The sequence below is a fragment of the Pituophis catenifer genome, unplaced genomic scaffold (genome assembly GCF_029215685.1).
Source record: "Pituophis catenifer annectens isolate HBS135680 unplaced genomic scaffold, rPitCat1.0.hap2 SCAF_17, whole genome shotgun sequence".
NCBI lineage: Eukaryota > Metazoa > Chordata > Lepidosauria > Squamata > Colubridae > Pituophis > Pituophis catenifer.
The window spans coordinates 410,020-540,318 of record NW_027256897.1 but is presented as its reverse complement, the minus strand read 5'-3'; the positions used below and the strand labels follow the sequence as shown (position 1 = coordinate 540,318).

The window sequence follows — 130,299 nt, the reverse complement described above, 5'->3', positions numbered from 1 at the left end:
GGCCAGCTGCCTTCCTACTACAGCTCTGAGAAGGGGTTTCTTATTCAAAAGAGAGGAACTGATGTGACAGCGAAAGTGAAGAAGGAAGGGGGAAGATCTGCGCAGGCAGTTATGAGCCCTTGAGAAATGCAGGTGCTGGCAATACAGTGGGTTTCACGGGGCCAGATTCTGAAAGGCCCAGCAGAAGGGCTGAAAATGCAGCGCTCGGAGCCTGAAATTTGACTCATTAAGCAAATCCATCCGCTGCCGTTCAGAAACTGGGAGAGGAAACATGCCTAAGTGCTCAGCAACACTCTTGGTAAACAAGGAGGGTATCTGGTTGCTGAAGAGGAAGCATGAGCCTCTGCCATATTCCACCCGCACATCGCAAGAACACTTGTTAAGAGCAGAATTGTGGGAAAAAGGATGCCCCTCTGCCCCCCCACCCATTCCCTAAAAGAAGGCTCACCATCTTTGCACTGAAACGACCGTGAGCGAGTTCCCCAACAAAGCTCAGCCTTTTGGGATAGGATTTCCGGAGCAGGTGCATCTTCACGCCCTCAATAGCCTTCACGTAGTCTTCCAGAAGTCTGTTGGGGGGGGGGAGGGGGAGATGCCATCATTAGTGGCTGGGATGCTTCCATCAAGGCCATGGTGCATCATTAGGGCCGATCAGGAACGCCAATTGTCAAGGGCTAACCCTCCTGTATAAAGCTTGCAGGAAAAGCCCTAGAATTCTCCACAGAAAATCCTGCCAGGCTTCTTATAAAGGAAGGAAGGGAAATTTAAAAGGAATTACTCGTTCTCTTTCTTCCCTCCCTGGATCCATTGCTTGAGCAAATACTCGTAGTAACTGTCAGCTCGAGCCCCCAGGGTGTAGACCCCGAGATGGGTGAACTGCCCGCTGTTGGTGTTGATGAACATGGGCACCAGGCCGTCGTTCTTGCCAGAGAGGGAGTGGACGTGTCTCATCACCCTGTCCACAGCGTTCTAGGAGGCAAAGGAACAAACAGTGGAGCTTTGGTACCCTGTTTTCCACTGGAACCAGAACCAGGAACAGCAGCACACAAACGGGGTTCTGAAATATGCGTAGCAGCCAGAATTCTGAGGGAATGGCCCCGCTTCCATCCAGCCTCAACCTGGGTGTGGGTGTGGGTCTCTCTATGCCCTGTGGGAACTACACCCCAAGAAGAAATGCAGGAAGCCTTTACTAGTCTATCAGGAGACACGCTTCCTCCAGGCTTCCTTCTCTTTCCCATCTACTGCAACTAAATAGCAGAGAGAGAGAGATTGACTGTCCCAAATTCGGTATCATAACCGACTGTCCCAAAAGCTGAGGAAGTCTCCACTTCTTGATTAGGTAGTTTCTTCCCCTCTGCGCGCCCCCTCCTCCCCCCAGCATATCCATTAAGAGGAGGGAGCCCAGCCAATCCACTCCCCTCCCTCCCCCCCAGTACCTTAAATTTCTCTTCACCGGTCAGGCGCGAGAGCTCCCTGAATTCCAACTGGATGCTGGTCACTTCGGCCACAGTGCTATCAGAGGTCCAGCGTGGGGGGTGGGCTGTGCCCTTCCCAATGTTGACGTCCGAAAAGGGGATCTTGGAAGGGGTGTTAAAGGCCGGCATGAGCCTGCTCCCGATATCTTTCTGAACAAGGGAGAAATTGCAGAGTAGGAGGGAGGGAGAGAAAGGAAGGAAGGAAGCAACCGATTGACCGTTTTCAGATGCTGGGTGGAGAGGAAAGACCGATTCAGAGGTCTTCCTGATCATTCTGAGGAGGGGAGGGGCCCTCCAGGGGTCTTCAGAGGCAAGCAAGATACTTACTGCTTTTTCCAGGAAGAGGCTGTCCCCAGACAAGTGGTAAGTGCTCAGCAGGCCCCCCAGGATACGAATGGCGCTCTCAAAGAGATTGACATCCACGTCTTTCTTGAAGTCCAGCTCCTTGGCCACCCACTCTCGGGCTTCTTTGAACTCTGCATTAGGGAAAGGAAGCCCAGAAGTTTGAGCCAACTTCTCCCATGCAGGAAAGGAAAAGCTTGCCCAAGTTGACCAGACCCTGTCTACTCTGGGAGAGAAGCCCCAGGCCCTGTCCAGGCTCAGTTGCTCTGGCTGAGAGATTATTCCTGAGTTTGAGATGCTCCTCCTTTATCTGCTCTATGTTGGGCTCTCTCTCCTCAGAGACAGCCGCCTCAACTTACAAGGGTGATTTTTTGTGGGTGGACGAAGGCCGAGACAAAAGAAGGGAGCCCGCTCTGCCTGCAACCTCCTCTAGATTCCCCTGGTGGTAGGAGGAAGGCCAAGCAAACGATAGGCAAAGCACAGACCTGCCTTTAAGCCCAAGATCCACATGGTGTCCAGCGCGTCGATGAGTGTCAGTCCGAGGCCAAACCATTCGTTGAAGGACTTGGAGATGGGCTTCAGCTCGTCGTGGCCCCAGGCAAACTCCTTGTAACCTTTCCAGGCGTGGCGGAAGGCTTCGATCACCGCCAGCTGGCGCTTATTGAGGGCCACTGAAACAGGAAGGAAGAGGCATCGGGAGCTGCCCCTGAGGGAAAACGCAGAGCCACCCCCTGTCTCCGTCACAGGAGAAGGTCCTGCGGAAGGAAGGGTGGGCTGCCACATCAGCAAAGCCCCCCTGGGCAGCCATCTGGGTTAAAACTGAGCCCTGCCCACTACCTGGCTCTTTCTGGTCTTCGGATGCCACGGCAGAAGGCCTGCCTGGATGGTTTATTTTCTTGGAAGGTGGCTCAGGGCTCGGGTTGGGCTCAATCACGGCTCCTCTCCAACTGCAGAAAGAGGATTATTGCTTTCTCTGCTCCGTGGGCCTTCACTACGCTACAACCGATGACACAAAGACACCCCCAGTCGTAGGAGAGCATTCTCCAGCACTTTCCCTGCCAATCGGGACAACTGGGCAGTCCTTCTCTGTTAGCGGTGACACGTCCACCTGCTAGTCAAGCATCCCATCTTTCCTACATGACTAAAACATGCAACAGGGCCAGAGTCCAAAACTGTCCTAGGCTAAACTGAGAGAGTTTACCTAACCTACCTAAGCGACTCACCTAACGACGGGCTTATCCAGGTTATGCACCTGACCTGCCTGGCCAGGATTTCCCTCCGCTCTGATGGCTTCTTCCTGGGACTTGGCCTCCGTCTCCCTCCAAGGTGGCCGGATCTGCAGATTCGGAGGGCCTCGCCGGGCAGGAATCTGTTTCGGAGGTTTCTGGAAAACCAACAAAGGAATCGGTTCATGGGCAGGAGTGGAGAAATCACAGCTGAAAGTCTAAATGCTTCAAGGAAAGCAGGGAAAAAGGAGACCCTCCAGTTGTGTTAAGACTACTATGCTGGCCTATGGCGGGTGAGTCGGTCCAGTCAGCAAAGGCTAGTCGGGGGATCAGTCCGGTTAGAAAAATTCCTTCCAGATAGAAAAGTTCAAAGGCCAGATTGACAAACAATGATGGCCACATGCAGCTGAGCTGCCTAACAGCTGCTAACCCTCCCCTTGGCTTACAATAAGATAATAGGGGGGTGGGGGGTGGGAGATAGGAAGGGGGAATTACTTGAGGTGAAAAGTCCCTGAGGCTGGCATCGGCTTTCTGGGGTATCGGGAGAATGGCCTGATTTGCTGGATTCAATCCAGGGATCTCCAGGTCAGCCTTCTGCTCCTCCAAAGATCTGCTGGTTGCACCTGCATGAAGAAATTAATTGCAATGAACCTGATGCAACGGAGTGAAATCAGCCGCTGAGACTAGTGCTGACGCGTAAGGTTGGTTTCAAGAAAGAAAGGAACACTAAGTCATTTTCTTCTGCGAGATCTTCTTGTTCCCACACAATAAAAAAACAAAACCCACAACTAAAGCAATGCTTGCAAGTTTGGGAGCACAATAGCTCGAAAAATTTTAATTTCTAAAAATAATTCATCACAGTAAAACCACGAAGCAGAATAACCTTTTATTTGAAAATAAACCCCAAGTTCCTCCAGAAACATGCAGTGCTTCTGAGCTGAAAGGTACAGGATTGTGGTTTTAGTCATTTGAAAAGCAACCGATTTCCATTACGCAACAGTAACTTATGGTAGAAAAACTAGCAGGAACGTACTTTTCCACGGGTCAGCCATATTTGCATACGTCCTGATTCCACAGACAACCAGAAAGGCAAAGAGGAAGAGGATGATGCTGCGCTGAAGGCGGGACAGCTGCTTCCATTTCTGAGGGGGAACATTACAAAAGACAAAAGGAACCTTCAGCCTGCAAACATGTTCGCAGGGAGGCTGACCCTAACCTCTCTGCATGAGTCCCCCCAAAACATCGTTGAATGCTGCCTACTCGCACCTCCTTGTTACCTTTCCATGCCAAGAATTACGGCAAGAGCAAGAGATCCTGCGGCTGAAATATTTATTTGATGCATTTGACTAATGGAGGCAGCACTTCACAGCAGAATCAAAAGAACAAAACACTTCTGACTTGGTGATTGACAGCAGACAACAAAGCACCCTCTCCAAGCCCAGAATCAACCCACGGGTCTCCTCCACAAAATGCCTCAGGAAAGCAGCCTCTGCTTCTCTCGTGCCCCTTTGCGAATACCCTGATGTGACCCCAATCCTCCTCTCAGCGCCCTGCCTTAAATGAGAAAGAAATTCCTACGTACAATGCAATTCATGGGGTCTGGAACAAGGCTCCACTCTGCTTCTTCTGTATTCAGTGGGATGGCAGCTGCAGACACACACAAGCACTTCTCCGCTAAATGTCTCAAAGGAGAAACTCCTTGACAGACGAGCAACAGCTCGCGCCTACTTGCCACGCCCCTAAATGAGTCCTTTCTTTTCTCGAAATGATCCAGTAACGAGAAATGCACCTGCTGCCCGCCTCATCTACTGACTAAGCATTGGCGTTAGCTATTTTGGCAGGGAACGTTTCTCTGAAAAACAAATTCAAACTATCTAAATGGGAGGCAAAGCCTAAGCATTTCTATCCATGCTTGATGATGATGTGCTGCTTTCAGGATCAAAGGCAGCACAGAGTTTTAAAAATGGTATGTTATTGGGTAATCGCTGACACACCCAGAGGCACCAAACTGGATTTTATGGTATGTGAGATCCTGAATGATGGATTCTCAGTCCACCCACCCTGTCCTTTAGCCTTAAAGAGAAGGATGCAACTCCCGTGTTCAGATGCAATCTATCTCAACTTGTGTTAAAGTTATATTTTACGAGCTAAAAAATAAAGGGAGACTATTATAGATCTATTTCAAACTATTTAGCTCTCGTCAGCTGGCCATTGGCTAAATAGCTTGAAATAGATCTATACTACTCTCCCTTTATTTCTTTGTCAGTAAAATATAAATTTAACAGAAAAATAGTTTCTCGCGAAAGCGACTGCCTGCGAAGGCCTCTGGATTGGGGCTGGAAAGCGAAAGCAGTATGCGCTCCGTCCCATATTTGGGTAGACCAGGTTGACCTGATAAAAAACAATCTATCTCGAGGGTAGCAAGGTCTGGGGATCCTAAAGCTGCCAAACACCAGAAATATTTAACCAGGCGCCATGGGAATCACACTCTTTGATCTGCAACCAACAGGGGTCCTTCCAGACTGTATTGTCTACCCTCAAAACGACGCTACAGAGCACTGCACACCAGAACAACTGGACACAAGGACAGTTTTTTCCCATCACTCTGCTAAACAAATAATTCCCTCAACACTGTCAAACTATTCACTAAGTCTGCATTACTATTAATCTTCCCTTCTTTACTAGTATCTATCTCTGTCCACTTATGACTGCATGGCTGTACCTTGTTGCTGTATCCTTGCAATTTATATTGTTTCCTAGTATGATTCGATTGCTTAATCATGACTATCACTAAGGGTTGTACTTTATGATTCTCGACCAATGAATCTTGTCTTGTCATGTAGACGGAGAGCTTATGCACCAAAGACAAATCCCTTGTGTGTCCAATCCCACTTGGCCAATAAAGAATTTCTATCCTGTTCTGTATTTATGGTGGCTAATCCTGTTACAATCCATGGAGGAAAGGGGTTTACTCTGCTGGCCACTGACAAGGATCTGAGGTCACCCTCCAAAGCCAACCCTGCGAGAGGAACGAGGCTTTCTGGTCTGTTAAGCCTGGCTGGCTGGCCGCCTTTTCAGCACCGCCCCTCGGACAGCAAACCCCAAACGCCCACGTCAGCACCTCCCAGCCCGCAGGACCGCTCCAACAAGGGGCCGACAGGGCCGCCCCACCCAACGCTGCACCCCCAGCCCCAGCCCCAGCCCCAGCCCCAGCCAATCAGACCAGGAAGGGCTCGACCTCTTGGGTCTACCCCCCCCCCTCCGCCCATCCTGCAGCGGCCCCAGTTCAGTCCTCCCGCAATGACCCAGGCGCTGCAGTTCCTACCCCGCCGCCGGGGGGCGCGCGGCAAAGGCCGCTCCCGCCCGCTGCCTCTCCCCTAGAGGGCGCCGCGGAGCCCCTCTGCCCCATCCCGACTCTATGGCTCCTCTCACCCGCCAGCAGGAACGCCTCCGCCAGGCCTTGCTGTTGTTGTAGCCGCCGCCGCCGCCGCCCGCCGCCTGGAACTGGCCGCCGCTGAGCGTGACCGAGATGAAATCCCGCCGCGGGGGTGACAGGAGCGGCGACGGCGGCGGCGGCGAAGAGGAGGCGGCCGAGTACATGGCGGCGAACGGTTTTCCTTCAGGAGCCGCGGAGCTCCCCTCCGCCCGCCGCCATGTTTCTTCCTGTTGCTGTCCGCGGCACCGAGAGGGAGAGACTAGAGCGGCCGCGCTAAGACGCCGCGGAGTTCCCTCCTTTCTTGGAGAGGTTAAAAGTTGCCACAGCGCCCTCTAGCCTTCACTGGGAGACGCGCAGTCAATAACACGTCAGAACCGACTTTTGGCACACCACGTGACCCGACCCTCAACTCTAGGAAGTGGCTCCACGTGACTCCTTGAAGGCATCCCCTCCCTTCCTTCCCCAAATCTCATATTTTGTTTCTCGTGATCCAGCCTGATGCTGTATATCAGAGGTCTTCAAACTTGGCAGCTTTAAGACTCCCAGAATTCTCCCAGAGAAGACCCCTGCTTCATATTCTATGCTGCCCTCCTTCCTGGCCAATTCTTAAGACTTCTAAGGAGGATGAAGAGAAGCCGACAGGAGCATCAAAAGACATAATGTGGCATTAAAACCAGCGCCCCCTCCTTTGATCAAAACTCCACCGGAAACAAGGATCACACCTAATCAGGGTTGCTTTTAAAATTCATTTTAATATGAAGAAAAAGTCTCAGATATCCGGTCGTTTTTCCGACCTTCCTCCAGGAAGGCAAACATGCCTTGGTTCTGAAAGTGCTCTTTTTCAAAATTACTCTTTTTTTTTTTCTAAAAAGAATTGCTTTGGTTTTTTAAAAAAAATATTGACCTTTTTTCCAAAATGGAGCCCTCCAGCTTCAGCCAAAGCTCAGAGCTCAGCTTTGCTTTCATCAAGGAGAAACGGAGATGGAAGGTTTTGGCCCCGCATGTATTTTTCCAGCCCCTGCAAAAAAAGAGTTGGACGCACTGAATGTGGGGGGTTGTTTTAAGACACCTTAAAGAAAAACTCAAAGGGTGGAGATGGACTGTGTGATAAAATAGAATTAAAGTAGCAGTTAATGATGGTGGAAAAATTTTGTTTTGATTATCTTTGCTTTCTGCAACAATCACAAACCATCTTTTATTTCTAAAATCAGTCCTTTTCTATTTACTTTATACATACTGTGGGTTTTCCCCGTATCCACACATTTCTACCTCCGTTGTTCACATTATTTTTCATCAATTCTTTTATATATTTTTCAGGCTTTTTGCAGATAGAGGCCTAACCAGGCTGCTGTTTCACTTTAGGGCACCAATCACGTGCTCTTAAAAAATGTTTACAAACCAAGGGAAGGGTTCGTAAGTGCACCAGGCCTAATTCAATATTAGCATTCTTTACATGCATAGCAAAGTTTCTGCTGCTAAATTCTGGCTCTTTCCATGTTTTGCAAAGAAAAAAAAAAGCCCCAATGAGTATATGTTTACAAAGGATTCTGCTGCCCTTATTCCTGAGTCAGTGCAAAAACCTGCCCAAAGTTGTTCCTTTTATAAAGCGACAGATATTTAGCCCTTTTGGAGCTCAACGGAGAATAATAATTTTCTGACCTCTCCAAAGTAAGAGACTAGAGGTGAGATCTCGCACACAGCAGGCGGTTCCTCCTCTTGGGAGAAACTGGAGAAAGACAGGAAAAACATTTAAGGCTCTCCACAAACACACAAACGCAACATGCTGGAGGATAATAAAGATCCAAATGCATTGAAGTGTATTTCCTGGAATAACCAAATCTACTATCTGGGACTGGGATAATAACTCTAGATTCTAGATTTAAATAGTATGTAATGTATCCAATTCAACTGAATTGCCACTGAACATGGAGAGTTTTTATATTAATTGTTAACCATTCAAGTCTCCTTTTCGTGGGTGTCTGGTAAATAGTTACACTTGTTTTAATATCCCCAATTTAAATCGTAAAAATCAATATTGACTTAACTTTAAAACATTCCCGTCCTACTCATCAAAGGAACACTTTGCAGGTGGTTCACAAAGCCTCGATGGTTGACTCAGACACGCAGCCGATTCACACGACGTACTAAACCAAAACCCAACCATGGCTGCGAACCCAGGACTTTGCAGCAGGAAGCAAGGCTGCCCCTTCACCCCTGCCAAGCCTCGTGCCCAACCGGGCCGATCAAGCCAAGCAAACCCACCTCTCCTTTTGCGGGATCGGCTGCCCGTCCCCCGTCACGAATCTGCCCCCCGCCTTGAGGGCCCAGCGGTAATGCTGAGAGAGAATGGAACGTCGTGCCGTGGTCGGAGTGTCTCTGGTAGCCGTGTCTGCGTTCTTCAGCGGGGAGAACTCCTCTTCTCTCAGGACTTCAAAGGCGACAAAGTTTCTGTCAACCCAGGAACAAAGAGTTGGGTGCTTAAAATTGGCCAACAGATGGTTTAATTCTACAGTGTCGTTTTATTTGGCAATGCCAAGCTAGTTAAACATTTGAGGCGATACCCACATCACTTCATTCCTTTATATTATTATAGATCTTTGAGATACCCACAAAGATGGATGTTCTCGCCACCTGTTTGCCATGCAAAGTTCTGGCTCAGCTGCTCACGATGGCAGCACCCCTTTCAGCTCCCAACGCAGAACAGGTTTACCTGCCCCAAGAGCAGGTTTCCCCCCTGCACCTTAAGGTGACCCACTGATCTGTGCAGGACACCCCTGAAATAGGGAGGGGCCCCGGATCAGCCAGTGTGTGCAATGCTTCTACAGACTTTATGTTAATGCAGAAACTTGGAAGGCTGCACAGACCCCTCTCTGCCACCTCCCTGCCTTCTGTCCCACTTTGGAGGCCCCAGGCCCAAAGAAAAGGAGAGAGAGGCACCGGCCACTAACTTAGCAAACGGGAACACATCAAACACAAACTTCTCCAGCTTTATCCCGTTGGGCTCGAGTGGCTCGACCCGACGGCCTTCCTCGTCCACGTAAGGCACTTTCTTGATGGCCACGTGGGGCGTCAGCTGCGACTCGAATTGCCTGGAGAGGAGAGAACGGCATCTGTCAATGGGGGTTCCTCCTCTCCAGACATCTTCCTAAGCCCAGGACTGTCTTCAGGAAACCCGGCCCCAAAACGGCCCAGGACCATCCCCAGCCTCCCCACACCAATAAGCAACAGCCCCCCGTGAGAGCCCCCAATGTGCTCCCAGGCAGCCTGGAAAGTTTTTTCAACCCTGGAAGGGAAAAGAGATCTTCCCTGAAAACCGTTTCATAATTTTAATACTGGGAGGCCTTTTCTGTGGTTGGTTCAGACATGCTTAGTTTTTTTCGCCTTCTGAATAATACTCAGCTGACTGGCGGTTTGGCAGAGCAGTTAAACTACCTCCGACAGCCGTCAATTTCCAGATTAAAAGCAGGGAGCTCGTTCTCTCTCCCGTCCTGGATCCCATTAGGTTCTCCGTTGTCTTTGCTCCTGGCAAGCTCACCCTGCTCTTGGGCCCCCTCGGTGCTGCTTTGGGGGGGCGGAGGGGGGAAGTGGGGACTTACTCCGCTACCTCCCGAAGGAAGTCGAGGCTGAAGAAATGGTTGCAGATGTTTCCTGCCCGGTAGGCCAAGCGACCGTCAGGACTGCGTTTCTCGGCCGTTTCCGCAGGGATCTCGCTGTACTCCACCACCTGAAAGGCTCCGTCCACGCGACACACCAGCCCGACAGGCTCGGCGGGGTAGGCTTTCTCCACCACCTGCAAGGGCAGGATTAAGGGGTCGTTCATTCCGGGAGATGCTGGGCTTAAACCAGGCTGCACAACCCTTTCACCTTGGCACCACAATCGGCTCCTTTGGAGACGCAAAAGCCAATGAAGACGGGGTCCGCCATTTTGACCAGGATGTTGTCCACGCAGTAGACATGGACAAACTGGACGCCCCGTCGCTGCATGTCCTCCAGGATCTTGTGGTCCACCAGGGCGCGGTACAAGCCACCGTTGCCATCTGCAACACAGGAGGAAGCAACGGCTTTCTACCCCTCCAGTCACCGCAGACGTTCCCGCTTACCTTCAGGTCCCTTGTTCCAGAAGTGGCTTCGATATACGAAACTCCTATCAAAAACGAGTGCAGAGAAACTGCAGAGAAAGTCCCGGGAGGCCCACCCAGCGCCAGAAGAGAGCCGCACACCTGGCGCCATGGCGATCTTGCCCTTCTCCTCCAGGATCACCTTCCCATCGAAGGTCACCGCCGGCAGCATCCTTTGCTCAAACATGATCACGTTCGACTTGTCCAGGTGGAAATAATGATGATCCCGGAAGAATTTCTCCGTCGGCCCCAGCGTGAACTCACTGGTCATGATGTACCTGCAAGAGAAGCCAGATGCCTGGCGTTAGCGGATTTCCCACCCGATCCCTTTCGGCCACCGCTTAAGGGCCGCAGGACCCACCAAGGCACCAGGCACGGCGAGCCAAACTTCTGGCTTGCCAGCTGCTCCACTTTGCGGATCCTCTCGGCCTGGATCTGGTAGAGGGTCTTGTGGCTGGGCAGGCCCACGTCGAACATGCCCTTGGGGTAGGGCACCCCCAAACGCGTCCCTTGCCCGCCAGCGAGCAGCAGCGCCGCCACCTTGCCCTGGGAGATCTGGCGGAGGCCTGCAAGACAGAAGGTCCAGCTGGCAGCAGCCCACCTCTCTTGAGAGACCCCCCCCCCAAACTCAGCTCCCTTGCCAGGCAAGCACGGCGGTGGGCCCGGTGCCAGGCCAGGCGCCCCAAAAGGCCCCCCTGGCGGGCGCGCCCACCTTCCTCTTCCCACCGCTGCAGAGCCGCCGGGTCGCCGCTGCCGACGCCGCCCACCACCTCGGGCGGGAGGGGCTGTATGCGGCCCTCCAGCTTCCCGGGGCTGGGCCGTTGCTGGCGGGCGCAGGCTTGGGCCGCCCGGCGGCAATGCTCGGCCAGCTCCTCGGGCTCCAGCAGCGCCGGCCCCAGCTCGGCCCAGAAGCGCAGCAGGTGGGGCTGCCCGGCGCGCTCCAAGCGGCCCCGCAGCTCCTCTTCCATGGCCGGGCGCGGCGGGGAGGCCGGAGCGGGGGACGGAGCCACGACCCACCAGGCGCCCTTCCGCTCAGCCGCTGGGCTCAGCCGCCGGCCCCGCCCCGCCCCGTCCGCCCAGGCGGAGCCCCAGCCCCGGAGCCCCAGCCCCCCAGCCCCTGGCGCCAGGGCGGGGCGGGGGGCAAGCAGCGCCGCCCCGGAGCGGCCGAAGGAGGCGCCCTGCGCAGCATCTCCGGGCCGGGGGCGTCGGGGGGCTCCGGCCGCCACTTCGGGCTCCTCCGCTGCCGCAGCGAAATCAAACCAGTTCGCGGGGCGGCTCCGCCAATGGGCGGCGAGGGCTGGGGGCAGGCGGCCAATGAGCGCCGGGCCGCTGACGTCACGCCCCTTTGTCCGAGCCCCGATGGCGCCGGAGCGCAGCGCGGAGGGTCCGCCGCGGGCTTTCCTGCAGAGCCTCCGCCCGCTCTACGACATCCTGGACGAGCGGCGCCGGGGCTACGTGCACCTGCGGGAGATCGAGTCGCGCTGGCTGCAGCCGGGCGGGGAAGCGGGGCCGCTGCCGCCGGGGGTGCTGGAGGGGCTGCGCCGGGCGGCTCCGGCCAGCGGCTACCTCACCTTCGAGCGCTTCGTGCTGGGGCTCCGGCTGTCGCTCCTGGGCCCCGAGCAGCCCGCCGGAGGGAAAGCGGCGGCCCCAGCGCCCGGCCCCCCCGCCGACCCGCCCCTGACACGCGGCGGCGGCGCCCCTCGGAGCCTGGAGCGGAGCAGCCACGGCGGGCAGGCGGAGCAGCAGCTGCAGGGCAAGAGAGCCGGTGAGGGCCCTGGGCACAGTTCTTTCCTCCCCTAGTTCGGCGGTCACCAGAAAAATGATTTGCAGTTTTAATATTGCACTAAATACTATTTATCTGTTTTAAAAATTCGTCCAGGGGATTCAAAATTATGAATTTAGGTGACCCCTGGCCTAGTTCAGACCAAACAATCTAGGTTTAATTGCGGAGGGGGGGGTCCCTGGTGGGACATGAAGGGGAAAAACCTGATTCATGAGTGTTGGGGGGATCTGCACCTGGGAGAAAGAGCACCCGTCAGAGGGCAGATTGCAAAAGGAGTTGTAAATTGGGAGAAAAAAGGGGGAAAGGGGAAGAAAGGATCAAAATTGCTGCTTCCTTGTGAGTGGTGGGTTTACCAAGGACCCCTCCCCCTCCCCTTAAACTCCCCCCCTCCTCTTCCCCTCTGCAGCAGGAGAGGCCGGTGGGAGCCGGAAGCCGAGGGAGCAGCTGGAAAACGAGGGTCCCTGCAAGGAGCCCCGGAGGCAGCTGAGCCTTCGAGGGGAACGGCGGAGACACACTATCACCCACGGAGTGGACTACGAGATGGTATTCCCACTCCTGTGCCCCCCACCTCCGTCCCCACCTGGCAGAAGAACTGGCAAGGCAGAGGGATGTTCCCCCAGCTGGCCTGCTGGACTACAGCTTGGGTTGCCTCCCCGGTAGTGTACTGGGAGCAATGGGAACTGTAGTTTAAAGCAAATCCAGAGTGTGCCCAACCGGGGAGCGGCGCCTGCGCCCGTCATGCCCTCTTGTCTCGCAGTTGGAGGGTTATGGAGATGAAGGGCCTTGCCTGCTGACGCCCTTGCCCCCTCTGTGTCTCCCGGCAGCTGAAGCAGATGAAGGAGCTGGAGAAGGAGAAGGACTTCCTGCTGCAGGGGCTGGAGCTGGTCGAAGAGGTGCGGAGCTGGTACCACCAGCAGCTCCATCGCCTGCAAGGGCACCAGAAGCAGCTGGCACAAAGCAAAGGTCGCCAGGTGAGAGCAAGAGGCAGGTTTGAGGATGCTGGAACCATCACCCAGAAGGGGAGGGCTGGCCAGCCTGCTCAGAGGGCACCAATGGTGACCCAACCACAGACCCCCCCCTCCCCTTTTTTCTCAACAGGAAGACGAAAGCCTGGCGCAGCTCAACCATCTCTTCCCCCAAGTACAGAAGCTGAACCGGTGCCTCTGGCAGCTGCTCTCCCTCTCGGCCAAAGTGAGGATCCTGGTGGTGCAGTGGGGAATTGGGATGGGGGACGGGGGTGGGGGTGGGATGGAGAAATCGTACAAATAAAATAAATAAACTTTGCTGGCGTTTGCCTGGGGCAAGGCCCTGCTGCCCATGTGGACTAGAAACCTGTTATGTGCTTTTCGCTTAAACCCCCTTTCTCTCCAGCCTGGGAGCTCAAGCCCCACTGCCTCGCACAGCCCGCCTGCCACTCTGCTGGGCCCCTCCCCATCTGTAGGGCCACAACAGACCATCAACATGCTTAAAGAACAGAACAGGCTCCTCACCAAGGTCAGCGGGAAGCAGAACCCCCCCCACTTTTGCCGGTGGTTGTGTGGGTGGGAAGGAGGCCCCAACCGATACTTTGCTAACACCGCTTTGCCCTCCACCCCCACCCCAGGAGGTGACGGACAAAGGCCACCGGATCACCCAGCTGGAGCAGGAGAAGTCGGCCCTCATCAAGCAGCTCTTTGGAGCCCGGGCAGAAAGTACCAAGGACAGCAACCAGCTGGATTCCACCTTCATTTAGCCTCTGGACACCAATTGCCTCTTTCTGGGGCATCCCCCCCCCCAGAGACTGGACATCTCCCATGGGGGGAGGTGAGGGGGGCTGCAGAAGAACCGGGGCCCTATCCACCCGCTCTCTTTGCAAGCCAGCCCTTCCACACCCCACGGCCAGCAGGAGGCGTCGCAGCCCCATCTCTGGGAAAGGATATTCTCAATGGGCGTTTTACAGGGTCAGGAGTGGGGCTGAGACTCCCACTATCCTGCCCCAAGGAAGCCCCCTCCCTGACTGCAACACTCCTGGACGGCCCCGTCAGACCCCCAGGGGTCCCGATTCTCACCTCTTAGAATGAACACGGACTCTCTTTTGCGCCTGGGTCTTTGGCTGAATTGGGCATTTTTTAATTTTATTTTTATGGCTGATATTTCCATGCTGCTCTACTCCAAACTCTGCCCGTGGAAGGGCATATATGTGGGTGCACTTCCTCTGTGTAACAGAAAAGCTTCAGAATCTGCTTGGTTTCCTTCGCGCTGGGAGAGAAGCCCCCCCACCCCCACCCCACAGGCGTGTTCAGCTGACAGGCTGCTTAGAACTAGCTGTTTTTCATTATAAGAGGAAGCTGCCAAAGGACTCTCTGACTTTCCCTCCAGTTGCTACAGAGGTCTCTTATGTTTACAAATAAACACTGTGTGTAGTTTTCTTTTTCTGCGTAGCATTTTCGAGGATGTTTTTTTTTTAAATACAGTACATGTGTTCGTTTTCTCATTGTGCAAGATCCAAATAAAAAAAGCTAAACCTTATTTTGCTGTTGCTTTTATATTAGTGCCTGGCATAGATCGAAGGGGTCCGGAGGGGCTTTAGCCTGAAATCAGATGCCCAAAAAAAATTGGGGTGTGTGGCTGAGTCTGTTTAAGAGATGCTGATAAAGTTAAAATAAAAAAATTCTAGCCGCAGGAGAGATTTTTCCTTGAGAAGGAAGCAAGGACCAAGTTAAGGATCTGTGTTTAATCAACTGGATTGCTTACTTTCAAAAATGAGTTTTTCAGGGAATGAAGAGGGCTGTTCTGCCAGAGAGTAATCTTTTTAAGGTTATGGATCGAGGCGTCAGGATTGTTGCACTGAACTTTGGGGAAGAGAGGGGAGGCGTGGGATAAACCTAGAAGGCTCCCCATCAGCTGCTCATTCCTGGAAAAACAATTCCTATTTTTGTGGAGGTTTTTTGTATTTTCAATGCAAGGCAGGGTCCTCCTGAGGAAAAGTAGAGCGGAAGAGGCCCAGTTCGGGCGAGAGACCCAGATCTTCAACTCCCCCCGACCTCAGGGCTTCTCCCCACAGGGAGCATCAAGGCGGGAGGGTCACGTGTCCCAGGCAGCAGTCCAGAAACAACCCTGGACAGCTTGCTCTGGCTCCAGAAACCAGATCTCTTTGTCCTCCCAGAACTGCTGGGCGGGGTGGGGGAGAAGAGGGGGGGTGATTCAATGCCCACAGTCCTGCCCCACCCACATGCGCTTATGGCTTAACCTATGTTGCAAGACTTGGCCAGGAATGGGTCTATTTTCAATGTCCTTTTGTTTCTGCCGTTTTCCAACACGTTCCTCTGTTTATCATCAGCCAGCCAGAATGCAGGGGGAACAACCGGGCTCCCACCTGGTTTGTGGCCCCTTTATTAATTCCATAGCAACCTGGGAGCCCCCCACCCCCACCCCTGAAACATGGCCCAGGCTCTAGCCCAGATGTGCTATGAAGGCCCTCTTGTATCGCGCTAAGCCACAAACCCACGCATGAAGCCAAGAGCAAAGTCGGAACATCTGGGATGACATTCTAGTTAAGAGTAATCTCTTTCCCAGACAAACCCCAAGATCACCAAGGAAGAGTGAACGGCTGAAGAGCCCTCGCTCACCATCTGCCTCAACCTGCAGCATCCTTTGGCGTTTTACCCTCTGAACTGAAGGAAGCCTGGAATGGTGGATTGTACCGATAAAGGAGAATATGTGTAGCTCAGGGTCGAAATGAGTTTGGTGGTTTTCTCGCAGAAGTTTCATGACCCACTGATGATGTTACCTAGTTTGGGTAACTAAACCTCTGCGAGAAAACCACGGAGCTCAGAGAGCACCAAAGATCCTCCGTTGACTCTACGTTTCACACTTGCTAGCAGGAGGCTAAGAGAACAGAACGCCCCTGTTCCAAAGCTGCAGAACTGTTGCTCTTTTTACCAGCCCCCAAGGCTGAGAGGTCAGGGCAGCCTTTCAAGCGAAGGAGCCCCTTTTATGGCTAAGTGCCTCTCGGGATTTAAGGCTGTGAGGGACCCTGCTAGGCTCCCGAAGGGGGAAGAAACTGAGCTTGAAGTAAATCCCAGCACCAAAATATCCTCCATTCCTTGTGAATGCATTCCAACCTCTGGCCAGCTCGCCCTTTGCTGCAACTGAATTTGGCCAGGAAGCATCTCCTGCTGTTTTGCAGGAAAATCCCACCCCCCCAGATATAGAAGCTGCCTTTTGCCAGACCAGCAATTCTTCATTCCTATGGGGAGGGGGCTTCTGGATCAAGGGGTCCCCTGCTGCACTTTTCCTCCTTCCATGAAAAGGGGACTCTTGAAGGAAAAGCCAAACAGCCTTGACAATGGCATAGCCAAACGCTGCAAAATGAGGCTGCAGATGCTGCTTTGGGGGGAGCAGGAGGGAGAAGCCCCCTCTTTCTGGGAAATCCAGGGGGAGTCTGCTCTGCTGACTGGAGACCCTTTGAGAATGGTCCACCATCTTCTTCCTCCCTTTTTAAAGAAACAGAACTAGAATATTTTATTGGCCAAGTGTGATTAGACATACAGTATAAGGAATTTGTCTCTGGTGCAGAAGTTCTCAGTGTACATGCAAAGCAACAAAGTAATAATAATTATAATTATAATAATACCAATTAAAGGGGGTAGAAAATGAGGATAATAATAATAATAATAACACTACAGTCGTGCTACCTGGGAAAATCTACCCTTTGGGGGCTTAACTGCATCTGAGCATGGAGGAGCTGTGACCATTCGCACAACTTTTGGCGCATAAATTCCCTGACTTACTGCCTGATCGTCGTTGAGAAGGCATTCCAGATGTTAAGGCCGGAAGGAGCCAGTTCTGCAGAGTCAGGCTTAATGCAGGAATCTGGGCTTCTGCCCCCCACCTCACCCCCCAACTCAAATTCCCTTATTCTCTTGGCTTCCTCCGCTCTTAAATTCAGGTTGAGGACGGATAGCAGGACCTCTCTTATCCAGTGGTCCAATGTTGCTTTGGCTTTGCGCCCATTCATATAATCGCAGATGTTTTGCTAAAGTCAGAATGAGTTCCACCCTTCTCTTCTTCCCAGAATTTGGGTCTTTCAGGAAGGAAAAGAAAAGGAGGCCAGGCATTCAGACAAGGGACTATTATGAAGAAGAAACGTCCTTGAGAATCTTTCTTGACCAAATTCTGGAGAAAACAAACCCAGGCTGGTCTCTCTCTTGTTAGTGGGCATCTTGAAGGCATCTGAGCAGTCTTCCTGGAAACTTTTGAGCCAGACTGTTTCAGTCTTGCCCAGTTGGGGCATCTCTGCCCAAGATGCTCCTTGTCTCCTTGGATGTGGTCAGACACTGAGGATAATAGTCTTTTGTCCCAGAGAAGTTAGCCTCAAAAGACCCCTTGGACTTCTGTCCAAGTGGAAATGCCAAGAAGGGGCACCCCGGGCATTATTGAGAGTGTTTCTGCTTCCAAATTCTTTCCATAGAAACGTTAATGTTTTGTGTGGCTGGCATCTAAGTTTGGAAGAAGGGAACAAACTAGAGAATGCGAGGGAACTCACTATAAATAGTAAGTCTCACAGGGGGAGGGGTATTTTATGCTACAAAGGTTGGTTTGTTCTCCTACTCTGCTCATTGAGTTGGCATGGAGGGCATTGAGGGTCTTTGCCCCATCCTGCTGCAGACAGGCTGGTTGTAAACGTCTTTCTTGAAACCCGGGATTTCAAGCAGGGTCCATTGCTGGACCAGGCAAGGGCGATGTAAGAGGCAGGGTCTTCTTGGGGAGGTCTGTCTGTCTCACAGCATCCTTGGAGTGGCACTCTTAGCGTGCTGGGAAAGAACTCCGGTGGGCACGGAGCCTTCGGCATCTGGAAAGGACTCAAACAGCTCCTTAACTCGGAAGCAAGCATTCCGGAGATCCCAGTCCAAACGGGCGACTTACAGCAGAAGCCTCGATGAAGGTTTAACTGTTACCGGATTGGCTAAGCCGCAAGTGGGCAGGCGCACAACCACAGCCAGGCCGTTTGCCAGCGTTCCCTCGGAGGACTTCAAAGCCATCTGGAGAGGCGATTTCTCAAGACTGTCTCTGCGGCTTCTCTTCCTCTCTCTCTCTTTTCAGCTTGCTTTGTTCCTTAAGTGGACTTGAGTGCTCCCTTCCAGAAGTGTTTCCTGAGGCTCTGAGAATCTCCGGTGGCAAAAGGCTTATTTCCAGAGGAAATAATAATAATAATAATAATAATAAAAAAACCAAAAGTGCATGTCCATCTCATTAGAGGAGAGTGGAGAGAAACAAACAAGCGTCCAGTAGGGAAGAGCTCCCTGGGAGTCCCAGGCACAGGGCTGGCTCTGCTTGGCCTGGGAAAATGAGCTCAGCGGCTCCTCAGTGCCAACCATCAACCTTAGGCACGCTGTGCCTAATAAGCCTCTGCACCATTTTCCCCAGTCATTTTCCCCGGGTGGGGGGGGGGAGGGACTGAGGATGGAAATGCAGGCTGAGGACCTAAGAGAGTTGCAAGCCACAGACCTGGCAAAGACCTGCATTCACACAATAGCTGAACTTGGGGAGGGCTAAGGTGGGGACAGCTGATCCTGAAGTGCCAAGTCCAAAGGTGGGTTAACCTCTCGCAGATTGTCTTGCAGCGCACTCCCCCCCCCCCCATGTTCAGTACCGGGGAGATAGGCTGCTCCTCGGTGTGGAAGTTCCTCAGAGCTGCGGTTTCCAAGGAGGAAGAGGGAGCCTCTCCACGCCCCCTCTTCCTCCTCCTTCTGGAGGCAGATTGGGCAACTTGGCCTCTCGGAGGAGGCGGGAGGCTCACCTGCCTCGCCTCTCGGAGCAGCCCTTCCCCGGGCCGCGAAGAAGGCGGCGCTTCGGGGCTCCCGGCTTTGCTTTCGGCTCCGGCTCGGGAGCGGAGTAGGAGCAGTGCGCGTGGCGGCAGCATGAGCCCCAAGAAGGCGGTGGTAGCGGCGCTGGGCGCTCTGTGCCTGGCGGCCGTGGCGGGACTCATCCTGCTTTGCGTGCCCACCAAGAACGTGCAGGACCAGCCCGCCTTCAAGGTAACGCGCCCCCGCGCGCCGCCGGGACTGGAGGCGAGGGGCTCCCCGCCGCCGTCCTGCGCCCACCGTCGGCGGAGCGCCAACCCCGCTCTCCTGCGCCCCTCTTGCCGGCGCCTACAGGAGCAGCGGAGCTGGGCGGGGGTCGGCCCGGGAGTTGCGGGCAGGTGCGCGCGCGAAGGCTTGGGGCGCCGGTGCTGAAAGCCGGGAGGTCGGCCTGGGGAAAGAGGAGGCTGCCCAGCCCTGCCCGGGTGAAGGGTGTTTGCAGCTCCCAGACCCCGCGGGGGGTTTCGGCTTCCTGCTGTTTTCTGAACCTGTTTGACTGGCACGAGTGGGAGGCTGGTTGTGGATCTGCGAGCTGTGGGTGTATTTCTGGGGAAGCAGAAGGAGCGGAGGAAGAGATCTGTTCCCGGGTGGCATTTTGGGGGGTGCAGACTGCCTGTGTCTTGCAAGCATCTATTGGGGGCTCCCGACTTTTATATTCTGGCGGTGGGGGGGGAGATGGAAGAGCCGCAAGAGAGGAGTCCGCTTGGCCCTCCGTTGTCCTCTGTAGCACCGGAGAACTACTGGGCTCTTGCCAGCTTCTGTGCTGAGCTCACTCTCCGCTCATCCCCAGGGAATGGAGATCTTGGTCCCGCTCCCCCAGAAAGGAAAGGAGGTCCGTGGCCAGAATGCTGGGCCGGGTGGGCCTTTCCTTGGTGCCCACAGGACTAAGCAGCCCATCAGGCTATTGCTCGATCTGCCCAAGATTGGTTGTCTCTGTCCCTGGAGGTTCTGGTTAGCGGGATGGGGCTCTCTGGAGAGTGGTTGCCCCCACCTTTAAGAGATGGTGAAGCTGGAGGGGGGGAGAGAGAGAGAGAGAGAGAAGGAGGGGGAGAGAGAGAGGAGTGGGAGAGAGAGAGAGAGAGAGAGAGAGAGAGGAGGAGGGAGAGAGAGAGAAGGAGGGGGAGAGAGAGAGAGAAGGAGGGAGAAAGAGAGAGAGCAGGAGAGGGAGAGAGAGAAGGAGGGGAGAGAGAGAGAGAGAGAGAGAGAGAGAGAGAGAAGAAGAAGAGAGGAGGGGGAGGGAGGGAAAAAAAGGATTGGTTCTGTCTTTATTTACAAAGCAATCAGAGCCCATGATTTGGCAGAATTACATAAGGGAGACAGTTATTTTCTGCCCCAAAACAGCTTCCAAGCTAAACTTTCGCCTGTGGGAAACCTCTCATGGAGGGGGGGGAGGGATGGGGGGGCACCCACCTTTCTTTCCCTGAGGCATTTCCTAATTTTCAAAATGCTAGTTGGCAAAAGGTCCCCCTCCCCCACAACTCTTTTCCTTAAATTTGGTAGCCTAGACCTCTCCCAGGTCTTTTGGACTGCAAACCCCATCATTCCCGAGTCCGAGCCAGGTGATGGGAATTGTAGCAAAACACAATTGTGGAACGTTACTCTGATCCTTTGGCAATCATTTTCTGCCCTGGTCCTCCATGTGGACTGCATCCTTGTTTTTTTTTAAAAGGTGCTTTTGCCTCCGTGCTCCATCTAGTATGGCAGCCTTCCCCTGTGGAATTCTGGGAGATCCGGAGCAGGTCTGGTCACCAAAGGGGGCATTTGGAACTAGGCAGATGGGCACCTGCATCAGCAGAAGAGGGGGAAGGTTGGGCCAGGGAGACGTTGCCAAACCGGTTCCCTACATGGATCAGCCTGGAATTCTGGGTGCATCGCGGTTCTTTTTCCGGTGCCAGGAGGAAAGCCACAGTTGTGGGGGGAGGAAGGGAGGGGTCCTAGCCTGGGATACCACTAACAGGCTCTGCATTGGGTTAAACATTATCAAGGGCAGCTTGGCACTGGCACAAGAGAAGGAAAAACCTGCTTTATGAATATAAAGTAGAAGAATGTCCCCGGGGAGGGGGGGTTGGCTTTTTCATCACTTTTCCCACGTTTTTTTTTTGGGGGGGGAGGAAAGGCTTAAGCAATTGATCAACATTTATGCCATTTTCTTTTTATTTGGTTGTTTTGAAGGGGAAAAGGCTCCCCCTGCAGTTCCTCAGCTTCTAAAAGGGGCTGCTGTGAATTCTGTGGTTTCATTGAGTTATTTCTCCTCCGCCATGTAAGAGGGGAAACCTCCATGCCCTGCAGCAATCTACCTGAATGTTAAAGGCTGTGGGAGAACTCTGAAGGGAAGGGGATCCCTGGGACCCTCTTCAGAGCCAGGATGCTGGGTTTACAAATCATGGCACCACCGACCGTGAGCTCTGGGTGGCTGGAAGGGCGTTTCCAAGCCTCCTCATTACCTTAAACGGTAGGAACTGGTGCGCTTTTCGAGTAGCACGTCTGAAATAGCAGGGGGAAGGGTGGGACAAGGCCCCCAAAGATCCCCAGTGCAAATGGTGTTTCCCTCCCCTCCCCTCCCCTCCCCTCCCGGAGGCTGCCCAACAGTGCAGGTTGGGCACCTAATCAGGGTACTAGATGTGGGAAGAGGAATGAGCTCATGTGTGCAACTGGGGGAACATGCTTGTTCCTCAGACGCCACACCCTGGTTGTGCCTCCCACATTTGGCACTTTTCAAATCCCTGGAAGAGCCTGGCGGGCCCCTTGCCAGCCCTTTGAAATGCTGGAGATGAGCTTCCTGGGGGTGGGGGGAGCGGATGGATGGAGGGAGGGAGGGGGACGAGAGAGGCCACTCAGTCAAGCAGGTTCCTTCTGTGCAGAAGCCCTTCAGTCTCTTGGAAAAGTTGTGGAGGATCCTTGGGGCTTTGTGGGGGGGGGCATTGCTAGTGGCCTGGCCTGCTTGCTTGGAATTTATCCAGAATTTCAGAGCCAGAATTTATCCGGGCTGCCCGAAGAGCAGATCTACCTGCCTTCTCATGGAAAAGCTTCTGGCTTGTCCTCTGGCTTCAGATTTCACTCCCCCTGCCTGCCCTGGGAATGCTGTGAAGGTGCCAAGTGTGACTTCATTGCCTCCTTCCACGGAAGGGTCTGGAACAAGACAATCAGCAAGCCTGACATTGCATTGCCCGTGTTCGAAAAGAAACCTACTTAATGGTTTCGTTTCTTGATTGGAATCCAGGAGAGAGGATTAAGAGTTTAGCTGGGAATGGGATGGGGGGGGCGCACGGGAAGAAGGTGGGCAGCGCAGAACCAGACCTGCCTTGGGAAAGGGTCTCATTGAGGGGGTCTCATCGGCGTCCCAGGGGATGGCCCTTTCCTTCTCTGGCTCCAAGCTCAGGAGGCTTCTGGTCCTGCAAAGTGCCATCAAGCCTTTGGGTCCTGATGGGCACCTCCCTCTGGGTAGCTGGTGGGCAGAGAGCTCTGCCCCGACCCCCCCCCCCCCGGCCAGGGAAGCCAGCACGGTTCTGCGTATGTTGAGGCAGAGATGCCCATTTCGGGAGCGGTCTCCTCGGAGAACTGGTCCAAGGCCAGTTTTGCTTGCTTGGAGTGGTTTTAATCGACCGTTTAATTCCTCCTGGGACCATCACCGGAGTAACCGTTAGGGAACACAAATACTGCAGAAGTATTAAGTCTCTGGAGACCCCCCCACCACCACCACCACCAGAGGATCCACTTCCTGGTGGCCCTGAAGGATGGGAGTTCTTTGGAGGGAAAGCAGCAAAGGAGTTTGCATTGACTTAGGCAAGGGGCCTTGGGAGGGACTGACCCAAGAGTTTTTTGAGGACGGTGATATGTTAAAACAGGAGGAGGAAGAGGAGGAATCCTGAGCTTCCTCTTTGCAGAGGCCACTCTCATGCTGTTGAGACTGCCAGGACAGACACCCCTTGGGTGCGCATTGACTTCTCTGAGCGATCTTGATTTGTCTTCAGAGGGAAGCATGTCCTCCTTTGGAGTCCAGGCAGGCAGAGAGGAATGTCTCCCATTTCCCCAGCACTGGCTGGCCCATTTCCTCCTTAAAGGAGGGCTGACTTTTGGGGTCCGCTGAAGGGGAGGCCTGTATTTTCCCCCAGGGGAGTCCCCAGCCTCAGGGGAGGAGCCAGACTCTCACCGGGTGACCTCCAGCCGCCTTCCACGCGTGTCGTATGGATCCCTTCCATCTACCAGCTTCACCGGATGGTGAGGGGCTCCAGAACAGGCCCCCTGCTGAGCCTGCCGAGTGTGAAAAGATTGCCGCCAACTCAGTGCTGTTTCCGTGGCGCGAGAGAGAAGTGAAAGTGGTGGGTGGGAAGGGGTGAGTCAGTCCCTGCCTGCGTTTGGGGCTTGAATTCCATGTCTCTGCAATTATAACAAACGGCGGTACTCAAAGTTATTTCCTGCAGCCTGGATCGCTTTGGCCTAATCATGGCCCAATAATGGAGGCAACCCAGGAGGGTTGCATCGCCTTCAGTCCCGGATTCTTCTATTCTGACCTCTGCATGGACCCCCCCCAAATCTAGCTAATCTCGGTTCTGGGGGGCTCTGGAGGGAAGCCGCCCTGTTTTCCAGCCGATGCAGCAGCTGAGAAATGCTTTGCGGAATAGGGGGGGGGAGGTTTCCCTGTGTTGTTAGTGAAGCGTCTCCCAGGGGAATTAAAGCTCAAAAGGGGGCAAGTGGCTGAGGGCAGAATCCACAGATTATTGTCAAACCAACAGAGAAGGCAAACCGGCATTTAATGATCTCTTTGGGATGGGAGCAGCCAACAGTTGTGGGAAAAGGCAGATCTGCGTCAGGATTGGGGTCCGAGGAAAGTAACTGGCCCCACAGATTCAGGAGGCTGAATAAGCCAGACCAGTTTTCCCCTTCCTTCCTCCTCTGTATGGTGGGATAATCTGCTCAGGAAGGGATCAAAATATCACAGCTAGGAATCTGCTCCCCCAGCCTCTCTTCCCCCCCAGGCACATTCCTCTCTTTCGAAACACCTCAGAATGTTGTCAAACTTCCTAGTTCTTTGCTTGGAATGCATTGGCTCTGAATTGTGGGTCAACTGGTGCACTTGGTGGGGGGGGGAATCTCCCTGAAGGTTTTGGGCCGCAATGACCAAGCCATGAGGCTGGACTCTAGTAAGGAGGCGACTGCTCTCGATCCAGTTTAATAATTCAAGGGTCCCTGGGTTAAACAGAGGGGGTACCAGGCAGGGAAGCTGACCAACTGGCTGTAGAGTGAAGATATGGGGAGTGGGGAATTGGAGAGAGAACAGCCAAGGATGGGTTTTAGAGAAGCTGCCCCGGTTATCAAGCAGGAGCTGCACCAGAGTTAGAAAGTTGGAGAAAATCCTCAGGGTTCAAGGACGGGAGAGGATCCTTGCTGCAGAAAACAAAGCCTCTGTAGGAAGAGATGAGGGTCCTGCTTGCCAGGGGGAAAACTTGGCAGGACCCTCCGAGGGCAGCAGGGTCTGCCGATCACAACAGCAGACCTAAAACATGTTAGACACGGGAGAGTCTAAGGAACGGAAAGATTGAAGCCTTTGGAGCCTGAGAAATGTTGTTTGGCTAAGAACAATAGCTTTGCTCATTGGTCTCAACGCTGCAAAATTCAGAACTTGGGGGGTCCCGGATTCTTCATGAAGTGTGGGAAGGATCTTCCAGTCTGGGGCAGAGGAGAGTGAGGCACCCCCCAGGAAGCCTCTTTGCCAGAAATCGGAAACTTGTTGGCCCATTGTGGGGTTTATTTTGATTTGTTGCTGGCGGAGAGGATGGACGTCTCCGAGGGCTGAGCAAGTTGTTGCTTGTAGCAAAGGACTCAGCCCTGATCTCGCCCTACGAATTTCTCCACCTGGAGTTGTAAATAATTGGGAGGCTGGGAAAAATATTTAGCCTGAGTTCTGCCAGATTCTGACTAAGGCAGGTTTCCTGTGTGTGGTTAGGATAATATGTGTGTTCTGCAGACAATGGAGGTTCAGCCAATAGTTGTTTTGCTCCATCCAGCAGAGGCCAAAATTGTAAAAGCATCGTTTGCCTGCGCTCTCCCCACCCGATTCCCAAGGCAGGTGGGAGAAGACCCTCCTGGAGTCTTTGGGGGCTGCAGAGCTGCAGACTAACCTTGGTGTTAGAGAGACCCTTTGGCACCATCTGCCACTCTGTGCCCGGCCTGTGCCAGCCCGATCTTGTCTTGTCTTCCTGCAGCTCAGGCCAAACTCTGATTCCAGAGAGCAGCTCTGCGTGCCGACTTCTGCAGGACTTCTCTGGTGGTGGTCAGGGGGTCTCTTGGTCCTGCAACTGTGGCTTGGGAAGGAGAGACCCCCTTGCTCAAAACGTTTTGGGGAAGGGGCTCAAGAGAAAGAAGATGGCAGATGTACCCTCACCCCAAATAGCCAGGGACCTACTTGGCTTCTTGGGGGAGGGGGAGTCCGGGCAGATGGATATGGAGGCAGCCTTGTTGAGCGGAAGGAAAGTGGCCCCCACTCCAGGACCAGACCACAGGGAAGATCCCTCCCTGTTTCAGTTCTAGATAAATGGAAACGCTTCAGATTACAGTAAAGGACAAAGGATCAAAATCTTGTTGCACAACCAAGAGTAACAAAAGGCGCTTCCCAACCTGGCAGGAAGAGGGGGAGAAAAGTTGGGGAGGATCTCAGCAGCAGAACTTCAAGGCCTCGGCTGCAACCAAGAGCCAAGCTGTCAGGTTCCGTAAAGTATGGGGAAAAAAGCCCCTCAGCACGCAAAAGCAATAACCAAGTTTGTTTATCCCGATATCAGTACTAACTGACCACCTTAAAATGTTACAGAAAGGAATCTTTGTTGGAGCTGACGCTCCGTGCTCCCCATCACCCTTTAAGCAGCATACAGCTCCACCCCAGTGCCATCACTCAATTATCCAATTACCCCGTATCCTCCCTCTCCCTCCCCGATCCATCGCAAGGCGCTCCGGTTCTGCGTTGCTCCCAAGAAGAGCAGGAACGCAGGAAACGTCATTGGCAAAAACGTGCAGCAGCGGAATTGCAATCCCCACACGAATGGCGGCCCCAAATAGTGTCGCAGGGCTGGGGCTGACATGCGGCCCCCTCTGCCACGGAGATGGTGCCTAAAACATAGGAACAATAGTGAGCAATTTAAGACGGTAGAGGCCCCGGCTTGTCTGGGTGCCTACAGTGGTACTTGGCAACGAGCCGTGGAGCGGTTACATTACCCTCCCGAACTCCTTTTGCTTGAAGTTTCCAACAGACCTGCAAGGGGATTTGGTCAGCACGAGAGGCGTCCCCTTGTGTACCCCGACTTCTGTCTGTCCAGGGTGTCTTGAGGCAAAACTGGGGCCCTGACTGACGTTTCCTCCCCTCCCCTCCCATTTCTTCTCCGTCTTCTCCTGCTCAGTACGGGATAGTTTTGGATGCCGGATCTTCCCACACAGCCATGTTTGTCTACAAATGGCCGTCCAACAAGGAGAACGAGACTGGGATTGTCAGCCAGCACAGCGACTGCCACGTGAAGGGTAAGCAGAATCAGGGCTCTGCAGCCCCCTGCCTCCTCCCCCACCCCCATTGCTTGGGGGAGGGGGCTGTTTGTCCTTCCAGGGACAAGAGTTTGCAGCTGGAGCCCCCTAAATGTTGCTGAAAGCACCGGATGGGGCTCCCTTCGTCCCCAGTGCTGGGGGAGGCCAGAAAGTTTACTCTTCCTCTCCCCAATCCAGAGCCTCTTCTTGGCATGCCATAATTTGGGGCACAGCCACGTCTGAAAGAGCTCAGTTTGGGCACGCCTGTCAAGGAGCAGAGGGCCTGCGTGATCCTGTGCCCGGGGAAGGCGAAGTTCAGGGTGACTTAAAGCTGGCATGAGCTTTGCTGCCAGCTGAGACTTCCATTCTGCATTTTGTGCATTGGTGCTGGCAGAACAATGGCGTCTGGGCAGCCTCCCTCTTTCTTCTTTTGTTCCGTTTCTTTTTCCCCCCCTGGGCATCGGACAAAGGACTGGCATGGCCCACCTGGTTTAAGGCTGTGGAAAGAAAGACCCGTGGGTTCCTCTGGGAGGAGGGAGGTGGGTGTGCCTGGGCATGGCTTGGCAGAGGGCCAGGGGCTTCTTCAAAGGCATGTGAGAAGAGGAGCTGTCCCAGGTGGAGGCCATGCCAAGGCCTGGGCCCAGGGCCACCCTGGCTCTTTGTCTGGGCAGCTGGCAAGGGCTGAGGGGAAAGCCTTTGCAGCAGGGCAGTCTTTCCCAGCCTGGCTTTTTCCAGATGTTTGGATCCAAATTCCCAGCACATCTGGAGGGCGGGAGAAGGCAATGCCAGGAATCAGACCCTGGAATGAGTCAAACCGTGTCTGACTCAGCAAATCCTCCCAGGTTTCTGTTGGCTGCTGAAATAGCTTGTTCCCTTTCGTGCCTGGCGAGAAGCCTCCCCTCCCCACCCATCGGGCATCCTGGGGAGGCTATGTCTCTCCCCAGAGGGGGATCTCGCCAGCCTGGCACTCAGGGCAGATGGATTTTGCAGGAGGAGGCATCTCAAGCTACTTCACGAACCCACCGGCAGCCGGGCAGAGCTTGGTACCCTGCCTTGACCAGGCCCTGGAGGACGTCCCGAAGGCGAGGCACGGCATCACGCCCCTCTACCTGGGTGCCACGGCTGGCATGCGGCTGCTGAAGTAAGTCTCGGTTGACTTCCAGACCCAATGGGGAGACCCCACTCCCCGGCCTCAGGGGGGCTGAATTTGGCCATCCTGTCCCCTTCTCAAGCTTGCTAAGGTAGCAGTGTCACCTGGCAGTGGCCGGTGCAATTCGTCCCGTCCATCCTTCACTTGGGGGAGCACCGATTCCCCTCCCCCAATGTTTACACACTAAATCTCTGTGTGCCCCCCGGGTCACCCTTTCCAGCGAGTTGGCAGCCCCCCTGGCAAAGAAGGGGTCACGCTGTGAACAGGAAGAAACGTCCCTTTGCCTGACTGTGCGGACACTCCTTCCCTTGGCAGAAATAGTTGTGCTCAGGAGGGGTGAGACGAGCTGGAGCCAAATAAATGGGGTTGGGGGATGGGACCCCTCCTCCAAACAAATGGGATTGTCTGGGCTGCTGATGTTCACAATGACTCTCCTTGGTTACCAACGTAATTCATGTTCTGGGTTTACGATGCCTGGAACCGTGGGCGTAGCTAGAGAGGGAAGAATCGTGCAGCATTGAGGTGGATGGTGGCCAGCCCAGCATCCCCAAGACCTCAAACAGACCCCGAGGGCAGATTCTGGGGAGCTCAAAGGGCAATTCCAGAGGGAGAGAGAGGGAGAGCCCCCCGGTTCAGGTCATAAAGTGTTTCATTATTTGTCTGTCTGTCTGTCTGTCTGTGTAGCATTTCTAACCCACAGGCTTCAGACAGCGTCCTTGAAGCTGTGACCGCCACGCTGAAGAAATACCCCTTTGACTTCCAGGGAGCCAGGATCCTGAGCGGAGCGGATGAAGGCTTGTTCGGGTGGGTCACCGCTAACTACCTTCTGGAGAACTTTGTCAAGGTAGGACCGCCTCGCCTTTCCTCCGGGTTCTTTGCCAAAGGAGAAGCTCCCTGCTCTTCCTCCGAGTCGTGCGCCGTTGGCCGGTCTTGCTCTGACGTCAGCACAACGTCACAGCCCGATTGGACGTCGGTTCAGCTCCGTGACGTCACAGAAGGCCTGCCTTGTCTTCTCTCCCCAGTACGGGTGGATCGGGCGGTGGGTCCGCCCCAAGAAGAGCACGGTGGGGGCCATGGACCTGGGCGGGGCCTCCACCCAGATCACCTTCGAGACCACGGGGGCCGTGGAGAGCCCTGGCAACCAGGTGACGCTGAAGCTGTACGGGCAGAGCTACCAAGTCTACACGCACAGCTACCTCTGCTACGGCATGAACCAGATCTACACCAGGCTGACTTCCAAGGTCCTGAAGGTATGGCCTGGGCGGTTGTGGTGCAGGGACTTTACGGGGGTTTATAGGGCCCCCACGGCTGGGATTGGCTCCGGCAGGTCAGCGGGCAGAACGTTCCTGAAGGTGGACGCTGCAAAGGGGCCCCTAAACTGCGATGGAGGGAAAGGGGCCCGTCCCTCACCTTGGTGATGGCAGATACCAAGGGTGTGTGTGTGGGGGGCTTACCCCTCTCTTCTGCTTCACCAGCCCCTTCCCTATATTTTTTCCTGGCAGGCTAAAGCTTACGCCCTCCGACTGGAAAACCCCTGCTGGCCACAGGGATTCAAGGACAGCTTCCCCATGGAAAGCATCTACGGGTCGCCCTGTGCCATCTCCGAGAAGCCCCCCAACTACTTCCCCACGGCCATGGTGAACATGAGCGGCTCTGGAGACCCTGCCCAGTGCTTGGCACACGCAGAGAGCCTCTTCCGCTTCACGGACTGCCCTTATTCCAGCTGCTCCTTTGACGGGGTCTTCCAGCCCCCCGTGGAGGGAAACTTTATCGTGAGTCTCGCTGAGGGTTGGGCTGGGGGGGGGGGTGCGTGTGTGTCCTGGGGCAGCCGCTGCAACTGAAGCAATGAAGCTGTGGGGCTCCATCACTGGTGGGTTTCAAAGAGAGACTGGACAGCCTTTTGCCTGAAATGGTACAGGGTCTCCTGCTCGAGCAGCGGGTTAGACTAGAAGACCTCCGAGGTCCCTTCCAGCACTGTTATTAGGTTATTTTTTCCCTCTTGGCAAGGATGGAGCGCTACTGCCCCCATGTGGGTGAAGAGGGGCATGACACCCAAATTTCCAATTCAGTTTGGGGCAGGGTGTGAGCTCTCTAATTCTTGCAGAATTTAGCTTCCACCTGTGTCAGCTGGCCTGACTTTACTGTGTTCTTCCATTTTTTTAAAGTCAAGTCGCCCTCAAATTTGATTCATGCCTGAGGCAGTAATCTAGAAGTGGGGTTTACGAATTCTTGTACAACTGCCCAGTTTCAGCTTCGCCCCCCCCCCCAATAGACCGAATGGCCCCCAGCTTCATTTTTAAGAGAATTCAGTTTGGGCTGGCAACCGCTACTCCGTCCCCTTCTGAAATAGAAGTGAGGTATAGAATCCTATATATCTGACTGACTGTTTAAAAATGCATTGACCCCCCATTGGTGATACCACTTTAAAGATCTTACAATAATTGCCCCGTCCCTCTTTTTAATTTAGTTTAGTTTAGTTTATTTGATTTGTATACCACCCTACTCCCAAAGGACTCAGGGCGGTGAACAGCCAAACAATAAAATCACATAGATACAAAAAATTTAAAAAACCAGATAAAATCGAATTAAACCATTTTGGCCCAGACAAATTAAAACACCCCAATAATTTAAAAACAGATTAAAATTTACATATTAAAAAGAGGGAAAAGATTAGGCCAAGCCCACCTGGTGGAATAAAAAGGTTTTTCTTTTTCTTCTTCCCTTAAAGGCCTTCTCTGCATTTTTCTACACGGTGGATTTCCTCCGGTCAGTGATGAAAAGGCAGGTAGCCACTCCAAGTGACCTCAGAGAAGGCGCGGAGGCCATCTGTACCACCCCCTGGAGTGAGGTGGGTTTGTCTCCCTGGACCTTCCTTCACTTCCTTCAACCAGGGCCAAATTCTTTCAGCTTTGCTAGTCATGTAAACATCACTAGTTCTCTCTCTCCCCCCCCCCAACATAAACTTGAAATGGAATGCAGTGGCTCATGGGTAGGACAAGGGCTGGTAGCTTCAGGGTGGGGTGGGGTCATCTGGTCTGCTGCCACCTCCAAACCAGGTCTACCTCACAAGTCTGTTGTGAGAATTGAGAAGGGGAAGATGGAATCATGGCGATTTCCTGGAAGTAGCTGCAGAAGAAGGAGATATCTAAAAGGAGCCCCATGCTGGTTTCCACCCACATGTCTGGGGCAGAAGAGATCAAAGATGTTTCATTGCCCTTTGCCAGAGGAAAGCTGGGTGCGACACGGTCCGTCAATAAAGGCAAAATGAAGCAGGAGAAAAATGGCTCAGCTACTAAAGGATAAGCAGAGAGGAAGAGAAGAGATGGGGGATGCCCAGGAGGATTTGGGGAAGGAACCCCTGAAATTACGACCTGGCCAACGATGAATTGCAGACGAACCCTCCAAGGTGACCTGTGATCGAATGAAGACATGAAGAGGAAGAAGAAGAAGCAACCTTGGAATGAGCGTGGAACCAATAATTGGTGGTGGTGGGCTGAATAATCTTTCTCTCATCATGAAGGGGAGGAGGTAAAGTGTGTCTGTGGAGGGAGGGGGGACGAGAGCAGCTGCTCTTTCAAAGGCCGAAACTCAGCCTGGGCATTTCTTTCTGCCGCTCCAGCTGCTGAAGAAGGGGCCAAAGCTGGAGCACCTTTTGCAGAACTTCTGCTCCATGGCCACCTTCGTCTCGCTGCTGCTCACCCGGGGCTACTCGTTCAGCAACAGCACCTTCCCCAACATAGCCTTCCAGCAGCAGGTAAGGCTTTCCTGGGTCGCTTGCAGGGAAGAGGAGTGGGGAGGGCAGCGTTCTGGCCTAGGCTTCCTGAGACAGGAAAAATCACACGATTCGTCCCCAAAACCCTCTTTTAATTTCAACGGCTGTGAATTCTGCTTATTCACAGCCCGTGATGAACCACAAATAGTTTGTAAAGAGCCCGACAGAAGTCTGCCACAGTCCTCTGGGATAAGGCTGACAAGCACCCACCTTTATCTCCCTTGACACGCTGCCAAAGACCTAATTGGCAATTGGCTTTGCAAGGCCACACGGAGCACAGAGTCAAAACGGAGCTGCAGAATTTAAACTGGCCAGCACGAACAAAGTTGCTTCCTGCAAAGCCTCACGTGCCTTTGCTCCTCCTTTATGTCTTATGGGAGGGGCCAATCGTCTCCAAGCCTTACTCCCAAGTCACCCCTTTTGCTTTAACTGTCCTTGCCTTCTGGCAGTTCTGCGCATGCACGCACTGGGAACAGGCTCCCCTCTGTTCCTCTGCCTCTCTGACATCAGAATCCGGAGGCTCCGGAAGCAGCACATAACTCCCAGATGGCCCTGGCCCCCTTCTCTGCCTCCAATGCAGAGCCCTCGTCCGAGCCTTCCACAGACTCCAGGACTGGCCCGTGTTCCTCCCCAGCCTCCTCACAGGCCGACTCTGCTGCCAGCTCCGCAGGCTGCCGGCAGACCACAAGAGGCAGGGAGTTCTGCAGTAGATGTGGGTCGGCTGTGGGTCTGGAGAGCAGCTGCCATATTGGGGCATGCCTTTGTGCAATTGTGGGTTTTTTTCACTTTCGCAGGCCGGGGACACGACCATCGGCTGGGCCCTGGGCTACATGCTGAACCTGACCAACATGATCCCGGCGGAAGAGCCCAGCTCCCGGAAGGGCACCAGCTTTGGCCCCTGGGTCGGCCTCATCCTGCTGTTTGTCGCCATCCTTCTGGGCAGCCTGGGCAGCATCTTCTGCCTGCTGAAGTCCTCCAAGGGCCGAGGGGCAGTGTAGACCAGCTCTCTCCTGCCCCGCCTTCTCTCCCTGGTCATGCACTGGGAACTCCAGCCTTTTGCCAAAACTCAGGAAGGAAGAAATTGGAACAAACGGAAGAGCCAACTCTCCGTGGAGGCGGACGGTGCCTGGCATGGATTGTGGGCATATACAGCTCAGCCACTTTCCTGCCTCCTTTTTCCTTCCTGGAGGGCCACGAGCCTCCACCCCCTGCTTTCCCCTTCAAGAAAAAGGTGCTGGCGTTGACAAGGAAATCTTCTGGAGACCTCCAGGCTTTCACTTCTTCCTAGACTCAAGAATTTCTAGCCAGGGGCCCATCCTAAACCTCTCGACCCAACAAGACGCTGCCCCCACCCCAAGACAGAGGACCCTGGGAGTAAATACCATGGACGTCAGGAGGCCCCAGGGTCTTATCGCCTCTCAGCAGGCCTTCAAAAATGGGGGTCCCTTTTGTTCCAGATGAGCTTAAGACTTTGGGGAAGGGTCTTTGGAGGCAGCCACATGGACTTCTGACTGTCGGCCACAACTGAGGGACTTCCATTCTTGTACAAACCAGGCCTTGCTTGGCTTCTGGAGATCCCCTCTTTTAGGGGAATGGGAATTCAGCAAGCTGCCTTTAGCTCTGTTGCTGAGAGAAGCTTCTCTTTTTCCGCTTAGTAAATGAACGAGGGAACCTCTTCCTCACCCACACATTCTCTACTGACCCCCTAGATCAAAGCACATTGCAGGAAGAAGCCCTCCTTTGGAGTTTTCCTTGGCAGAGAGGTGGCCTGGATCCCCTCAACCTCTGGAAATCTTTTTTGTTTTTTTGTTTCCCAATCTTTTCCAGAGGTTAGGAGACGACTTCCTTTCTTCCTGCAAAACCCCCCAAAGTCTCTGTGTTACTTGCACCCCTGGGTGTCAACAGTGGTGAAATTCAAATTTTTTTACTATCAGTTCTGTGGGCGTGGGAGGGGAAGGATATTGCAAAATCCCCCTTCCCACCCCACTCTGAGGCCAGCCAGAGGTGGCATTTGCCAGTTCTCCAAACTACCCAAACTACCCAAAGTTCTCCAGAACCTGTCAGAACCTCCTGGATTTCACCCTTGCTGTCTCACCCATCCATGAGACAACAGATTTCAAACCAGGTCTCATTCAGAAATTAAGAATAATCCACGGTTGAATTTATATTTTTGAATTTATTTTGGGTCCTTCCATTTCTTAGTGTACAATACACATATAGCAAAGTTGTCTCTTCTGAAATTGCCAGGATTGTATAAGCGATTGCTAGCTGTGTTGCAACCTCATTGGACCGCTCCTCCGGCACCCTTAAAAATATACCTAAACACAGTCAGGTGCAATAATTGAATCCAGAAGAGAGATGCCCAAATTAGACAATTCCTACAACAAGGGATTGGTGCATAGAGGCCCCAAAATTGCAATTTTCCATTATTTTTCCTAGGAATAAGTCACCCAGAAAGTAATCAGATTTATTTCTGAGTTGAAGTTTGCACTGATGACAGTCGTTTCCCATCCCACAGGTGTGAATTTGAGATGAAGTCAGGATAACTGTTTTTATATTAATGGCACTCTGTTGTATAATATTAAAAAAACAACATTATCCAGGATTTGGGGAGGGTTTCTTTTTTGCTATTCTTTACCTTGATAGTGCAACAATATTAAAGTCTCCCACAGTTGGCTTCTGCAATATATATATATATATATATTCAGGGTGGGCAGAAAAATGCCTCCGGCACTGCAAACTGGGGAGCTAGGAAGGAAGAGGTGGTGGGGAGGGTGGGATTTTTAAAGAAAACAAAGTGTGTGTGTGTGTCTTTCCTTGTGCTTTTCTTCGGTGCCTCTGTCTGCGCCTCTGGCCTGGGTTGTACTCTGCCTATTTTCCATGTAAAGAAAACAAAGTGATGCTTGCCTTAAAAGAAATCCTAATAAAAGCTCGCTTGGCGACCGACCCGGTTGGTCCATTTTACTGGGAAGCCTCTCGGGGGAAGCGGTGCCCTGGTTCAGTGCCCTGGGGTGGCTGAGCTGTATGATCCTGGTTTGTTCTGCAACTGCAGTTGTGCCCTCTTGGGCCACGCATCTGGGGTGCTCTCCTGTGCAGGGCTGGTTTTCCGGGGCCCCGTTCTTACAAAGTGGGGAAAGCGCTGGCATCGGCCGGGCGCCTGGAGGAAGCTCGGCCGGGAGAATAGGAGGGGGGGGGACGTACATGAAGCCCTTCCGTGGTTTCAATTGGCTCCCCAAGTCCCCCCCCCAAGGCCGGCGGAGCTTCTTGCGGGCTCCTCTTCCTCGCTGCTTCCCTCCTGCGCGCCCAGGTGAGCCGGGCCGGGTCCAGGGGGCTGAATTAGCCCTTCCCGGGGATGCGGAACGGGAATCGGGGTTAGCGCCAGCCGGTCACGGCAAACGACAAGCCATGGTCCAGAGCAGGAGGTAACCTGGTTCGAGGGGGGCCGCGCGCAGCCGCACTGGGCCGGCGCTCGGGCAGCCTGCGCACCTGCTGCCGGTGTGGCAGGTGGGCGCGGCCTCAGGGCGGGCGGCGTCATTGGCCGCCCCGCCCCGCCCGCGCCCCGCTCGCCTCCGGTGCCGCAGCCCGGCAGGCGCCTCCTCTTGCGCGGCGCCGCTGCTCCCGCTCCTGCGATGCTCCCCCGAGGAGGCAGCCGCTGAAGGATGAGCGCCGCTGCCCGCCGCCGCCGCCGCCCCTGCCCGCTCCCGCCGCCGCTGCTGCTGCTGCTCTTGCCGCTGCTCCTGCCGCCGCCCGGCGCCTGGGGACTGCTGGCCACCTCCGGCGGTAAGCGCGCCCCGGCCCTTCCCGGGCTGCGGAGCATGGGCCAGGGAGCTCCCGTCCCCCCGTCCTTCCCTGCGGCCGAGGGTTGCGGTTCCCATCGCCTCCAGCCAGCCGAGGCCGGGGAGGCGAGCGCGGCGCCCCCGCAGGCTCTCCCCGCCATCTGGCTCCGGCCACCCCGCTCCTCTGTCCTGCCCGTTTCCTGGCTCTCCTCCCCTTGCAGGCTCGGCCCGGCATCCTGAGATGGGGAGGATGGGAACCACAGTCCAAAGCATGCCGCCCCCCGCGGGTTCTGCTTCCTGAACTTTTTGCCTTGGAACGGGGCTCCCCAGCTGTTGGGGTCCCTTTTCCTCCAACTCCTCCTTCCGTGTCAGTTGTTGCCCTTTTAGAGGCCTTTGGGGTTCCCTAGCCCCCTCCGGCCACCCTTTCCTGCCCCACTCCAGCCTTGCCTTTGATATTCCAGCGGCTGCCCCCTCCCCTCTTCAGAGGTGGTCAGCCAGCCAGGTGCCAGAGAGCTGCGCCCCCCCCTCTTCCCATGACATCATTTCTGAAAGCTCTTGGCAACTTTCGTCCTCCCCCCCCTCCCAATCTCTGGAGAGTTTGTGCTGGAAAATAATCCAGGGGGCTCCTCTGGAGGTTTGGCAGGGGCTGCCCATCACAGCCAGCTCCTGCGGCCTTGCCTGGGCTTCCCCTCTCTGCCCCCTGCCCCCAAGGGCTGAAAAGGGGGGTGTAGGTGGTTGTGTTTGTGTGTGTGTGTGTGGGGGGGTGGTTTGTAAAGGATGAGGTGGATGGCATGGGTGGGGGGGGATCCTCTCAAGGCACTTTGAGCGGCTGGTGGGTGACGCTTCTCTGACTCAGCCATCGCCCCTTCTCTCCCCCAGCAATGCTGTTGTTGGGGGGCTGGCAGAGTTGGGAAAAGCTGAGAGCAAAAGCTGAGCAAGCTTGGGGGTTACTCCACAAAGGTGACCCCCTCCCCTTCATCTTCCTCTGGGAGTTTTGGGATGGCTGCCCTCCGAGGGTCTCCCTGGCATGGGTGAGGCTGGGGGGCCCATCGGGCAGAGATGCTTTATGGGTGCCTTCGAATTTGGCCCTGGAGGAGCCTGGAGGCAAGTCAGCCAGTTCTTTCCTGTGCAGTCCATTGTCTGAAGCAGCCCTCCTTTTTAGACAGGAAACCGCTTTCCTCTCCGGCTGGTTTCCGTTTTAGCCAGCGCTTCCTTTCCGTCCACGAGGGGCTGTTTTGGGACCATCCGAAAGAGGGTCCTTGACTCCTTTCCCTGGGTGGAAAAATCAAGGCTGTTCCTCTTTGGCTCCTTCTTGTCTGACTTGGCCTTGACTCTTAGCCTCCTCAAGCCGTCTGGGGCGGTTGCAGCTTCCCCAAGATCCCTACAGTAGATCTCTAAGGGGTCTGCAGATGGTTTGGGCGGGGGGAGGCTTTGGCTGAGTGTTGGAGCAAAGTCACCCCTGGATAGGGGGGGAGGGGGCAGCGTGTTATATCACCTGAGCTTTGCAAGCAAGATCAAACAGCTTGAATGGATCGATCTGAAGACGTCTGGATGATGTTTAAAAATGGGGGGGGGGTGTCCTTTGGCACTGGGGGCTCGGCCCCATATAACGCTCTTTCTGGAGAAAGGGAGCCAGGCTTTCAAGGCAACCATCTCTCTTTTCTAGGCAATCACAACCAGCACGAAAATCCATGTAGGACAGGTGGCGATCTGGGTGGCAGCTTCCCACGGGGAACGTCGATATTTTTCCCAGCGAGTCTCAGAAATGACAGGCTGGCTTTGAATGACGGGTGTTTTTTTTCTGCAGGCAGCAGGCCGGAACGCCCCACCCCCACCACAGGGCACCTGCTGGCTGGCCTTTGCTAGGCAGATCTTGGGGCCTGTTTTCCCCCTCCCCCCCTTTACTTCTCCCTTGCACTGCTGGGTGCCGGAGGGGCCGAGAGAGGCCAAGTTTGGCCTTGGTGAAGTCTCGCTCTGAGCAGACGGTGCAAAGGCCAGACTCTGAATGGCCGCCCTGGAATAATCCTACGGCCGATTTGCAGATGTGCATGAAAACATCCCTCTGGACTCGGAATGGGGCAACTTTGCCAAGCCCATTCGCTATGGCCAATTTCCCATGGCCAGCTCATCCCTGGACAACTCACCCAGGGAGAAATCGCTGCGGGACAATTTAACAATTCTATTTAATTATTTAAAATACGTTTTTAAAATTTGCCATTCCCATTTCATTCTTTTGCACCCTTTCTTCAAGAATAGAATAGAATAGAATTTTTTTATTGGCCAAGTGAGATTGGACACACAAGGAATTTGTCTTGGTGCATACGCTCTCAGTGTACATAAAAGAAAAGATACGTTCATCATAAGGTATTCTATTATTAAATATTATTCTATTCCACCATTTCTTTGATATTAGTGTAACTCTTGTCCCACAGTGACTCGTCCTGTGGCGAGTTGGCTGTGGTGAGTTGGCCAAACCAATTGGAGTGGCAAGTTGTCCCATTCTGAGGGCTGAAAGATGTTTCCATGCACGCGGTGAATTGTCATAGGCCCTTCTGGACTGAGCATCCGGTTGCAGCTGAATCCTTGCACGTGTAAAAGGCTGTGAGAGAGAAAGGAAGAGACCCAGGAGGGGATGGAGGTTGTGTCATTGAGTTTCTTAGGGTCTCCGGAGTGCCCTGTGTGGGTGAGAGTCGATCACAGTGATGGGTGGGGTGGGGGTGGGGTGCCAGGAGACCTAGATTAGCCAGCAGGCTTGGGTGGCCTTCTTTCCCCCTCTGACCTTCAGGGGTGGGGAGAAGGAGTGAAGGCTGTGAGCCATGTGTAGGAGGCTTGTGAAGCTGCCAAGAGCACCAGTGGGGCAGCCTCCTCCACCCTAAAGCCCCCCAGTTATGGGAAATCATAATCCCCATAACCCGATGGCTCTCTCCATCTGCCTGACCCATAGCTGAGGGGTCCCACATGCCATCTAGGGCTGTGCAGAAACCTCTCTGTCCATTTGCGATGCGTCTCCCTCGTCCTCTGTGAGAAGGGAAAAGTTTTCCGGCACACAGAAAAAGGAGACAGATGTTTCCTTCTGTCTCTTGGCCCTTCCGTGTGTGCCGACAAACCTGCTTTTCTTGAAATCTTTTCTCTGGAGGTCAGAGGTCTGCAGGCTGGGAAACATTCCCGCACACGCTTGCCGGTGATTGACAGGATCCGCAGACAAGGGAGGTGTGTTGTTGTTTTTGAGGGACCGGGTGCCAGAGGCTGGCATTCTGCTCCAGGCCTTTTGTTGGGCTAAGAGCCCTTGGGCGGGACACGTTTCCAAAAACACGAGCAAAGCTGGCTGAAGCGGGTGTGGGAAAGGAAGGGACCACCGATGGGCTGCAGACGGAGCCAAGGTCAGCAAAGGGGGAAGTCCACTTTGGGACTCATCCTGAGCTGGAGCTGGTGGTGTTTTTCATGCTCTTTTTCTCACTCTGTCCATTACGGTAATTTTTGGCACATTTATCCAAATGCCGAACACTAAAACGAAGGGACGGTTGTGATTCCCAGGCCTGTTGCAGGACGAAGAGACCCAGATAATTCTCTGCCTTTTGGGAATCATGGCTGATCCAGCTCTCCCCCATCCTCTTCCTGGACGGAGGGGATTTTCGCCTGGCAAAGAAGCAACTGAGCTGGGAGGAGGCATCGGGCATGATGGCCTTGCTCTCTTCATCACATCCTGGTTTGTTGGTTGGGCATAAAACAGAGGAACGAGGTTCGGTCCCAAATGCCAGGGAGTTCACTTATTTTAAAAAGGGTTGTTGGCAAGGATTTCGGGGTCCCTGGAACTCCCCATGCAAAGGAATCCTAAATATGCAGAGAAGTTTCTTGCCAAAGTTTTTGTTGACTTTATTCTTTTGCACACGGATGCTGAAGACCAGGCAGTACGGAGGCCTTTCTCGCCCCCTCGGTAGTTACCGGATCTTCTGGAATAATCCTTTAAGCAGACTAAAAGAATTCTCCTCCCTTCCTGCCTCCTCCCCTCCCCCGCAAAGTCCCTGTCCCTGCTTCAGAAACCAGTTCTAATCTAGAGTGGAAATTCGGCTTGTATCCATCAGCATCCTCTTAGCTGCGTCTGGTCTTGGTTTCAAGGACAAAGCCGGGAATAGGGGCCCTTTTTAGGATGGGCTTGTGAGGCATTCAGACAACCAGTTTTAGGAAACAATGTAGGAAAATGTTCGGCATTTCCGCATTTGCAAAAGCGGTTCGCCAGGAGAAATTTCTGCTAGGAAATTCTTATACGCAAGCTACCCTTCCGGTGTATTTTTGCTCTTGTTTATACCCTCATTTTGAATTCCTGTGAATTCTGGTGCCCTTGCAGAGTTGGGCTCAGTTCTGCAGTTTTGAGCTCAGCTCCTGGCAAGGTGGCACCGGCACCCTTGCTGCGCCCCTTCTCACATGACCTTGTTGTGGTTGTTGATGTTGTGCCTTGGCACAAGTCCGTTTTTATTTCTGAGGCCTGGCACGCCTGGAGCTCAGCAGACGGTCCTCTCCCAGTCCTGCTGGCTGCCTCTTCCCCGCCCCCAGCAGCCCCGGGAGATGCTTAATTTGCTAAGGGAGACAGACCCGGCCGAGGCAGATGGTGGCGGGTGGCTGGAGCATCTGTGGAAGATGGGGAGAGGTCAAGTGATGGAGGGCGAAACCGGTTTTGCCCCCCTGTGACTCCCGCCAGCAGCAGAGCCTGGAGGCAGGGTGACCTGATCTTCTCAGTGGGAACAAATGGCGTGTCCAAGAAGGCAGAGGTCATGTGAGGTTGCCTATATCTCTGCTGATAGGCCTTGGCTTCTCAAGCTCTGCAAATGGTAGAAAACATCTGAATACACACAGCAGAATTTCCAGGAACTGTATGTCTCTAAACCCTTAAAAATGCAGCCTGGGGACCTTGGAAGGTTAGTTTGTGTTTCGTTTCCTTCCTTCCTTCCTTCCTTCCTTCCTTCCTTCCTTCCTTCCTTCCTTCCTTCCTTCCTTCCTCCTCTCTGCCTGGCAGAGAGGCCATCAATAATTCAGGGCTCTCGTGTTCCAGGGAGACATTTTGCCACGTTGGCAGCCAGCCTGAAAGCAGGAAACCTTCTGGTGGCCCAGCCCAGAGAACAGCAGGCATGAATGACCCAGAAGGAGAGGCTCCTGGAGAAGGAGGAGGATCCATCCTGGGTCAGATGGAGGGGCTCCTTTGCCCCTTGCAAAAGAGCCTGGAAAGACCCCGGGGACTTCCCCTGCAGTTTGACACTTCCCCCACCCACCGCAAAAAATAACATTTCATGTTTTATTTTTTTAGGTGCTTTTATCTCCTTGTTTCAAGGAGATAAAACCCCCTAAAATCATAACTGGGGGCAGGGAGAGAAATGGCGTAAAAGGAATTTAGCTCGATGTGCAAGCAATTATTTCAGTTTGCCTTCTTAAGACGATGGGAGCCACATTTTTGGCCAATGGGAAAACTCCCTCTGAGGGTGTATCTTTGCAGGGGGGAGGGGGAGAGCGGGTGCCAAAACCGGGGTAGGGTAAGAAGCCTCTGGCTGGCAAAGCCACCTGGCACAAAGCAGCAGAAATGACCCTGGGCAGCTCGGCCTCCTCCGAGGTGACCTGAGCTGCCTTATCTTTTGGAGGCAACCAGTGGCAGTTTGAGGTTCTGTCAAAAGACTTTCCGAGCACAAGGCGGCTTGTGCGAACGTGGCAAGCGGTAATTGGCACCGGAGAAACGTCCTGGGTGAATGAACGAACGAACGAACGAACGTGAAGGGCTTTTCGCTCCTTCCTTTCATCGCCAGGCTGTCCTGGGGTCGAGATGACCAAAAAGGAGTTTCTCTGGGCATCCACCTTGCCTCCTTTGTGATTCGTGGAGGGGGGGGGGGGGGAGGAGCTGCCCTGGGCAACTGTCTTGTTTGCTCAGCCTGGGGGACTGTCATGGTGGGGGGGGGGGGCATTGGGGGGAGGGGTTGGGCCACCTCAAAATAGCTCAACTTCAAAGGCTAAATTTTAAGTGCCCGCCATGTTTGCACAGAACGGAGGGTTGTCCCGTTCTTAGCGGGAAAGGGGTTTCATTTTGGATCCCTTTCCTCCCCACAAACGATATGCCCCCCTTCCAGGATGACTTCTGTCTGCTTCGCCTGCCAGTCATTTTATTACAGCCGTTTTTAATCAGTTGGCTCTGCCTCCATAGATGGTCTTTGTCACCTACAGGAAGTTCTCCAGAGACCTGCTGAGTTTTGGGGATCCCTCTTTGGTTGCTTCTCTCTCTGGGGTTTGAAGCAGGACGAGGCAAGGAGCGCTTGGCTGAGGACTTCCTGGCCCGCTTGGGACAAACACCTGGCAACCAGCCTTGCTGGACCGGGTCCCTGACTCTTTCAAGGCCTCAGCCTGGCCCAAGGCAGCACCGGCTCCTGGTGGACAGCTCCCCAAATTGGTTGGTTGGGTCCCTTTTAGAGTCAAGCTTCATCTTTCAGTCCGTGAAATGTCTTTGTGGGTCCATCCTAGGTGGGCAACGGAGTGCAAATGTGAAGGTTGGCTCGGGAAATCCTCCTCCTCCTCCTCTCCTCCTCCTCTTCTCCTCCTCCTCCTCTTCTTCTTCTCCTCCTCTTCGTCTTCTCCTCCTCCTCCTCTTCTCCTCCTCCTCCTCTTCTTCTTCTCCTCCTCTTCGTCTTCTCCTCCTCCTCCTCTTCTTCTCCTCCTCCTCTTCTTCTTCTCCTCCTCTTCGTCTTCTCCTCCTCCTCCTCTCCCATTTCTAAAATCAGGAGTTTCATTTCCTTCTTTGCAAGGCTCGGTCCCTCCCTGGCAGTGCCTGGGCTGATAAGAGGCGGGGTGGCCTCCGTGTGTGATCTTTGGGCCTCTTCCTTTTCGAGAGGGGACGCCTCCCTTTGCAGGAAAAGGAGTTCGGGGGTGTCCCTGGTGGTGGTAAGGCAGCTAAGTTTTTGCCCCTGAAGGTGGGAAGAACCCCCCACCCTTAGAAGGCTGGTGACCCACTGCCAGTGGCTGAAATAATCTCTGTTCAGTCACACCTTGTTTGTTTCCTTGTTTTGCCGTTTTTGCTTGATGTAGCCGAGAGTTTTGGTGCATTCTGCCTCTTGAAAGCTGATTTGAACAGCCAGGGCAGAAAGCCTAGCAAGAGGCTGTGGGTGCAGCTTCAGGGTTTCTGTGTTTGGCTGCTGCAGGCCAAGCTTTGCTGCTGCCAAGGCACTCCGGCTTCCCCGTCCTTGCTGGGCAGGAACTGGGCAGGGACCCGCCTTTCCTCCAAGGGCCAATGGAGCAAAGAGAAAAACAAAGCGCTTGGGTGACTCTCTTCGCCAACTTTGCCACTGCTTCCTTGACCAGAAACAGGTGATCTGAGATGGCAGGCAGGCAGGCAGGAGCATCCGGTTCTCCCGGCCCCCCTTTCCTGCTTCTCTTCCAAAGCCCAAACCTTCCCTCGGCTACTGTTTCTGTGTGGTTTGCCAAAGCCACGGGGGGCACTCTTTGGGCAGCCTCCCTGGGGCCATGGGGAGGGAGGGAGGGAGGGAGGCTCAGGTGAGTTGGCCCCATCACCAGACTCTTCCAAGGGACTTTTGGCATCTTGCTTGGCATCGGACGGGCAGCCAACGAGTTCCCTGGCTTTGGGCTTCTTAGAGGGCTGGATCTGTGTCTTGAGTAGCTCTCTCCCGTTTTGCTTCTCTGCTCCTGGGTTATCGCTTCGCTTTTGCTTACTTTCCGGGTGGGGACCGGTTATTTTGCACATTCCCCTCCCCTGCATGGAGAGAGAGGTTTGCATTGTGCCACCTGGTGGCTGAAGTTTCCAAATTGCAGACTGAGGTGACTGGAAAGAGTCCAGGCTGTGGGAGCCCGATTTGCACACTCCTGGAGGGTGGCAATGCCTTTGGGTGGTGGGGCTGCAGTCCCATGTGTCCCCTGTCCAAACAGGCGCTGGGAGGCCTCCGTGTGGGAAATAAGCAATCTTCTTCTTTTTGTAGCCCAGAGAAAGTTAATGAATTTGCAGGGAGGGAGCCCGGAGGGAGACCTCGCTTAGTGCAGGAGAGGCTTGGTCACACCCACAGCAGGGGTGAAATCCTGATAGGTTCTGGACAACCGATAGTGGAAATTTTGAGTAGTTGAGAGAACCGGCAAATGCCACCTCTGTCTGGCCCCAGAGTGGGGTGGGAATGGAGATTTTGCAGGATCCTTCCCTTACCAAGCCACGCCCACAGAACCGGTAGTAAAAAAATTGGATTTCACCACTGACCCACAGGTCATTTAGCCCCTTTGTGAGGCTCCTTGTGCTGGCTGTTTGGGGGTTGCCCATAAAGAAGGGCGTCCATCTAGATCTCTCGGCCGAGTTGGGCAGCCAAATGTCGTTCGTCTCGGAGTGAGCAAATGTCCTGCCTTTTGAACTGCAGAGTTGTGTCCTCGACACCTGGACTGCACCCTTCAGCGGCGGAAGGAATGTCCCCTGGGGTCACATGCCTGTGGCCCCTGCCTCCCTCAATTCGTAGAAGACAGAGAGAGAAGATGCGTGCCCAGGACAGCAGCGCCCAAAGGTAAGGGAAAGGGGAAGGGGAAGGGGAAGGGAGGGGCTCAGTCGGGATTCCCTATGCCCCTTCTGTGCCTGCACTTTTGCCTCCCTGGCAGGAGAGCAGTCTCCGGAGTACGCCCTTGTCGCATGGTGGGTGGGGGGCTTTATCTGAACTGCAGCAACTCCTCTGTAGACCCTGGTCCAGGAGAGTCCATGCAAGGGTTTCCTCAGCCTTTCCAGGGGTGGGCTCCAGATAGGAAGTCACACCTTGCCTGGAAGTCTTAGAGAGAAAAAAACTAAAATATGACCCAGTCGGATGTGCCAGAGTGTTCCCCGAGAAGGAAAGTTGGCGCCAAGGTGGCTCTTTTCAACTGAGGTTACAGTGAGCAGAGGGCTGGACTAAAGGACCTCTAAGCCCCCCCCCTCAGTGCTGTGGTTCTATAGACCGCAGGGCACGGAGAGTCCTCCCCTGCAGGCTGCCCGTGTTCTGCCTGCCCACCCTCGGGAGGCGAGGAATGGTGTGGGAAGGGAGAGAACAGGCAGCTGGCACAAGGGGGAAGCCGCTTCTGGCGTGACTTGGTGCCAAGCGGCTCCTTTGGCGGACAGATGGTGGGTTATGCAACAGCTCCCTTGCAAAGGGATTGTTTTCTCGGTGGCTTTGGGCCCCTCGATGAAGACCCCCCCTCTTAAAACTGGGAAGGTCTGAGGTTTCTCTGCATCTTCCCTGCTTGCTGAACTGTCCACTGAAATTGTAAGTGTTGTGATTTTTGCCTATTTTGCTGACTGCCCTTCCTGTGGGCCCCTCCCTCTCCAGGGCACAGCTCTCTCGTTCCCAGCCTAGAAGAAGAGATTGACTTGGTGTCCGATGTGCTCTCCAAGCAGGGGAGGGGGCCTCTGCCCCACGGCCAGGAAGGTACGGCTGCCCCAGGCCCAGGAGGCTCCCCCTGCCTGGCGTAGAGCAGGGGGGCATCATTAATTTTGTAAGGGGGTGTCTCTCCTTCCTCTTCCTCCTCTCTGTGTGCCAATCAGTTCTTCCTCACGCAGAGAGCCCGGCCCCCCCTGGCCCCAACTCCAGGAACGGAGCATCGAAGGCAGAGTCCTCGCAGAGTGGCCGGCGGGGATGGCCAGACACGTCGTCTCACCCCATCACAAAGCCGGTCCACAACCCCCCAGTGGAGTCGACCCGCATCTCTTCCAACGATGCCCTCGTCCTCGGTGAGCCTCCGCCCACCCCGAGAAAAGAATACGGGGGAGCAAGACCTCAAGATGCTAGTCCTCAGCTCTAAGATGGTTTGGGAAGGCTGCCTTGGGTAATCCCATATTAATAGCAGTCTATTTTAGGGTGGGGTGTGGTGGAGGTGTCTTTGACTGCTTTTCCCTCTCCAAGTCTCCCTTGTCCTCCCTTGCAGGCTTGATTGTCGTCTGCACAGCTGCCGGGGTGGCGGCTCTGGTGGTGGCAACAATCTGCTGGTGCAGGTAAGTCCTCTGGGGCTGCCCTGAGGCAGAACGGGGGGCAGAGGAGGGGGCAGAGGAGGGGGCAGAGGGGGGCAACTGACTTTCTTGAGGTGGCAGCCTTGAGATCCTCCCCGGACCCCTTCCATGCTGCCTCCAAATGGAACCTCCATGGCAGCAGCAGTGTATCAGAGGAAGGTGCTTGGGGGTCGGTAGGCTTTGGGGCAGCCCTGCCAGCTCTTGTGCTGCTTCCCTCATGGACGTCCTTCTCTCCCCACAGGCTGCAGAAGGAGATCCAGCTTGCCCAAAAAGCGGATTATCCAGCAAATAAGCTGCCCCAACCCCCCTCCTATGACAAGCTCTCTGTAAGTGCCCTGGACGCCCCTTGGCATGGCGTGCCGGGTGGGTGGTGGCCAGTTTCTTCGGCCAGCCCTGGCTCTTTGGAGTTGCTTTGTGCCAGGCTTCTCTGTGAGCCTCGCTCTGCCTGCTGGCCTCTGCTGGTGGCAGGGAGCTCTCTGTGCCCCAGCTGGGCCTGGCTCGTTGGCACCCAGGCCAGGGCCTTCTCTGGGTACGCAAGGTGCCAGCTGCTTCGGGGGCACCGTGTCGGTGATGCCTGTTCTGCTGGTATGACATTCTCTGCAGTGTGGGTGACCCCCCTTCTTCCTCTTTCCTTCCAGCCTGGTGATCAGAAGCTGGCACAGAGTGCCCAGATGTACCACTACCAGCACCAGAAGCAGCAGATGCTCTCCATGGAAAAGTGCGTCCTTTTGTTGCGGTGATGGGCTCCAAGCCCTTCCAGAGAGTTGGGTTCCTCTGCCCTCTTCCTGGTTTCCTCTTTGACCCACCTGTGAATTGGGCCCAGAAGCTGGGTGGGAGGCCAGGGGCTCCTTCGTGCAGGGCTGGCAAGAGCTGGCACCCCTGCCCGCTTCTGTCTCCGCTTAGTTGGGGCAGGAGGCTGCTTGTCAGCCGGGGGATTCTAAACAGGTTGGCAGTCAGGTAGGTTAGGAACCCCTGGATGAAACAAACCTCTGGCAGCCAGATGTGGAGGTCACCAGCTGGTAGGGATTTGGCAGCAGGGCCTCTGCCCATTCGCCCCTTTTATTCTTGGGGCACCCCCTGAATGAGCTCTGGCCTGACATGAGGAGCCCAGCAGGGCTGGGTGTCCAGGGATCTCACCGAAGGGGCTTCGGGTCAAGATGTTTGCAGTTCTGCCTCAGCTTTGGCCGGAAGTTTTGAAGCCAAAATCCCAGCTGGCTTGGCATGGGGTGGGCTCCTAAGGGGGCGGGTGAGGCAGGGCATCTCACGGCATTTGCCCCTCTCCCCCTGGAAATCCGTAGGCATAAGGAGGAAGCCAAAGCTCCCGAATCCGTCTCCTCGGACGAAGAGAACGAAGATGGAGACTTCACGGTCTACGAGTGCCCCGGCCTGGCCCCGGTAGGTGTCTCTCTAGGAGGGGAGGGGGCACAGGGCCTCCCCACCCCCACCCCGCTGCCTTGCCCTGTTTCTGAAGGAGGGGGCAGGGCAGAACTCTGGGTTTGATCCAGCTCTGGAGCAGGTCAGAGAGGCGGGAAGGGCAACGGCTTCCAGGGGGTTCATTTCCCTGCCATTGGGAGCCCGGTTGCCACAGGCGGTGGAGTGACTTGCAGGGCCCCCAGTGCAGCAGTGAAATCCAGCCGGTGCTATCCAGCTCGCGCAAACTGGTAGCGCCGGCGTCGGGAGGCTCCACCCACCCACCGGGATGTCATTATGTCCTGTTTTGATCCTCTGCGCATGCGCAGAAAAGGCGGGCACGAGCATAGCGAGCACGCATGCACGCTCCCGAACCGGTAGCGAAAGTAAGTGCATTTCACCACTGCCCCAGTGCCCAGAGCACCATGCTCCCTCCGCCCTGGGCTGGGCAGTGCCATTCCACTCCTCCAGGCAGTGAGTGGGTGACAGTTGCGTCTCTCTCGTTCTTCCTTGCTGGCCGCTGAAGACTGGAGAGATGGAAGTGAAAAACCCCCTTTTTGACGACTCCACTCTGCCCCCAAAGCTGCACCCTTGACCGGGAACTGTGGACTGTGTGCAAGACCTGCCCGAGGGCCGCCTGACCAACGGCTCTCCTCTGCCCTCCTCCGCAAATTCTTGGCTGAAATAAATCCGCCTTCGGGCAACTCGTTGCTTCTGCTCAGCTTCGCCTTCCCCCTGCACCGGCCCTTCTTCCGCCCGGCTCCCGTATGTCGGCGAAGAGGCTTCGTGGACTGTCTGGACTCGGGAGGGAAGAGAAGGGGGCCCGGAGGCCTGGCTTGCCCCCTCCTGCCCCCGCAATCTCTGCCAGCCTTGGGCATGGCAAGACCTGCCTTGCAAAAATCAGAGCGGGAGGGCTTCCCTTTTCTTTCCTTGTTTTGCAGCCCCCGAGGTTGAAATAATGGGGCTGGGGAGCCCTTGATGCTCGAGGCTTCTCCCTTTGGGAGGGAGTCTTCGGACAGGCCTTTCCCCGCCCGGCCAGCCTTGGGAAAGCGGTCCATGTGCCCATTTAACAGGTGGGAACCGGAGGCAGACTGAAGCTGGAAAAAGTGCGTCTCCCAGGCGTAGTAAGTCCTGATCCATTTCACACCGTTTTTAGCACTTTCTCAAAGGAACTGAATTCTGAGGCGGCGGAGGGTTTATCTGAAGGCTTTGTGGGCAGAATTTTAGTTCTCAGAATTTCAAGGGGAAGGGATGTTACGAAACAGCATTAAGGTCTGCGGAGTGACCTGCCCAGAGAGGAGGAGCCGGGGTGACCCCCGGAGCTTCTCCCATTGGAGCCCCAGGGCCAGGCAACCTTCACCCCGTAGCCCTCCCTGGCTGTGCCCACTGGTCTGCCAGTGTGGTGCCCCCTCCTCGCCCTGGCCTGGCGTGAAGGGAGGTGGCTTCTGTTCTGACTCATTGGGCATTTCCGAGCAATTCATAGCTGTCAGCCAGACTGATTGACCAAGAGCTGGGATGGCATTAAGCCAGGTTTTCTTTTTTTTTAAAATTACAACCAAATCTGGAATGTTGATTGATTTTCTTCATAGCAAATTCAGGTTTCCGAAGTATTTCTGAATTCCGTGATTAAATGGGATGGGCGTTGAGGGAAGAAGAATGCGATTGTTGGTCACCTGTGTGGCTTTCAGAAGACACGATGTTCCAAGCATTTGATCTCCCCCCTCCTAAGAATTGTGGGGAGGGGGGAGTGTTGGAGAGGGTGTGTTGTGTTAGACAGGCATCAAGGCTGATTCCTACCCCCATCTTCGCAAATCCAAAGATATTCATGAACCACCTGGGTAGCTGTAGCCTATTTCTCCTTGCCCCTGCTGTGAGGTCTAGAAACTTGATGGAAAACAAAACAAGGAAAACAAAGTTTCCTGCTCAGGTGCATAAGTGAAGTTTGGAAAAGGGGCCTTTGCATATGCAATTGGACTATGAGGTTGTGATGCAACTCACAAGCAACTTTTTGGAAGTTGGCACCTTGCGAGATGGGCTGAATTTGCAGGGCAGAGGGTGGCTATTTTATTTTATTTTGGAGAGGTTTGCCAAAAGGCTCAAGAAACCATGTTTGGGGTGCATTAGAGTTGCATCAGAACCCGTCATGTCCCCCCCCCTGCACCTCTATGAGTTTTTGCAAAAGTTGCCCCCCCACCTTCCCATCAGGGTCTCAAGAGGGTTTTCTTGGGCCTGAATTGAAAGGCCTGAAGCTGCAGCCAGAGGGGCCTCCATCTGCTGGGCCCCCTACCTGAATCAAGAAGTCTTTTGGGGGGTGGTGGTTAGGGGTTGCTCTGGCTGAGGGACCATCTTTTTAAGCAGAGAAGAAACCTCCTGTACTGCAGGACAGAGAGTATCAGGGCTGTTTCCAAAGCAGCTTTTGGGGAGGGCGGGGAAGACCCCTCTGCGTTCATCCTCCTGTTTTTGAGTTTGCACAGCACTTTTGCACTTATCCTGCTGAGAAGTTTACTCCTTACTTTTGTATTCTTTCCAAAGAGGAAGCTGCACACAAGGGAAAGAGACCCGAACCCGGAGTTTAAGCTCCTCTGATGCTTGGCCTGGGTCCGTTGCTAATACGGAGGGAGGGAGGGAGGGAAGGAGGGGAGAGTTTCTCCTTCAGCCCTGCTTCGGGTGGGGGGCTCTGTCGGTGCCCCCGGAGCTGCCAGTTCTTAGACTCCAGAAGCGATGGTGGGCTGGGGGAGGGGGGGAGGAGAGAATGCCACACAGGGATCATTTATTTTTTCTTTCTTGTTATTTTTGTTTCCAGACCTGTATGGACTGTGTTTAATAAATTTTATTAAATGACCAATTCTCAAGCTAGATCTTTGATGCTTCTTTGGTGCCCTTCAGTTTTAAATGAACTGTTTTCTTCCTGGATTTAGGGGTACTTCATAGTGACGTGTCTGTCCTCGCAGCCTCTATCCTTGGGGGCCCCGTGGCCATGTTGGTTTGATCCCCAAATTATTCTGGGTCTGAGAATATCTGGGAAGTAGTTAGAGAAATGCAGATAAGTCTCAATAACCCAAAGGGCTCCCAGCCTCCCTCCTGCGGAGCGTTTAACATTCTCTGGCAGGAGGTGAGAAGTACCAAGGGGCTTATCTAAAGGCAGACTTTTTGGGGAAGACACACAGGCTGATTCTCCAAGATGGCTCGGATCCCATCCAGGCCCGCAGGGGGGAGGCCAGCACTGTGGCCAGTGGTCACTCTGCCTCTCCTCCCCCATTACACCAGGCAAAGCGGCTACCTAGCCCAGCCCTCCCGCTTCGGAATGGGACAACTTGCTATAGCCAGCTCACTGTGGCCAAACTCACTCCAGCCAACTCACCGCTGGACAACTTCTCACGGCCAATTTGCCACAGGCCAACTCGCTGCAGAACATTGACCAATTCTATTTCCTTATTTAAAATAAATAAAAAAGTATTTTAATTTTTGCCATTCCCATTTCGTTCTGCCCCCTCCCCCTTTTGCATCCTTTGCTTAATGATTCTATCCCACCATTTCTTTGATATTAGTGTAACTCTTGTCCCGCAGTGAGTTTTCCTGTGGCGAGGTTGCTGTGCCGAGCTGTCCCACAACAAGCAAAATGTTTAATAGTAATAGTAACTACATAGTATTTATGTGGTTACTTACCAAGCACATCTAAATTATATGGAAATAGCCAAAATATCTTTGCAATCCCCAAGGCATGTCACAACTTTTGACAACTATTGTTTCTGAAAATGAAAGTTGAGAAATTGGACCCTCCCTAGACTCCTGCAGAGTTGGCCGTGGTGAGTTGGCTGTGGCAAATTGTCACAGGCCCCTCCTGCTTGCCCGCTGCTCGCCCACCCACGGGATGAAGGTGCCCAGAGGACGGGTGTCTCCCTGCTGGCTCCCGGGTGCTGTGACTGCTGCACCCACTGGCCCCCTGCTCAAGAGATCATCCCATTCTGTCTTTGGAAGTAAATTGCACTCTGCACGTATTTGGAGGGACATAATTTACTATTAAGGGGGATCTTTTCTTAAATAGGAAAAGAATATTCAAGCAATCCGATTAAACATTCAGGCAATTCAAGTTAGGATTGGAGCAATGCTCGGTGGTGATGAAAGAATTATTTTGACCCTGTAGAGGTTGAAAGATCCAAGAGGAAGGAAGGAAGGAAGGAAGATTTATAGCAGCGACACCATCCTTGGGTGTCAAGTTGTCCGCCAGAGGGGCTCACGAGCCTTTCTGGACCCCAGCCTCAAACCCTGAAGACTGATCTGCTCCTAAAGGTCCTTTTTTAAAGTGCTCATAGCAATTGCCCTGTTAAGCTTCCTTTCGGGATGATGGGAGTTTAGATGGTCATTTAAATTCCTCCCTTCTACTGAGGTAGCATATTGCATGGGGATTTTCTCCCTCCCCCCCCCACACATCCCATCCCTGCAAAGTAGGTCAGTATAAGATTAGGATTATCTGAGCACTTTTAGATTGGGGGTGGGGAATGGGAGGGAAAGTTGGGGAAATTAAAAATGGGTCTCTCGGGGGGCTTCCAACTTGGCACCGGGTTCAGTCCAGCGGTTTCAGTAGAATGAATGGGGATCAACTCCGTAGGGATCCAGTGGGACCGCTAGAGGGAGCTGATGGCCACACAAGGCTGGCACTGGATTGGCACTGTGCTGAGAAAGGGCCAGATTTCACCAGAGGCAGAATTAAAAGGATGTTAAGCGATGTTCACAGGAAGTGGGGAGCATTTGTGACTTGGAGGGCTGAGGGAGGACCGAGTTCCAGTCTGGGGCAGCGAGCGCTGTGGCCAGTGGTCACTCTGCCTCCCCTCTTCCATTAGGCCAGGCAAACTGGCTATCTAGCTCAGCCATCCTGCTTGGCCGCTGCTCGCCCACCACCGGGCAAAGGCTGAGGCCGAAGTCGAGGCACTCACTCCCCAAGGGTGCCCAGAGGACGGGTGTTTCTTTGCTGCCAACCTGGCGCTGTAACCATTGCACCCACTACCCCCTTGCTCAAGACAAGGAGGGGCACTGAGGTTTCTAGCTTCCTTTCCTGCCAGATTCACTTGGGTAAACAGGAAAGGGTTTAAAGTCAGGCTGATCTTCTGCTTCGCATCTTTTGCCTCTTTCTCTGCCCCTGGAATGGCTTCCGTCTCAGCTGCTGCCTCCCCGTGTGGCAATCCATGTGGGCTCAACTACAAATCCCATCATCCATCCCAGACTGGATGGTGCTGGGGGACGGACCTTGCTGGAGGAGCGGAGAAGAAGCTATGCTTGACGAGCCCTTGAGCAAAGAAGGAAGGAAAGGAAGTTGAAGGAAAGGGAACAAAAGAATTGAACCCTGGAATAAGAAGGGAGGGTAATTGTCTATCATCTATCATCTACCTGTCACCAATCTCATTATTTCTTTCTATCTATCTATCTATCTATCTATCTATCTATCTATCTATCTATCTATCTATCTCTTCTTATCTCTATCCATCTATCTATCTATCTATCTATCTATCTATCTATCTATCTATCTATCTATCTATCTATCTATCTGTCTATGTTGGGTCCCGTCAGTGCCAGAGATGGGCAGCTCTGGAGCAGGAGAGGAGCCACAGACGCTCTGGCTGCCCCAGGGACATTCCTGGCTTCAGCGGCAGATGCTGCTAGTAATCCCAGTACCAGCGCTTCAGGTCCGGGTAGAGCTTCTTCGGGGGCAAGCGGGGGTACTGCTGGCAGATGGAGCAGAACCGTTCCCGCCAGTCCTGGTGGAGTCTGACCGTGTAGTTCCGCTTCCAGGCAAAGAAGCTCCGGTAGTGACTTTCGTTCATGGTGGTCAAGAAAGTGGCCAGGTCCTTGGCTGAGCTGAAGTCGTCCACATGGATAAAGGCGTTGGCAGGGATGAACTGCTGGTAGTTGGCGCGGGAGGGGCCCAGGACGATGGGCACAGAGCCGGCGAGGAAGGCGTTCTTCCACAACTTCTCCGTGATGTAGTCCCGGTGGATGGAGTTCTCGAAGGCCAGGTAGAACCTGTACTTGGAGATGGTTGGCAGCAAACAGTCTGGGCACAGCGGCTTCCTGTTGGCCTTCCCGAAGACATCGATTCTGAGGTGCCTGGACAGGTTGCGGTACATCGCTGCCCTGGCTTGGGAGTCATGATAGTTGCTGATCACCCAGGACACTAAGCCGGTTTTCTCTGGGATCTCCACCACATCCAGCGAGTGAGGCACCAGCTCCCCATAGGGGAAGAAGAGGTCAGCGTCTCGCCTGTATGAGAGGACCCAGTTCCATTCCTTCCCCGTCCATCCCTCCAGGGCTTTGGTGTTGCTTGGAGACTCCAGGGAGACCCAAACCCACTTTTGCCCAGGGTGGGCCTTGGAAGGCAGAAGGTACCGTCTTTCATACTGGAGTTCCCAGTGATGGAACAGCACAACGTCCGCTTGGCTGAACAGGTGGCGGTTTGTGGTCAGTTGGCAGCCCGTGATGCCATAGAGCCTGGAGCAGACGTCACCGGTCAGGTCTGTGGCTGCCCCGAAGGGCCAGCTCCAGATCAGGAGGATCAAGGTACCGTTCTGCCTTGGAACCCTTGGAGGGTTATCGGACAGCTTGAAGAGAAGCGGGGCATTCCAGAACAGGACGATGCCAAGGAGAGACGCACCTGCCCAGAACTTTGCCACGGGGGCCATCAGGTGGGAAAGTGACCAGAAACACAGCTGCTGCTTTGTGTTAGGAGCTCGCTTGAGGAACTGCGGTTGCTCAGCCCTCTTCCTTCCTCAGTCCCAACAGTTCTCAGAGCTGCAAAGAAAGGCAGAAGAGGTAGGAGTGCTCAAAAGGATTGCAAAATATCCCCTATTGCACTAAAGGGGGTACGGAGCAGCTCGGAAGTCTCTTGTTCCGGCCCTTCTTCGACCTGAAGAGGCCGGGAATTTATGAATTCTTGGCCAGATGCAAAGAAAGTTGCTGAGATCGGAGTCTTGGGAGTTGCTAAAGTTGGAAGGGATGGATGAGACTGCAAAACCTTTTGGCTTTAGCAGTGCCACCACCATCTGCAGTGATGTTTCAGTGTTACTGCACACCAACTAGGTCACTGTGGGGTGTGCAGCCTGCTATGCCTTTGGAAAATACGGAGCATTGTGATGCATGTAATATTTCATAAACTGTATTTCTGTCTTGCATTTGGCTGCAAGCAAACAGAACCTCTCTCTCCCCACCCCCTCTGCTGCCTCAGATCTCTTAAGCCCAAACTCCAGAAGAGATAAAGGAAGATGGTCTCTGTGCTCTGGTGTACACAGAGAGGGGGGGGGGGTGTCTGAGGGACATGAAAACAGTCCAAGCAGGGAGAACAAGGAAGAGACCCCACCCCCAGCTCTGGAGAAAACCTCAGTTCCTTTTTCCTACAACCTTCCCATTATCTATCATCCAAACCAACATTAAAAATTGGCGGAGTTAATATCACGTTATTTGGGAGAGGGTTAGAAAATGGAGTGATTTTTTTAAATGTTCAGTGGGATGTAACTCTGGTATTTTGTGGATGTTTTAATCTGAATTGCTTTTACTTCTCACTCAGCCAGATTTTGTTCTGGAGGGAAGTTTTTCCTGGAAGTTAAATAGAGAGAGAAAATCACAATACCTGAAAGCTTTAGGCTGTCCGTGAAGTGGGGAGGGGGAGGGCGCTTTAAAGTTTTCTATTCTGGAAAAGGAGTTTATGAGAGGTATCTGAGCAGAGCTCTTATTAACAAGATATCTGACAGATAGTCATACTAATTATGCAGACTGGCTCCTTTAGTTGATAAGGTTTTCTGTTTTCGTTTGCAATCCCCTCCCTACACATTCTATTTTTGGTTTAAACAGTCATATTTTTTGCATGCTGATCTAAGTGCAGTACAAAGAAAGCAAATGCATGGTGCGGGGTAAACAATGATCAAACTTGAACAATGTAATAATCAGTTTAGGACACTCTGCCTTAATTTAACTGGCATCAAATCCTGCACTGAAAAGAGAAACTTTCAGATTCATAAAGATCCTGTGGAGAAAAAAAAAAAAAACCCAAATGTTTTAAGGACCTTTAAAAACCCTAAAATATCAGTCTCCGAGCAAAGTTGCAGGGAGCCGATTCTGAAGCCAGACAAGAAATGTTTGAAGCCTGCGGTGTTCCTTCTAACCCCAACAGCAACACTGATTGTACAAAAGAAGATGAATCGCTGGGCAAGGAACGGAGGATTCTGCCCAAAGTGGCAGAGGCTGGCTCCCTTGCCGAGCAAGGATTGAAGAGGAAGGGAAGGGCGGTTTCAAGCATCAGGGATGCCAAATTGATTCAAATCCAGTTTGAAAGATTTGCTGCTTTTAAAAAAGCTTCCTTGGTTTGGTTTGAACGCCCAGGAGCAGCAGACAGTCAGGGGCAGCTGGGTCGCTGCTATGATTGGGAATCAGATTTTAGCCAGGAGCCTGGAAAGCATCTGGACTGGGACTTCCCTCAAGGGTGCTCAAGATGGTTGCTTGAAGTCTTACAAAACTATCTACCGAACATCTCTATATCTGTTTTTCTCTGCTGCTGATGCAAACAGATGCCAACCCACCACATTTGCGTATGCCACCGACTCCTCCCGACAGGAACCGGCTCTCGGTGCCTCACAACACGAAACACAATAAAAAGCATCTCAGCAATAAAGCTCATAAAGACCACAACCACCTTTGAGGGGTCTTCCTCTCCTCTCCCTCTTTCGGGCAGAACTGTTTAAACCCTTTTCTGAAGGGCACAGCGGAGGGCACACGGCTGCAAAGGGAGGGGGCTGCTCCAGAACCAGGGTTGAAATACGGGTGGCTGTGAGAAGAAAATAGTGTCTCTGCATCCCTGAATTCAGATACCTGCAGGTCCTTTACCTCCCCCACCCCAAAAGCTGTGGATCCCCAAGGACAGATTAAACCAAAGCAGGAAATGATGGCAGAAATTCATAATGAGCTTGGTTAATAAGAAGAAAATATGAGGCAAGCAGATGATACAGACCGGATCTTCTAAACTTTAGTCATTTTATGAGTTGGTACCACTGAGTTGGTCAAAACTGGTTTGTCAGAGGGAAAAACCAACACTGAATGTAGATTGCATTGTGTAACCTGGCTTGGCTATTCATAATAAAATTTGGTGTATCTGTGTGTGCATGCATTCATCTATATTTCATTATTTTGTTTCTTCCTCCTTTTGGAAGGAGCCCAATGTCTGTGGTTCATTTATTCCTAATAAAGGTACATTTTGTTAACTTTCTCCAGCTACTCAGATGATTCGCTTGAGACAATTCATGGGCACCAGGCGATGTAGCTGCTTCTAGTAATTCTGAAAGTGCCCTGAGTTTAAGGAAGCTTTCATATCCTTCCAGCATCTAAAATCACTGTTCTTCTAACTGGCACATCAAACAAACTATTTTCATTAAACGTATTTCAGGAAATAAAATGAGAAAATAACAAGAGTTTGCGTCAATGGTGGGCAACGAACAGTACATCCTTATTGAAATGCAGATTAAAAACTGCAATATGGGGTTAGCCTTAAAATAGTGAAAATGAATTTAATTTTAATCTTAATTTTAAAATACAAAAGGGATCGGATTGAGAGAAATGTACTCTTGTCTGTGCCCAGAGAGTTAAGTTTTAGATTTTTAAAATATTATATATCCCTTCCAAAATTTAAAAATGAAACTGTTGCTACTTCAGCTAAAACATCTGAATTTGAACATATTGAATTTGAAATCTATTCTTATAAGGTCTGTTTTGGGGACGGGTGGTAGCAGCAGGTGGGAAAGAGCTGTAGGAGGAGAATTTTTGTCAGAATGGTTCGTGGGAAGGAGAAAAGGTAGAGGAAACACAATGGAAGTTCATTTTTTTTTAAAAAAAGGCTTTCATTTTGTTTCATTTCAATACTTATCTTCATCAGAAATATGCCCCTCACTATAAGCCTTCTTTTGTCAACTTGTGCAGAGCTGCCCAGGTGTTGCTGAGAGTCAAGTGGCATGAAAGTTTAGTAACTATATTTTATTGATCATAAATCAGGGCCATTTAAAACTCCTGTCCAAATGATACAGATTTAACTATTGATCGAAAACATAGCATGAACATAGGCTGTGACCGGACAGAGAGAGACAGACGGAAATGTTTACTCTAAATAATAACCAATAATTGTCTAAAGCACTGTTCGTTCTGTTCCACCTTTACTCAGGGCCCTCTGGTAATGCCCGCTATAAACGGCATAAATGAACAACCTTGCCATAAATGGATACATGAACTTACCGCTGCCGCCCTGCTTCTGCCCCAGAGGAGAGCTCTTGCTTTGAAAGATCGAGCCGAGGCGGAAGGCAAAAGAGGCGCTTGTGGTCTCCCCTGCTTTTCAAAAGAAAGCCACCCCTGACGCCTTTCACACCTTGGTCAGACTCAAGACAGCTGTATTGCGGGAAGCTTCTCTCTTTCTCTCTTGCCCCAAACCACATCTGGGACAGCTGCCTCAACGGCTGAGCCATGCTCTGACTCTGCTGGAGGGGAGGATGCAGCTGAGTTCCCTGCAGGAGGAGCTTTCCCTTGGGTGAACACTCCCCCAGAGCTCCCCTTCAAAAGGGGGGCCATTCTCCTGGGTAACCATTCTCCTGGGTGACCTGGCATAAGCAGTCACTTAGCTTGCCTCTGGAAGGAGATCAGGGGCATGAAAGCAAAAAGGGAACTGAGCTGCGGTGGCCCAGCTCAGTGCCAGTTGCAGGTCTGGCTTTGGCACCCCACACCTGGCACACGGAGACAACTCTCTGGCTGCCCCCAACAGCCCAGGGTTTGGTTTCCATAAAAGTCTTAAATTTCCGCTGCCTTCCCCCCCCATCTCTGACTTCAGCTGGGCTGTACTGGTTCCTGAAATGGCCTTTATCTCGCATTCTGATAACTTTTGTCAAGCTGGGTGGGGATAATGGGAGGTGTAGTCGGGCCAAAGGGCTTGAAGTGCAGGTGTAGCACAGCAGGTGGTCTCAGTCGCTGCATCCCCCCCATGGGGCTCCTTTGGGGTTCACAACCCCAGGAAAAGGCCTGGTAGGGAACTGGGCATTCGGTGTCAGAGTCGCCGACCCAAACCAATTTTTATAGAATATTTAATAATTTAAGCAAGCAAGATCGTCCTCAGGTGACTCAACAGAGCAGGGACCTCATGAGGGAAGCCAGACAGGAGGAAAAAGGCGGGAAACAAGGAAAGGCCCCCTTGTCACCCAGCAACCAATCAGAGCCCATGCAGCGACCAGCTCTCTTCCACCAATTGGCTACCTCCCCTGTCTTCTTACTCCTCGCCCGGCCCTCTTCACCTGTCCAGCTATTAAATTTTAAATATCTCAACGAGACCAAATTCTGGGCTGAAAGAAACTCACACTGTGGATTCGGCAAAGGATTTATTTTAATGCACCCAGCATTGGGAAAAAACGTTTTTTAAAATAACAATAATAATAGGAATCTGCAATTCTGAGGTTTCTCTTCAGGAGGAGCTCTTGCCCCTGTTCCGGGCTCTCTCGGTGTCTCAGCATCTTCAGTCTCTTTGTGTGACGGCTGAACCACAACGCCGAGGCCGGGCAGGCGGCTCCTTATGCCCCAGAGCCCCCTTCCGTTGCCTGCACCCCGCACGCTTGGCGCCACGCGAGGATGCCGTGGGAGGAGCCGATGAGCCACGGAGTCCTCTGGCGGCTCTTTCGTGCAGCTGGGCCGCTTCCCGGGGCAGCCTTAGAAAAGGAGAACATCCCTCGGATTTGAAGCCGGCCTCCTCGCCAAAGCCTCGGTTGCTTAGGAGGCCGAGACCCCTTTAATTCCGGGGAGGGGGACAGGCGAGGACCGTCCTCCATTTCCCAGCAGCCCACGGCTCGCGCAGAAGGAATTGTGGGAAGTGAAGTCCTAGCGAATCTGGCCAGCCTCAGCCTGCCCACCACCCACCACCCACCACCCCGCTTCTCCTCCGCCGGCCCCCTCCACGAGGGAGGGAAATGTGCCGGGAGACCCTTTTGCTTCTTCCAGGGGGAAAAAAAGAAAAAGGCCCTGCAACAAACTGGATTCCAGCAGCAGTCCCCCGAAACCCCCTGGGCACTAGATAGGATCTCCCCCCCAGTCCCTGGTCTGTGGGAGGAGGGGGTCTCCTGTTCCTGTTTGCCCTGGGGGCTGAGCGGCTTTTCGTCCTGCACCGCCCTGGGGCTCGGCGGCCAGCGGCCAGAAGTTTTCCGCGGGGTGAGCTGTGCCAGCCTCCTGCAGATCGCCTCTGCGCCTCCTTGGTCGAATAAGCCCCAGCTCCTTGGGATCGCCCGCCCTGTGCTGCCCGTCAACGTGCCCTTTAAAAAGACACTCGCCGGTGCTGAAGCGAAGGAGGGAAGGAAGGGAGGAAAGAAACGTTGTCCGCTGCCCCCGCAGGGTTGGAGGCTTTGCGGCGGAGAGCGAAGAGCGGAGCGTCTCGGCCGGGCGGGGGCTGCGCGGGAGCTGGGCCGAGGCCCGACGCCGCCCCGCCCTCCCTGCCTGCCTCCCTCCCTCCCTCCTGGGCGGGCGTGTGCGAGGCTCTGCCCGCCTCCAGTCCACCTCCGCCCGCCTGCAGCAGAGAGGAAAGGATCGGCTGTTGCTCCGTCGAAGCCGCCGGCGAGGAAGGCGAGGGGGTCTCCGCGGTGGGCGGCCTTGGACGCTACAACTGCGCCCCGCAGCCGATGCCCAGGGAAGGGCGACGCGATGGGCTTCCTGCACCAACTTTATCTCCTGCTATGGAAGAACGTGACGCTGAAGCGACGCAGCCCGGTCAGTAGTGGGGGGGAGGGGGGTGAAGAATTTGTGGGAAGGGAGGGGACGGGGCTTGGCCCCCTCCTCCCCCCCCCTTGGTCGGCGGGGCTTCCCAGAGGCCGGCGGTCTTGGGGATGGCCGAGATTTTCTTGCGCTATTTTGCGGGGGGGGGGGGGTCGGGGAGGCTTAGGAAAGGCTCCCGCCGAACAGCTGGGGTGGGAGTCCGAAGGCAGCCTCCCCCCCTCCCAGAGGCCGATCTGCGGCCAATCTCTGCGCTTGCCCCCCTCCCGGCCTGGCTGCGGGGGAGGGGATCTGCTTGGAAGACCCTCTGCCGCTGGCTGGAAGGGCAGGAGGGAAGCTGTGGGGCTGGACCCCGGCTTTGGTCGGAGGGGCTGGAAGACAAAGAGGGCCAACCCGGGGCTCAGAAGACGCTCCCCCCCCCCCCCGTGGATTGTCACATTTGGGGAGGCTGCAAGAGGCTGGGCGAAGGCTGCCTCCACCTGTCCACCTGGCCCTGCCCGCCGCTCTTCCCTCGGTTTCCAGGTCAAGGGCAGGAAGCGGCTGCAAAGGCCTCTTCTTTAGAGAGAGACAGAGACCGGCAACAGGTCAGGGATGGGGTATCCTCCACTTCCCCTCGCTGGGGGACAGCCAACGTGTTGGGAATCATGGGCGTTGTAGTCCATCATATCTAGAGAGCAGGAGGTGGGTGGGTGTCTTCCCTTCTGTGCCCCTCGGCCTCCATCCAGGCTGGGCAGTTTCTGTGTTGTTTTCCAGCCCTTAATAACAATAGCCATAGCGCTTAAACTTATATAGTGCTTTGCAGTGCTTTACAGCCTCCTCTAAGCGGTTTTCAGAGTCATCCTGTTGCCCCCAACAGTTTGGGTCTTCATTTTACCCACCTTGGAAGGCTGAGTTAACCTTGATCAAAGATGATGAGGGAGGCTGGGCAGGCTTTCCAGATCTTCCTTCCATGTATTTCAAGAGTGGAGTTGAAAGACTTTTGCACAATATCATTTCCTATTTCTTTATCAGTAAAGTAAATCACCACATCTCTAGGCAACTGCCTTTGCTTTGCCACCCAAGAATTAACTCTGTAGGCCTTATCAATCTTGCAGGATACATCTTCAGGGCTAACCTTTAAAATCCTAGCCAGAACTTCAGCAGACATCTTTCTCAAATCTTGTCTTTTATCTTCCTGTATTCCCCTAATTCTAACTGCAAGTTCCATGAGTCTGAATTGCATTATTGTGGTTTCATTTTCAATCCTTTGTTTTATATTATCTACATTGTAAGTCTTATAGTCAGCTTCCTTTATTTTTTTAAACTCTACTTCTGAGCTTTTTTCTTGAATCCTTATTAAATCATTTTCAATTCTTTGTATTTTATTATCCAAATTATAAATCTTATCATCAACTTCCTTAGTGTCTATTTTTGAATTGATAATTTCATCCATCTTCAGAATTATTTCTATAAAACTTTTCATATGTTGCTTCAGAATATCATACTTTTGTTGAATCAACTCTTTAATTTCCTCTCTAAAATTTTCAAGATTCAGATTCACAGTCTTATCATGTCTTGCCATCTCCTCCAGTAAAAATCCACACCTGCTTTGTTTTTCTCTTCCCAGCTCAGGAGCAGGGCTCCGATTGTGCGCAGGTAGTTTGGGGCTACCTGGAAGCAGGGGGTGTGGAGGCGTTCTTGCGCCACCCGGGACTGGGGGGTCTTTCATTTCCCTCTCTGCCTTTCCAAGGGCCAGGAAGGCTTTTCTGAGCCTCTCTATGCTGCGTGAGGATTAGGCCATTAAAGAGACGTTCTAATGTATCCTAGCTCTCTTGGAAGCTGGTGTGTCTCCTTCCCTTCCCTTCTCTGCTCCTCCATCCCGGCAGGACCCTCTGCTGGCTTTCCCACTTTGGCTGGAGCTGAATCCCTCTTCAGCCTCCAGCCTCTTCTCAGCAGGGATGAGCCCCGTAAAACAGGGGTGAGGTTTCCGTGTGGCCAGCCTCACGGCTGGGGGCCTTCTTAGGAAAGGGCTGGGTGGGGATGGCATGCTGGGATTTTGCTGTTTGCCACTGGGGCATCTGTGGGTCATTTGTTATCTTGGGGCAGTTTGATAGCCTTGTGGAGTTTGGCTGCTTCCTCTGGCATCGGTTTCGCTTTATCTTTGACCTCCCTCTGAATAATCCAGCGATCTGCCCCGTTCTTGGAACTGTAATTTCATTGATGCCGTGGCTCCTTCCCTCTGCAGAAGAGAGCCTCCCCGGGGCTCGGTTCCCCTCCCCCTAATTTATGCCCATTGTAATGAAGGAGCCCTGGAGGATCTGGCGAAGGCCTCTGCAGCAGCACCAAGGCGGCTTCAGGGGCATAAATTCCGCAGAAGCTCCTGCTGCGGAGCAGCCTTGGATCCCTTTGCAGCTTCCTGGGTGGGATGTGGCCCCCTCGCAGGAGAGCTCGGTGCGCTTGTGCCCTGCCAGGACTCGCATGGGAGACCCTCCGGACTCTCGGGCTGCCTGTTATCCCGGGGAGACCAAACAGTTCCCCACAGGCAGGGGAGGCTGGCTGACCTGCAGGGATGGGTCCATCTTGACACCAAGAGCTGAGCTGGGCCAGACACAACGGAGAGCTCCTCCTTTAGCTCTGGCCAGATAAAACCTGGTGCTTTTTCCAGAAAATTCTTCTGTTCTGCTTCCTGTCTCTGTTGCATAGCAAAATAGACAGACCGACCCTGTCGGAAAACTGACTTCCCTAAGAGCAGAGCAAACAAAGTTTGTGTTTGGGGAGAACCTGGTCCCCAAAGCTGGCCAGAGAATTCTGGGAGTGGAAGTCTACCCGTCTTCAGAGTGGCCCCGTTTGAGTCCCGCTGCTCTAAAGGGAGGGGTCGCATTTAAGCCCTTTCTTTGCCCCCCTCTAGGGAATCAGGCTGGGTGGGTTGAAGCCTCCACAGGAGGCTGGTGCAGCCTCCAAAGAGGGAACCTGCAGTTCTTCTCCTTCTCTGGCCAGAGGAATGGAGAAGGGACACTCCCATAGAAGCGTCACATGCAGCCCCCTCCAGAGCATGGCCAATGTTGCTGGGCTGGGTTTACCTCCAGGGTCTTTAAAGGCTCTCCTTGCTTTGGATCCACGTGAGGGAAGAAAGGCTGCCCCGTTTCAGGGCTCCTCCCCTGGGGTTCCTCGTCTGGGCCAGTCTGGTGGCCAGAGCAGCCTGGCCCCACGCGGGGTGCATCGATCCAGCTGGGCCCTTTTGTACATGCTGGTTTGTTTACAGAGACCTTTCCAGATCTGGAACTCTGTTAAGGGACATCTGGAGGGGGAAGAAAGCAGCTTTAACACAAGCCTACACTCCCTTGTGGGCCTTTCCATTGTTCTCCCCCTTTGAAATGGGGAGATTTGGCTGGCCTGCTGGAGCTGACCTCCCCGCCTGGACAAAGCGGGGTTTGTCCACCAGGACGTCAACGCCACCTCGGCTGCGAGTTTCTGGGAAGCCTGTGAGAGCATCTTCTGTATTTGATGCAGGGATTTTCTTTGCCCGCCGTCCTCCTACCCACCCACCCACCCACCCAGCTGCTCTAAAGCTAGGAACAAGGTGGGCAGCTCTGCTCCTCTTTTAATCCTCTTGTGCATGAAAATTTGGGGAGGGAGAACGGAGGTGACTCTCTTGTGGCTTTTGACTGTCTGCTGAAGATGGAGGGAGGGGAAAGGCCCATATAAAAATCCCTGAGTGGAATAGGCTGTTGTTTTTTTGGTGGCCGTGAATAAAGGTGCAGGTTGTTAATTTTAGGCACTCAACTGGGTGTCGTGCTGGGCAACCACCCACCTGTTCCTCGGGCAGCTGTTCCGCCAGGCACATAACTTGAGCTGTGCAGGTTAATTTCCTCCCCTCCCCCTGTTATTCCATGCACTTTTTATCTGCTTCTCCATTTCTCTTTAAGGTAAAGAGAGGGAAGGGGGTGAACAAGAAAAAGGCTGCCATTTAATCCCACTTAAAGCAAAGGGCCCTTTTGACTACAGGAGGGAGAGAGGGAGAGAGAGCAATTGTTGCTTGATGCAAAATTCATATATTTAGATACAGGAACTGATTTGTTCGAGGGTGTGTTTTAAAAGTTGAAAAGAAAATACTTGGAGAAAGTTTGTAATTAACTCTGCGAGGGAACATTCTGCCCTGATGAAATCTTTTGAAATAACAACATTCAGGGCAGGTCTGGTGAGGAAGCAGCCAGACTGGCTTCGGATCCGATACAGGGAAGGTCTGCCTTTCCCCAAGCGGTGGGGGGTGTGTGTCTCTAGGCAGGGACCCTCGTGGTCATGCCCCTGAGCTTTCACACGACTGAAGGCAAGAAATCTGCTTTCTTCTCTGGCATTGTGGCTATTGGCACAATTAGAGGCTTGGACGGGGCAACTCCCATTCTAGGTGGATTTTGAACTTGTCCTTTTGTTCTGGTACTTCAGGCCTTCTCATCTGGCCAATCGCTTCCTCCTTGGCAGTGCCAAACAGAAGGTCTCCTTCCTTCCGAGGGAAGGCACACCTGCCGTGCCTCGGGCGATCAGATGGCGCTTGGTGGCATAGCAAGATTCCCACGGGGGAAACACGGGGCCAGTGTGTTTGGCGAGTGAGTGCCAGCCTCCCCTTCTTGACTCTACCTGAGAACATGCCTGCAGCTGCAGGAAATCCAGGGAGCTGCCCAGCGTTGCTTGCCTTGGAGATCGGAGCCAGGTCATAATTTACCTGGAACTCTTTGATTTATCAGTCTGGAAGTGAAAGAGAGATGTGGGCAGGGCCAGATAAATGGCATTTCACCCCCAGCAAGAACGCTAACAAGAAAGAGCATTAAAAGCCAATTTGCACCCACGTGACAATTCTTTATGCGGAAGGCGTGAGAACATTTTGCTGTTGGTTCCATGGAGAAACCCGATGCTTCCAGTCCGATCCTCCCCTTCCCCGCTAGGCTGGTGTTTCTCTACCTTGGTGACTAGGGTGTGTGGACTTCAACTCCCAGAGTTCTCCAGGCAGCAAGCTGGCTGGGGAATTCTGGGAGAGAAAGTCCCTGCATCTTGATGTTCTCATGATTGAGAAACACTGCTTTAGAATTTAGTCAATTCTCCAAAGCATCCAAATTCGTCCCAGCAATCTGCTTGGGGAATTCTGGGAGTTGAAGTCCACACACCTTAAGTTGTCAAAGTTGAGCTGCACGCTAAGCTAGACTGCCCCTGAGCATCAGGATCAGTGAAATAATCTGTCGGTGGATTTCTCTGGTCCGCTTCCCCTGTCAGTTCTCAGCCCACGTTTACTGCTCTTAGTTTTGCCAGATGAAACAGTGAGGAAATGACCATGACTTTCACTGGAAGGGAGACGCTCTCTCTAGCTGCTTCCTCCAGGCTCTGCGTAATCGCATCACAAGCTGTGTTGTGGGTCTTATCTTCTCCTGCTAAACAGCCACACACACCCCTTTCCTTTTAGGGCAGAGGTGACTCTGGTAAACATTCCTGGGAGGGCCTAGGTGGCAGCTGCAGCCAGCAAGACCTGTGGACCTTTGTCCGATTTCATCATTGCAAAAGCAAAAAAGAAAAGGCAGCTGCCAACCGGCCTCTCCTTTAGCCAGCAAAGAGCGCGTATATAAGGTGTTGAGGGAAGTCCTCGAGGCTGCTGGGTGAAGAGAAGAAAAAGACTTTCCCTTGCTATCCAGTTGTGCAGGAATAGTCCCCCCCCCACTCACACACTCACACACTTGGTGCGGCTGTGTTTTTAACAGAGGGCCCTGCTTTCTTTCTGAGAGCCCTTCCCATCGCTTGTCTCCGTTCCCATTTTTTGGGGTGGGGTGGGTGGGCCGGGGTTTGCTGTGTGGGTGTGTAAGAGAGCGAGTGCCAGCAGTCTCTTTGCGGGGTCTGAACCCATTTTCTGTCAAGGGGTGATTCACTCCGGCGTGGTGTCTTGGGGGCAGAACGGTGTGCCTGCTTGCAATGCAAACCCGGATTTGGTTGCTATGGAAACGTAGCAAAGAGGATCTTCTTCATAAGGCTATTTTTAAGAAAAATAAATTGAAGAACGATCCAAAAGAGAACGGGGGGGGAGGGGGGGAGAAAACTGGATCAAAGACCTGATAGGATCCACTTGCCCGCTGCTCCCATAAAGGGCCAGGTGGGAACCTTCCCTGCCCAGGTAGCTGGCCCTGCAAAGACTGGGCAAGACTGGGCAAGGGAATGTGCGTCTTTTCTTTCCCTTTTCGGTTGTTGCGGGTTAACAGGAAAATTTTCTGCTGATGTTTTTTTACTGTAGAAGCAACAGTTAGTGCTGCAATTTTGCTCAAGGAAATGGAAATATACAGACTTGCTTAATTCCAGAGCCACAAAGAAGGAACTAATAATGTGTGTGACATAAATATTTTGCTCTAAAGCAGCCCCCTCTTGTAGGGTTTTAGCCCGAGGGTCTTTCCATCAGCCTTGAGTGCCGTGTGGGCTGCGGGCAGTGCCACCCTCTTTCCCTGCCCTTTCCACGTTGGCCAGCTTGGGCAAAGGGCTGTCCAGTGCCAGCTGTGACTTCCCCCTCTTTGGTCTGCTTCAGCACTCCCTAACCGGCCGTTGGGGCATTGCAGGTGCCAGTGGCCCGGAGCCCCTTCTGTCCTGTCCGAAGCAAACACCAGGCGCTGCCTCTTCCTTCCAAGACGTTAATGGCGGAAGGCAAGACGGCCATTCGGTGGCCAAAATGCTTGGCGCTGCCTGGTAGAAACCAGCTAATAAATCAGGCCTGGTGTTTCTGGTGACAAAGTGACAATTGTGAGCTTCCCGCGAGAAAACAAAGGAGGAGGGATCCAGTGGGGAGATGGCTGCCCTCCCTGGAGGAAACGTCCCCAGTGGCTTGACTTGGCTTGGGCATGAGAAGCTCCTGCATCCGAGGCCCGAATGCGTCTGCCCCCAGTTTTCCCAGTTCCCCTCCCAGCAGAGGAACGTTTCTGTGGGCACTCTTCAAGAGGAAAATTTCAACCCCCCTCTGAGTAATCTCCAGGGAGGATACCGAGATCTTCTGTCCACTCCCACTGGTGTTTTTTGCATGACCCTCCATGGAGCTTCCTTAGTGTGGGAACCTGGCAGGCGGGGGCTCGGTTGCCCAGGTGTGGCAAGGGAGGCCATGGCTGTGGTGCTGAAGCCCCCTCGGCTCCCCATTTTAGGAAGGCCTCTTTAAGTCCATGACTCCGGGGAAGAATCAGCAGGTCAATTGTGGCCACGGGCCAAGGGGCACCTTCACAGGTGGACCCTTCTGAGGAGAGAAGGGGGCCACTTCTTCTCTTGGGTCTGTAGGGGAGGCGGGAGATGTTCGGAGCTGCGCGAACCAAGAAGAGCAAAATGGGCATCCAGGTGGGCAGACGGGGTGGGAAGGGCTGCTGGCGAGGTAGGAGGATCTGGGTGGGGATCTTGCACAGCAACGCTCCCTCCCGCCCCATTTTCACAATACTTTGAAGGCTCAATTGCCCGACATTCTGGGTTTGCACTAGTCAGCTTCGTTCGAGCAGAACAAACACGGGTTGTTGCCACCAGAAGAGCTGGAGCGCCTGTGTTTCGAATCTAGGTCAGTGAGTCAGGAGGTCTGGTTGGCATTCCCAGGTTGCCTCCTGATCCATTCCTCCCCTCCACCCGCTCGCAAAGAGGACGGCGACTTGGGGGATCCTAAGCCTCCTCGGATTTGGGGGGCTTCACCAGCCTGCTCCTTCGGCTCAAAAGAGGCCAGCGGGGTGTCTGTCTCCCCCATTTGCCTTCCAGCCAGGCTCTTGGGGACGGTGGGCTCTGCCTGGAGGTCTCCCCCTGCCCTTTGACTCATCCCAGCTCTTCCCCTCCTCTCTCCAGTGGGTGCTGTCCTTCGAAATCTTCATCCCGCTGGTGCTCTTCTTCATTCTGCTGGGGCTGAGGCAGAAAAAGCCCACCATCGCGGTGAAGGAAGGTAAGTGCCTGGCCGCCGGGAGGAATCTGGTGAGTCTCCCCTGATGGCCACGGGCACAAAGTCCACAGTGGCAACCAGGCCCCCCCAGGAAGACAGAGCTGAGGGGTGCAGTGCCCTGCAGTTAGCAAAATATCCTTGCCCACTTCCTGAGCTTCAGACAAAAAGCATCCTCAGCTCCGAGCGGCTGCCTGGAAACTAGCTCACCTGGTGCAGAAACTCCTACAGAGATGCGATGGGCAGCCTCTTCCCAGAGCTGCTTCCCCAGCCAAGCCAGCTGGCAAGGGTTCTGGCTTTGGGACCCCCAGAATCCCACCGCATTGCAGCTGCTCTGTTAGTGATCAGGGTTTATCTGAAAAGGAGCCAAGCTCCTGCAAAGGCAGAGGGTCGTAACTCTTCATTAAGCCCCATTGGAATCAGGAGCAACCTTTAGGTGCCCACAGGTAATGCCCCCCCGGCCCACCATCCTTTCTTTGGTACCACCCTCCCCCATGCCCATGGGAAGCTGCCCAGGCTGCCCGTTCTGCCATCTGAGGCATCGCCATGATCCGCCCCGTTTTGCTTTGAAGTTTGTTTTTCTTTTGTTTCTGAAACATTTTTTTTCTTCTCTTCCCCCCACTCTTATTTTTCTTTTCTTTTCCCTGACCTGATTTCTTTCTATCTTCTTTTGCGCCTTTGTTTCCTCTAGTCTGTAAGTTGGTTTCCTTTGGGCTGAGGCCACGTCTTTGGGGGGCTGCTTGGCCCCCCCTAGTTGACTAACGTTGTTTTAATGCCAGCTTTTTCCCATCTCCCCTCGCATTCATAGCCCTCCCAGTCATGGTGGCAGGTAACTGTTGGGGATTGGCAAAGGGGTATAAAGTCCTGTGCAAATTCGGAAGCCGAGGCCCGTTCCCAAAGGCCATCACTCCCTTTGCAGCTTTGGGAATTGCTAAAGCCTTGAAAATGCCCCCTCCCAAAAAAGGCCATAGAGGGTTATTTGCCACCATTGCGATCCAGCCCCCTCCTAGATTCATATCTAGCTTATCCCCACCCACCCACCCTAATTCTGCTTTTTCTCCTGCAGTTGATCAGGGTTGGATCCTGGCTTAATTCGCTCCTGCCCCAGCCCATCCTTCCTGTCTTTTTAACTTGCCCTCTAGGATGTGACTAACTGGTTGGCCAAAGCCATCTGCCTTTGGCCAGGGGGTCAAAGGTCACTGGTTTCCTGGCTTCTGAGGTTCTGGATGGGTCACCAACTCAGGCGCTTGCAGAATCTCCAATGCCTCTGGCACCAAAGCATAGACGAGTAAATAAAATTAGATTGCGTGTTTGTTTAGAAACTAATCATTCTTTTGAGTAAACCTTTCACGAAGTGAAATGGTTGGATCAAGCTGTACCTTTTGGAGATCCTGGAATTCAGACTGGACATTTAAAGTCCAACTTTTTAATGTCTGCAGAAGGGCAACTATTAGCATAGCTTTAAAGCAAAATTGTAGTGGGTTTTTTTTAGTGTAATTTGGGTTATGGCAAATTTATCTTGGTGGGTTGGTCTTAAACCTTGTAATATTGGGGAAGGTTTTGTTTTGGCTCCAAATTCCAGTTGGTAAGGAGCTGCAAGCGGCTTGGAGTTCTGCCTGGGAACAGACATGATGCCAGCTTGGCTACGGGCAAAGAACCGGCTTCTCCATGCTCCTGAGGTGCTGGACTACAGTACCCATAACCCCTGGCCAAGTGTCATGGGGCATATGATCCAGCACATCTCCAGGGCATGCTTAAGCTTGGGGAAAGGGGGAATTTGATGGAAGGACCTCTGACCTTTAACCCCTGGAACCGTCCCTCTGGCTAATTGGAAGAGACTCTCCCCAACTGATCTGACTTTCACACGGCTCTCTGAACTGGTTGTGCGTCTTCTTACACACCCTGTCAGGTTTCCACCCACCCCTCTTTTCTCACGCTCTTCCTTCTCTAGCCTACTACACGGCAGCACCCCTCACCTCGGCCGGCATCTTGCCCGTCATGCAGTCCCTGTGTCCCGACGGGCAGCGCGATGAGTTTGGGTTCTTGCAGTACTCCAATTCCAGGTGGGTCCACACCCCAAAGGCCCGATTTCTGGTATTCTGTTGAAAAAGGTGGTTTGCCACTGGAGAGAGGAGCTTGCCGAGGCCAAGGGGCCTCCTTGGCCCAGCCTAGGCCCCCAGATCCCTTCAAGGGAGCCTCGGTCACTCTTCCAGTGGCAAGGGGAGAGTTTTGGCTGCAGCCATTTATTGCTAGAGGGGGGCCCTCCTCTGGGGGAGGGGGCACAAAGAGCTGCCTGTTGAACTGAAAGCTTGGCATTAAGCAGGAAGGAAAGGGGGGGCAGCCTGAGTTGGGGGGGGGTGTCTTTCGTTCCTTTGTGTGCTTTCCCGGAGAGCAAAGGTGGGCAGGCTTCAGCCTCTTTTCTCCACCAACCCTGGCAAGTGCAAAGGACTGAAGAAAGCCAGAGTCCCTCTCAGGGTGTGCCCCCCACCCCCCGTTCATATATGCCTCCCCCCCCTCGTGGATCTTTCCTGCAGGGTGACCCAGTTGCTGGAGCGGCTGAAGGAGGTGGTGGAGAAGAGCAATCTGTTCGACCCGGATCATGCTGGGCCGGAAGAGGAGTTGGAGTCTCTCCGGCGCCACCTGGAGTCTCTTGGCAGCAGCACCGGGCCCAGCCCCGTGGAGCCCCACTTCACCACCCAGGCAGGTGGGTTGGGGGTCCTTCCTGTGGGGAAGGGCCAGGCCAGGATGCAGCTGCTTGCCTCCTCTGAATGGTTGCTGCGTTTGGGGAGGAGCTGAGCTGCTTCCTGCCTGAGAGTGGGCTCTCTCCCCGCTTGCACTCACTGCCCAATCTCCCCCTCCCCATTTATCCTTCTTTGGCAGCCCCCGGCTTCTCCCTGGACTCCGTGGCCAAGGACAAGACGGAGCTTCACCGTTTCCTCATGCAGAACCTCTCCTTGTCCAACGAGACGGTGGGGCTGCTCACAGGCTCCAGCATCAACCTGAGAGAGGTTGGCGGGGCAGGGGGCAGTCAGCTGCAGGCGCAGTACCTGGAGGGACAGTCGGGCTCCAGATTGGGGGGAAGTGGGGGGCAGTTGCCAGGGTCAAAGATTGACAGTTCTTTCCATAGGTCTACCGGCTCATCTTTGGTGTGTCTCCCGGCTTTGCCGACAACTTTGGCCTAGTGGACAAGCGGCATCACCCGGAGGTGAGACTTCCTGGAGCCTCATGTTGCTGGTCATGGCAGGTGGGGGGGGGAGGAGAGGGGGGAGGATGGACAAGGGCCTGGCTGGGGGTGATGGATGGGCTGGTTCAGGAAGGGGGGAGGGGCGAATGGATCATTCCTGTGTGGTCCAAAAGCCCAGCCTGCCTCTTCAAAGACTTCCTTGGAGGTGGGGAATTGTGAGGCAGGGAGGGAGGGGGCGGGTGTGTGTAAAAGAGAAGCCAGAGAGACAGAGGAGCATCAGCCAGATTCGGAGGGTCTCTGGGTCCTCTTCTCCACTCTTCCCCTCCCCAGAGAAGCTTCCTGGGCAACCTGAAGATGATGGAAGATGGGCTGGTCCGGCAAGCGCTGCGCCGCCCCCCCAAAGGCGCCCAGCGGAAGGCCATCCTCCGGCTCTTCTCCCACGCTTTGGGCCTGGCCAGCCCCGTGGCAGAGTCCCCCGGCTCCGACAGCCCCCAGACCTTTGTGAGGGATGTGGAGGTGAGGGGGCCAGGAGGAAGCCAACTCTCTGACTGGGGGATTGGGGAGGGGGCTTCAGGAAGGGTGCTCAGAGGGAAGGCAGGGAGGGGGCAGCCACCAGCCTCCCCCAGCCCCAACAACCCTGCTCTGCCCTCACGGCTGGTCTGCTTGCACTGGCTATTCCTTCAATGACAACAGCTGCTTCCCCCCCCCCCCCAGAACATCCTTTTCACCCCCCCTGTGCTGGAGAGCCTGACGTGTCACCAGAGCCAGGACGAGCTGAGGCGCATCCTGGCCATCCCAGAGAGCCAGCAGCCTCTCCTGCGGGCCTATCGTGCCTCTGTCTGCAACCGGAGCGCCAGCCTGCGGGCTGACTACTTCAGGCAGCTGGCCGTGGAGATGAAGGACCAGCTGGAAGCTCGCAAGGTGGCTGAACAGGTGAGGTGGGCAGGGCAGACTCTTCTGCGGCACCCCAGCCCTCGGGCGTCCTCCTCCTGCCCCGAGAGCCTCACCTGAGTGTCCAGTGCAGGGCCGGGATGGGCCCAGTGCGATTGTACCCCAAAGGACCTTCCTGGGTTGCAACCAGATCTTTGATCCTGCAGCTGAAGCTGGATGAGGTGAACCACACCGTGGCCCAGAGCCGCCTCCATGCCCTGCTGGAGGACCTGATGGAAATGGAGAAGGTGCTGAAGGACCTGGACATCCTCTCCGCTCTGGCCAAGCTCCTCCCCAAGGGAGCCTGTGCCGCCAAAGTGCCCCCCATCGCCCCCAACAGCACTGGCTCAGTTGTGAACTTCACCTCTGGCACCAATTCCAGCTCCGAGGAGGGCCGGGCCGAGAGCGAGACGCCAGCCGAGGATGCGCAAGGGCAGTGCTCGGCATTCGTGCAGCTCTGGGCCGGCCTGCAGCCCATCCTTTGCGGGAACAACCGGTGAGGGTCCCCGGGGGCTTTGCTTTGGGGCCGATGGAGCGCAGGCGTGGGCCGTTGACCTTCAGAATCTCTCCCCTCAGGACGATTGAACCCGAGGCCCTCCGGCAGGGGAACATGAGCTCTTTGGGCTTCACCAGCAAGGAGCAGCGCAACCTGGGCCTCCTGGTGCACCTCATGACCAGCAACCCCAAGATCCTGTATTCGCCCGTTGGCACCGAGGTGGATAAAGTCATCTTGAAGGTGGGCAGAGCGCAGGAACGGGCGGCTTCTGCATTCGAGGCTTTGCTTAGTCGATGCGTCCAGGGGTGCCTCCTGCCCTCTCCCCAAATAGAGCGCACACTCCCTTGGCATGTTGTGTGGTTGACCTTCGGAGGGGCAGCAGGCTGCTTGGATGCCGACTCCAAGAAGAAGCGAAACCAAAAAGGATCTGGTGCTCCCGATGCCAGCCACTGCCCTGCCTTTCCCTGAGCGGCAAAGAGGTTTCTTTTTATTCCAGGGCACAGTTCTCAGCACCCAAAGGAAAATGTCCCCAGATTCCCCTTGAATACCCCCTGCAGACTCTTGGGGTGTCCTGCTTAACGTCCTCTCCCCCTGCACAACAGGCCAACGAGACCTTCGCCTTTGTCGGGAACGTGACGCGGTACGCCCAGGTCTGGCTGAACATCTCAGCTGAGATCCGGGGCTTCCTGGAGGAGGGCAAGTTGCAGCAGCGGATTGCCTGGCTCCAGCAGGTATGGGGGGGGGATTGGCTTGAGCCCCCCACCCGCCCAGGGCAGCAGGGAAGAAGGCCGGCAAACAGGGTGTTTCCGCCCAGCCCAGCTGAAGCCAGAGAGGAAGGGGCTGCACGCTCTCACTCCCTGCTCTCTTCGGGCCCCCCCAGATGGCGGCAGATCTTCACAGGCACCCCGAGATCCTGAACGTCTCCGACAGCACCGTCTTCCATAACTTCATGGAGAGCAACTTGTCCCTCTCCAACACCAGCACGCTTCTCCAGCAGCTGGACACGATCGACAACGCTGCCTGCGGCTGGATCCAGTTCATGTCCAAGGTGGGTCTCGCTGGACCTCCTCTCAGGCCGAAAGGTGAAGGGTCAAGCTGGGCTCCGCCTGGGAGGAGAGAAAATGGGGAGATCTCGGGGTTGGGAGGTCAAGAAAGGAGTCCTGGAAGAGGACACGGCAAGACTTTTTTTAAAAGTACGTTAAAGGTTTAAAATATATTTTTGGCATGGTGCCGTTTGGTAAAAAGTCATGATTTAAAACCGCATGAAAGGATTTGAGATTCAAATGGCTTAAAAATACAAACTTCTAGAATAGGCTATAGAAGCTGAGCACGGGCTGGCAGGGGTTGGTTTCCTCCGTCTTTGAGTGGGCTTTGCTTTCCAGAGGGCGGGGGTTTCCTGCTTGGGAAGTTCCTAGGACTGGGGCTCGCAACACGCTGTCTCTCCACTGGCTGAGGGGAAACTTAATTTTGGGGTGTCAAAGCGCCTCCCTTGCACCTCAAAGGCTTCCCCTTTCCCTCAGGTCAGCGTGGACATCTTCAAGGGCTTTCCAGATGAAGAGAGCATCGTGAATTACACCCTGAACCAAGCCTACCACGACAACGTCACCGTCTTCGCCAGTACGGGCAAACTTTGCCTTCCCCTCATCGCCCTCCCTCGCAGCTCTTCCGCCCGAGTGGCAGAGCCACCAGCTGGACCACTGAGGCTTCTAGGCAGGACTGGCCCTCAGTGTAGCCAAGGGGGAAGAGTTTCTTTGTATTATTATTTTATAACACAATATAACAATACAAGACATACAACATTTGTAAACGCACTCTCTTTACACCTATTGCATGGTGATCTTCTTTGTTATTCACAATTTCCCCTTCTTTCTCTTGGTATGATTCCGATTTACTACTTGTCCCCAACATTTTAATTACTATATATATAATATATTTCTCTCATTCATATCTATTTCCTACTTTTTATACTTTAACATATCCTTTCTGTCTTTTTTAACATTTCTATCTTTCCCCCCTAATTTTCTTCTTCATTTTTCCTTCCTTCCAACTACTTATACCACTTGTGCCAAGTCCTATAGTATTCTGTATCCCCTTTTTCTTTAAGTTCTTTTGTCAGTTTGTCCATCTCGGCACATTCCAAGATTTTTTTTATTAACTCGTCTTCAGATGGTACATTTTCTTTCTTCCAATTCTGGGCATAGACTATATGAGCGGCAGTTAAAATATGTAATATTAAATATTTTACTTCCTTCGTAAATTTTTCTGTGAATATCCCTAGTAGGAACATCTCAGGTTTTGCATTTATCGGTGGTTGTGTTATTTTCTCTAGCCACTTTTTGATTTTGGCCCGGGAAAGAGTTTCTAAGAGGGGGGCTTCTAATGTTTTGGACTACAACTCCCATTATCCCGGGATGTCTTTTCCTGGTGGAGGAGGAATGGTGGTGCAGGGGCTTCAGCACTCTGGACAGCTCCAAAGTGATTCATCCCATATATTGCAGTTTGTCAACCTTGTCAAGTATAGGATGTGTAGGTGTCAACTCCCGGAATTCTGGGAGGATGAGCCTGCTGGCTGGGAATTCTGGGAATTGAAGTGCACGTGTCTTAAAGAGGACAAGGTTGGGAAACACTGGTGTGTTGACTTCCTGGCTGCACAACGATGTACCTCGGAGCTTTTTCTGGGTATAAGGCTAGAGAGACAGGAATATGGACTGATGGGTACATTTACTTCAGAGGCCACCGATTATTTTAGAGTAGATGATCTGTTGGTTGAATGCAACGTCCCAGGTCAGCACCTGACCTACTTTGGGACTGAGCCAGAAGTGTGCTGGCACTTTTTTTTGCCTCTCTTGTGGACTATTTCTCCTTTTCTCCCAAAGGTGTGATCTTCCAAACCAACAAGGATGGCAGCCTCCCTCCTCACGTCATGTACAAGATCCGCCAAAATTCCAGCTTCACGGAAAAGACCAATGAGATCCGGCGGGCGTACTGGAGACCCGGTCCAAACAACGGGGGGCGTTTCTACTTCCTTTATGGCTTTGTCTGGATCCAAGGTGAGCCCAGATGGCTTTTTCAGAGCCTGAATTAGATGCTCCCTTTTCCTGTCCCAATGTCTGTGGAAGCTGTCCCCTTTGACTGTAGGTTAATTAAGCACACCCTTCAGTACCACTTCCTGACCCTTCGTTTTATTATCTGTGCGCTGAAAAGGCCAGTCACCTCTGGAGGCCGGTTTGGGTGCCCCAGTGCTGACCTTCACAACTGCAGGAATTGATGCCCTGAGAACCATCGGCATCAACTTAAGTGCTGCTTCTCTCTTTCCAAAGACATGATGGAGCGTGCCATTGTCAACACCTTTGTCGGCCGCGATGTGGTGGAGCCTGGCAATTACGTGCAGATGTTTCCCTACCCCTGTTACACCCGTGATGAGTGAGTCCCCTTCTCTGCCTTGGGAGGTGATGCTCCCTGGGAGAACAGCTCTTCTCTGGAAGGCCGGAGGCCAAGGAGAAGGACTGTGCTCTGGAGCTGCCGCCTGCCTGGCCCCCGACTCACTCGGCCTTCGCCTCCTGGGATGGCAGGGGGGTTCCTGGGCTGTGGATGAGGCTCCCTTTTTCCCCTCCTCCAGCTTCCTGTTCGTGATTGAGCACATGATGCCGCTGTGCATGGTCATCTCCTGGGTCTACTCGGTGGCCATGATGATCCAGCACATTGTTGCGGAGAAGGAGCATCATCTGAAGGAGGTGGGATGGGAGGGGCGGAAGGCGACAGCTGCTTCCCAAGGCCAGGGAGGTATTCAGGGGCAGGAAAGGAAGGAGGAGAGCGGGGAAACAGTCCAAGGGAGGCTTTGCTGAAAAGTCAGGGCTGAGCTGGGTGCTGCAGCTGGGACCGTGAGAGGAAATGGGGTGGCTGTTTCAGAATTGGGGGGCGATCGGGGGAAAGTCACACCCTCACCCAGAATGGGAGGCTCCCAGCAGGGCCCTGTAGGGGCAGAGTAATGTGGCAGAGTAATGAAATGGGTGCTGTGAAGGGCTGAGGGGGGCGAAACCACCTCCTGGAAGTGCTCACAGAGGGGGACCCTCCAGCTGTCCCGTCTCCATCTTTTCAGCCGTGCCACTTCCCAAGCCGGCGTCCTCCCTTCTGTGGCGCTTCCCTGCAGAGCTCTTTCCTTGCCTCTGTGCCAGGAGGGCCTTCCCTTCCCATTGCTGCTGGCGTGGCCGTGTCCCTCGGCCACCCTGCTTAATGAGATCATGATGAAGTGCCAGGGCAGAGAGCCAGCCAGCCTGCCTTCGGGTGGGTGGCTGCGTCCCTGCCAAGGGAGAGGAGAGTTGGCAGAGGTGCCAGCTGCAGAGAGAGATTCCGTCCAGGCGGGCAGGCAGGGAGAGGCCCTCGCGAGAAGCTCTCCTGTCCATAGCAATTTTGCCTTGGAAAGACCGCTGGATTCCCATCCCTGTGAGCACCAGAGACTCAGAATTTCAGAACTGGAGCAATTTATGAGAGATTTGGGGCCCAAAAACTGCCGAGAGGCACTTACCCTGGGGCTGATGCGTTGCAGGTGATGAAGATGATGGGGCTGAATAATGCCGTCCACTGGGTGGCGTGGTTCATCACAGGCTTCGTCCAGCTGTCCATCTCGGTCACTGCCCTGACCGCCATTCTCAAGTACGGGAAGGTCCTCATGCACAGCGACGTCCTCATCATCTGGCTCTTCCTGGCCGTCTACGCCGTGGCCACCATCATGTTCTGGTGAGGAGGGAAGGTGGCCTGGTTGAACCTTGGCCCTCATGTCGGGGGGTGCGGGGGTTCCTCCTCTAGTCTACATTGTGCTGCTTTGCAAAAGTAGGAGATGTGTTCCCTCGCCTCCTGTGGAGATGCCCTCAACCTTCTTCCTCAACGTAGTCCCCGGCTGAGGATGATGGGCTTGGGAAGCCTGCTTAGCTAAGCCCACTTTCCCCCATCCACAGAACTGCGGCCTGTCACCGACCTCTCCCCCTCTTTCCCTGCAGCTTCCTGGTGTCCGTGCTGTATTCGAAGGCCAAGCTGGCCTCGGCCTGCGGTGGGATCATCTACTTCCTCAGCTACGTCCCTTACATGTATGTGGCCATCCGGGAGGAGGTGGCCCACGACAAGATCACCGCCTTCGAGAAGTGCATTGCCGTGAGTCCCCCAGGAGAGACGCAGTTGGGGTTCCTGGCACTCGGGGTGGCAGCAGAAGCCTTGGGAAGATCTGTCCCTGTGGTGCAACGACTCCTCTTCCAGCTGGGGGGATGGGGGGCCTGGGCTGTTCTCGGTTGGGCATCGGCCTGGCACAGCAGGGGCATGACCAAGGCACTCCCGTATGCTTCTCAGCCCCTTGAGGAGTTTTTCACCCCCGTCCCTCTCCATTTCTCCCCAGTCCCTGATGTCCACCACGGCCTTTGGCCTGGGCTCAAAATACTTTGCCCTCTACGAAGTGTCTGGCGTGGGCATCCAGTGGCACACCTTTAGCCAGTCCCCCGTGGAAGGGGATGACTTCAACCTCCTGCTTTCCATGATGATGCTGATCATTGACGCTGTGGTCTATGGGGTGCTGACGTGGTATATCGAAGCCGTGCACCCAGGTATGGGTTTGGGGGAGCTCGGGGGTCTTGCTCACTGCAGCCGCCACCACCCTGGGCTGAGACCCTCCAGGGAGGGTTCCTGCTATGCCAACCGCTGCTTCTCCCGCAGGGATGTACGGGCTCCCTCGGCCTTGGTACTTTCCACTGCAGAAGTCCTACTGGCTGGGAAACGGGCGCACCGAGGCCTGGGACTGGTCATGGCCCTGGTCAAAGAGCCACCTGAGTGTCACAGAGGAGGACCAAGCCTGTGCCATGGAGAACAGGAGGATGGGTAAGGGGGTGGTGGGGCATCGCGGGAAGGGCTCCCTCTTTGCATGACCTTTGAAGACTCGCACTGGCACACCTGGCCAGAGAAGTCCGGAAAGGCCGTGCTTTTTCCTTCGACACCTCACAGACAGATCCCCTCCCCCCCGTGTTCTCTGCTCTTTGTTGACCACTGCAGAGGAGAGCCGGGGCATCGAGGAGGAGCCCACCCACCTGCCCCTGGTGGTCTGCGTGGACAAACTAACCAAGATCTACAAGACCGACCAAAAGCTGGCTCTGAACAAGCTGAGCCTCAACCTCTACGAGAACCAGGTGGTCTCCTTTCTGGGCCACAACGGCGCTGGCAAGACAACCACCATGTGAGTGTTGTAGGTGCCCCCTGGCAGGGTGTGTGGGGGGCAGGGAGTGTGTGGGGGCTCCGTCTAACCCCATCCCTGTGCCGCTTCCTCTCCCACAGGTCCATCTTGACCGGCCTTTTCCCTCCGACCTCCGGCTCGGCCACCATTTATGGCCATGACATCCGGACGGAGATGGACCAGATCCGGAAGAACTTGGGCATGTGCCCGCAGCACAACGTCCTCTTTGACAAGCTGACGGTGGAGGAGCACCTCTGGTTCTACTCGCAGCTGAAGGGCATGGCCAAGGAGGAGATCTGCAAGGAGATGGCCAAGTTGGTGTCCCCCGACCCTCCCCCGGCACTCTTGGATCCCAGCTCCCATGCTCCCCAGCCAGCAGGAGTGGGCTAACCCTAACCCTTTCCTCCTGGTCTCTCCAGCCTCTCGGGCAGGGGGAGCTTTAAGCTCAGATCGAGATTCCTCTCCTCCAGCAGATCCGGAACAGGCCGGGCGAGTCTCCCAGAGGGGCTCCCAAAGTGAGCCCCACTTTGCTTTTTTCCCCACAGGATGATCGAGGACCTGGAGTTGACCCACAAGTGCCACTTCCTGGTGCAGATGCTGTCCGGAGGGATGAAGAGGAAGCTCTCGGTGGCCATTGCCTTCGTGGGGGGCTCACGGGCCGTCATCCTGGACGAGCCCACAGCCGGTGTGGACCCTTATGCCCGCCGAGCCATCTGGGACCTCATCCTCAAGTACAAGCAAGGTGGGTCGCCGGCCCCTTTTTTGGGGGGTGCAGTGGTGGCACTTAGCAGGGCCCTGGTCCTCTCTCACCTTGGTGGGCGCTTTGTGAGGTGCCCTCCGGGGTCCTTCCACCCCCACGTGTCCCACCTCCCCTTTTTCTGCCCCCCAGGAAGGACCATCCTCCTGTCCACCCACCACATGGACGAAGCGGACCTGCTGGGCGATCGCATCGCCATCATCTCCCACGGGAAGCTGAAGTGCTGTGGGTCGCCCCTCTTCCTGAAAAGCACCTATGGGGACGGCTACAAGCTGACGGTGGTGAAGAAGCAGTCGGACACACGGACCAACAGCGGTCAGTGGCCCCTCCGGCCCTCCTGTGTCCAGGACAGGTGGAATCCTCAGGCTTCGAGCCTCGGTCCTCTTGCGTCCTTGGCCTTTCGTGCTTTAGGTAGACTTCCTCGGACCAGGGAGGTTCAAGTCACCGTCAGGCCCTTTGCAGCCCCGTCTCTTTCCTTTTCTCTCTGCTTCTTTTCTGAAAGACTTTGGCCCAGCTGGTTTCTTTGGAAATCACCCAATTCTGCAGCTATTATGGGGGGATAATGCTTCAAATTCTGAGCGACCCTCCCCTCCGTCCTCTTTTCCTTTGGCCTGGCTAACTCTCCCCTCCCTTCCTCCCTCCTCCCCAGAGACGGGGCTCCCCCGCAGCCCGCCCTGCCCCTCCGCCACCAGCCCCTGCTCCGAGGAGCGAGTCAGCCAGTTCATCAAGAAGCACGTGGCCTCCTGCCTCCTCATCTCCAACACCAACACGGAGCTCTCCTACATCCTGCCCAGCGAGGCCGCCAAGAAGGGCTGCTTCGAACGGCTGTTCCAGGTGGGCGCAGGGGTTTCACAGGCGGGCGGAGGGAGGGCAAGGCGAGGGAGGGAGGGCTACGTTGGGTTTTGACTCCAGGGCTTCTTCCTTTCCTGGGGGGTGGAAACACATAAAAGGTGCTTTAAAGCAACCGGATGGTGATCTCTGGGTCTCCCTTCTCAAGAAGCTAGTCCTCTTGAAGGGGGGAGGGTCCTTGCCAACCTAAAATGACCCTGTTCTGCCTCCAGGGGATTTGTAAGCAATTCACATCTCACATTTGAGGAGCCCCTGAAGAAACTACGGAGGATGACGTCGTTGGCACAGACTGAGCCAATAACAGAGTCCCCTTGTAGTTGCAGAGGAAGACTGCCCCTGAGCCTGGAAGCTCAGGGTTGATCTCCTCTGATCTCCTCCTCCTGGAATTGGGAAAAGCTGATTCAAAGCCACGAATCTGCAGGCTCCTACAGGAGTGGAACAAGGGAATTCCTTTGGTCCACCCTGGAAGCATCGTTGCTTGACGGGGCCACAGAGAGATTCCAGAGAAGAGGGTTGCAAGGCCCACTTGGAGCCCGACACCCCCCCACCCCCCGAAGTGGAGATGCTGCCGTGGGACTTCCCCTAACGTCCCCCTGCTCCCTTCTGCAGCACCTGGAGCACAGTTTGGAAGAGCTGGACCTCACCAGCTTTGGCCTGATGGACACCACCCTCGAAGAGGTCTTCCTAAAGGTCTCCGAAGAAGACCAGTCGCTCGAGAACAGCGATGCGGGTACGCTGCAGGGGGTCAGGCCTCCCTCGCCTGGGGGTCCTCGGCAGCCATTCTCACCTCTGCCCACCCTTGCAGATATCAAGGAGTCCAAGAAAGAGGCTTTCCCGCAGCCCAGTCCCCGCCTTGGCCCCAAGCCCCAGGCCAACGGCCACCCGCTCCCAGGGCCGGCAAGGCCCACCAAGCCCGAAGTGGATCTGGGGAACCTCCTGAACTGCTCGGACTTGGCCGAGTCCCAGGCATCCTTGCATTCCTCCTCCTCCTCCTCCTCCTCGGCCGGCTCCGTGCGTGGCGAGGACGGTGGGGCTTATTCGGAGTTCTACGGAGATTACTCCTCCTTGTTTGACAACCCACAAGACCCCGATAATGGCAGCCTGCAAGGTTTGTAGCGGGGGAAAAGTCTGAGGGGCGCAGGGGAGGGGAGGGCCCCCCTGGTTCCCAAAAAGTTCCCTTTGAGTTCTGCTTTGAAGCTTCCCAACGGATGCCTTTTCACGGCAGAAGACCTGGGGGTGCAACGGGTTGAGGGTGGAAGGGCATTTGGGAGGAGAAGGAAAGGGAAACTGAGGCAGGGACCCTTTCCCTCCTTGCACCCATCGCGTCTCCTCTTCCTGCAGAGCCAGAGGCTGACCTGGAAGAGGCGTCCCTGGCCGGACAAGGCAGCTTCAAACTGGAGGGCTCCTGGCTGAAGCTGCGCCAGTTCCACGGACTGCTGGTCAAGCGTTTCCATTGTGCCAAGCGCAACAGCAAAGGCATCTTCTCCCAGATCCTGCTGCCCGCCTTCTTCGTCTGTGTCGCCATGACGGTGGCCCTCTCTGTCCCGGAAATAGGTAAGGTGACAGGAGTCCCCCCCTTCCCCCCCCCCCCGTCCTTGCCCAGTGGGTCCAAGGTTGACCATCCGGAGGGGATGGATTGGGAAGGCTGATCGGTAGAGGGACATTTTTAAACCTCGTTGGGCATTTTTGCTTTGAGCGAGCCATGGAGCCACGGAGGGGGGGTGGGGCGATGTCAACCCTCTTCCTGCCCCCCCTTTTCTGCCGCCGAAATGGGGGTGTCCTTCCGTGGCTGGTTATTACAGCCCCCTCTTGCTTTCCAGGTGACCTGCCTCCCCTCATCCTTTCGCCTTCCCAGTACCACAATTACACCCAGCCCAGAGGCAACTTCATCCCTTACGCCAACGAGGAACGTGGCAACCAGTAAGAGATTGCCCCTCCCCTTTGCACTCTTCCCCCCCTCCCCAGCCCCAGGGCCTTTCCCAGGAGGGTCCAAGAGGGTCTGAGACCTATAAGATTGGGGAGGGGGGCATAGCAAGGAGGCCCTTGCCCATTTCAGGGCCTGCTCTGAAACGGATGGGGTACAATCTGCCTTGGTGATTGTTCCTTTGAGAAGAATCTTTCAGGGTTTGTCCTTCACAAACTCTGGGACTGGAAAGCTGGAGTCCTTGGGCTGGGAAAATTCTCCTCTTCCTCCTCCTATTAGCCAGCCATCGCCAGACGCCAGTGCCCAGCAGCTGGTGAGCACCTTCTACCTGCCCTCCGGCATCGGGGCCACCTGTGTGCTCAAGTCGGCCTTCAACAGCACGCTGGACCAGCAAGTCCAGTCCCTGAACCTCAACAGCAACGAGTCCAAGATGTTGGCGGCCAAGTACTTTGATGCCATGTGCCTGGACTCCTTCACCCAGGGCCTGCCCCTCTCCAACTTCGTGCCACCCCCTCCGTCCCCGGCCCCCTCCGACTACCCCTTCTCTCTGGATGAGGACTTGCTGCGGGCCTGGAACTTCACCACTTTCCCGCCCACGGTTCAAGGTAAGGTGGCCGTCGAGAGGGCTGGAGACGAGAGGCAGGCTCTGAAAATGGCTCTTCCGTGGCGCCTCTGGTTGGCTGGGAGGGGCGCCCAGGACGGGCTCTGGGGGAGACTGGGAGCCCCTCGACTGAAAGGCTGGCTCCCTTCCGTCCTTTTCTGCGCGGCTCCTCCGCAGTGCTGGGCTCCCTTGGTGGGTGAAACCGCTCTCGGTTTTCCTCCCTGCCAGAGATGGTCACCTCCACCCCGGCCCAGCCCAGCATCGTCCACGAACCCATCAGGTGCACCTGCTCCATGCAGGGCACTGGCTTCTCCTGCCCCAGCGGGGTAGGGGGGCACCCTCCCCAGATGAAGGTGGTGACGGGGGACATACTGGTGGACATCACGGGGCGTAACGTCTCCGAGTATCTGCTCTACACATCGGACCGCTTTCGGCTGCACAGGTGTGTGCGTGGGCGTGCATGGTGGGGTTGGGGGCAGCACCCTCCCCCCCCAGGAGGACCTCTAGCAGGTGCCTGTTAGTGAATGTGGCGGCTGCTTTCCTGTCCCAGGTATGGAGCGGTAACCTTCGGCAACATCCAGAGATCCATCCCGGCCTCTTTTGGGGACAACGCGCCCCCGATGCTCCGGAAAATTGCTGTCCGCAGCACTGCCCAGGTAGGGGCTCAGTTATAGCTCTGCCAATCTATGGTGGGCAGCACCAGCCGGATGGGCATGAATGGGAGTTCCTGTCCCAGCTACCAGGGGCCGTTCCCTCTCGGGGTCCTCTGTGCCCGCTGCCCTGTTCAAGCCCCCTGTCCGCAGGAGAGCAGCCCGGGCCAATGCTCCCCTCCCTACGCTACCTTCCTAGGTGTACTACAACAACAAAGGATACCACAGCATGCCCACCTACCTCAATGCCCTCAACAATGCCATCCTCCGTGCCAACCTGCCCAGCAGCAGAGGCAACCGCGCAGCCTATGGTGAGCAGCAAGGGTGGAAAGGATGCTGGGAAGAATTGGGGCAGCAGCAGCACTCGACCAGGTGGTGTGGAGAGGCTGTGCAGCCGCATAGGAGGAGAGGAGGAAGAGGAGGAGGAGGAGGAGGAGGCCATGTGGCTAGGAGGGAATCTGGAGGTGGAGGAGATTGGTGGGCCTGGCAGAGAAAGCCTTCTCAGGCACTCATGCCAGACTCTCTCTCTGCCCCCCAGGCATCACTCTGACCAACCATCCCATGAACAAGACCAGCGCCAGCCTTTCTCTGGATTACCTGTAGGTCCCCTTTCCCTCCCTCCCCCTCTTAATCCCTTGCTTCTCCACAGACGCTGCTCGTTGGTTTATTTCTGCACTGCTTTTCAGTATGTTTTTATGACTCAGGGTAGCAGGGGGGTCAAGTTTCCCTTGTATCCCACTCCTCCCTCTGGCAAGCAAGGGCCTCTCTTGTAGCAGCCCAGGGCATTCACAGAGCTCGGGTGGGGGGAACCATCCCAACCTCGCAGGGGCGTTGTGCAAGCTTTGGGGCAAACAGGGCCGGATTCTGCAAAGGGGGTGGGGAAGCAGAGGAACGTTTACAAGCTGGCCAACCTCTCCTCCTCCCCTCAGCCTGCAAGGCACTGACGTGGTCATCGCCATCTTCATTATCGTGGCCATGTCCTTCGTGCCGGCCAGTTTCGTCGTCTTTCTGGTGGCCGAGAAGTCCACCAAAGCCAAACACCTCCAGTTCGTCAGCGGCTGCGACCCCGTCATCTACTGGCTGGCCAACTACGTCTGGGACATGGTAGGCTGTGGGGTGGGGGCTGGCTGGGACCCCCAAGCCATTAGGGGAGTGGAGGGGGGTGGCTGTGGGGGCAGGGGACGCCATGATTGAGCCTCCTTCACCCCCTGCCCTCCTCTCCAGCTCAACTACCTGGTGCCAGCCACTTGCTGCATCATTATTCTCTTCGTCTTCGACCTGCCGGCTTACACCTCTCCCACCAACTTCCCTGCGGTGGTCGCCCTCTTCCTGCTCTATGGGTGAGTGGCAGCTGGGAGAGGAGCCATCGGGGCCCTGGTGAGGGGGGGCGGCCTCCCCTGCCTGGCCTCAGCCTGAGGCATGCACAGTTTCCTCTCCATGATATGCTGCTTTGGTCAAAAGAGAGCCCCGTGGAGCATGGGTCTGCCCTTCAAGGTTAGGGATGGAACCTCCACTTTTAGAGGCAGTCTACCTCTGAACTTCCAGAGGGAAGGAGCTGGGCGGGAAATTCTTAGGCAGGTTCCCCATGGCTTTTGAGGGCTTGTGGGCCTTCCATCTGGAGCCTGTCGTGCCCTTCCCCCAGGTGGTCCATGACGCCCATCATGTACCCAGCCTCCTTCTGGTTCGAGGTGCCCAGCTCGGCCTACGTCTTCCTCATCGTCATCAACCTCTTCATCGGCATCACGGCCACCGTGGCCACTTTCCTCCTGCAGCTTTTTGAGCACGACAAGGTGGGTGTCGGCAGAGCAGGAAGCTAAAATAAGGATTTTTAAAAAATCAGCAAGCGACTGGCAGAATCCTTCCCCTGTGATAGTCCCTGCCTTCAGCTGACCCCTTTGGTTCAAAACTGGACCAACGTGGTGGAAAGGCCTCTTGTACCACGCACAGAGGCAGTGCAGCCCCCAAATCTGGGGCCTGGAGCCGAGGAGGGGGTGGGGGGGGGCTGATCTGACGCGCCTGCTGCAGCCCTTCCTTCCTTAGTGCCTATTTCTCCGCAGGACCTGAAGGTGGTAAACAGCTACTTAAAAAGCTGCTTCTTGATCTTCCCCAACTACAACCTGGGCCACGGACTCATGGAGATGGCTTACAATGAGTACATCAACGAATACTACGCAAAGATCGGTAAAGAGTTTTTTTTATCTGGTTATTCAACTTATACGCTGCCATCTCACACTATCCAAAGCGGCAGTAAATCTGCCCTTTGTTTCAGCCTCGGGATTTCTCCTCCCCGTTCTCCGTCCCACGATTTTATCCCTATAATGTTGCAAGCTTTTGAAGATGCGCAGAGCGGTTTCTTAACCCTGGCTTGCTTAGTGACGGCTCGCCTTAGATTGCCTGGGGGATCCCAGAGGAGAGGACGTTCTCACCTCTGCGGCTCTTCCATTCAGCAGGAAAATGTTTGTTAAAAGAATTTCTTTAGAAAAATAGCTCTGGGAAGCAGGAAACCAGCCTCTGGTGACCCCGGAAAGGCCTCAGATGAATTCCTTGCCCCTGCCAAGGAAGCCCCCACCCGGGGGAGGTTTTGGCCCTCTCACCCCCATTTGTGCCTCTGTTCCTGTAGGGCAATTTGACAAGATTAAGTCTCCCTTTGAGTGGGACATCGTGACCAGGGCTTTAGTCGCCATGACTGTGGAAGGCTTTGTCGGGTTCTTCATCACCATCATGTGCCAGTACAACTTTCTCCGAAAACCACAGTGAGTGTGCCAGTAGGTGTGCCCAGAAGGGAGAATTTTCCTTCCCGTCTGGCTGGGTGGGAATTGCAGTCCTGGAAATCCGTGCCTGGGAGGGAAAGAGGGACATAATGACACTGGGCTAAGCCTCCCATTGGAAAAAAAAAGCTCCTTTGCACCATCCTCCCCAGGCGATTTCCCGTCTCCACTAAACCCATTGAAGACGATGTGGATGTGGCCACCGAGCGGCAGCGAGTTCTGCGTGGGGACGCCGACAATGACATGCTCAAGCTTGAGAATCTCACCAAGGTATGTGTGTGTGTGTGGGGTGGGGGGTCCATCCGAGGCAGGTTTGGCTGGAGCAGGGGGCTCAAAGCAGCTGAGATTTGGGGGCAGAGAGGGTTGCGGGAGATGGGGGCAGTCTCCTGCGCAGGTGGGAATGCCCTGAGGCTGAGGAGACGCTCTTTGCTCACGGAGGCTGAGGTGGCTTTTTTCCTGCGCTCCCCGGGCACCAGGTGTACAAATCGCGCAGGATTGGGCGCATTCTGGCCGTGGACCGGCTGTGCATGGGCGTCCGGCCGGGGGAGTGTTTCGGCTTGCTGGGCGTCAACGGGGCAGGGAAAACCACCACCTTCAAGATGCTGACGGGGGACGAGACCACCACCAACGGCGAGGCCTTCATTAACGGGCACAGGTGCGCCTGGCACGCGGGGGTGGGGGCTGGAGGGTTCCTCAGGGGCCCACCTGTTGCAGGGCTCCCTGGGAAGCTGATTTTTTATTATTATTATTCCCTTCTTTTCCCCTGGAATGTCCTGGGAATTTGCTATCCCAGACTGAAAATGGGGTCATTTGCACACAGAGCGAGAAACAGGAAGTGTGAATCCATAGGTCTATGGAGCCTCCATGGGCAGGCAGTATTGTTCTGATTTACTCATTGCAGGAAAGCACCACCCAAAAAAAAGGCTGTGTCTTCCTGCTAGCTGTTGGAATCCTGTGCTGATCTTATATGCTTATATTCCCCCCCCCCCCACAATCCATTTGTTCTCTGCTTCATTTTTCATCGCTGTGGCTTTGAGTAATGGGTCCCATTATCTTTTGAATGGGGCTGCTGAACCCCCTTTCCCCCCAGCCGGCCTTTCTGCAGGGGCTCCGGGGGCCTCCTGGGCAGCGATGAGCCCCTCGCCTTGTGCTCAGCCCAGCTCTCGGTTTCCACAGCATCCTGAAGGAGCTTCTGCAGGTCCAGCAGAGCCTGGGCTACTGTCCACAGTTCGACGCCCTTTTCGACGAGCTGACGGCCCAGGAGCACCTTGAGCTGTACACACGGCTGCGTGGCATCCCGTGGAAGGATGAGGAGAGGGTGAGGCAGAGGCAGAAGGACAGGCACTCCCCCGTCTCCCGGGTTTTCCTGAAAAGGAGAAGGCAGCTGCTGCTGCTGCTGCTTCCGTGTGGACTCGGTGGAACTCACCCCACAAGACAGAAAGGGCTAAGGGCAAGCCCCTCTGCAGGGGCTCCCCGGGACATCTGGCCAGCCGCAGAGGCTGGGCGAGGGGGGCCTTCAGCAGTCCCACCATGGCTGCTGTTGGGCTGTTCTTTGTGGGTGTGAGACCCCTCTTCCTTCACAACCCAGGTGGTCAAGTGGGCGCTGAGCAAACTGGAGCTGGCTAAATGTGCCAACAAGCCCGCCAGCACCTTCAGCGGCGGCAACAAGAGGAAACTGTCCACTGCCATTGCGCTGATAGGCTACCCCGCCTTCATTTTCCTGGTGAGGAGCGAAGGTGGGGAAGAGACCCGGCTGGAGGGTTGCGGGGGACGCTTTGCTCTTCTGCTCTGGTGCTCTGATGCCACCCAGGCCTTGGGAACCTCCCCGCTGGGCCTAATCCTGCCCCCTGGTCCCCTCCATTGCAACAGGATGAGCCCACCACAGGCATGGACCCGAAGGCTCGGCGCTTCCTCTGGAACCTCATCTTGGACATCATCAAGACGGGCCGCTCCGTGGTTCTGACCTCGCACAGGTAGGCTGGGCACAGAGAGAGACACCCGGGTTCCTGAGGTGCCAGGGAAAGGGGTTGGCTGGATTGGGGAGCTCCGGGGATGTGGATGAGTAAGGGGGCAGCGGCTGCAGGGCGACCAAGAGCAATGGGTGAGCTGTCCCCCCCCCCCCCCCGCTGCCATTTGGGGAGAGGGCTCCCTTCCTTTCAGCTGTGCTTGTCTTCTCCCAGCATGGAGGAGTGTGAGGCCCTCTGCACGCGGCTGGCCATCATGGTGAACGGGCGACTCAAGTGCCTGGGCAGCATCCAGCACCTGAAGAACCGGTGAGCCCAGGGCGCTGGGTGGGCACAGCATGGGCCCCTCGCAGCGGCTTCTTCCACCGGCCAAACCTGGGGAAGCTCTCAGTCCTGGCCTGGGGGCAACGCCCAGATGCAAAGCAGGCCCCCGAGTGCCCCAGTCTTGGAGGAAATCCTCTTCTGGCCCCTTTGGAGGGAGGCAAGGCCCTCTCAGCTGCCCCATCCTAGACGGTAGTTTTCACTTCCCTACCGGAGCCATCCGGCCAGGAGACTGGCTCTTGCAGGCGCCCCCTCTTCCCCCCCCTCCCTTTGTTCTGGACAGGTTTGGGGATGGCTACATGATCACCGTCAGGACCAAGTCCAGCCTGAACGTGAAGGAAGTGGCTCAGTTCTTCAGCCGGAACTTCCCGGAGGCCGTCCTCAAGGTTTGGGCCACTGTCGGGGGGCGGGGGGGGGGGGAGAGGGGGTTCACCTTGGAGAAGGAGGAGGAGGAGGAGGCACTGACCTTCCCTGCCTTTTCCTCCCCCCTCCCCCAGGAGAGGCACCACACCAAGGTCCAGTACCAGCTGAAGTCGGAGCACATCTCGCTGGCCCAGGTCTTCAGCAAGATGGAGCAAGTGGTGGATGTCCTGGGCATTGAGGACTACTCCGTCAGCCAGACCACGCTGGACAATGTGAGGGGGCACCGGGGTCCCCGCTTTCCCTTTAGCCACCCTCTTCTGTCCGACGAGTGGATGCCGGCCAGCTCTGTGCTCGCTGCACTGGCCTCATTGGGTGGCTGAGGATGATGGGAAGGCCCGTCCATCTTGGAGGGCCCCAGATTTCCCTTTTCTGTCCCCACCACCCTAATCCCCGGCCGTGGGAGGCGAGTCCTGGGCTCCAGCCTGAGTTGCAGCTTCCTTTACAGGTGTTTGTGAATTTTGCCAAGAAGCAGAGCGACAACCTGGAGCAGCAGGAGAGCCTCCTGTCCTACCCCATAGAGTCCCCTCTGCAGCGCCTCCTGAGCCTCCTGCGGCCCCGCGGGACCCCGACGGAGCTGCGCACCATGGTGGGGGAGGAGCCCGAGGACCTGGAAACGGACGACGAGGGGCTGATCAGCTTTGAGGAGGAGAGGGTGAGCCGGGGAGCCCCTGCCTGGTTAGGCAGAAGATGTCCCGCGGGAGCAGGGAGCTGGCCATGTGGGAGGCAAAGAGGCCTGGGGGGGGGCAGCCTTCGTTACCTTCACTCTTTTCTTCTTCCTCTCCTCCCACCCCCAGGCTCAGCTCTCCTTCAACACGGACACCCTCTGCTGAAAACGGAGGGGACGCAGCCCCCACCCTTGGCTGGGCAGCCACTCGCCCCTTCCCGCTTGGTGGCTGCGGGACGTCCTGGAGGCGGCGAGAGGAGGCATTGCCCGAGCTTTTGACCTGTGTGACCTCCAGGATGGAACTGGCCTTGTGCCATTTTGCAGATGGCCAACAACCGGACACGGCACAGTCCGTCTGCGTGAGAAGACTTGGGGTGGGGCGTTTACACAGAGGAGCAGCTGCCTCCACACCCCACTGGAACCCCACAGTTTTGGGCATTCTTCCTCGGAGAGACTGCACTCTGCTGTGCCACACTGCCTCTTCTGCCAGGCTGAGCCAGATCTGACTGTGGAGAGCGGCTGGCTGTGCTGGGGTGGACGACTGGGCACCCTCAGCCTTTCTGGCCAAAGGGAAGCAGGAAAGCCGAGGGGAGCGGATCCTCCTGAACAAGTCTCTGGATTGCGTCAGGGCGTACCTCCCTCCTCTTTGCCCCCCTCTCTCAGCCCAGGGACCAGAGCCCCCTGCCAGCTGTATGAAGGCTTGGGAAGGGCTGGGCATCTGGGCATCCTGCTCAGAAGGAAGCCAGCCCCCCCTCCAACCCAAAAGCAGCCCAAGGAGCATCCTTTTCCTCTAACCAGGCTTGGAGCTTTTTGCTTCCGAATCTCCTTTTTAAAGCATCAAGTAACCCTCTGAAAGGCTCCCAGAGGCCTCCCAGGAGGCTCCCCACTCCCCTTTGGCTGTGGGGCCGGAGCTTTCCACTCCTCTGCTTGTGTTCTAACCTGGCATGGCATTAATCGGAAGCATCCAGTGGGATCGCGAGGGTCTTTTAAGAGCTCTCAGGCACGGAGGCCCCATTACACAACGAGTCACTGCTGGAGAAGCGGTGCACCCAAGAGGAGCCGGGAGGGGCCTCTCCAGCAGCTTCTGGAATTGCCCCAGATGTGTGGGACTCCAACTCCTGATGCCCCAGCAGGTGGCTTGGGACGATGGGAGCTGTAGTTTGAAATGCAAGGTGGGGCTGCAGAAACCTGATCCATGGTGCAGCCCGTCCTTTCCTGGTGGGGAAGGGCAACCCCCCCCCCCCTTGGCTGTCCTGTTTGCACCGACCTCCAGAGAAGTCAAAGGCCAGCAGGGGCTCCCCCAAATGAAGAGGAGGGGGTGCTGGAAGACCCGGAGGAGACATCTTTGGGGCCAGAGTGAGGATGGCTTCCTTCTCAACTCGGCAGCAGCGAGACGGCTTCTTAGCACAGAACGAGTGTAAATTGTATTTTGAGGAAGAGAATGGTTTTAGACAGATTGCATCGGTTTATTTTCGGCTTAGCAAGCACAATGTTTTTAATTTATTGGAGCGCTGGGAAGGGGGTGTGAATGAGAGTGTGTGAAACTGATTGGGACTGTGCTGGGCTCTGTCTCCCCACAACAGCTGTGGGGCTTTGCTGGTCCTCTTTCTGGGTCCCCCAGGATGGGGCTGGAAATGGGCCCTGGACATCCGACGCAAAGGGACGCATCGGGCCACCTGCAGAGAGAAGCCGGCTTGGAGGACTCTCTGGCGAGCCGGGGCCCCCTTGGCCGGGGTCTCCTTGGCCCCTCTGGCCCTTTTCTCTGCCCCGAGCCCTGGCTGGGAGTGCTGAGCCCCCCTGGAGCAGCTTTGCTCTCTTTGCAAGGAGCCTGTACGTTGCTAGAACCAGAAAAGCCAATGTGAAAAATAATAAATTTATTGTTTTAATAAAAAAGTGATAATAACGGCATGTTGTTTGGCAGAGACTTTTGTGGGGGAGCTGGGATTTGCTTTGTAAGGCTGAACAGGACCCCAAAAACCGTCCTTGAAGGGGGTGCCAGTCTGCGACCAGTTTGAGTGGGCAGGAGTTGCCAGGCAAGTTGTGAGTGGCTTTAAGAGTGACACTCTGCCCACGTTGGTTCAGCCCACGTTAGCATTTTGTTGGTGAATATTTTTATCATTTTAGAATATCCACACTTTTCATTCACCTGTGTTCTGTTTCTTAAGTCATTTCCCCCTAATCAAGAGAGGCGGGGGGAAGGGGGACTGGTTCGAACCCCGTCTCTCGGTCCTGGGCGTGGCAGGCTGGCATTTTCAACAGCGCCATCCGGCCAAGGGTTTAATTACGCCCACGCTGGGAACAGCTCCTTAATCTCACGGCAGGCTTTCAAAGACCAGGGGGATTGTCCTCCTGTGCAAAACGCAATCGCTGTTTTTATATTCCCGGAAGTGTGGCTCTCACACTTTCTGGCTGGGCGAGGGAGCTAGGCTGTTTTCAGAAGAAGACACTCCTTGTCCCGGCTGCCCCAGGCCTGGGCTTTCCAAGAGATGGGATTAAGAGATGTCCCTGGGAGGGTGTTGCCGGGCCAAGGGGGAGCTTCGCCCCTGCAGGGGGGGCTGAGAGATGGGCTCCCGGCTGCCCTCCACCCCATGATCCAAGCCAGCCTTTCACAAGGCTTCCTCGGTTGCCCTGAGCCCAGCCTGGGTCCCCCCGGGGATCTCGCTGTAAATCTGGGGCTCCTAGAAAAAAAGATAAAATTCAACCCCGCCTGAGAGGATGAGAAAGGTCTATATGTTCCTTTGTAATCAATATGGTAGCGGCAAAAATCTCTTCCCCTTTTTTTTCATTTCCCTTTGCAAAACTCAGCCTTCCTGCCGCTTCAATATCTACCAAACCAATTAGGCAGGATGGACTCTTCCTCCCTTGTAACGCCAGTGCTGGCTTTGCCATTGTCCACATTGCCTCCCCCCTCCCCGGCTTTAACCCAGAGGACCTCAGCGGAGGGCCTGTGATGTCTCGTGATGTGGGGGGGGGCTTTCCCGGAGCTGCCCAAACTCTCTCTGGCTGCCCAGGGACCCCCAGCTCGGACTCTGCCCTTCTGCCGCTGCCATCCAAGGAACCAGGGAGTGCCCGGGATTGGGTGGCTGCGGAAACAGGGCGTTGGGAGGCGAGGAAGAAAGAATGTGGCTGGTGAAGCTCACAGGAGGGTGTGTCGAATTTATAACGCAGATCCGAGCAGCTTCTGGACAGCTCAGCTTCCCTTCTGAGGACGAGAGAGGATGGCGGAGGGTTCCAAGCTCCAGTTGTTTGTCAAGGTAAGACTCGCTCTTCCTTCCCTCGGCCGCTGGGATGCTCCAGAAGGGACCTCAGCTGCCATGGCCAAAGCCACCGATTGGAGGCTAAGCAAGTTGCTGGAGAGCCCCTAAGCTGGAGGGCCTCTCCTGACCCCACTCCAGCCTCTGCCCTTAGGGGGGTTTGTGTCTGGACGGGGCCCTCCCTTGCTCCTAGCCTCTGCTTCCTTTCCAGCTGGGAGGCAGTCCCTCTGGGTGCCAAGCCAGGCTTTGCCCTCAACATCTGGCCGGAGGGGACTTGCGAGCCCTCCAGTGGGGTCCTGGGGGGGGTGTGCATCTTCCAGGGAGGGGCTGGGAAGTCCTGAGCGCACCTTCTCTTTCCACAAATGGGCGGCTGCAACGGTTCTATTTCCCCCACTTGGAGCCGAAGGGATCTTTTTGCGTGCAGCTGTGCAGCTGTGTTTGGAGAAAGACTTTGCTCAAATCCATTTCGCAAAATGAAACTGCCAAATCCCTGCCCTGAGGCACCCACCCATCCTGGAGCCTCTCTTGGCCAACCTGAAACGCTGCCTCGGTTTTGGATTTGGCCGGGGAACAATCTGATCACAGCTGAGAGCCGGGACGGGGATGGGGGCGTGGGGGGCTCCCTGGTCCTCCGCTGAGCGCAAGGGAGCTGGTTGGACAGGTGTGAGAGCGCATACCCAGCACCCATGTTCCCTCCGAAAGGCAGGTCAGGAAGGGGCTGCGAGGCTTTGGTGCCGGCGAGGCTCAATTAAACGGCGGCTGCACCATCTTCCCATCCCATAAACGCCTGCCCTGATCCAAATATAACTTGCCTACGAGGAAGGAATTGACAAGCGTTGAAACTGGACTGAAATCCCGGGGAGTTTTGACAGCAGAGAGAAAGGCTTAAAGGCGTGTTTCTGCTGCTAAGCTACTTCACTGGCACAGTCCTGGCTGGGAGGATGGGATTTGTAGTGCCATACATTCGGTGGATGCTGTGTAAGGAAAGGTGGCATGTTGGGGTCCCCAGGAGCTCATTTCTCCTGCCAGAATGCCTTTCCGGAACGTCTCTTGACTCCCCTCCCTGCCCTGTTTAGGCCAGCACTGATGGAGAGACCATAGGGCACTGCCCCTTCTGCCAGCGCCTTTTCATGGTGCTGCTGCTTAAGGGAGTGCCCTTCACGCTGACCACGGTGGACACCAAGCGGTAAGGGCCAAAGGAAGGGCCGACGTCTTGCCTGCTGACAGTTGGCAATGCTGAACCTGCCACTGGAAGTTCCCCTTTGCTCTACCCCCCCCACAAATCCCCTGGCAGGTGATGGGGATTGTTGCCTCACCCACCTGGGGGTCATGGGGTTGGAAAAGCTGCCCTGGAGTGCGGTGGGGGGAGGGTGTCTGGGTTTGGGGGCTGTTGGGGAGCTGCATCTGAAAAAGGGCTCTGGTGTTCCTGGCTCCCGGGAATGTCCCTTGTGGGGATACAGAAAGGGGGGGACCCTCCATTTCCCAGGCTCAGCCCCCTTTTTGCTCCCTCCTCCCTCACAGGTCCCTGGATGTCCTGAAAGATTTCGCCCCGGGAGCCCAGCTGCCCGTCCTGCTCTACGATGGGGAGCCCAAAACAGACACCATCAAGATCGAAGAGTTTTTGGAGGAGACCCTGACCCCCCCTGAGTAAGTGGTGGGGGTCCCCATCCTTTGTGGAGGGGAGTCCAAGAGAGAAGAGAAGCAAGAGCATCCTGCCGGCTCTCCTTTCTCTCTTTTCAGAGGCAAGGCAGGATTCTGCCCATTGTGCAGATGGGGAGACTGAGGCAAGGAGCCGCAGCAGTCAGCATTCCTCTGTCTTACCCCACAGGTTCCCCACCCTGGCGCCCATGTACAAGGAGTCCATCTTAGCCGGGAATGACATCTTCCACAGGTTCTCTGCCTACATCAAGAACCCGATACCAGCTCAGGACGAAAGTGAGAGGGAAGGGGCTCTGGACTACAACCCCCATCCTCCCTAGCTAGCGTGTGCCAAGGCCCTTAGTTGAGTCCAGTCCTTTGCGGGATTCAGAGAAAGACTGTGCTGAGCCACTGAGGCTCCATTTGAGGTCAGGAGAGCAGCGTGGAGGAGGCCCGTCTACCTTTCTTTGAACTTGCACTGGGGGACAAAGTGGGGGAGGGCAGTACAAGAAGAGACAAAGTCCCTTCCCTGCAGGGGAGACAGGCCGGGCACAGACCAAACAGGAGGAAAATCTTCCCTTGGTCAGTGAGTTGAGTGGCAGCCGATGGAGCGAGGGGGCGGCCCCTAAAAAAGGATGTAAGCAAGTGGTCAAGCAACAGAGACACCTCTGAGCATCTCAAAGACCAGAGCAAAACCATCTTTAGCTTTGGCTGGGCTGAATCTTTGGCTGCCGAAGAAATTGCTGAGTAGCAGGATCAAGCCCCCACCTTAGAGGCAGTCTATCTGTGCATTCCTCTGCTGCCGTCTGCCCCAGAGGCTAACTCCTCGGGTGTTTTTCCCACAGCTCTGCTCCACGCCCTCCTCAAAGCCTTCCGTAAGCTGGACCAATACTTGAACATTCCTCTGGACTACGAGCGGGTGCGAGACCCCCAGCTGGTCATCTCCCGCCGGCGGTTCCTGGATGGGGACCAGATGACTCTGGCCGACTGCAACCTGCTCCCCAAACTCAACATCGTCAATGTGAGAAGATCCTGAGGGAGGCAGAGCCCCCTTCCTCTCCTCCTCAGTGGGTCCCACTGGCTGCTCTGGGCACCCTTTCCTGCCGGGCATGTCCTGGGGCCAAATTCCCCGCCACAAGTCCTCTGGGAGCACCTAACGTATTCAAGGAAGGGCGGCCTCTCCTCCACCCCACCCTCCACCGAGCCATAATTATCCCAAAACGCAGCACAAACAAAATTTGGTATCCCGGGAATCTCAACCTTCCAGTTTGGGTTCATCTTGAAAACAAAGTCAGCGGAATAAAGGGACGGCTGGCACTGCCACCCTCTGCTCCGGGAGGCGCTGACTTTGGCTTCCCTCCCTTCTCCTGCAGGTCGTGGGCCAGCACTACCGCCAGGCGGGCATCCCCAGAGAGCTGCGGGGCATCGGGCGCTACCTGGAGTCCTCTGCCGAGACCAAGGAGTTCCAGTACACCTGTCCAAACCCCCAGGAGATCATCCAGGCCTACCACGGCGTGGTCAGGCAGCCCTAATAGCCCCCCCCGGCTAAAATCGGGGTCTGGCTAGCTCTGGCTGGCAGCCCCCTGGCTCCTCTTCCTTCTCTCTCAGTCACTCATAGTGGAAGAAAGCAGGGCAGGCCCAGACCTGTGGGACCCCCGTGGGCACGGTCTTTAGGTGGGTCCGGCATCGCCATCTTCCTCTCCCGCCAAGGCGGTGGGTGCTAGGCAATGGGGTCAGGCCCTGGCCCTGCCCTTGGGCAGTACTGGCAGTGCCAATGTGCTGTGGTGGTCCCTGGCTAGCAAGCCTGCCTTTCTTCTCTAGAGGGCTGCCCTCTCTTCCTCTTGACCAGATTCAGCCGGGAAGATTTGAGGGAGGACAGTCAGCTCCCTTCACACCTGCAAAGATGGCCTGAAGGCCTTGAAGTGGGGCTGGGGGCTTTTTAGAGAGCTTAGCTCACCTGAAACTGTGAGAGACCCTCGCTGGAGCAGCCCTGCACACGATCTGGCTCTCGGGGTGGGGGTGGGGGTGTCAGAGCATGTCTGCATTTCCACATTCTCTCTTCACCCATGGCTCTTTTGAAGTGCAATACCCCCCCCCCCAAATGTCCAATGCTTTAAATGTCTTTCCCCCAAATTAAATAGACGCTAATATATCAATAGAGACTTTAGAAGCCGTCAATTTTTGTGCCCTAGACAGACTTCTTCCCCTGCAGAATCGGTTAGAATTGGAATATCCGCCTCCTGTTGTCCAAACTCCCCCCCCCAGCAGAATTTACTCCCACTAGTTTAGACTTCTGTCCCCCTCCCCCACTCCAAAGAATTTGGCCCAGAAAGAACCAGAAAGTGAGTAAAATCAAAGCATTTATTGTCACCTTCTTTCTATATAATACATATAAAAATATACTTGGTATTTTAAGGCTTAAATAATTTTTAAAATATCCATGATGAAGTAGTTCTTTCCCATTTGATTTGGAAAATGGTTCAGGCGTCTTCGAAGTCTACCCCCGTCGGGGTCTTCTTGCTAGAGCGAAAGGGAAGCTCATATGAGCATCCTTCACACCTTCAAACGCCCCTCCCCTCCCCTCCCTCATTCTGCCCCTTCCCTGGCAGGGAGCTCAGCACTGCCATCCCCAGAAAGAGTGGGCGCTGACTGGCAGGGAGAAGGAAGCTGCTGGGGGCTGCTGAGAGATGCTGGATTTGCACACCGCTCATCCTCTACTAGTTGGGAGCGATGGGAATTCAAGTCCAACATCTGGAAGGAGGAACTAGTGAGAGAAGCCTCTCCCATCACATCATCTGCCTGACCAAAACTGCTCAAAAGCCCAATCTCAGCTCCGCAAGAAACAGGGACGAGATCCGAAGGAGGAGCTGAGGACCACAATGACACAGAGCTGTGAGGTGCCCCCGACAGAGCCAGTCAGGTTCCCAGAATTGGCATGGACCATGGAAGGAAAATGCGCCCCTCGCTGGAGAGGCTCCCAGAGATGCATGATGGCTCAGCTCCATCCGAGCAAAGGGGCCCATGCAGCCCAAGGGCTTACCTTCTGAATCCAGGGTTAATGAGGGACTCCCCAGGCAGGCGCCGTTTGCTCGGACCAGCCCCTCCTCTGGGCTTCCGCGGACTGAAGTCTGGGGGGGAGAGAAATTGCAGTGATATCTTCCTTGCATAACCCAGACTTGGGGGGCTCTTCGGGGGGGGGTTGCTACTTTTCCAGCAGTTTGGAGCATCCAAAGTGACGGGTGGAGCCCAACATTGGCACAGACCCAGGGAACATTTCTCCTGGAGAAAATCACCTTTCCCCTTGGACCATTCAGACATTAGTGTAACTGGGTTTCTACAATCTGGTTTTTCTGGCCTGGGAAGCCAGATCTTTTGGAAGGGAGAGGCTGGGTGCAGGTTGTGTCAGCTTTTGTCTCTCTCTTCCGGACTGGTTTAATTGGGAGGGGCGGAAGCGCACCTTCCCGACTGGATGCCGCCTCTTACCTGCTCCCAAGAGACTCTGGCTTGGTGAGATCTTTTCGGGGCTCCTGAGGGCCATGGAGGTGGCAGCAGCTGTGCTCTCTGGGGGAGGAGGAGGAAGAGGGAAAGCAGTCAGGCCCTGGCGGCCCCTGAACCCAGAAACGCTCCAGGCCAAAAGGGGCCTTTTCCTTTGGTCGAAGCTCCTGGACCATGTTTCGTTTGGGCAAAATGTTCCTTCAGACGTGCTTGTGCTTAAACTGCCCTGGGAAGCAATTTCTACAGAATTTAACAGGAGCTTCAGTCACCCAGAAACCCCCAGAGGCCATGCCCGTTCTCTGCCTTCCCCACCCCCCACCCTTTTTACGGCCACTAGCCCTGCACTTCTCCCTGCCCCTTTCCCTAGGAAAAAGCCCACTCTTTCTGCCTTGATGGCTGCAGCTCCTTCGGGGTGCCGTGGTTTAGGGGGCTTTGCTTCCCCGACGGGAAAGCTGCCAACCCGCCCAGGCCCTCTCCAGGAACCCGGCTGCACCTTCCAGGCGTTTCTCCAGCGTCTGCAGCTGCTCCACCAGGCCGAAGGTGAGGTCCTGCAGCTGCCTCCTGGCCTCCGGGAGCGAGGCTTTGTCCAGGTCGAAGGTCACGCTCTGCCCACCGTCCTGGACCTGCAGGGTGGCCTTGCCGTCACCGAGGGTGAGGATGGGCGTCTGGCCCTGCAGGATTTCCCTGCAAAGAGTGGAGGCGTGACTGGCTGTGCCCAGGAGGTGCCAGGAGGCAGAGCTGGGAGGGCATTGCAGAGGCCACGATCCCTGCATGAAAACAAAGGGCGCCACCTCTCCGCCAGGCCTGGCATTTCCCCCTCCGCCTTCTTCCCGCCAGTGGGCTCTAATGGGAGCCACCCACTGCTGAAGTAGCCAGGCGGGAAGGGGAAAGCGGCCGGGATCCGTCCTGGGAAGCAGAACCATGGCCAGCGGCCCACTCACCGCAGTCTGGAGAGGCTGCCGGCGGGAGAGTCGGGCTCCTCCTGGGCGAAGAGGAAAGCAGTCAGCCCCAGGGCGCGCAAAGGACCCCCGACCCAGGGAGAAGCACAGGGGACCCTCCGCACCTGTCCGCTCAGCTTCTCCGAAGGGAGGCGGCAGCTCCAGAACTCGCAAGCGTCGGTCAGCCTGCCGGCAGGGAAGGAAGGGAGGAAGCGAGGGAGACGGTTGGCCAAAGGGGCTCCTCGCCGGCAGGAGCCCGGCCGAGGGAAACAGGAGGGCGGGAGTTCCCAGGCCGGACTCTTCTCTGCCAGCCTCCAGATCCGACAGTCAAGTGGCAGAAAGGGGGGGGCTTCTGGGGATGGGTGGCGGGCATTTTTGAGGGGTGGGCGGGGGTGTTTCCAGGCCCTCTGCAGACTCTCGGGGGGCCCAGGAAGAGGTTGGCGAGGGCGGATCCGAGCGCAAGGGGCTCCCGGCGCCAAAGCGCCGTTCCGAACTTACTGCAGCCGCGGAGAGGCGCCTCCGTCCCCGCAGAAGCAGAGGAACCGCCGCCCTCCGTGGCTCACCACGCGCAGCGGCCCCGGCCGAGCCATCGCTCCCGGCGGAAGAGCCCGAATCCGGCGGCCCCTGCCCTCCGTGCGCCCCGGCCGGCCGCTTCCGATCGCCGCGCCAGGCTCCCGCTAGACCGGCGAGGCAGCGGCGCCTGCCGGCCGATCTCCAAAGCGGCTAGTCCGGGCGCCTCCGCCGGCCCTGCAGAGGGAGCTCTGGCCGCCCGGCGCCCGCCAAGGGAAGAGGCCATGCCGCCCGCCACGGCAGCCAACCCGGTGAGTCAGTGGCTCGGCCAGCTGCGTCTGCCTGGGCGCCAATGGACGGGCGGGCGGCAGGCAGCGGCCGCCGGGCGCGGAGCAAGGGGGGGCGCGGGGGGGGGGGCACAAGGCGAGCGAGGGGGGTCGCCGCTGGACCCCGGCTGGGGAGCGACTCTGACCCGGGCCGTCTCTTCCGCGCTGCAGGATTACGCCTTGTGCCAGGCATTCGTGCGCCTGAAGGGACTGGCCGTGCTCTCCATGGGTAAGCCCCCCCCCTGCCCGGGGGTCCTTGGGCTGCTCCTGGATAAACGGAGAAGGGCAAGGGGGGAGGGGGAGAGGCTAATCCGTGCTGCCTTGAAGGAAGGCGCTGGCCTGAGCCTCTGCTTGTGTCCATGCAGGTACCGGAGTGGCCTTTGCTGTTCTCAGGAAGCCTCTTCCCCTCCCCTGGAGCGCGCTCTTCTCTCTGGGTTGGTATTTCTAGGGTGCGCTCCCCCCCCCGAATCCCAGAGGTAAACCGGCCCTTGGGGTGGGCTAAAATTCTTTTACTTTCGCTTAATCTAGCAAAGTCCCCGGGAGCCCCGTCAGATTGAGGCCCCTGAGCCAGCGGGGTGGGGGGGTGGGGGGAGGGGGAGGGGGTGCCCCGTCAGAGATGAGATTTCCCCTTTTGGCGTTCCCAACTCCAACTCTGATCAGACGACCCCTTGGATTGGGAAGGAAGGATTTCAGTGGGACTTTTGTCTTCTTGGGCTCCTGCAGCTCTGGCTGCCTTACCCACCTATGCAATTACCCGGAGGCAGCTGAAGAACTGTGCTGACTTGTGGGACTTCCAGACACCCCCCCCCCAAAGGTAGCCCAAAGATGAGCAATGGGGAGGGGTGTTGAAGCTGTTCAAAGGCTGCAGCCACTTTGCAAATATCCACCAGGCAGGACGCCGAAGGCTGCTTAGGGAAAGCAAAGCAACCACTTCGGATTCTGTGCAATGTGTGAACAAGGCCTGCGTTGAGTGTCAAGGTCAGTGTCAAAGGCTGGCAGATTTTATGCCCTTGGAATAAAGGACACTCAGAGACCTCTGGCTGGGTTGCAAAATTATTTATTAATTTTATTTATTAATTTTGGATAGATTGGCTGCTCAACTCCCGCAAAGATGAAGGGGGACAAAGGCCCCCAAACTCTGCAAAGGCCCTTCAGAGTAGCTGTTTAAAGATCATTTAATCACGGACATTTTCTAAAATGCAAGCTCTGTGTCAAGGTAGCAAATCCAAAGCAGAGGGGATGGACTAGATGCCCTTTGGAACCCCTCAGAAGAAACCCCCGTCTGCTGAAGGAGCCCCCTAAGCCACCGTCCTGATTTTCATTTCTGTGTGCTTGTAGGAGTACTTGTAGCCTTTCCCCGTCCTCCAGTTGATGCCGTCCGCGTAAGAGTCGTGTTGTCCCAGCCAGTATTTCCCGTTGAGGTTGGAGTAGTGGCATTCATTGTACCACCAGGCCCCTTTGTACATCTCAGCGCAGTTGAACTTTAGAGTGTCCGGCTTCCTCTCTCGGGTGGAGAAGGGCATGTTGTTGTGGTAGGAGAGAGAGTCGCCTAGGAGGAAGAAGGGTGTGTGGGTGCCAGGAAGGCCAACCCAGGGCATCTCCAGGGCATCAGCCAGCCGGGGAGGGAGGTCCTTGGCCGGACTGGCACTGTTCAGCCCAGAGAGGCTCATGGAGATGGATTTTTTGGGGAACTCACCTGCGGAGCCCCCTGTGAAGTTGCCCAGCGTCAGCCGATACCAGTCGGATTCTGCTGCCACCCGGAAGGATCCGTATTTGGCGAAGGAAAATTTATTTTCGAAATCCATGAAGTCAATACGCAACTCGTTCTCTCCTAGGAAGGAATTGAGGAATTGAGTCCACACCTGTAGAAACTCACACTTGTGTGTGAAACACATAGTGCACTGCTCAGACACCGAGACCCACACCCGGTGAGAAGGGTCAGGCAGCAGCTCTGCCCAGCAAGGGTCCCATGCCCCTCTCCTCTGGCAGCAGGAGGGCCACGAGGGAGAAGCCCCTCACCCAGAGAGGTCAAGAGGTGAAGGTGGTCGTTCCCCAGCCAGAATTCGGTCAGCTCGCTCCCAAATCCCTTCTTGTAGTCAGCCCAGTCCTGGAGAAAATCCACCGAGCCATCCGACCGCCTTTGGAAGACCTGCGGGGGAACATCCAGGCCCTTAAGCTTCCCATGGGGCAGGCCCCAAAACCACAGGCTTTCTCTCCCTGCACCCCTCCCTCCCCAAATGTTGAGGGGTCCCCAGAACCGTCCCCCTCCCAGGGTCCCTCTGACCCACATTCTGCCCCCCGGAGAAAGATTCGGTTCCTGCTTCCTCCCACTCCTGGCAAGAGGCGGGCGAGCAGAAAGCTCCCCTCCTGAGTGGGTCTGCCGTGGGCCGCACTCACGATCCATCCGCCTCCATCAGTGTGCATGTCGCACAGCACCCGCAGGGGCCGGCAGTCCTGGGGGTAGACGGTGTACCAGCCGCTCAGGACCACCCCCTGGGCCAAGAGCTCCTTGCAGCTTCGGGCACCTGGGCAGAAAGAGAGGCAGGAGAGGGGGGCACTCCCTTCTGCAATGGCTTGGCCCAACGCCCCCCCCAATTCCTGGGGGGCTGACTGAGAGGCAACAGCTGGTCAGCAATCAACCGGTCAAGATGTCCAATGTCCAGTGTTTAATTTTCAATTAAAAAAATGTTTTTGGGAAACCCCATTTTTTATGTTTCCCTTTTTGAAGCCAAGGGTGTCCCTCATCAGAAGTGCAGATGCTGTAAGGACTTTGCCCCATCATTGGCTTTCCCAGATATTTGGGGAGGGGGGGCAAGGAAAGGAAGGGCTAGGACGCAGCCCCCGCTCACCTCGGTTGCACTGGAGAGCATCCAGCCCCTCCTCATCTGCAGAAAAAGAAGGAAGCAAAGAAAAGTCAATTCCTACCCCAACACTCCACCCCACCCCATGTGGAAGGCAAGGGCCGGGGGGGGGGGATCCTGCCATGCTGACTTGAAGTGAGGGGGGCTGAGGCTGAACCATGGAGCCTCCAGAAGTTGTGGGTGCTCCATTTTAAGAAGAGGGTGGACAGCTATTTGTCTGGAATGATATGGAGGGGGGTCTTTTGCTTGAGCAGAAGGTTGGACTAGAAGATCTCTAGGGTCCCTTCCAACTATGTTATTCCGTATTTTGGCTTTTCTGGGAGGGGCCACGTTTCTTACCAATTGCTCCTGTGTCGCCTTTATCCCCTGGAAGGCAAAGAGAAAGAGAAAGGCAAAATTCCCCCTCTTTCTGGGGGTCAAACGGCATCACTGGGGCTCAAGAGGGGGAGCCATGCAGCTGAGGAAGGAACTGAGCAGAACTCCAGAAAAAGGTGTCCTTCTGCCGGGGGGGGGGGGGGAGGAAACAGCTGGCACCCTCTCTGCCCAACCCCCAGAGCCCCTTCCCACGAGCTGCTCACTCGGGGCCTCCAGCCGTTTTAGGGTGGGGTCCGTTCCATTTGAGAAATGTCTCTTAATTGGTTGAAGCTGAACTATTGCAAAACCAAATGGCATCATTCGTGATTTGCAGAAACACAATTTGTGTGTGGGTTTTTTTGTGTGTGTGTGTGTTGACACCGGAGTGGAAAAAAAGGTACCTCCAAGAAGCAGAAGAAACTCTTACCTTTCTCTCCGGGCTTCCCTGCCTCCCCCTTTTCTCCTGAGTGAAAGGAGAAGATTCCTCTGAGTCCTCCAGGCTCAACCTCCCACTCCCGCCTCCCCCAGGCAGACCCCCCCCATGCCTGCCCACTTTGCAGCCCACACAGGTGGCCAGCTGATGGGGGAGGGTCTGAGGTGGAGTTGACCTTCTGGCTGAGGCAGTCCAACCCCCCCCCCATTTTACTGCCCCTTCTTTGGAGCTCTATTCCCCAAACCTCCCTGCCCCTCCTCCTGCTGCAGAAACACACAAACACACACAAAAACACACATACAGCTGTAGCCCTGGAGTCAGAATCCCCCTGGTTGCCCCCTTACCTTTTGGCCCAGGGGGTCCAATTTCCCCAGGGATTCCCTGCAAGCCCCTTTCACCTGTCAGGAGAAAGCAAAGTCACCTTCCAGGCCTTCTTCCGGGGGGGGGGGGGCAGCTGAGCCCATTTGGCGAGGGAGAATTTCCACTGCCGGAAGAAAGGAAGGGCTTCCTTTGGCCAGGTCTAGAGCCCTGCCGCACAGGTGGCTTCCCAGGGCAGGTGGCTCCCTTCGGGAGGGGTCACGTTCCTGAGCCAGCTACCCTCTCTCTCAGCAGACCCACCTTTGGCCCCAGGAAAGCCTGGGGGTCCCTGGGTCCCTGGTAACCCAGGGGAGCTTGGACATCCCCGCAGGATGATCACCTTGTCGTTGCCATTCAGCTCCACCACCTGGGCTTCTGGAAAGGAAGGAGAAGGTTTGGAGTGAATAAGCAGGTTTTTCCTTTTAGTGAAGCTACATTTCCCATCTCCGAAAGGTGGCAATGCTGCCTGTCCTCCTCAAAGTCCACCTGCTTGCTGCTCACCTGGGCAGGTGGACTTCTCTGCCTCTCCGCAGGTTGCAGCCATGAGGCAGAGCAGGAAAAGAGCCGCTCGCTTGCCAGCTCTGTCCAGGACCCTCTCTGGCTTTTATTGGTGGTGGCTGCTTTTTAACCTTTGCTATTAAATGGGGTCTCCAAGATCAACAGATATAACACCACAAACTGCTTCCTTGTCCATCAAGACACACATCTGCCAAGACACCCAAGGCTCCCCCAGAGGTGCCAAGCCAAGATCAGTTGTTACGGCACTACAAACTGCTTCCTTGTTCCCTGCTGGCTGGTTGTGAGCAGAACTGGATTTCCCATTCAGAGTAAGCAACCAGGGGTCCAATGGCCAAAATTATTCCGGGCTTCAAGTCTGGGGACACGTGTGCACCAAGTAACAAATGACCTCCAAGGCCCCTTCCAACTCTCATTCATCGGTTAAAGTAAATAACCGCCCTGTAACTTTCCTGATTGTGTAGAAATACGGGCAACATGGCTGCAGAAGGTTCGGTCAGGTGCTGTGAATCCCATGAAGGAAAAGTCCAGATTTGGAGTTGTTTTTGCTATGACAACCATCTGGAAAAATAGCCAGATTCTCCTTCCTCAGTTTTGGGCCACTATACTAGAGACTTTCTCCTTTGTCTACAGATGTTGTCTTTGTGAAGTCCGGCCCTTCGGCATCCAAGATCCAACCCCCCAGATCTCATTGCCCCGTCTTTGTACAAACAAACAAGCACCCACCCACACAGCTGGAGCCCTGGAGTCAGAATCCCCCTCACTGCCCCCTGGCCTTTTGGGCCAGCCCCAGGGGGTCCAACGTCCCCAGGGCTTCTCTCTCAGCCTTCTTCCTGGGGGGGGGGGGCAGCCCCCTCCCAGCCAGGGCAGGCTTAAACCAGGGCTGGAGGCTAATGTTTTCCTTTCTTCCAGAATTGGAGAAAGCGGGAAGGGGGATTCCCACAGCCAGAGGAAGAAAGGGGTGTCCTTCCCCCTTGTGCCAGTCCTAGCACTCTTCCTCCCCAACAAGAAAGGAGGCATCAGATGCAGCGTCAGTGCACCCCCCCCCTCCGTCAGCAGACCCACCTTTGGCCCCTGGAGTGCCTGAGGGGTCCTGTGGCCCGGGTGGTTGAGGTAAGCCTGGGCTTCCCCGCAGGATGGCTATCACCTGTTTGCCATCCACGCCCAGCCTCTCCAATTCTGGAAGAAAGGAAAACATTTGCAGTGGGGGAAAAAAATACTTTGTTTTTTGACTAAAGCAAAATTTTCCATCTCTGAAGGGGGGCGATGCTGTCTGTCCTCCGCTGAGCCAACCAGGCAGCTGCTCACCTGGGCAGGTGGACTCTGCACCTTGACAGGTTGCGGCCATCAGGCAGAGGAGGAAGAGAGCCGCTCGCTTGCCAGTTCTGCCCATGGTGCCAGCTGGGCTCCGACTGTCGCCTGCCCTGGACCCTCTCTGGCTTTTATCTGCTGCTTCTGCCCTTCTCAGATGGGTATCCCAAGGTCAACGGTTACAACATCGCAACCTGCTTCCTTGTTGATCACGACACACAGACTTCCCATGCTGCAGGTTCAATTATCTTAACCGTCCCCATTTCTGGAGGGAGCCCATCTCATCTGCTCCGAAGCAAAGCCACAAGGGAAACTTTGGGCTACTCCCAACCGTGAGATTCCAGGTGGTCCCCTTTCCCTGCTGGTAGTTTGGTCAGGTGCTGTGAATCCCATGAAGGAAAAGCTCCGGTTTCAATCCAGATTTGGAGATGTTTTTGCTATGCCAACCTTCTGGGAAACAGCCAGGAGGTGCCTCCCTCCTCAGCCTTTGGGCCACTAGAGACGTTCTCCTTTGTGTACAGATGTTGTCTTTCAGAAGTCCGGACCGTCCGCATCTTTGTTCAGGAGGAGCACAAGAACTGACATGGTGTTGTGAATTGGATTAAAAGTGGCACAACGTGTAAAGATGCAGCCTGGATGAGAGCAAACATCCCTAAAAGCCATTTGGGGAGGTGGAAAGAATCATGGAACACTGGCTGTTTTCCCCGTTGCTCTCCTCCTCAACCATCAGGGTTCCAGGAAGGCGAGGTCTGGCTCTGACATGCGGGTGCCCCCCCGTGCCCCACAGCCCAGAAGCTCCAGGCAGGCACCCGGGTGGTGAAGCATCGAGTGCCCTCCAAGCAGCTTTCCAGGAGCTGCTCCCTTTTTTGGCTTCATTCTCCTCAAAAGACAAGCTCCCCATCTTCCTTAAGGCAGCAGGAGAGCAACGGACGGTGGCATCTTGAAGGGCACCGAATCCAGCCAGGCCCCTGGTTTCAGCACAACCCGGAGTGTAAAATGCGGCTCTGATTGGGAAAGTGACGTTTGACCTTCAGATCTGCAGGATCTTGTGCAATTAAAGTTATTTAACTCATTAATCCTTAAAGTAATCAATCGGGCAACGTAACTACTTCTCAACCAGTCTTTCCGGATTTTGCCCCTTCCAGGGACAGGGCGCGTTTCCTTGTTTTTCTGAGTTTGTGAGAGCATTTTATTTATTCTGAGATTAATGGTGGGCAAAGAGATGCTTCTGGACCTCTTTGGTTTAGTGGTAGAAAGGCAGGGGACTTAAGAGGTTCTGCTGGGCTGGTGTCAAGAGAACCAACGGCCCCCCAGGACTGCCAGGCTAAGCACCTGGGAGGGAGGGAGGGAGGGAGGGAGGAGCACTTAACCCCAGGAGAGGCAAGGTGGCCAGCACAGCCGAGGGGGCGGGGAGACCCTCTTCAGGAGAGGAATGAGGAAAAGCACACAGAACTGGTTTCTTTGCTGGGTTTTATTTATGCTTTATTTGACAAACAAGGCTTGGCGTTTGCCCTCTGGCTGGCACCAAGGGGCCCCTTTAGCAGAGATGGGGTCTTCTTCCTTTCCCAATTGGGGTTGGGGGTTAGCTTGTGAGGATCCATCCGTGCCCCGAATTTGCACTCCTTCACCTTGACCCCTTAGCAGGTTGCTGTGGAGGAGAGCAGAGAGAAGAATTGGTCATCCCAGGAGGAGTCCTTCTCTGATGGCCTAATGAGCCCTTAGTCTGGGCTTAGCATGGAAACATGAGTTGAAATGAAAGAAACGTCTGTCCAGGTCTTCCCAGGAGAGCTTCCGCCGGCCCAGAAGAGGTGACCATGAAGGACCAAAGGGTTACCTTGCAGGACGCTGTGCAAGATCTCTCCAGTTATCCCCAGCGAGGTGGCAGCGGCCCTCAACTTCGCCTCCAAAGCTGGCGTCACAGTGGGCTGACTGCCTAGAGGCAAGCAAGGAGGTGGGGGGTTGGCAGGAAACTTCAGGGAGTGGGGGAGGCTGCTCTGGCTCCCCCCAAATTCCCTGGTTCAACTGCTGAGACGGAGGGAGGGAATGGGAGGGAGGGGCTTCCCCTGGGGCAGAGATGCTGCTGGGCAGGAGAGGGGAGGGGACATGCCTCACCAAGGGGGTCCCACCAAGGATGGTGGATGGTAGAGGTGGCCCTTTACGGGCAAGAAGCAAAGGGAGGGGCCTGGCTTTGCTGTCACCAACATTAGGAAGGGCGAGGACAAGGATGAAGGTCTCTCCCAACCAGCCGCCCATCCAGCTCTCTTACCAGAAAGCGCCAGGAAGGCATTGGCCTTGTTGGCGCCCCGCGTGATGTAAGTGATGAAGTAGGTATTATAATCCGTTTCCACGAATCGAAAGGTGCTGGGGGCTTCATTGCAAAAAGCAGGGAGAGATTGTTTAAGTCCCTTTCGGGGCAGGAGCCCTGCACGCCCCCCAGCCCCGCCTGTCCCAGGAGAAGCCGCCATCCTCACTGGGGGCCTCGGCCCCGTCCTGCTTCTTTCCCTGCCTCGAGGAAGGAGGGGGGGCTTCTCTTTTGCAGGTGGGGGCAGGCTCAGCCACTGCCCTGCCCAGAGGGGTCTTCGCGCGCTCGCCAAGGGGGAGGACGGAGGAAGCCTCTTGTGGAGACATGGGGCGGCTCCCCCGGGGGAACTCGGGGTCACCAGTTGGGCAGGAGAGCGTCTCTTCCTCGCCAGCCCTGCGTGAAAACTCCCCAGTCAGAAAGGCCGGATGGAGGCTGGAGGGAATTCCCACTCACCAGCAGTCACGTAGTCCCCAGGCTGGCCCTGTTTGTTCAGAGCCATCTCTTGAGTCGTGCATCTGCCGTTCCTTGAAAGAAGAGGAACCGCATAAACCTTTGGGGCGGGAGGGCCGCCGAGGGACCCACTTTGGTCCTCTTTCGCGGACGCCAGCGAGGCTTGTCCTTATGGTAGCTCCCAAAACTTACTGGAGAACTCTAATGCTGTACTTCAGATTTCCATTTGGCTGGGCCAGCAATCTAAACGGGGGAAACGCCACACCCCTGCTCTGTCCAATAGGAATGAATAGAAGAGGATACCAATCATTGGCAATCTAGGAAAGGAGAAAGCAGGAGAATCTGTTAGCTTTCCAAAACCCAAATCCTTCCTGCCAGACTTGGCTAAACCTTTTGTAATGGGAGCCAACCCTTGCAGGACTGATGCTGTTCCCTAGTTGGGTCGTGAAAAGTCTGCCAGCCAGCCCAGAGAACACCTGGGACCCCACAGTCCCTCCTGGGGTCCTCTTCCAATTAGAATTGGGAGGAGAAGAACTTCCGTCCAGGATTCCCAGCTCTGACCCTTTGGTTATCGAAATTCCTCATGATGGGAACAGTCACAGCGGCACCCAGCCAGCAGACCCCAGCCAAGAGGAGGCTGCCCAGCAGAAGCTTCATGGCTGCAACTCTTTTGCCCCTCTGGCTGCTCAGCCCCTTTTATCCTCCGGAGGCTCCTCCAGGTGAATCCACCCTTGTCAAGGAAGCTATGGAAGGAGGACGGCATGGGCCATTGGCAGAAGCAATGGTGGCTGCCCTTCGGAACACATCCGGATGGGACGTTCCCTGCAGAGAGAGCTTCGAAGCATCACGTTCCCTCCCGAGCAGCCTGGATGGGGGTCACAGTCATGCCTGGAAGAAGCCCACTGAGCCCTGCCCTGCCTGTATCCTTTGCTCCCCAGTATCCCTGTTTGAGCTGCTGAGGACGGGTGGGACGAGAGCAGCTCTCTTCCTGTTCTGCGTGATGACCGCAACCTGTGGTGGGGCAGAGAAGTCCACTTTCCCAGGTGAGCAGCAGGCAGGTGAACTCTGAGGGCGGCAGAGAGCATCACTACCCTCTGGAGATGGGAAATAAAGCTTTTCCACTCCAAACATTTTCCTTCCATTTCAGTATCCAAGATTCTGGCCCTGGGTAGCAATGAGACAATGGAGTTTCTATGGAGAATTCCAGGCTTCCCTGGACCAGCTCGGCCCCAGGGACCCCTGATGTTCCAGGGGCCAAAGGTGTATCTATTGATGGGGGGGGCAGCTGGCTCCTGAATGTGACCCCTTCCAAATGAAGCCGCCCCCATTTATCATAAGACAGGAGGACTGTGCTGCAAAGGAAGAGTGCTAGGACTGGCACAAGGGGGCAAGGGAGCCCCTTTCTTCCTGACACTCCAGCTGTGGAAATTCCCCCACCTACAGTGGGCATTTCCCTGAGCTTAGCCCCTGCCCTGATTTAAGCCTGCCCTGAAGAGAGGGGCTGGGAAGGGCTGTCTCCCCCCCCCCCCCACAAGAGGGCCTGGAATCTCACTCAGCCTTCTCCCAACCGGTGGGAGAGGCTTGCAGGGAATTCCTGGGGAAATTGGACCCCCTGGGCCAAAAGGGAAGGGGGAAACCAGGTTGATACCGACTGTAAGATTCACTGTATTTTTATGGGTGTATTTGTTTCTGTGAAGCTATTACAATTATACTTATTTCACTCATTAACTCTTAAAGTAATCAATCGGGCAACGTAACTACTTCTCAACCAGTCTTTCCGGATTTTGCCCCTTCCAGGGACAGGGTGCGTTTCCTTGTTTTTCTGAGTTTGTGAGAGCATTTTATTTATTCTGAGATTAATGGTGGGCAAAGAGATGCTTCTGGATCCCCTTTGGTGTAGTGGTAGAAAGGCAGGGGACTTAAGAGGTTCTGCTGGGCTGGTGCCAAGAGAGGCAACGGCCCCCCAGGACTGCCAGGCTAAGCACCTGGGAGGGAGGGAGGGAGGACCACTCAACCCCGGGAGAGGCAAGGTGGCCAGCACAGCGGGGAGGGGGGACCCTCTTTGGAGAGGAATGAGGAAAAGCACACAGAACTGGTTTTTTTGCTGGGTTTTATTTACGCTTTTATTTGACAAACAAGGCTTGGCATTTGCTCTCTGGCTGGCACCTAGGGAGCTGCCCACGGGGCCCCTTTAGCAGAGATGGGGTCTTCTTCCTTTCCCAATTGGGGTGGGGGGTTAGCTTGTGAGGATCCATCCGTGCCCCGAATCTGCACTCCTTCACCTTGACCCTTTAGCAGGTTGCTGTGGAGGAGAGCAGAGAGAAGAATTGGTCATCCCAGGAAGAGTCCTTCTCTGATGGCCTAATGAGCCCTTAGTCTGGGCTTAGCATGGAAACATGAGTTTAAATGAAAGAAGCGTCTGTCCAGGTCTTCCCAGGAGAGCTTCCGCCGGCCCAGAAGAGGTGACCATGAAGGACCAAAGGGTTACCTTGCAGGACGCTGTGCAAGATCTCTCCAGTTATCCCCAGCGAGGTGGCAGCGGCCCTCAACTTCGCCTCCAAAGCTGGCGTCACAGTGGGCTGACTGCCTAGAGGCAAGCAAGGAGGTGGGGGGTTGGCAGGAAACTTCAGGGAGTGGGGGAGGCTGCTCTGGCTCCCCCCAAATTCCCTGGTTCAACTGCTGCGACGGAGGGAGGGAATGGGAGGGAGGGGCTTCCCCTGGGGCAGAGATGCTGCTGGGCAGGAGAGGGGAGGGGACATGCCTCACCAAGGGGGTCCCACCAAGGATGGTGGATGGTAGAGGTGGCCCTTTACGGGCAAGAAGCAAAGGGAGGGGCCTGGCTTTGCTGTCACCAACATTAGGAAGGGCGAGGACAAGGATGAGGGTCTCTCCCGACCAGTCGCCCATCCAGCTCTCTTACCAGAAAGCGCCAGGAAGGTGTCCGCCTTGTCGGCGCCCCGCGTGATGTAAGTGATGAAGTAGGTATTATAATCCGTTTCCACAAAGCGAATGGTGCTGGGGGCTTCATTGCAAAAAGCAGGTAGAGACTGTTTAAGTCCCCTTTGTGGCAGGAGCCCTGCAAGCCCCCCAGCCCCGCCTTTCCCAAGAGAAGCCGCCATCCTCGCTGGGGGCCTCGGCCCCGTCCTGCTACTTTCCCTGCCTCGAGGAAGGAGGGGGGGGGCTTCTCTTGGGCAGGTGGGGGCAGGATCAGCCACTGCCCTGCCCAGAGGGGTCTTCTGGCGCTTGCCTAGGGGGAGGACGGGGAAAGCCTCTTGGGGAGACATGGGGCGGCTCCCCCGGGGGAACTCGGGGTCACCAGTTGGGCAGGAGAGCGTCTCTTCCTCGCCAGTCCCGCGTGAAAACTCCCCAGAGGGAATTCCCACTCACCAGCAGTCACGTAGTCCCCAGGCTGGCCCTGTTTGTTCAGAGCCACCTCTTGAGTCGTGCATCCGCCGTTCCTTGAAAGAAAAGGAACCGCTTAAACTTTTGGGGGCAGGAGGGCCGCCGAGGGACCCACTTCGGTCCTCCTTCGCAGACGGGAACCTTCGGCAACGCCAGCGAGGCTGGTCCTTGTCTCCCAAAACTTACGTGGGAACTCTAATGGTGTACTTCAGATTTCCATTTGGCTGGGCCACAAATCTAAATGGGGGAAACGTCACACTCCTGCTCTGTCCAATAGGAAGGGATAGAAGAGGATACCAAGCCTTGGCAATCTAGGAAAGGAGAAAGCAGGAGAATCTGTTAGTTTTCCAAAACCCAAATCCTTCCTGCCAGATTTGGCTAAACCTTTTGTAATGGGAGCCAACCCTTGCAGGACTGATGCTGTTCCCTAGTTGGGTCGTGAAATGTCTGCCAGCCAGCCCAGAGAACACCTGGGACCCCACAGTCCCGCCTGGGGTCATCTTCCACTTAGAGTTGGGAGGAGAAGAACTTCCGTCCAGGATTCCCAGCTCTGACCCTTTGGTTATCGAAATTCCTCATGATGGGAACAGTCACAGCGGCTCCCAGCCAGCAGACCCCAGCCAAGAGGAGGCTGCCCAGCAGAAGCTTCATGGCTGCAACTCTTTTGCCCCTCTGGCTGCTCAGCCCCTTTTATCCTCCGGAGGCTCCTCCAGGTGAATCCACCCTTGTCCAGGAAGCTATGGAAGGAGGACGGCATGGGCCATTGGCAGAAGCAATGGTGGCTGCCCTTCGGAACACATCCGGATGGGACGTTCCCTGCAGAGAGAGCTTCGAAGCATCACGTTCCCTCCCGAGCAGCCTGGATGGGGGTCACAGTCACGCCCGGAAGAAGCCCACTGAGCCCTGCCCGGCCTGTATCCTTTGCTCCCCAGTATCCCTGTTTGAGGACAGGTGGGTGGAGAGAACCGAAGGGGGAGGAGCAAGACAGAGAGGGAGGGGCTTCCCTTGGGCCACAGATGCTTAGGGTCATGGCCTCCCAAGAATAGGAGATTGAGGGAGGCACTGCTGGATCCCAGGTGGGGAAGGATTCTGACCCCAGGTGCGGGTGGGCATTGGAGTTGGTAATAAAGATGATTTTGGTGGCCTCTTTTTCTTCCACACCCAGCTAGGCAATGACCAGAGGCAGCTGAAGAAGCATGCTGGCTTATGGGGCTTCCAGGCCCCTCCCACAAAGGCGAGCTACGACTGGGGATTGAACCCTCTTTCCATGCAGAAGGTTAACTAACCTGTCTTCAAGCCCCAGGGAATGGGGGGTCTTTTCCAGGGTTGTGTTTGGTGGGATTTATTTATTTATTTTTGATTTTATTTAATATAATTTGTATGCCGCCCTATCTCCGTAGGACTCAGGGCAGCTCCCAACAAATAAAGACAACCCAATAAAACATAAAATACATAAATATGCATACATGAAATACATAAATGTATAAATATATAATTTAAACATATGTTAAAACCCATTAAAATAATCAAAAAACCCCTCAGTCCAGGCTGGGCAATGTGAACAGCCATGTTTTTAATTCGCGGTGGAAGGTGTGAAGGTCAGATTGCCTTTCCCTGGGCTTTTCATCCCATCAGTTGAGGGGGAGTCTTGCTAGCCTGGGGGGGGCTGCCTGGGGCTGCCTGGAGGAGCCCCCCGGGAGGTGCCAGGCCTGATCCTGTGTCGAGAAGTTCAGAGCCTCGCAAAGTCCGGCAGCTTTTCTGCCCTTGGAATAAAGGACCCTCGGAGACTTTCGGCTGGATTGCAGTTCCTATATTCATTTATTCATTTCTTGTTTATTTATTGGTTTACTGGTTCCTTGGCCTGACTGGCACTGCCCAGCTCAGGGAGGCTCATGGAGAAGGACTTTTTTTTTTCCAGGGACTAACCTGAAGATGCCCCCAAAAGTTGCCCACAGTCAGCCGATATTTGGTGAAGGAAGGTTTGTTTTTGAAATAAACTCAGAAAATTAAGAAAATGCACCTCATTTTGTCCCCTTCCCTGGAAGGGGCAAAATCTGGCAACCGGAAAGACTGGTTGAGAAGTAGTTACGTTGCCCGATTGATTACTTTAAGGATTAATGAGTGAAATAACTTTAATTGCACAAGATCCTGCAGATCTGAAGGTCAAACATGACTTTCCCAATCGGAGCCGCATTTTATACACTCCGGGTTGTGCTGAAACCAGGGGCCTGGCTGGATTCGGTGCCCTTCAAGATGCCACCGTCCGTTGCTCTCCTGCTGCCTTAAGGAAGATGGGGAGCTTGTCTTTTGGGGAGAATGAAGCTGAAAAAAGGAGTAAGTCCCAAAAGGCTGCTTGGAGGGCACCTGCCTGGAGCTGCTGAGCTGTGGGGCAAGGGGGGGCACCCGTGGGTCAGAGCTGGCCCTCACCTTCCGGGGGACAGGGAAAACAGCCAATCTTATATGATTTTTTTTTCCCCACCTCCAGTTCCCCTTCTGGGAATTTTAACTCTTATTCACATTGTGCCACTTTTAATTTAATTCACACATGGGTGACAACAATGTGAGAACAGGACCTGGGATGCAAACTTCTCAAAGGCCCAAATTCTTGACTGGCATTTCCAGGAGAGCCCAAAGGCTGAGGAAGGAGGCACCTCCTTATTTCCCAGAAGGTTGGCATAGCAAAAACATCTCCACATCTGGATTGAAATCGGACCTTTCCCTTCATGGGATTGAGAGGGACCTGACCAAACTTTCTTCTTGCCCTGTTACTTTTTATCCTTCAGTCATCTTGCCCATATTTCACAATCAGTGCAGTTATTTGCTTGGGGCACACCTGTCCGATTCTGCTGGCAACCAACCAGCAAGGAAAGATACCTGATGGTTGTGTTAGTCCAGTTGTTTTCCCCTTCTGGCTTTGCTTTGGAGCAGCCTCACGCCCACGTTCTGCTGAACGGTCAGCAAGGGAGGTCAGTGTGTCTTGATCAACAAAGACGCAGCTTGTGGTGTTAGGAATATTGGCGTCCCTGCTTAAATTCCAGCCTCTGCAAATAAAAGCCAGAGAGTGTCCAGGGCAGCCGGCACCATGGGCAGAGCTGGCAAGTGAGTGGCTCTCTTCCTCCTCTGCCTCAGGGCTGCCACCTGCTTCTCTGTGGAGGGGCAGAGAAGTCCACCTGCCCAGGTGAGCAGATGCCCCTGAGGAGCACAGAGAGCATCCTCACCCTTCCGAGGTGGGAAATTTAGCTTCACTAAAATAAAAAAACTGGCTATCCATTCCAAGTCTTCTTCTACCTTTCCAGAAGTAAAACTGAGAAGTAATGAAAAGGCAGAGAAGCTGGGCATGTCCAGGCTCTCCTAGACCATCGGGGCCCCAGGAGCCACCAAGAATTCCTGGGGTCAAAGGTGGGTCTGTTGATGGGGGGGGGACTGGCTCCTGAATGTGACCCCTTCCAAATGAAGCCCCCCCCCTTATTGTAAGGAGAAGAGGAATATGCTGTGAATGAAGAGCAGTAGGACTGGCTGTGGAAATTCCCCTCCCGCTGTCTGTGGGCATATCCTCGGACTTCGCCACCTGCCCTGGTTTAAGCCTGTCCTGAACAGAGTGGCTGGGAGGGGGCTGCCTCCTCCTCCCACCCTGGGAAGAGGGCCTGGAAGCTCACTTGGCCTTCTCTTAATGGGGGAGAGTGGCTCGGAGGGAACCTCTGGGGAAATTGGACCAAGAGGTAAGCAGGGAAACCAGGGTGATTTCATCCCAGGTGTGTGTGTTGTGTGTGTGTGTGTCTTGTATGTGTCTTTGTTTCTGTGCAGCTGTTACAATTATAGTTATTTCACTCATTCATCCTTAAAGTAATCAACCAGCCTGTCCAGATTTTGCCCCTTCCAGTGCCAGCCCAAGCACCTGTGAAGGAGGAAGGACCACTCGACCCCGGGAGAGGCAAGATGGCAGCACAGGGAAGATGGGGCTGGGGGGGACCCTCTTCAGGAGAGGAATGAGGAAAAGCACACAGAACTGATTTCTTTGCTGGGTTTTATTTACGTTTTATTTGACAAACAAGGCTTGGCGTTTGCCCTCTGGTTGGCACCAAGGGAGCTGCCCACAGAGGCCCCTTTGGCAGAGACGGGGTCTTCTTCCTTTCCCAACTGGCTTGCAAGGATCCCTCTGTGGCCCAAATCTCCACTCCTTCACCTTGACCCCTTAGCAGGTTTCTGCAGAGGAGAGAAGAGGGAAGAATCTGTCATCCCAGAAGGAGGAGGAGGAGGAGGAGGAGGCATCTTTCTCTGATGCCCTGGTGAGCCCAGAAGTGGTGATGCCAAGGACCAAAGGGTTACCTGTGGGGACCACGGGCACAACCTCTCCTGTGATTCCTGCAGTGGAGGCAAACTCCTTGAATTTCGTCTCCAAATCCGAGGACATGGTTTTCTCTTTGCCTAGAGGCAAGCATGATGATTGAGGGGGTTGGGTGGGGGGGGGGGCTGCTCCGGCTCAGAGTTTGCTCCAAAATTCTCTGGGGAGGGATGGAGAGAACCGGAGGGGAGAGATCTAGAGGCCCAGGAGGGAGGGGCTTCCCTTAGGGCAGAGATGCCGGCGGCGGGGGGGGGGGCGCAGGAGCAGGGAGGAGAGGGGAGGGGAGGTGCCTCACCAGGAGGTACCAGCTGTTACCCCAAAGGTAGCGGTGGAGAAGCAAAGGGAGGGCCCCCGCTTTGCTGCTATCAGGAAGGGCGAGACAAGAGTCTCTCCCGACCAGCCCCCCCCCCCATTCCCCCATCCAGGCCTCTTACTGGCCAGCGTCAGGAAGGCGTCCATCCCCCGCTCGACGTAAGTGATGATGTAGGATTCATAGTCCGTGTCCAGGATCTGCATGGTGACCTGGCCTTCCGCGCAAAAGAGCGGCTGTTTAAAATCCCGCTCGCTCGCTCGCTCGCTCGCTCGGGCCAGGAGCCCTGCCAGCGCCGCCCGCTGTCCCTGGAGAAGCCGCGATGCTCTCCTGCAGGGGGTGGGGGGGGATCCTCCAAGGAGGAAGGACTGAAGCTCGCCACTTACTTGTGGTCTTGAATTTCCCCGCCTGCCCTTGTTCAGCGAACCGGAACTTTCTCGCCTTGCATTTGCCGTTGCTGGAAAGAACAGGGAACCGCGCAAACCTTTAGGGCTGGGGGTGGAGGGGCCCAAGCGAGCCAGCGTTCGGCCGAACAGCCCGGTCAGCTGTTAACTGGACCCCAGACCTCGTGCCAATAGTCCCAAGCGTGGAAGGGTTCCCTTTTCCTTCAGGCCTTCTCCCACCTACCTGTCCTCTGGCGAACGGGAGGCCAGGCCAGCGAGGGCATTAAGCCCCGAAAACTTACGCGAGATACCTATAGCTGTACGACAGACCTCCCTTCGGCATGGCCTTCAATGTATATTGGGGGAACTGTTTTTCAATGACAATGTTTGCCACAGGATGCCATTCCCCAGTCATCTGGAAGGAGAAACCAGGAGGGTTTGAAGGGCCTCCAAAGTCCAAATCCTCCTTGCCAGACCTGGGGAAGCTCCATGCCAGAAGCGGAGCCCTTCAGGGAAGGGAAGGGAGGGGTTCTTGCTTTCCACCATAAGAGGGTTCTGAATCCCAAAGACCCGGCCAAAAGAAATGGGGTGAAAATCTGGCAGTGCGGAAGAGAGGCAGCAATGGAGGCTTCTGCTCCCAAATGTGGGGAGGTACCCTGAGCCCAGAACAGCATCATCTCCTCTATACCATGTGTAATGAGAGCCAACCCTTGTAAGACTGATGATGTTCCCCAGTTGGGGGGTGAAATGTCTGCCAGCCAGCCCAGAGAGCACCAGGGACCCCACAGCCCCATCCCCTCTGGGGTCCTCTTCCACTTAGAGTTGGGAGGAGAAGAACTTCCGTCCAGGATTCCCAGCTCTGACCTTTTTGCTCTTGAAGTTCGACATAGTGGTGAAGTCCATTGCGGCTCCCAGCCAGCAGACCCCAGCTAAGAGGAGGCTGCCCAGCAGGAGCTTCATGGCTGCAACCCTTTTGCCCCTCTGGCTGCTCAGCCCCTTTTATCCTCCGGAGGCTCCTCCGGGTGAATCCACCCTTGTCCAGGAAGCTATGGAAGGAGGACGGCACGGACCATTGGCAGAAGCAATGGGCCCCGGGTGGCTGCCCTTTGGAACACATCCGGATGGGACGTTCCCTGCGGAGAGAGCTTGGAAGCATCGCCTTCCCTCCTGAGCAGCCGGGGGGGGGCGGTGTCCCAGTCATGAGGATTTCCCTTCTGCAGTCCCCTGGAAACAGAGCAGGCTGCAGGCTCCAATGCAAAGGTTTAGTCCAGAGGGCGCAAGAGGCTCCTGATGCCAAAGAGATGCTTTGCACTTAGTCTCATGCTTCCTCAAAGGTGTGCATGGATGATGTTGCCTAGTTTGGTAATGAAACATCTGCAAGAAAACATGGAAGCTCAGAGAGCACCGAGGACCCCACAATCTCCCTCCTGCGCCCCAACATTGGGAGGAAAGATGGGCCTCCATGGGGGGACAATGCCATTCCCCCTCCCTTCTTTGCCACATCCGTGATGGGGTCGAATCTTGCTTTGTGGCCCTCTTGGGATGCAGCCCAACTGAGCCAAGCATGGTCTCTACCCCCTGCCAGGCCTATGTTCTGAACCCAAAAGTCCCATGGTGTTGTTTGCAGGAAGGCAGTTTTCAGCCGGGGGGTGGGGGGGCTTTTTCTCCTGCTCTCCTGCTGCCCAAAATTGCTCTGGGACTCAGGGAACGCCACGTCTTCCTCCTCATTTGCGAGGGTTGGTTGGAGTTGCCTCGATCAGCAGGCAGAGTGACCCTGAGAAGGGCTGGATCCCATTGACTTTTCCCCTTTGGGGGACTGGGATCCCACCCCTCACAAGAGGCTCCCAGTTCACCCCTCTTTTCACCAGCCACCCGCATCCAGTGCCCACCTAGCTCCCTCCACCAGGCGGGGCCTGCAGGCAGTTTCCCAGGAGAAGCAGAAGTGGCCACCAGCTGTGGGAGGGCCATTTCGGTTAGGGTCTGTGCTGGAGCCCCTGGGGAGCTCTGGGGCTGGAGGGATCTGAACCCATCCTTGCCCCGTCCTTGCCCGGCACCTCACCCTTCCCCAACAGGGGAAGGATTGTATCATTGCCCCACATCTCCTTTGGGGTCAGAGGGTTGAGGTGCAGAGGAAGCAGTCCTGCCCTGCCAAAGCAGGGGTGAAATCCAGCAGGTTCTGACAGGTTCTGGAGAACCGGTAGCGGAAATTTTGAGTAGTTCGGAGAACCGGCAAATACCACCTCTGGCTGGCCCAAGGAGTGGGGTGGGAATGGAGTTTTTGCAGTATCCTTCCCTTGCCATGTCCACCAAGCCACGCCCACCAAGCCACGCCCCCAGAACCAGTAGTAAAAAAAATTGGATTTCATCACTGAGCTAAAATCCCGCAGGAACAGGCTGGGGTGGTCTGGTGGGCCAGCTATTCTGTTGCCCATCCCCCCTATTTTGCAGCCCCTACCTTTTTTAATCCATGTCTGCGGCTGCCCCTCATTCCCCCCCCCACTGGATCCCCTCCCACCCCCAAGCCACAGATCAAGATGGCCCCACAGGAAATAAAAGTCACGCTGGAGAAAGGAGTTGCATTTTCTGAGTCCATTTATTAAGATTCCTCCCTGGAATTTGAGCCAAGCCCAAAACATGCCCGGCTGTGGCCCCCGGCTGTTTCGAGGCCTCTACTCTGGTCACCTGCCTGGAAAGGAAAGGAGCCAGTGAGTAGAATCAGGGTGCTGCCTCCCCCTGTTTTTCATGCAAATGGGTAGGATTTGGCATTGTAAATGGGTGACCCATCTTAGAAAACTCACCTATTCTTCTTATTGGCACTTCACTGTGGAGGAGAAAAGGTCGCCGTTAATGGCGAATAGGATGAATACAAGATGCGTTGCAAGGAAAGGTAAAGTCTTAGGTCATCTGCCCACCAACATGACTCCCCCCCTCCCCCCTTGCATGTAGACCACCCATCTGCACCCATCTTTCTACATAAGACAGACTCCAAAGAGATTTCAAGAAGTCCATTCCCATGAATGGACTCTATTTAGATCAATCCATCCATCCATCATGTATCTCTCTTTATTTCTGCCTTTGAGCCAACTTCTTGGATAGATCCCTGCTGTGTTTGTGGCCACATTTTTCATTGTGGTTTGCCGGGAGGGAGAGACGGGGACCGTCCCAAAGTCAGCCCAATGTCTTCTATACTTAAGGCAGGACTAGAACTCAGATCTCCCAGTTTCTACTTTTAACCCTTCCACCAAACCCGCTCTCCTCTATTCGTTACTTTTCTGCTCTGAATTGCATTACCGGTTGGGTTTAAAACCACAATCTGATCTTCGCTGTAGCCGTGCCTTTTACATTCTTCTTTGAATTTCTGAATTATCTCTGGATCCTGAGTTACTGTCCGACCTGTGGGGACAGAGGCAGAGCAGGGGCGTGTGCTGAATGGGGAAGAGGGGAAGATTTCCAGGGGGAAGGGGAGTGGGGATGGCAGGGTTTCCCATTGTGTCAGGATTTTGCCAGATAAGTAAATGCTGGGCAGATTCTTAAGCCTTTCAGAAGCCCCGAGTTTTAACTTTTAGGGAAATGCATAAGGACGGGTGAGGTGATGACAAAGCCCAGCCTAACTCCTCCTTGCAGGGACGATGGGCCTTGGGACACCTACTGTGAAGTGTTGCGGTTCTGAAGTCGTTGTCAACTTTGATGATGGACATGACGAACTCGCCTAGGGCCTTCAATGACTCCACCGTCACTGTTGTATCATCTGCCAGAAAAGGTTTGGGACATGAGAGGGAGATTCAGGCAGACCCAACTCTAGCCAAGCTGCTGACCTTTTGGAAGTCAGAACTCAGCATTGGCTCATTAGGCAGAACAGTTTATCTGATAAGTCTCCAGACCGTTTCAGGTATATTACAGGGAACAGCAGTGCGTACCTATCAGAAAAGTAATTATTATAAAATCAAACTGCAGAAATTACAGTTTAAATATAGAAGCTAATAGTAATATTAACGTCCTTTAACCCTTTATAATGTAGTATTTTGAGGTGGTTAACGAAATGGAGGATGGACTTTTTGCACCCGGTCGGGCTCCTCGGAAGGAGGGGCAGCTCGACAGTCTGACTTTCCCCCTTGGGCTTTTCCCCCTTGAACCACAAAAATAGCAACTTGCTGCGTCCCGAACAGGTTGGGACCTTGTGGGAGGACATTGCCTTTATTTCCAGCCTTCAGGTTCCTTGTGTCCTCAAAGAATGGAGACGAAGACGACCCCTGTAGCTCATGTACAAGTGACAATCCAAGCTGCTTTTTCACCTCTCTCCCCCTCCACCCCCTCCCTTTTACTGGGACCCCCAGGAATCAGGGGAGTCAAGGCTTCCCAGTCATCTCTTTCCAATGGAAAAGATAGATAGGCAGGAAAGGCTTATATTTTGAAATAACATATGGCTTTAAAATATTTAGAATATATACTCTTTACGAAGGAGCAACTTCAGTTCTTGGAAGGTCAGAATAATGGAATAACACAGTTGGAAGGGACCTTGGAGGTCTTCTAGTCCAACCCCTTACTATTTTAGACAAATGGTTGTCCAGGCTCAAAAACTTCCAGCAATGGAGCAACCACGGTCTCTGGAGGCAATCTCCATCTCACGCTCTCAATCCGGTGACGGATGGACTTGCCCTGCAGTGGCCCTGGGGCCCCGATCCCTTTACGCGGACTGTGTCCCCAAAGGCCTGAAGAGAGGCGGTCCCAAGAGAGCAGGAAACCTGTTTAAGCTCTGTGTCCCCACTGGAAGAGATGCTATGGGGTTGCCCACCAGCTCCTGCCCAGCATCTGTTTGCTGGAGTTGGGGGCAAAGCCCTCCCTGGGGCCCAGTTTTCACGGGTGACCGAATCAAGTAGGTACACAGGGCAGCCCTTCACCAGTACAGACCACAGTGGCCGTGATATTTTCCATCTTCTCCTTTTCCGAACTGGTATGTTACTTTCTTACACCCGTCCGGCCTGCAAAAGAAAAGGTGGCGTGAAAAGGGGAGGCTGCCTGCCCTAGACAGTCAACAGTCCCACCGCTGAACATTAATCTGAACTGACCTATCGAGGAAGGCTTTCCAAGTTGTCCAACTGGGTGGGAAGCATCACCCAGCTACGGCCATCTGGCTTTCACTATCCCTGGCTGTGGGCTTCCCAGAGGCCTCTTTCGCCTCCCTCCATTTGGCTAAAGGCTTGTTGCTAAGGAAGCCAGATTGGTGAGCATTTCCAGCTGCTCGAGTTGAGTCCGGCTGCCCAGCCCCAGCCTCTCTTTCTGACATTTTAGTCTTTTGGGGCATCTGCCAGACTGGCGTCCTGCTTATTTGAGGCATTTCAGAGTCACAGCTGGGTCTAAGTATTTGCGTCAGTGGCTGAAGAACCCCAACAGATGCCTTCACTGTTCCTTCAAAGCTAGTTGGGCGTTCTCCGGCACTGGCATGGGGCTGTCCCTTACTTGAGCCTTGAGTTCACAGGACAAGCCCTGTGTGCTCCTCCTTCAAATTGCCTCAGAAATCCACCCTTCCAGCCTGCTGGGCGCTTGGGATGGCCTTGTCTAATGCACTGCAGTCGGTCCACAAGGGCTTGGCTTGAGCTAGGATACTTACATGGGGAGGAAGGCCAAAATGCTAAACACATCTTCCCGTGGTCTTGACAGGTCAGCAACAAATGCCGGCATGTCTCTTATCTGCTCTAGAGCGTCTGGTGAATCACACGCAACTGCAACACTCGTCCAGCGACCCAGATGCTGAAGCCGAAAGAGGGAAGAGGAGCCGCATTAAGTCTCTGGAAGGGACCAGCCTCCCTCCTGCTCACTTGAGGGGCTCCATTGAAGCTATTCCCACGCTTTGCAATTCCCGTTTCAGTCAAGGGAGCTGGTCCTGCCTTGCTGCTCAAGAGATAGACTGGGGGGCAAACTGTTCTCCCAAGCACCGAAGGCAGGACAAGAAGCAACGGAGGGAAACTAACCCAGGAGAGAAGCAACCTAGAACCAACCAAGCAGGGTTTTCCTGACAGTCAGAACGGCTTCTCTCCAGGAGTTGTGGGTGCCTCATCACTGGAGAGTTTTAAGAAGAGGCTGGACAGCCATTTCTCTGGAATGATAGAGGGTTTCCTGCCTCAGCAGGGCGTTGGACTAGAATTTAGATGCAGCCGCAACAAATAGCTCTCTCTGTGTTGTCCCAACAACCGAGGAGAGAACGCGAACACTGCTTCGGTTTGATTCGCTGCAGAAAGAGCGTTTACATGGGGCGGCTGCAGAAGCAGCCAGTGTCAAGCCAAGTCTTCTCAGTCACAGATTGAGGGAGATCTTCCCCAGTCTGGAGGGACCCCCTCTGGCTACCACAATCCCCCTGGCTGGTCCTTTGGCCGAGAGAGAGAATGGGGGGAGACCTGGCACAATTTACCTTCAGCGTTAGTGAATCTCTCACGTCAGCAGAGGCGATCCCTTTCCATATATGAGATTACAGTATTGGGGTCCCCTGATCAATCACCCCAAAGGAAGCCAGCCCTGCTCCAACCACCTCGGTCTACCTTATCGCTGGCTGTGGTCACTTCTTCCCATTCAGCCTGGACGAGGCAGCAGAGGGCGAGGCCCAAAGCAATCAGCAGGGATTTCATTTCGCTTGGTCCTTTCTCCTTCTCAGCCAAAGAATACTCTGAGACTTGGAGGCAGGTGACTGGTGTTTGCAGGGGCTCCTGCTCTTATAGAGCCTAGGGCCCCCCCCCGTGCCCTCCCCCACCCTTGCAGAGGCTTGCGTCACCTCCATCCAGGTGTGCAACCACCAAGATAATGGGGTTTTTCTTGGCTGGGCCCTGATGCCACGAGGGCCCCGGCTGGCAGGCTGACCTTACCCATTGACCTTCTCCAAACAGGGGAGGTTTGCGTTGGCTCCAGACCCAGTGGGCATTTGGCCTGCAGTCCACCCGGAAAGGTCTCCCTCTTTGTTCGGAGCTGGGCAACAAAGGTCAGTGGCTTGGCTAAAGTGCAACACTAACAAGATTGTGACCAGCTAGATGAGAAAACAGAGGAGAAGATGGAGTCAGTAGGTGTCCTCACTTGCTCAAGGTGTGATAAGACATCATGGTTAGGCTCAAATAATACCAACTTTTAGAAGATCAAGAGAGAAAGAGTATTGATGCTTTTGGCATTTTGTGTTCCTGAGAACACATGGACGTCTCAGGATGAAGTCAAGAGAGTAATGGACAGCAGAAGGTTTTAGTTTCCAAGGGTTTTCATATGCAGAATTAAGAGAAAGATTTGATGTAAGGCTCGTGTGTCCCAGAGGGGCTTTTTCAAAAGGAAACTAGATTTTCTTTGGTTTTGCTTCTCATCCAAGAAACTTTTTCAGTTCTGGCTGAATGGTGGGAATGGATGGATTTATATTCAGTCAGAAGTGAAGAAGTTTCTTGGGTGAGAAGCAAAACCAAAGAAAATCCAGTTGCCTTTTGAAAAAGCACTTTTGGGGCAACCATGACTGAGAATCTCCACAAACATAAAGATTCATTGATAAAATGGGGTACGAATTATTGCTATAGTATACAGGTGGACCAGTAGGAGACAATGTCTGCTTTGGAAGCCATATTAGGCCGGAAGCTTCCATGCTGCCACCTTCTCATGTGTGGGAAAGTAGGAGGGTTGTTGGTAGACCTCATAGCATTCTTCCTGTCGGTCAAGGTCAGGGCGATCCGGCATCTGGAGAAGGAGTGGTCGGAGGGCTGAGTCGAGATGGGACGGATGGTGATTGGAGCCTGTGATGGACTGATGGGGGCAGGGGATGGTTTTGGGGGGTTTGATTTACTGAGGGAAAACCCGGACCTTTCAGATTCGGGTTTTCCCGGAAGTGCCAGTTTACTTATTCTAGTAAAGAGAACTTTGGAAAATGCTTGCTTCTGCATCTTTACGCAAGGGACCGAAATTCCCACCCTGTTTTAAGTTAAGAGAGAATTTTCACAAAAAAGATAAACCTTTGGTAGGACACCAGAGAAGTTATCAGAGATGTATAAAGGTACTTCTTGTTAATGCTGGAAATATGAAAAACATGAAGAGGCACTTTAGCACACATGGTGGATTTGTGGGAAAGCAAAACAAATTGGAAACAAAAAATATAACGATGAAAAGAATTTTGAAGATTAATATTGAGATGGTCTTTCCTTCCTTCCTTCCTTCCTTCCTTCCTTCCTTCCTTCCTTCCTTCCTTCCTTCCTTCCTTCCTTCCTTCCTTCTCTCCCTCCCTCAACGAAAGATTATTAAAAGAAAAAAAACCATGTGGTCACTCAAGAGTTGACTCCTTCCTGGTGCCACATATTCAAAGAACAATACACTCCCCCATAACCCTAACCCCCATAACTTTAACCTTAAATTGTCTACCGTGAGGTCTACTGGGGACCTCACCCTATTCCCAAGAGGTCTGTAAGGGGCGTGCAGACTGTAAGCGCACCAGGGTGCCTTCCGTCCCTGTCCTACTGTTCCCTTTTATTCATACCCATTTCCTGTATTAATATCCAGGTTTATACTTATTCCTGTTATCTCGTACATGTTTGACAAAACAAACAAACAAATTGTGAGGGCCTCATGGCAAATGAGTCTGCAACTTGGATCAAGAAACCCCGGTTGCAGTGGTGAAATCCAATTTTTTTTACTCCTGATTCTGTGGGCGTGGCTTGGTGGGCGTGGCAGGGGAAGGATACTGCAAAATCCCCATTCCCTCCCCATTCCTGACGGAAGGATATTGCAAAATCTCCATTCCCTCCCCACTCCTGGGACCAGCCAAAGGTGGTATTTGCCGGTTCTCCAAACTACTCAAAATTTCCACGACTGTTTCTCCAGAACCTGTCAGAACCTGCTGGATTTCACCCCTGCCTGATTGTTATATTCACTCAGAGAACCTGGGACTGTTTCAGGAAGGCCAAGGGACTAGAAACCGCCTCCTGCGAAGAGAGTGAGCTGACCTTGAGAAGAGGAGGTGCAAGCAGGATATGCTCTGGACTCCAACCCCTCTCTCTGGGCAGCTGGGCAGCAGAAGCAGCTCCCTCGGGAGAGGCTGGGCAGCCCTTTCTCTGAGTGTTTGCTGAGGGGGTCCCCCCCACAACTGGAGGTTTCACATAAACCAGTCTCTGCCTTTGGGAGGGATGGGGAGCCCCAACATGCTGAGACAAGAGCTGTGTCCCACCACGCCCTGAGCCACCAGCTATGTGCTCAGCATGTCTTCACGCCACTTGTAGTCTTGCCTGCTGGGAAGCCTATCCTGTTAGAGAACTTGTGGGAACAGGAGGACCGGGGGGGGAGGGATCCCCTCCCTTGCTCAGGCGAAGGACGCTGCTGCTCGGGATGGGAAGGGAGATTTTGCAGTATCCTTCACCTGCCACGCCCACCAGGCCACCCCCACCAAACCACACCATGCCCACCAAGCCATGCCCACAGAACTGGTAGTAAAAAAAATTGGATTTCACTGGTCAGTTTGGCAAGGGCTCTGACCCCTCCTGAGGGAGGGCCAGGGTTGGCTCCCGGGGGGACCTTGCAGCCCGTGGATTCCCTTGGGGGACTGTGGGGAGGAGGGGGTGTCCCTGACTGAGGACGGAGCATTGGGGCTCCTCAGCGTGCTACTGCCTTGCAGCTCCTTCTTTGGGCTTCCCTGGGACTCCTGGAGGGGCTTCTGTCTGTGGTCTAGATGGGCTTTTGGGGGGCTTTGTTGAGGGGGGCAGGATGGCTAGTTTGGGCCCGCTAGGGCTAGGCCAAGAGATGGGCTGGGATTGACCCTGGTTGGGTCCAAAGGCAGGGAGGAAGAAGTGTGTGGCCTATTTTGTTGGTTTATTGCAGTTTATTGAAGGTTTCCAAATGTTCCCTGATATTCATCCAGCCTTTGCTCTCAGGTGGGGGGGGGGTGTATTAGGGACAGGAAGCCCCTGGTCGCCTCCAACTGCTGATCCTCACCTCCTCCTCCCCCTTTCAGGTTCATTTATTTCCTTGTTGGTTTACTCAATTTATATGTCGCCCATATTGCCTGGGGAATTTGGAAATTCTGGGTGGGGTAAATTCTCCGTGCATGTAGCTCTCAGTTTGGGAACCAGATCTCAGGATCAGCCCTTGGGGGGGGGGGGCAGGGCAGAGGGGGCTCAGAGGAAGGGGCTTCTCTGAGCTGGCACAGCAGGGAGGGATCTCCCCTCCCCCACATCTCCCGTGAGGTTGGAGAGCTGAGGGGCTTTTGCTGAAGAGGCAGTCCTGCCCTCCCCCACAGAGGGGGGCAAAAAGTCCTGAAGGAACAGCTAGTCCTTTAGCCCCCCCTCCCCCTCACCATTTTTAAATTCATTCCCTCCCCGACTGGATTGTCCCCCACCTCCATCCCATAGCTTAAGATCCCCCCCCCCCCGCAGTGCGGAAAAAAGTCCCACTGAAGCGAGAAGTGCATGAACTGAATCTATTTATTAAAATTTGCTGTTTGAGCCAAGTCCGAAACACGCCCAGCCACTTCTCCCGGCCGTTTCGAGGCCTCCACTCTGGTCACCTGCAAGGGAAGGAGGCGGTGAGTGGAATCGGGGGGTGGAGGTGCTGCCTTTCCCAACCTGGACTCCAGCCCCCCCACCCCCACTTTTCATGCTGACAGGCAGTGACCCACAGATGGTCAGCCGGGCAACCTCCTGGACATTGCCAGGAGCCTCCTCCCCCCACTCCTGAAGGGCCCCTTTGTGTCCAGAGCTCTGGAGAAGCGTCCTGCAGTCGGTGAAAGTGAGGGAGGGTCCGAAGGAGACCACCGGCTCTAAGAACTGGAATAAACCTACCTATGAGGAACGTGGGCACATCCCTGTGGAAAATGGAAAAGAGCAGGTTGAATGCGGGCACACGAGTGGCCCTCTGAAGGGAAAGGAGCCACCAGCAGGCACTGCCCCCCCTCCCCCTCCGAGGACTCCAGCCACCTGAAAAGGCAGAGAAGCAAAGCCCCCTCCTCTGCTCCTTGCCTGGCATGCCCAGGGGAAGGGGGAGGCCTGGGGAAAGCCAAGGTGTCAGGGTGCCACTGCCGTGCCAACAGCCCTCTCGGATCCTGCCCCCAGGGCTGCTGCTGGCACACAAAGCCCCCTTGGCAGAATTCCACTACACCTCTCCCCCCCCCAAGAAAACTGTGAAAGAAATTAATTTCAGCTGGCCCTCTCACTCGTGCAACACCTTGGAGTGGCACAAAATGGGCACACATCAGGTTGTGGTGGCGGCACCCATAACTTAATTGCCATAACCATGCCCTTGAATCTTTCTTCCCCCTGCTGGGGCCCTGGGTCTCCGTAGCTGCCCCCGAGTGCCTACCTTCTATGGGCAGGACGTGAATCTCTTCGCCTCCCAGGCCGTGTCTATCAGAAAAGGGTCTTAATTTCTTCAAGGGCTCCTGAATGTCAGACAGATCCCTGGCTGCGGAGACAACAGAGTCAGACCTGAGTGGGCCCTTGGCCTATTTCCACGGGGGGGGGGCAGAGAAGGTTTCTAAGAGGGTGAGGACCCCCCCCTCCTTGGTCAAGTCTCCCCAAAGGGAGGGGCTCCTCTTGGGAAAGAGGAAAGAGGGGCACAGCCCCGCTTGCAAGTGCCACCCTTGGATCGACTGGAATGGGGGCCCACCAGGGACTGAGGAGCCCCCAAGGTCCCCTGGCTACCAAGGGCCACCCCAGGGGCCCTCAGTGCTCTAAGCTGCTGCTGCTCTAAGAGGAGACAAGCCGGGGAGCCCAGTTTACGGGCACAGAGCAACTCAAGGGGACAGGACTATCCCTACAGAATCTAGACCCCCCCCTCCCCAAGCCTCTGCTTTTGAAGCTGAAGAAGAAACCGGGGGCCCCTCTGCTGCCCTCCTCTCTCCGGCCTCCATCACGGGCTTCCCACCCCACCCCCCACCCCGCACCCGGTAGACGGAGCCTTGCGGGTGATGGCTGATTTTGCAAAGGAAACCCAGGTTTATGAGCTATTTCCACCAATATTTCCCGCTGCTCCAAAGGGTTCAAACGAATGGTGGATGAATGGGACACGCAAACTCCGTCTGGGCCGCCCTTCTGTTCCTCTCTGGCTGAGATACCTACTCGCAAGCGTTGCCATTTTGCACTGGCCGTTCTTATTGGAAAGAGTGATGAGGTTGAGCATATAATTCTCATTCATATTCATGAATTCCACGGTCTTTTTGCCGCCTCTCCCTGTAAGAAGAAATGAAGCAACGGTAAATCGGGTTGGGTTTTTTTCACAGAAAGAGGGGGGGGGGGCAATGGATCCCCAGCTGGAAGCCTTTGAGATTTAGGTAGGAGATGGAGGAGGGGCGCTTCTCTCCTTGTCCCCTGATGAAGAAGTTGGGGTCTTTGGGATGGGAGACAGCATTGAGGGCATCCGAAGGGCCCCTGCCTGCCCACCTGCCTCAAGGAAGCCCCTCATGCCAATTAAGCTCCTCAGAAGGTGAAGATGCAGCTCGCTTGAGCCGGTGCTAAACTCCTTTGCACCCCAGAAATGAGAGGGTGCCCCAGAGTCCCCTCCTTTGCCATCCTTCTGGAGCCCGGCTCCTCTCTCTGTCCCAGGGCTCTTTGGGTCCCTCTTAGCTCCTCTGGGCAAGGGTGCTGGATCCTGGGCCCTGAGGTGGGCAGAGTGGACATTCCAGCCCCCGCCTCGTTCCTTTCCCAACCCCCACCAGGACCCCCGGTTCTTTGCCCGACGGGATCCCGTTGTTAAAAGCCAGCCCACCCCTTTCAATACGTACCACATGTAGTGGTGAGGACTTCATCTTCTCTCTTGAGCACTGGACGCATCGTCTTGCACCCGTGTGGCCTGCAAAATGATGCCAAAGCTTCTGAGGGCATTCTCAGTTCACTTGGCCTCTTAGGTAAACCACCTGCCCTCCCAGAGGGTCCTTCTGTCCCAAATAAGGGGGCCACCTCCAGGTTCTCCTGCTTTTCTCACCCATGGCCTGCAACCCCTGGGGACTATCGAAGGTGGCCTTGCCCTGGAGGCCCTTCCTTTAGTCCTCACGCACTCTCTAGAGGAGGGGGTTTCATCCTGGCCTACCAGACGGCCCTGATTGAGGGTGCTCGCCTCAGTCGTTCTCCCAGAGGCTGAGATGCCAGGAGAAGGTGCCCTTAAGGGCCCTCCGTCCTTCTTCCTTGGGGATCCCCCTGGATCTCAGAAAGGTCTGAAGAAACAACCCCGGCCCCAGAGCAGTTCCAGGCCTTTGGGGTGACTTGCTGGCTCCCAAGAGCAGCTCTGCTGGACCCCTGGCCATCTGGGCCTCATGGAAGCAGGCAGCAAACGGGGGCACTTACGTGGCCATCTCCATGGTCATTTTCAGTTCGTTCGTTGACTGTTGCTCAAAAGAGACGTGAGATGCCTTCATGTGGGGAATCATTTCCTTCATCTTCAGGCAGTTGGTTACTATCGCTCTAAGTATACATTTTCTTTCTACCTGGGGACCAAAGGCAGCGTTAGGGACCCAACTGGCATTTGCAGAAGGAGCATCTCCCCAGAAGCATTCGTGCCAAGGAGGCTGCCCATCTGTGGGCAAGAGATGCAATCCCCCTGACTGGGAGGCCCCCTCCCCCCCCCTCCCAAATGACTTCTCTGAGGATTTCATTTCGGTTAAAATGTGCTTTCTGGAAAGTTGCATTCGGAAAGAGTTGGTTTTATGAGAAATTCCATCCAAAAGCATATTTAGGGAAGAATTTTTGCACAATGCATTAAAAAAATCATCCCAGGTTTATTTATTTATTTGCCAATTTTGTTAAATTGAGGTCTCCTCCCAAGTGAGAAAGGGCCCCCGCTGCCCCCCGCTGAAGGGGGAAGCTGAGTTCCCGTGCACCAGCTCTCCCCTCTGTGCCCGAAGGGGGGCTTCTGATGCCTGGGTTCCTCTGATCAGGGGAGGGCCAGGGAGGGGCACC

General features: G+C 54.9%; 13 protein-coding genes across 17 annotated transcripts in view; 6 read left to right on the top strand and 7 right to left on the bottom strand.

Moving 5' to 3' along the window:
* The window catches only part of MAN1B1 (mannosidase alpha class 1B member 1), a 10,599-nt gene extending 3,917 nt beyond the window's left edge, over positions 1–6,682 (bottom strand). For 2 of the 3 annotated variants that reach the window (XM_070955756.1, XM_070955757.1), the window contains exons 1-10: positions 6,476–6,682; positions 4,077–4,185; positions 3,539–3,666; positions 3,041–3,201; positions 2,655–2,764; positions 2,303–2,488; positions 1,803–1,951; positions 1,437–1,625; positions 779–969; positions 449–569 (exon numbers count right to left, since the gene is read on the bottom strand). In XM_070955756.1, the coding sequence (XP_070811857.1) occupies positions 449–569; positions 779–969; positions 1,437–1,625; positions 1,803–1,951; positions 2,303–2,488; positions 2,655–2,764; positions 3,041–3,201; positions 3,539–3,666; positions 4,077–4,185; positions 6,476–6,643 (1,512 nt within the window). In that variant the 5' untranslated portion in view covers positions 6,644–6,682. Of the gene's footprint in view, positions 1–448; positions 570–778; positions 970–1,436; positions 1,626–1,802; positions 1,952–2,302; positions 2,489–2,654; positions 2,765–3,040; positions 3,202–3,538; positions 3,667–4,076; positions 4,186–4,625; positions 4,642–6,475 lie in introns of those variants that run through there. The other variant, XM_070955758.1, reaches the window with a different exon arrangement.
* Positions 6,683–7,283: 601 nt separating this feature from the next.
* On the bottom strand, positions 7,284–11,599 carry UAP1L1 (UDP-N-acetylglucosamine pyrophosphorylase 1 like 1). Of its 2 annotated transcripts, none has more exons than XM_070955572.1 (9): positions 11,310–11,599; positions 10,959–11,163; positions 10,700–10,875; positions 10,344–10,516; positions 10,076–10,269; positions 9,428–9,568; positions 8,742–8,927; positions 8,139–8,205; positions 7,284–7,497 (listed from the first exon to the last, which is right to left on the bottom strand). In XM_070955572.1, the coding sequence occupies exons 1-9, from the start codon at positions 11,563–11,565 to the stop codon at positions 7,423–7,425; spliced, it is 1,473 nt and encodes a 490-aa protein (XP_070811673.1). In that variant the 5' UTR covers positions 11,566–11,599; the 3' UTR covers positions 7,284–7,422. The 2 variants fall into 2 exon arrangements, with proteins under 2 accessions (XP_070811673.1, XP_070811674.1); XM_070955573.1 differs by having other exon boundaries at positions 9,458–9,568.
* Positions 11,600–11,956: 357 nt separating this feature from the next.
* SAPCD2 (suppressor APC domain containing 2) lies at positions 11,957–14,284 on the top strand. The gene is made up of 6 exons (XM_070955790.1): positions 11,957–12,362; positions 12,787–12,923; positions 13,205–13,351; positions 13,479–13,571; positions 13,752–13,874; positions 13,984–14,284. The coding sequence occupies exons 1-6, from the start codon at positions 11,957–11,959 to the stop codon at positions 14,110–14,112; spliced, it is 1,035 nt and encodes a 344-aa protein (XP_070811891.1). The 3' UTR covers positions 14,113–14,284.
* A 4,998-nt stretch (positions 14,285–19,282) lies between these two features.
* ENTPD2 (ectonucleoside triphosphate diphosphohydrolase 2) lies at positions 19,283–32,648 on the top strand. The gene is made up of 9 exons (XM_070955509.1): positions 19,283–19,399; positions 26,611–26,728; positions 27,719–27,869; positions 28,563–28,722; positions 28,901–29,128; positions 29,381–29,650; positions 30,607–30,726; positions 31,498–31,632; positions 32,445–32,648. The coding sequence occupies exons 1-9, from the start codon at positions 19,283–19,285 to the stop codon at positions 32,646–32,648; spliced, it is 1,503 nt and encodes a 500-aa protein (XP_070811610.1).
* Positions 32,649–39,101: 6,453 nt separating this feature from the next.
* Positions 39,102–49,420, top strand: NPDC1 (neural proliferation, differentiation and control 1). Its single transcript, XM_070955889.1, has 10 exons — positions 39,102–39,132; positions 41,700–41,921; positions 43,811–43,951; positions 44,741–44,839; positions 44,971–45,141; positions 45,336–45,402; positions 45,659–45,743; positions 46,056–46,135; positions 46,716–46,812; positions 47,354–49,420. The coding sequence occupies exons 1-10, from the start codon at positions 39,102–39,104 to the stop codon at positions 47,420–47,422; spliced, it is 1,062 nt and encodes a 353-aa protein (XP_070811990.1). The 3' UTR covers positions 47,423–49,420.
* A 3,012-nt stretch (positions 49,421–52,432) lies between these two features.
* FUT7 (fucosyltransferase 7) lies at positions 52,433–53,501 on the bottom strand. The gene has a single exon (XM_070955787.1). The coding sequence runs from the start codon at positions 53,499–53,501 to the stop codon at positions 52,482–52,484; it is 1,020 nt and encodes a 339-aa protein (XP_070811888.1). The 3' UTR covers positions 52,433–52,481.
* Positions 53,502–59,442: 5,941 nt separating this feature from the next.
* ABCA2 (ATP binding cassette subfamily A member 2) lies at positions 59,443–91,129 on the top strand. The gene is made up of 50 exons (XM_070955812.1): positions 59,443–59,589; positions 67,402–67,495; positions 68,062–68,064; positions 69,441–69,552; positions 70,024–70,193; positions 70,370–70,497; positions 70,617–70,694; positions 71,004–71,189; positions 71,388–71,606; positions 71,771–72,099; positions 72,180–72,339; positions 72,702–72,830; positions 72,980–73,147; positions 73,620–73,716; positions 74,976–75,149; positions 75,420–75,522; positions 75,719–75,833; positions 76,646–76,836; positions 77,097–77,247; positions 77,486–77,690; positions 77,800–77,961; positions 78,133–78,313; positions 78,412–78,624; positions 78,856–79,052; positions 79,200–79,382; positions 79,717–79,901; positions 80,526–80,646; positions 80,722–81,024; positions 81,258–81,470; positions 81,737–81,836; positions 82,120–82,445; positions 82,670–82,883; positions 82,992–83,097; positions 83,291–83,402; positions 83,630–83,690; positions 84,021–84,195; positions 84,316–84,431; positions 84,734–84,881; positions 85,149–85,272; positions 85,712–85,844; positions 86,012–86,129; positions 86,336–86,514; positions 87,036–87,177; positions 87,448–87,582; positions 87,729–87,832; positions 88,040–88,132; positions 88,428–88,530; positions 88,642–88,779; positions 89,013–89,219; positions 89,362–91,129. The coding sequence occupies exons 1-50, from the start codon at positions 59,524–59,526 to the stop codon at positions 89,395–89,397; spliced, it is 7,506 nt and encodes a 2,501-aa protein (XP_070811913.1). The 5' UTR covers positions 59,443–59,523; the 3' UTR covers positions 89,398–91,129.
* Positions 91,130–92,449: 1,320 nt separating this feature from the next.
* On the top strand, positions 92,450–95,655 carry CLIC3 (chloride intracellular channel 3). Its single transcript, XM_070955811.1, has 6 exons — positions 92,450–92,485; positions 93,562–93,671; positions 94,007–94,132; positions 94,314–94,420; positions 94,969–95,144; positions 95,497–95,655. The coding sequence occupies exons 1-6, from the start codon at positions 92,450–92,452 to the stop codon at positions 95,653–95,655; spliced, it is 714 nt and encodes a 237-aa protein (XP_070811912.1).
* An 815-nt stretch (positions 95,656–96,470) lies between these two features.
* PAXX (PAXX non-homologous end joining factor) lies at positions 96,471–99,227 on the bottom strand. Of its 2 annotated transcripts, XM_070955618.1 has the most exons (7): positions 99,055–99,227; positions 98,682–98,742; positions 98,560–98,600; positions 98,112–98,302; positions 97,607–97,684; positions 97,164–97,251; positions 96,471–96,643 (listed from the first exon to the last, which is right to left on the bottom strand). In XM_070955618.1, exons 1-7 carry the CDS (start codon positions 99,144–99,146, stop codon positions 96,604–96,606), a joined length of 591 nt encoding a protein of 196 aa, XP_070811719.1. In that variant the 5' UTR covers positions 99,147–99,227; the 3' UTR covers positions 96,471–96,603. The 2 variants fall into 2 exon arrangements, with proteins under 2 accessions (XP_070811719.1, XP_070811718.1); XM_070955617.1 differs by having other exon boundaries at positions 98,560–98,742.
* Positions 99,228–99,264: 37 nt separating this feature from the next.
* Positions 99,265–100,410, top strand: TMEM141 (transmembrane protein 141). Its single transcript, XM_070955619.1, has 4 exons — positions 99,265–99,377; positions 99,564–99,621; positions 99,758–99,826; positions 100,116–100,410. Exons 1-4 carry the CDS (start codon positions 99,351–99,353, stop codon positions 100,208–100,210), a joined length of 249 nt encoding a protein of 82 aa, XP_070811720.1. The 5' UTR covers positions 99,265–99,350; the 3' UTR covers positions 100,211–100,410.
* Positions 100,411–100,690: 280 nt separating this feature from the next.
* On the bottom strand, positions 100,691–105,306 carry LOC139325611 (ficolin-1-like). The gene is made up of 11 exons (XM_070955532.1): positions 105,222–105,306; positions 104,979–105,092; positions 103,659–103,772; positions 103,385–103,438; positions 103,035–103,070; positions 102,593–102,619; positions 102,242–102,277; positions 101,790–101,917; positions 101,412–101,541; positions 101,089–101,223; positions 100,691–100,941 (listed from the first exon to the last, which is right to left on the bottom strand). The coding sequence occupies exons 1-11, from the start codon at positions 105,304–105,306 to the stop codon at positions 100,691–100,693; spliced, it is 1,110 nt and encodes a 369-aa protein (XP_070811633.1).
* Positions 105,307–115,510: 10,204 nt separating this feature from the next.
* LOC139325635 (epididymal secretory protein 4-like) lies at positions 115,511–117,373 on the bottom strand. The gene is made up of 6 exons (XM_070955567.1): positions 117,278–117,373; positions 116,716–116,828; positions 116,417–116,487; positions 116,155–116,247; positions 115,705–115,803; positions 115,511–115,581 (listed from the first exon to the last, which is right to left on the bottom strand). The coding sequence occupies exons 1-6, from the start codon at positions 117,371–117,373 to the stop codon at positions 115,571–115,573; spliced, it is 483 nt and encodes a 160-aa protein (XP_070811668.1). The 3' UTR covers positions 115,511–115,570.
* A 1,640-nt stretch (positions 117,374–119,013) lies between these two features.
* On the bottom strand, positions 119,014–123,048 carry LOC139325789 (extracellular fatty acid-binding protein-like). The gene is made up of 7 exons (XM_070955785.1): positions 122,947–123,048; positions 122,022–122,161; positions 121,322–121,392; positions 120,063–120,161; positions 119,705–119,806; positions 119,212–119,234; positions 119,014–119,099 (listed from the first exon to the last, which is right to left on the bottom strand). Exons 1-6 carry the CDS (start codon positions 123,031–123,033, stop codon positions 119,221–119,223), a joined length of 513 nt encoding a protein of 170 aa, XP_070811886.1. The 5' UTR covers positions 123,034–123,048; the 3' UTR covers positions 119,014–119,099; positions 119,212–119,220.
* Positions 123,049–130,299: the final 7,251 nt, after the last annotated feature.

Excerpts from the sequence above, each read along its gene's own strand:
- LOC139325611 (XM_070955532.1), bottom strand. The coding sequence starts at position 105,306 with ATGGGCAGAACTGGCAAGCGAGCGGCTCTCTTCCTCCTCTGCCTGATG. Across the intron at positions 102,278-102,592 it reads AGGCGACACAGGAGCAATTG|ATGAGGAGGGGCTGGATGCT; the intron begins GTAAGAAACGTG and ends CTTTTTCTGCAG. Across the intron at positions 100,942-101,088 it reads CTTCACAGGGGGCTCCGCAG|GCGACTCTCTCTCCTACCAC; the intron begins GTGAGTTCCCCA and ends TCTTCCTCCTAG.
- NPDC1 (XM_070955889.1), top strand. The coding sequence starts at position 39,102 with ATGATGGCCTTGCTCTCTTCATCACATCCTG. Across the intron at positions 45,142-45,335 it reads CAACGATGCCCTCGTCCTCG|GCTTGATTGTCGTCTGCACA; the intron begins GTGAGCCTCCGC and ends CCTCCCTTGCAG. Across the intron at positions 45,403-45,658 it reads GCAACAATCTGCTGGTGCAG|GCTGCAGAAGGAGATCCAGC; the intron begins GTAAGTCCTCTG and ends CTCTCCCCACAG.
- UAP1L1 (XM_070955572.1), bottom strand. The coding sequence starts at position 11,565 with ATGGAAGAGGAGCTGCGGGGCCGCTTGGAGCGCGCCGGGCAGCCCCAC. Across the intron at positions 10,517-10,699 it reads CAAGATCGCCATGGCGCCAG|ATGGCAACGGTGGCTTGTAC; the intron begins GTGTGCGGCTCT and ends CCTGTGTTGCAG. Across the intron at positions 10,270-10,343 it reads GAGCCGATTGTGGTGCCAAG|GTGGTGGAGAAAGCCTACCC; the intron begins GTGAAAGGGTTG and ends CTGCCCTTGCAG.
- ABCA2 (XM_070955812.1), top strand. The coding sequence starts at position 59,524 with ATGGGCTTCCTGCACCAACTTTATCTCCTGCTATGGAAGAACGTGACG. Across the intron at positions 59,590-67,401 it reads CGCTGAAGCGACGCAGCCCG|TGGGTGCTGTCCTTCGAAAT; the intron begins GTCAGTAGTGGG and ends TCCTCTCTCCAG. Across the intron at positions 82,884-82,991 it reads GACCGCTTTCGGCTGCACAG|GTATGGAGCGGTAACCTTCG; the intron begins GTGTGTGCGTGG and ends TTCCTGTCCCAG.
- ENTPD2 (XM_070955509.1), top strand. The coding sequence starts at position 19,283 with ATGAGCCCCAAGAAGGCGGTGGTAGCGGCGCTGGGCGCTCTGTGCCTG. Across the intron at positions 28,723-28,900 it reads TTCTGGAGAACTTTGTCAAG|TACGGGTGGATCGGGCGGTG; the intron begins GTAGGACCGCCT and ends TTCTCTCCCCAG. Across the intron at positions 30,727-31,497 it reads GTACCACCCCCTGGAGTGAG|CTGCTGAAGAAGGGGCCAAA; the intron begins GTGGGTTTGTCT and ends CTGCCGCTCCAG.
- FUT7 (XM_070955787.1), bottom strand. The coding sequence starts at position 53,501 with ATGGCCCCCGTGGCAAAGTTCTGGGCAGGTGCGTCTCTCCTTGGCATC.
- LOC139325789 (XM_070955785.1), bottom strand. The coding sequence starts at position 123,033 with ATGAAATCCCTGCTGATTGCTTTGGGCCTCGCCCTCTGCTGCCTCGTC. Across the intron at positions 120,162-121,321 it reads AAAATATCACGGCCACTGTG|ATGATACAACAGTGACGGTG; the intron begins GTCTGTACTGGT and ends CTTTTCTGGCAG. Across the intron at positions 119,807-120,062 it reads CAGAACCGCAACACTTCACA|GTCGGACAGTAACTCAGGAT; the intron begins GTAGGTGTCCCA and ends CTGTCCCCACAG.
- TMEM141 (XM_070955619.1), top strand. The coding sequence starts at position 99,351 with ATGCCGCCCGCCACGGCAGCCAACCCG. Across the intron at positions 99,378-99,563 it reads CCGCCACGGCAGCCAACCCG|GATTACGCCTTGTGCCAGGC; the intron begins GTGAGTCAGTGG and ends TCCGCGCTGCAG. Across the intron at positions 99,622-99,757 it reads ACTGGCCGTGCTCTCCATGG|GTACCGGAGTGGCCTTTGCT; the intron begins GTAAGCCCCCCC and ends GTGTCCATGCAG.
- SAPCD2 (XM_070955790.1), top strand. The coding sequence starts at position 11,957 with ATGGCGCCGGAGCGCAGCGCGGAGGGTCCGCCGCGGGCTTTCCTGCAG. Across the intron at positions 12,363-12,786 it reads GCTGCAGGGCAAGAGAGCCG|CAGGAGAGGCCGGTGGGAGC; the intron begins GTGAGGGCCCTG and ends TCCCCTCTGCAG. Across the intron at positions 13,352-13,478 it reads CACAAAGCAAAGGTCGCCAG|GAAGACGAAAGCCTGGCGCA; the intron begins GTGAGAGCAAGA and ends TTTTCTCAACAG.
- LOC139325635 (XM_070955567.1), bottom strand. The coding sequence starts at position 117,373 with ATGAAGCTCCTGCTGGGCAGCCTCCTCTTAGCTGGGGTCTGCTGGCTG. Across the intron at positions 116,829-117,277 it reads CGAACTTCAAGAGCAAAAAG|ATGACTGGGGAATGGCATCC; the intron begins GTCAGAGCTGGG and ends TTCTCCTTCCAG. Across the intron at positions 115,804-116,154 it reads CGCCTTCCTGACGCTGGCCA|GCAAAGAGAAAACCATGTCC; the intron begins GTAAGAGGCCTG and ends GCTTGCCTCTAG.
- PAXX (XM_070955617.1), bottom strand. The coding sequence starts at position 99,146 with ATGGCTCGGCCGGGGCCGCTGCGCGTGGTGAGCCACGGAGGGCGGCGG. Across the intron at positions 98,303-98,559 it reads GGCAGCCTCTCCAGACTGCG|GGAAATCCTGCAGGGCCAGA; the intron begins GTGAGTGGGCCG and ends CACTCTTTGCAG. Across the intron at positions 96,644-97,163 it reads ATTAACCCTGGATTCAGAAG|CAAGAAGACCCCGACGGGGG; the intron begins GTAAGCCCTTGG and ends CTTTCGCTCTAG.
- CLIC3 (XM_070955811.1), top strand. The coding sequence starts at position 92,450 with ATGGCGGAGGGTTCCAAGCTCCAGTTGTTTGTCAAG. Across the intron at positions 93,672-94,006 it reads ACCACGGTGGACACCAAGCG|GTCCCTGGATGTCCTGAAAG; the intron begins GTAAGGGCCAAA and ends CCTCCCTCACAG. Across the intron at positions 94,421-94,968 it reads GATACCAGCTCAGGACGAAA|CTCTGCTCCACGCCCTCCTC; the intron begins GTGAGAGGGAAG and ends TTTTTCCCACAG.